General features: G+C 41.6%; 3 protein-coding genes across 13 annotated transcripts; 1 reads left to right on the top strand and 2 right to left on the bottom strand.

Moving 5' to 3' along the window:
• Nucleotides 1–71,702: 71,702 nt before the first annotated feature.
• C2H7orf25 (chromosome 2 C7orf25 homolog) lies at nucleotides 71,703–107,072 on the bottom strand. Of its 11 annotated transcripts, XR_012157437.1 has the most exons (5): nucleotides 105,960–107,072; nucleotides 87,984–88,113; nucleotides 83,893–83,929; nucleotides 76,445–80,600; nucleotides 71,703–76,326 (listed from the first exon to the last, which is right to left on the bottom strand). XR_012157437.1 is itself a non-coding variant. In XM_073332831.1 (3 exons), exon 3 carries the CDS (start codon nucleotides 101,350–101,352, stop codon nucleotides 100,084–100,086), a length of 1,269 nt encoding a protein of 422 aa, XP_073188932.1. In that variant the 5' UTR covers nucleotides 101,353–101,368; nucleotides 102,126–102,175; nucleotides 105,960–107,042; the 3' UTR covers nucleotides 93,957–100,083. The 11 variants fall into 11 exon arrangements, 7 of the variants coding, with proteins under 7 accessions (XP_073188932.1, XP_073188929.1, XP_073188933.1 ...); XR_012157438.1 differs by lacking the exon at nucleotides 87,984–88,113; XR_012157440.1 differs by lacking the exon at nucleotides 87,984–88,113 and having other exon boundaries at nucleotides 76,445–76,584; nucleotides 83,852–83,929; nucleotides 105,960–107,070.
• Nucleotides 107,073–112,694: 5,622 nt separating this feature from the next.
• PSMA2 (proteasome 20S subunit alpha 2) lies at nucleotides 112,695–123,189 on the bottom strand. The gene is made up of 8 exons (XM_073332826.1): nucleotides 123,066–123,189; nucleotides 119,551–119,627; nucleotides 118,741–118,873; nucleotides 118,087–118,209; nucleotides 117,489–117,570; nucleotides 116,025–116,098; nucleotides 114,787–114,844; nucleotides 112,695–114,705 (listed from the first exon to the last, which is right to left on the bottom strand). Exons 1-8 carry the CDS (start codon nucleotides 123,107–123,109, stop codon nucleotides 114,589–114,591), a joined length of 708 nt encoding a protein of 235 aa, XP_073188927.1. The 5' UTR covers nucleotides 123,110–123,189; the 3' UTR covers nucleotides 112,695–114,588.
• A 201-nt stretch (nucleotides 123,190–123,390) lies between these two features.
• On the top strand, nucleotides 123,391–129,078 carry MRPL32 (mitochondrial ribosomal protein L32). Its single transcript, XM_073332825.1, has 3 exons — nucleotides 123,391–123,541; nucleotides 127,295–127,479; nucleotides 128,428–129,078. Exons 1-3 carry the CDS (start codon nucleotides 123,436–123,438, stop codon nucleotides 128,680–128,682), a joined length of 546 nt encoding a protein of 181 aa, XP_073188926.1. The 5' UTR covers nucleotides 123,391–123,435; the 3' UTR covers nucleotides 128,683–129,078.
• The last annotated feature ends 15,101 nt before the right edge of the window (nucleotides 129,079–144,179 follow it).

The raw sequence follows: 144,179 nt of genomic DNA, 5'->3' as shown, positions 1-144,179 counted from the left end.
AGTCTGTTGGTCCACGACCTATGAGAGCATGGAGGAAATGACATAAAATAAGCCATCCATGGTGGAGGACCCCCACGCTAAAGGTTCTCCATAAGGGACCCAGTGCTGATTCTCAGGTCTGGTATCCAAAGACCTGTACTGGATAAAAGATTTGGGTAGAGAAACAGGTTCCTCACTTCAGACTCTGAAGAAATGACCTGTCCTCAGAATAGAGAGGAGCAGTTCCCGTTGGGGTTGTGGGTGGTTGGGGGTAGTTGAAAAGTTGACAAAGCCAAGGACAGTGGTAGAGGAGTGTCAGATGGTGCCAAACAAGTCATTGGCACAAGCATCAAGGGTGTGAGGCATGCTGATGGTGCGGGCATCTGAGAGCACATTAGTAGTGAGGTATGCGTCGGCAGTGCTGTGTGTATCGGTGGTGTCATAAGTATCAATGGAGCTAATGGTGCCAGCGTGGTCACTGACGATGTTGATGACACCAGTGATGCTGATGTCATTGAAGGAGGCAGAAAAGGAGTCTATTGTATCAAGGGAAAGTCAAGTAATAAAAAACAAAAGATCTCCCATTAATAAGAAAGCCTGTGGATGAAGGGCACCTCTGGCATACAGATCAGTGCTAACATGCTGATGCAAGCTGAATCAGCTGCGAAGAGGTAGTATTCTGTGCTGGTGAAGACACTGGTCTTGATGGACCCCAGGGAACCAAAGTGGATGATGCTGTCTCAGACAGAACCAGTGACCATTTAGATTTGTGAGGCTTTGAAGCAGTATCAGAAGACTTCGTTAACAATTTTCTCAAAAGAGAACAAGTCCTTGAATCCCTGCCAGAGTCAGGGAGCTTAGGACACTTTGAATCTGAGTGAAGAGGCAAGATATGACATTTTTCACTCAAACTTGTGCTTCAAGTGAAAAGCAGCTGGAGGGGCACTCTGAGCTGAAGCCAAGTCCCCTGTATCTTGGTCGGGACCTGGCTCAGAAGCAGGTTGCATCACCTCCTTCATGAGGTGAATCTTGAGACGACAGTCCCTCTATTTCTGAGTTCTGATGGGGAAGGAGGTACAAACAGAACATACGTCCCTCATCTAGACAAATTAAACTAGCATGCTAATCCGTGATAGAGATGACAGCCCTGCATGAGGCACATTGTTTAAAACCTGGGAATTTCTTCATAATGAATCCTCCACATACTAAACACAACTATCACCAAGAATACTATATACTAACTATACCATACTAAATGCTGACTTACTAAACTAGACTATAAGTTAACTACTTACAAAAACAGTTGTTTGCAACATTAGCTAGCCAAAGCTAAAGCTATGGGAAACTCCATCTCTCACCATAGGCAGTAAGAAAGACCTGAAGGGGAGGTGGCAGACATGACTCTTTTACGCCCTTGTCTGAGAACATAAGGAGAGCAAAGGCGCATTGGCCACCTAGTAGCATTGCTGGCAAAAGTGTTGAACTCGAGTGCACTGGGCGCACATACACCTACAGTGGAATGTATATGTGGACAATCACTCAAAGGAAAAATGTTTTTCTTAGGTCTTGGAACTGGTTGTACAACAGCTGAAAAGCAACATGCTGTGGGAGGGAGATTTTATGGGCTTCAGTGAATAAAGGAGTTTGGCCAATACTAAGGGCTTTTGAAAATCCCACCATTTCACTGCAATACTGGTGTTCAAGGCCTCAGTGAACAATGAAAGAAACATGCCTGTCTGTTATGTTCTTTAATTCAGTTCAGTACAACATACATTAGATGTAGTGTGAGAAGTGTAACATCTATTGTGGGATATAATAGAAAACATGAGACAGTCAATAGGGATTCTTATTGCCATTATTTTGTTTATATTGTTTGGTCTTTGCACTGTTCTTTAAATAGCACTAGATCCATCATCCCTTACCAACAAAGTTGCGTTGCAGCCAGTAGCAAGTGCTGTTCAGTGTCTGCCTTATGAATGCTATCAGCAAATCAGAGCACCTTTTAGCGAGTGAGGGCTGAAGATGTAGTGCTTCTTGACCTCTTTTCTCCATTTCACTGAGACATTAATGGGTACAGATTCCTCATTGTCTGCCTGGTAGTGCTCCCAGAATCCAGGTTTCCTTTGATGCCAGAAGTATGCAGGAACACTAGCAGGAAACTCAGCCTTTCACATAAACTAAAATCCTTTTTAGTTGTACATTTGTATATAAACCCCCAGCAAAAGCTGTAAATCATTAATCTTACTCTGGGCCACTTATTTAGTAACTGGGAAAGTTGCTTCTTAAAAAGAATATTCTGGCAAAACAATATACAGGGCATTTCCTGGGGATTTGCTGATAATCTGGGAAATAATGTCCAAACAAGCAGCTAATGGTCATTAAACATTAGGATCTGCATAGACTCAAGATCAACAACTTTATAAATATACTTCTAAATTTCAATGACCACTACATTCCTGGAGAGTTTTCTAGCAATTGTGTGCACTTGAATGAGAAATGCCTTTCTAGATCTGAAGTTTAGGTAGAAACCAATACAGGATAAAAAAAAATTTTAAAAATGTTTTAGAAGGGATTTGACCCCCATGCTTCAAAGGCATAAAACCATTGCTAACTGATAGGGGTTAGAAAGATATTATTTGTCCACTATAGAGTTTCTTGCACCATTCCCTGAGGCATCAGATGCTAGCCATGGTCAGAGATGGGACACTGGACTAGATGAACCACTGGCTTGACCCAATATGGTAATTATAAACCAACCAAGGAAAATTGATTTATAATATGTCTTTATAAAATACCCCAAATTTACCATTTGTGCAGTGTTTTTATTTAAAACCAAAACACCTCCTAAGATAGAAAATGCAAAAAACTCTGGCCTGATTTTCAATAGTGCAGAGAACCCAGCAGCTTCCATTATAGCCAAAGGGATCTATTGGCACCTTTGAATATCAGGCCACTTAGAATATACCTACACTGCAAAAAATAAAATAATAAATAAAAATAGCAGGGTAGACTTCCCCCTTGGGCTGGAATCCAGGCTCTGAGGCCCTCCCCTTCTCCAGGTTTCATAGTCTGGGCTACTGCCCAGGCCTGAACATTTACGCTATTTTTAGCCCTGTAGCGTGAGTCCCATGAGCCCAAGTCAATTGACCTGGGCTCCGAAACTCACTACCACAGGACTTTTTTGTTTGTTTGTTTTTCCCCCCCCGTGTAGATGTACCCTTAATTAGGTCCTGAACATGGATCTGAGCCTAACTTTAGGCACCTGGTTTGAAAATGTTGGCCCTCAGTGAATGCATAGTTAAAATTTACACACAATATCACAAGAAGTCAGGAAATGAAAACATTTCAGTTCCTACTGCAATGTTAACTTTGCCACAATGCACAGATCTTGTGCCGGCTCTCTGCACAGAGATGAATTTCCTGTTTTTCCTAATTAAACGTAGATACATACTCTGTATGTTTTTCAGTGTTTTCCATAACACAGGAAGTGCAATGTGGATGAGTTAAGTAAATTGCTGAAGAGATTACAGCACGGAAATTATGTGTGGTGAATGATGTATTCAACTAATTTAACTCCTTTTTCTGTTCATGAACTATTAATGAACAGAATTCCATTTTTACAAGTTTGTTCGTTATTCAAAAGTACTCAGTAAATGGTTTATATTAACATATTCACTATGGAAAGGGAACATGTTCACAAACTATTCATTACTATAGCTTCATGTAGTCACTATTCATAATTCACTATCCACACTCAGAGAAATTCACCCTGTGTAGAAGTCCAGAACAAGGCCTATGCACCACTTAAGTGTTCAAAATGAGACTTAGACTTAGGAGAGTAGGGCAAAAAATATTCAGTGAACAGTACATTTACCAAAACAAAATGCATTTTTCAGATTTGCAAATTTGGGTCAGATTGGCGAATAGTTTTGGCTGAAAAAAAATGAAAAAAAATTTTTTTGGAAATGTCAAATCATTTCATTTCAAAATGTTGTTTTGAATTGACATTTGAAACATGTCATTTGAACCGAACATAATTTTTTCAGTTCTTTTTGATGAGAAAAAAACCCTTTCAGTTCAAAACCAAATGATTGGGTTTTTTCCCCCCCACTTTATTTTTCAGTTTAGCCACCTGTGGTGGGGCGGCTGCCGCACACAGGGAGAAGAAGAGGTTAAAAGTAGCACCAGGGAGGCTGCGCAGAACCCACTAAGCAGGAAAGGGCTTATTAAACCCACCAATAGGGGGAAGGCTTTCTGGAGCAGCCAATCAGGGCCGGCGAGGGCCATATGTAAAGGACTGCTCAGCAGAGCAGAGGGGAGTCTCTCCCTGGAAAGCAAGGGAGGAGGACTGGCTGCCTGGAGAATAGAGCAGTTCTGGGCAGGGGAAGCAGAGTGCAAGGGTGAGTTGCTGGCTGACCACTGCCAGGCTGAGGCCTTGCTACATGGGCTGAGAGGGTGCTAGGGCTATGGGGGAAAGTGGCTCAGGGAAATTAGGCAGCAGGTTGGAGGAGGACAGTAAGTGGCTGCTGGCTATCGGGTCCCTGGGTCAGGACCGAGAGTGGTCCCCTCCCACCTTGATCCCCACATGCCAATGAGGAGAGTGGCTGGTATCCAGACTGCAGTTTGCCCCTGAGGCAAGGGACTGGACCTTGGACTGCCATTGGATGCTGAGGCAAGGGGTGGGACTAAGGACTGCCGGTCCCCCGGAAAGGGGATGATTCTGGAGTGGGGGCACAGCTGGAGGTCTGTGCCCAGAAGAGGATGCTGTGGTCTGGGGAGTGATGCAGGTCCAAAGAGTGGAGACAGCAGTGATGGCAAGCGTGACACCACTAGCTGAAGGTGGACTGGAAGGGTTGAGAGCTAATTCTAAGGATGGCCAGCAGGAAGCACCACAGTGGTGAGTCCCACTTTGTCACACCACCAAATCAAAATCCTCAATTATTTGCTCAGCTCTACTTAAATGCCTATGGGTGAATTTCACCCACTGTATGGCTAACATCAATAATTCACAAATTATCTCTGCTCCTTGGCTGAATTATTCCTAAACCCACTGGCCAGATCGGAGATGAGTATGTAGGTGACTATATAGTCACATGTACTCACAGCTCTTTCCCAAAACTTTCTTGCAAACAAAATTCAGTCACACAATTGGTCACAGAAAACTAATTCACAGTTGCTTGTAAACTAACAAATTCAGTTATTCATATAATGTTTGCAATTTCCCCCCAGCAATATTTACCCAGTTCTAGTAAGGACCTTCTTTTTGTGTTTACTGATTTTTAGTTATTTGTGAAATTTTAACACTGTGTTAAGCACAGCTGTTTACATTTCAGAGAGTTAATTAATTGTCTCACATAACACCCTTTTAAAATTTGGTAGCTATATATAACCATTTTGCTGAAAGGTAAACTGAGGTACAGAGTGATCACATGATGTAAGTAACCAGAGCTGGTGTGGGAATAATATAAAATCTCTAGAAACAGTTTATTTAGTAAAAAATAATTAGCACCATCAATGAGCAATAAACTTGGGCAAAAGCTGGTCTATGGGAGACATGTTAAAAAAAATACTCCAGAAGAGCACGTCCTGCTAATGGGAATATCTGCAGTAATTAACAGGAAAACCTAGTTTGCCAGAATGTGCAAAGCAAATGGTGTGTTTGTAGTCAAAGAAATGAATGATGCAAGCCCCATACTATATGAACTGTTTATTGGAACTCTGTCCCATGTCAATACCAAGGAAAATAAAAGAATGGGAAGTAACTCTGGAATTGAATAAAGGCCCTGTCACAGTTAAACTTGATACTTGACATCCAAACCTGTATATGGCCAGAAAAAGAATAAATCCAAGATGGAAAAAGAAAAGTACAATTAGCAACAGAGTGGAAAAAAATAATTGGGTTACTGGGATATCAACATTTGATTATATATAGAAAGGCACTGTGAAGTCAATTGCTTTTATGACTGAGAGTCTGGCAGCACAGGCTGTATTAGGGCTGAACATTTATGAAGAATTACGACAGATCGGACACACAATGGTAGTTGTGTGTGAGATCTAAATGAACCAGAAGAATTTGATTTTTGATACAACAGGCTGCATTGAAGAGAAATATCACGTGGTTAAATTCTGAGATAACCCATAGACTGTTCTCCACCCAAGAAAATTCTACTTGGGCTCTGCAGGAATTAGCATGCATAGTGAATTTAAAAGTTATAAAAGTCTGGGTGCTTCTGATGGTGGTAGTTTAAAAAAAGCCAACAAATCACAGAGAATATTGCTGTGAAGTGTCTCCCAATCTCTCCCCAATAATTTGTTACACTCACTGGCTGTTCCGTGTCTGGCATTCTTTAGACCTCGGTGCACGTCTCTGTGCTAGACACTGTACAACACATCAATGAGGCCCTGACCAGGACTGGGGGAAGTGGGGGTCTTGTTTCCTCAAACCAAAAGGGGAGAAAATGTCCATCTATTTTTTTTGTTGTCTGAAGCCCCAATCTCACAAGGCACGAGTGTAACATTAAGCATGTGTGTAGTCTTAATTAAAATCAATGGGACTACTTGTGTGCTTGACGTTATGCACATAGTTAATTCTTTTGCTGAATCAGGGTCTCAATTGGTCTGTATTTTTAATATATGCCAAAGATGCCTAGACACCTTAGGCCCTTTTTGTTTTGCTGAAATCCAAGTAAATAAATAATACCAAACTGTTAGATAGCACTTTTCAGTGGATCTCAAAACACTCTACAAAAGAGCCGTATCATTATCCCCATTTTACAGACAGGAAAACTGAAGGACAGAGGTGTGATGTGGCTTGCCCAGGGTCACCCAGCAGGCCAGCGGCAGAGCCAGGAATGGAACCCTGGTCTCCTGAGTCCCAACCCTGTGCTCTATCCACTAAGTAATACAACTTGCTATTCTATTGAGGAAAGTGATGATTCTGTAAACTCCATATGAGTTTAAGTGCAAAGTTTTGTAATCATTATTATTTATTATTATTATTAGGGAACCAGACAGAACTGTTCATTTTTCTATCCATTTATTCATGTAATTTCAATTAAGCTCAGTACAATTAATTTCTGACTCTTAGTAAAATAGTTTACTTTTCAAACTTTCTTCTGAACTTTAATAATATTTAGCACTTCTACAGCATCTTCCACAGGAGGATCTCAGAGCACTTTTGCAAGCATTAAGGGCCTGATCCAAAGCGTAATGACATTATCTGAGTCTTTCCATTAATGACAAGAGGGTCTGGCTCAGACCCTGACTGTTTAAGCCTCACGTGTTAAGTAAATATCTTCTTTTATGGATTGTGAAACTGAGGCACAGAGAGATGACGTGGCTTGCCCAAAGTCACACAGCAAATCAGCATCAGCCCAGCTTTAAGGTCAGGGTGAAATCTTGAATTAAAGTCCTCCCCAGACTCCAAGTCCTATGCTGTAATAACTAGACAATTTTGCTTCTCTGAATATAGTAATAATTAGCATTGAATATTTAGAAAGAAAAATATCAAAGGAAACATGGTATTTATTTTTGAGGTCTCAGTTTTGACCATTCAAATTCCTGTCACTTATATTAGATGGGAAATCTCAAATTGTGATGTAGATTTCTGTGCTGAATCATGACACTGAGAACAAGAAAACCACACAGAAGCCAGGAAAACAATGCTCAGAGAAGTGACCTGCCTTCCTTACTATTTGATTTGCGGTTGGCCTACAGAAGGTCTATACATTCATTAGCTTTTGGCAGCTGAATTACCTAATTCAAGAAGAAATTAGGTCTTCTAGAGCACAAAGATTGCTCCACAAATACAAAATACAAAGCCTCTTTGGTATTTAATTTAATTCTAGCACTTTTGGTACAAGATAGGACTTGGATGATGGGCAGGAAGTCAAATGCTGAAATGTTTTTAAAAAAGGCATCCCTTTTTGCATTGGCTCAGAACAATGCAGCTATTATGATGATTTAACAGCCAGGGCCTGTTAACATCACTTTGGAATTATTTAAAAAAGAGAGAGAAGGCTAAATGTCCTTGTTTTAGTGATTTTATTACATTCAAATTTTAATTTTACAAGGTTGCATATACCCATGTTTTGTTTTTTATGAGTAGAAAAGATAAACCGCTCAAACTCCAAAAAGAATCCAAATTTCAGTTCTAGTCCCCTGAGACTCAGCTCAGAAGCTTAAAAATGATGATTTAAGAAATTGTTTGCAGCCTTGTTGTGATTGTGTCACTATTCATTTAATGGCATTTTGACTCATGACATAGGGATCCACTGTCAGGATGATCCAGTGACTACATAGCCATAAATCACCATTTAAAAAAAAATTTAGGAGTGAAGCATGAATGTGGCAGTGGTAGCAGCAAAATATTTGCTATTCTCTGCTCTTCTTTTCCTTATTCCCAAATGATATTTACTACATCCCTTGAAAGTCTTGTATGGTTTGCTTTGAATCACACTTTTGATACTTTTGGAGCAGTTTAAAGTGAAGGAGCCTGACTTACACTATTGTAGCTCAAGAGTGCACAATCAACATAAACAGAGAAATACTTGACATAAAAGAAGCAAGAGAAGACTCTGGTTTAAGGGCTCTATCACAGAGATATAGTAAATTTGCACAAAACATTAACACTTTGGAGCTAATACACAAATTACCTATGCACGTATACACACTATATACATTGTGGCAAAGCTCTGTCCTTGCCTCCGTGGGTCCCAAGTTTCCTGGCGGATTTCACTAGCCTCAGAGGCTCACTGTGACCCTCCACATAACCCTCCTTTCTCTAGAGACAAGGGTCACAGTCTACTGAGCCATTTTCATCATAAGCCAGCAAGGGAGGTGAGGAGAAGTTATCTTCCTTGCAGTCTCTGTTGTCTCCCTGTCTCAGTGATTAATCAGGGGGGCAAAGGTGGGGGGCAGGGGAGAGCCTCTACTCCAGGCTCCAGCCCAGGGACCCTAATAGTATCAGCTATAGTAGCTGACCTTTTAGAAACATGACATGTACAATCCCCTGGGCTACTTCCCCCCACAGCAGCCCTCACTTCCTCAAGCTCCACTTCACCCTTACCTCAGGGCCTCCTTCCTTGTGCCTGAAATGGTGTGTACTACTCAGCCTCTCCAACAGTACAACTTCCTTCCACACCTCCTGACCTGCACACCCACCTGACTAACTGGGAGGCTTTTAACTAGTTTCAGCCAGCCCCTGATTGACTTCAGGTGTCCCAATCAACCTAGCATTCTCCCTACCTTCTGGAAAGTTCTTAATTGGCCCCAGGTGTCTTAATTGACCTGGAGCAGCTTCCATTTCACTTAACCTGGTACCAGGGATTTGTTTAGCGTGGAGCTAATATATCTATCTCCCACTACTTTTCTATAGCCATCTGGCCTTGCCCCGTCACAACATGTAAATATTTGTGTGTATTATCATTGCATATGTATTTATGTATATAAGTAAAGCCAAATCCTGAATTCTTTATGCTGTCTCTCCTCCACCTACAAATCAGACAAAACTCAGGACAGATTTTTTTCTTGAAAAATCGGATTCATATGGTAGTGGCAATGTATAATTAAACAATATTTCCGTACCATTTCAGAAAATAAAAATAAATATAACCACTACATTGGAAGGGGTGATCATTTTTTAGCTTCCTTAATTGCCTGGAGCAAATATTGTTTGGCAGGAGTCACGAGGTGGCGCAATTACACATAATTTTATGAGTTCTTAGCAGGTTCAGTCTTTGAAGAAATGCTGCATTGTTAATTTTGTGCAACAGTTCCTTTTACAGAGAGCTTTGCAAGCAGCACAAGAGTTTGCTCTCTGCCTTAATCTTTCTAATAACATTCAATTCTTATGGCAGAGTTGCTCCCTGAGAACTGGGCATGAGTGGTTTGGCTGTGATTCCTGAAAAAGAAGGGGATTGCCAGTGTGCTGTTCAAGGAGTGCAGTGTGTGTAAATAAAACAAGTTATACCAAGAAACTTCTCAGACATCCTGTCACTAAATTCTCCTCTTATAGGAAACAGACCTGCAGGACCTCAACGGCTGCTCTCACTTGGCAGAGGGGGATCACTATTTATGTCTAAAGTGTCAGTTAGAGCTAGGGACTGGGAGTCAGGACTCCTGGGTCCTGTCCCCTGACTGCCACTCATTTGTATTGTGGGATAATCTCAGTCCTTCTATGCTTTTATCTATCAGTTTTTGAAATGTGGATTACACCACACACGCCTTTTAGGAAGGTGAGGCTTAGTTAATGGTTGGAAGGTTTTTTAGATTCTTAAAGGGAAGTTGCCATAGAAGCACAAACGATCATTATATTACGATAAGGCAAGGCAGCTCTTTGCCAGCCTTTTTCACTTTTCTTCAAGTAGTGCTGGTGACTGTCAGGAATGGGGAGCTTTGATTTTGAAAAGGGCACCAGCAGGACAGCCACAGATGGTACAATAATACAAAGGGTGGTAACTGGGACCTGGTTGGTGGTCATGTTTTCTTTGATTCAGGGAGATTTTATCTGTTGCCATATCAGACAGCCTCCCACAAAGACAAAGGCTTTGCATCATTTGAACATTGGTCCCTCAAGGATGGACACAAAAGGGACAGCGTGGAACTCTGGCTATATCTGCCCTTTTCAAAAATGTGCAATATATAAATTTGGTGCATACAAAAGACGCTAAATGGGTGGCAAAGCTCCTTGAGCGACTACATAGCTACGCTGCTGCTAGCTGGTTTGAGTTTAGCATTCCTCCTCCACTGACACTCAGCAGGCACTGGTAGCTAGTGCAGCTGCAGGGCAGGACCTTTGATATGGGCTCCCCCATCCCAGCCCTCCCCTTTTTTGCAGTTTTAGAGTTAGGATAGTCAGGGGAACTCAGATCAAAGCTAAGTGCTACGATCTTTACCTACAAGCCTGAGGTATGGGCTGCTGGAATCTTCCCTCTTCCACAAGGTTTGGAGGCAATGAAGATCCCAGTTTGCCCCAGCTCAATCCTTGCTTTGTGAGCGGAAGAGTGAGGAAGCAAGCAACTCCCTTCCCCAACAGGGGGAAAGATCTCAGTGCCCCCTTCCAGAGGCCAAGGGCCTTCTAGCATCCAGGAGAGCAACAAGAACAGAGACCACATCAGCAGCAGGTCCCATTAAAGAGCTGTGAAGGACAGCAGTAATTGATTCTGAAGTGTGGAAGGAGGCCAAGGTAGGCAGCAGCAAGCACCACTCATGTGGAACTCCTGTCAGCCTTTGTTTCCAGGATTGGGTGGTTTATTACTATGCGGTTCAATGGACTTTGGGGACCCAATTTACTTTTCACAACAAAATTTTGAGGTGAAATGACAACATCCATCTTGCAAAGTACAAGGGCAGGGTTTGTAGCTAAGATACAAGTAAATTTTTTGAGGTGCTGTCTCCCCTTCCCTACACACACACACACCAATAACAATACTAATATCAGGAGGAGGGTGGGGCATAGGTGCTAAGAAAACAGTCCCTTATTTTTTTAAATACAATGTTGGCAACCCTAGCTTTTTCCCAGTCACCCAGACCTATTCAAACTCTCTAAGTGCTGACTTTTTTCTCTACTCTGAGAAATCTTGTGCTCTGAAGAGAGGCCTGGGAATTCCTCATTTCTAGTACTGAGATCCAACACTAAACATTTTTGTGACCTCATGCAACTCATTCCAAGCACTCTGCCTCATTTTCTTCATCTGTAAAATGGGGTAATCGTATTCTCCTACCTAGCCCACAGGTGAACAAAGAAGGATTTTTTTTTTAAATTGGGGTTGTGCCTTTTTTCTAGTTTTGCTACAGGATTTGTTAGAGATATCAGAAGATGTTTATTGTGAGCTACTGACATCTAACGGAAGAGGTGGAAATACTGAATCTTCAACAAAGGCTTATTTTCTCCAAAAGGTTAATCAGTCATCAAAGGGAAATAGGTGTCAGCAAAAAACACAAGCCTTTTAAAAAGCCTAACTAAATAACCCATTCTCCTCTCAGCTGCTGGACTTTCACTCTTCATTCTTCTGGATTTCACTGCTTCTCCTGTCTAGACCAGATTTTTCAATGTGAAGAACAAACAACCCAGAAGGCCCATACACCCCTGCCTATAAAAAAAAAAGTTTCAAGCTTTCTCTACACCTCAAAGAAGCACAAAAGGGTGCAGGAAACCTTTTCTCACCCTATTTCCAGGTCACCTTTTAATATTTGGGTATTATCCACAGTCTTACAGTTCATCTCCCAATACACTAGAAAGAAAATGTTCAGATGTTGTTGTTAATTTACACTGATAATATATATCCACTAAATAAGCAGCCTGACCTTTCAGCTTTTCATCAACTATGTTCCAAGTCCCTCAGGTATGCCTATACTGCACAGTTAGCCCAGGTGATTGGCAAAGCCCTACCCATACTACTGTCACCACAGTTTCTGCACTTGCTCATGAGTGTCTGCCATGGTTCTGTGTGCCAAGGTGCTCTAATCTAGGATTCTTTCCTAGTCAGTTGCAGGAGAACTTGTCGTCGGGAGGGAATTGTGGGAAGGGCATTGGAGGACTACCAGCATTTGAGTGATTTTTTTGCCTTTATCCTCACTGCAAATGGTCAGGCTGCACCCTGAGTTAAACTGTAGCCCAGATTCTAACCCACATCCCCAGCTTGGAAAGCTAGCCAGGCCTTAAAGCACCTCCAAACCCAGGTCAGAGGGTTTTCTGTGTGGAAGGGAAGTGGGCAGGCAGTGACTAAGGGCTTGAGCTAAATGCCACGCTGACTATGCAGTGAAGACATACACTCACAGTGTGGTCAGCCAATGCTAGTTATCTGGTTTCCCCATGATACCACTTTAGGTTCCTTAGAACTGCTGGAAACTTCTCTCCATGGAATCAGTTCTTGGGTGAGATCCAAACCTCTGCATCATGCACTTCTGTTTTTAATCTTCGTTAAGGACACTTTTCCTAGTATTTCAGAAATACCCTACAGCATCTCTCAGATCTGTGTGTATAGGCTCACAATACTGGCCCTCAGTCACTAGTACTTTTAGGACTAACTTTTCAAAATTGGCCTTCAGTACTGCAGATACATTTGAACTGATTTAGCAAACTACCTGACTGCAGCTGCAAATTGAGTCTTTAGACATCTAAATGAGTACAGTTACAGACACAAGTAATTGTACCTACAAAATTGAAGTCCAGTTTTAGACCTGTTTAAACATTAGACTAGAGCTAGTCAGCAAGTTTCCACTGAAGTGTTTTTTTCAATAGAAAATTTTAGTGTGGAAAATTTCAACCTGGCCAAAAAAATTAATTTGTTTCCATTGGGAAAAATCTAAATGAGATTTAGCTTCATGTTCGTGCAACCCAAAGAAAAACATCTCGGTTTGCCAAACCAAATCAAAACATATCATTTCAGGTCTGTTCATCATTAATCTGTGTTCATCTCAGCTCCTGGGAATTGTAGATAAAGTGCATCATGACCCCATTCTTTTTTATGGGATGGGCTTTCTGGTCGCACTACATCACCCAGGAGGCACTGCAGTGTCTCCCCTCCTGTTGACTGGTTGTGGCATATCATGAGAGTCACAAGACCAAAGTACATCATGGGATGTGTAGTCTGGATGGAAGAGCTCAGACCATAAAGGAGAATAAGGCACTCAAACTACAACTTCCATGAGGCCCTCCAGCAGCACAATATTTAGGCGTTTCTAAATCAAAATTTTCCATTTCAATTTTTTAAAAATATTCTGACTTTTTGTCCTGATTGAAGATGAAAACAAATTTTGAAATACTGGCATTTCCTGCAGGATGGAGATTCAGCCAAGGAGCTGGATACTTCAGCTTGTGTCTCCTAGGTTTCCTGATGTTCCCATTTGCTAGCCTGACTGAATCAGCCCAGTCATAAAATTGCTGCTCTGTTTGCTATATCATATACTGGCAGAGTTGCATCTGGAAATGGGGTTTTGCTTTTTGTAAATTCTGGGAAGGAAACCTCCTAAATACTCTGACTAAATCAACAAAAGCCTTAAATCTACCAGCCCCACCAGGGCTGGTGACTGGTGCAGAATGCACACCGTTCACTGCACCCTTCCATAGATACCAATTGTCTGATGTTGAGAAGGGCTGAATTTCTGATGCCTCTCAAAACCAGGCTTATATCTGGCTTTTGGAGGAATATGATCAGAAGTAGGCTCATGTCTTGCTATTATGCACAGGATTGTTCTTGCAAGAAGACTCTGACATTTCCCATATATGCAGAATGTGTGTCTTCCATTTTATCATTTTTTGTCAAGAATGTTTTTCAGTTAAGATGAGAATGTTAACTGTGAGACGATTATAATGCATTTCATTTGATAGCTGCTTGTTGCATCTGAATATCCATCTTACTGAACTATCAAACTGTTCTGCTCTGTGATTAGCTCTTATGGACTCAGAACAAGTGTTTCTTGCTGAAAAGCTTTGAACGCTGATTGGTCTCTCTTTCTTTGATCTCCATTATTTCTCTGGCTCTATTATCTTTTTCCTCCTCATTCCTTCACTTAGATTTTTTGTTTACTTACTGTTAAGAGAACTGCTTCACACTTAGGGCTTAATTATTCAGTGTCATGCATGGCTTACAAGCGGCAAAAAAAATTATGCCAACACCAGGCCCAGCACATTGCTCAGGAAAAGGATGCAATTCACATGAAAACTAGAGAGCTGCCCATATGCGCAGTCCCAGGTCACAGTTGTTCAAATTTCACAGCTAAGTAACAAAAAGGGGGTGTGGCCTTCCATAAAGAGGGAACAGCCAGAAGGAAACAAGGCTCCACCACACTCAGGAAAATATGAAAGGAAAAGGCAGTAGGAGAGTGTAAGTTAAAGATACTTCTGCCCCTGACAAATATATACTGTTGTTTTTCTTTTTTGAAAATGTGTTCATTGTTTTCATAGCAGTAAAATGCCCTTTTTGGTGAAATATATATCTCACTAATGGCCTTATCATAATTCTTCTTCTCTTCTTTACTTTCCTTACAATGCATTTCTTTTGCTGGCTTTTTATTCCTTTCATAGAATCACAGAATATCAGGGTTGGAAGGGACCTCAGGAGGTCATCTACTACAACCCCCTGCTCAAAGCAGGACCAATCCCCAATTTTTGCCCCAGATCCCTAAATGGCCCCCTCAAGGATAGAGCTCACAATCCTGGGTTTAGCAGGCTAATGCTCAAACCACTGAGCTATCCCTCCCCCTGGGCTATCCCTATGGAAAAGCTGTGCCTTTCCCAATGGAAAGCTATCCCTTTCCATTGCATTAATTTCATCTACATCATTCAAATAAACAATTTCCCCAACTTTCAGAGGTATTTGGATACAGAAAACGTAGCTCAACCAAGTGTAGAGGTATGGGCCAGCTCAACAGTTCAGAGACATCTGGATCCAAATTGTTGGAGGATCATCCTTATTAGCACAATATTTTATGAAAAATTGATTGTTATTCATTTCACTATGCATCCATTAACAAAATGGCCAGATCCAAGGCCCACACAAGTCCATAGAAGTCCTTTTCTTGACTTTAATGGTCTTTGGATCAGGTCTGAATATCAGCAACCCTAATCAGACAGTTTTAAAACTCCATTGTCTGTCTGAAAATTATTTATTTATCCTAACTACTATTTATTTATTCCTCCTATTATAAGTACATATGAACAATGAATACATTCACAAAAATTGGATTGGTTCATAATTCACAGGGGGTCAGTTCAGAAGGAATATTAGTCTATTTACATAGACTATCTTCTAAATTTCTAAAAGAATTTATTAATTTATAATCTATTTGTGTATGTGCACGTGCACATGCACATGCACACACACTCACTAACTTCATCATCCAAATCTTTAAATTTTACTGTTCACAAACATGGTGCTTCTTTATTCTTAGAAGGAAAATTTCTTTCTTTTTTTTTTTTCTTTTTTTGCATGCTGTAGGGAGGCTCTCATTTTAGCAGGGCAATATGTCATGGATTTCATTGCACTTGGGAACCAAGGAATTTGACCCTTGAACAACATATCAGAAAGTAAAAAATGTGTTCAGATCACAGTTACATGGAGCTAACAATACAGGTGGCTAGGGAATACTTTGAACACTGGCCATATGACCCTACTCCAATTTCACAATGATCAATGTTTTTCCTTCTTTCTGAAAAATACACCAATATTTTGGATTGTAGAAAAAATTGGAGGAGAAAATAGTAGTAGTTAACAGTATTGCCAACCTCAAGCATTTAAAAATCCTGAATCAGGACCAAAGATCATGATAAGGATTAAAAATATATATATAATCAATAAATAAATTTGGGATTCTTTCTGGTTTTTGAGCCTTTATATTGCCTTCGGGTCACATTGTGAATAAATTCTTGAAAATCAGGAAGGCTAGAAACTTACTTTTATAAAAATGAAAATAGATTTTCACCTAATTAAATGTCTCCAGGAGCAACAGTTTTGAGAAATACCATCAAATATCCCAAGACCTATGATAAAATCCCAAGAGTTGACAACACAGAAATTATATGAGCTGGAAAGTGATAACACTTGTGCTAGTTGAATAAAAACAGTGGCACAAAAACCCTTATTCACAAATATTTTGTCAATAGGAGTGCCAACTTCCAAATGATTATCAATTACAGTATCCAGTATCTGAGAATATTCAGATAGCAACACCAGGTATTTGTAGAAATCCTGAGAATACTGAATTTTCTACAGATGACTGGATAGTTAATTTGTACTGAAAGTTCATTATTTGCCAGTTATTATCCTGTTTAAAATGTGAGAGTCACTCAATCAGCAGCCAGAAACTGTACCATGTGTCTTAGATACCCAGTCACACAATAACAAATATTTGGAAGAAACAGTTCACAAACAACCCACAGGCTGAAATCTATGTATCAAAACTATACAGCAAAGATTTAGGAACAATTATTGCATTCTCAAGTCAGGATTGCTTTGCAAATGATTTGTGAGCCTAAAAATGGGATTAAACTCACAATGAATATAGTCAGTTCCAGTTTGTCTATTTGTTCCAACTTCATTGAGACAACCTGGAATAAAACAGAGATTCTCTTCTAGCCAGCAAGTCCTGCTGATGTTGCGGTCATAAAAAGATGCTTAGCTTATATTATAGATTTAAGATAGTCAATTCCGCTCTGCTGTCAGAATTGGAATATAAAGACATAATTCTTAGTTGACCCGCTTCAGTTTGTCTGAACAAACTTCACAGAAGACAGAACACTTAGATTTGTACTTGGGTGTAAATCCAATGTACACAGCATGCTGTATGATTTATATACTGGCCATCGTTGAGCCAGAGTCTGTCATTTCATTGATATGCCTATTATTTAGATGTATTCAGAGTGGATATGGGATTTTCCCCTGCAGTGACTGTGTTTTTGAAGAGATGCAAAAGCCAGATAGTTTATATTCCCCAAGGTTAAAGCAAAAAGTGAGATGTCCTTTGCTTTTCCAACTCCTTACTCATATAGAATAATTCATCTGCTGATATTCATAAGGTGACTTCTACCAGCAAATGCACTGGTGTCCAAAGGAGAATTTTTAAGCACGTAGATAATTGTTTATGGATTTGTATCTGCTTTTATTTAGCTTGCTTAGTAGTACTCTTTCTGCTGCAAGTCTTTAAGAATGCTTTTTGAGACAGGAGCCTGCTCTTTAGGGAACTATACTTTATGTATTTGTACTCCTTGCAAGTCCTGCTATAACAGAATCAATGTATCAAATCAATGAAGTGACAATGCCAAGTAGCCTAACAGTAAAAGTTAGGAGAAGGAGAAGTTTTTCTAACTGAAACTTTAGCAACAAGGAATTAAATATGTATTTACTCATTTGTGTATGCTTCCCCCGCTCCCTTTTATAAATAGTATGGGAGAAGCTGGGCGTCTTTTATGTTTTTTCTCCCCTTGTTTTATTTAAAAATTTCAACAAGAAAACTCTTATAAGAGTTTGAGGCCACATTTCTGAAGAAATTTAGCAGTAAATTATTTAAAGCACACTGGTTACGACTCTAAATTCCCCTCTTCTTTGCTTGTCCAGTGATTGACCTGAGTATTAACAATACAGGGTGTCCCCCTCCATTCTACTCTCCTCTCTTATTGCCTTACACCAGTAATTTTCAAACTTTTTAGGCAGCATACCCCTTTCCAAATAATGTATTCTACTGCATTCTACTGTATTCTCCCATCTGAGATAGGATCATAATACATCTATGATTAGATTGCAAAGTCTTGCTAAACAAAATGTGCTGTCCGCCATTTTAGGACTTTTTTCACATACCCACCCTCCCCCCAAAACCCCCGATGAGAGCTTGTACCCCAGTTTGAAAACCACTGCATTTGACTGTTACATTGAGGACTGTACCCCGAAAGGACTGAACGCACTTTGTAGATTGGACAGGGTCTGACAGTTTTACAGAGTCCAATTGCCCCTCTTTGAGAGGGAGTTGCACAGTATTTCCTGCTGCAACCACCGACCGAAGAGTCCCTCGCACATATTTGCTATTGGCCTCTATCTGCCTCAGAAAATCCTGGTCCCCTCCCAGGCACACCACCCTCACCCTGCTGACCCACACAAGGATCTCTACACATAGGAACATAGAGTGGGATTTGATGAACCCTCTCTCAGTCTAAGAATGGAGGCATGAAGTTGACAAGCAATCTGAAAGCAATGTTGCCTATTCAATTTAAGGATGTTTTGGGGAACGATACAGGGTAAAGATCTGAAACGAACGATAAAGTCAATTCTCGGTCCTAGAACTTTGGCAGTGTAGAGAAAATCTCTTTACATTATGCTGTTAGCACCCTCTAGGGGTCAAAACACATCGCAGCACTCTTACAGGCAAGGTTGCCAGATTCAAGCAGAAATGAAAAAGTAGTAAGCTTCCAAAAGGGCTGCAGTTCTAATGTGACTCAACATTCATGCCTCTCAAGTTAGAAAAGCCACAGTGTACCTAGGAAGGGGGTAATGGAGTAGAAGTTCAGTTCTAACTGCAAATCACAGATTGATTTTTTTTTTTTACAGAAAATCAACCTTGAGTGTAAAAGAGTAATTTGCATGCCTAGTACAGCTGTGCAACTGTCACAAACCTGTCTCTTTAAGTTATGACTCATAATTTTCATAAAATGTTCTCACAGTTCGTGACCCAGTAGATCCCAAACATATGATTTAATCAGGCATTAGTCAAAGTCGAAGTTTTCCTTTCCCAATGTTAGTTCTGATCTATACCACATTGTCAGCTTCTCTGTTCAGTGCTAGGCAGGCACAGCGCACTTGGATGCAGGGTGGGGGTAGAGATACAGGAAAACATGCAGCTGCCAAACTGGTGGATGTGGCCTTTAACGATTCCATATGCATATTCTCAGCCTACAACTTCATATTAGCCTTTTGCAGGCCTCTGACTCTTTTTCATTCATTCAGGGTAACAAAACATTCACAGACGCATGCTAAATAGATATCATTGAAATTGTTCTAGCCCTTCTAACTGCCTTCATTCAGCCTTTGCGACAAGTGAAGAAGCTACTACCATACGTGCACACATTGACACATAGGTCTAATTGTATTTCATCTGCTTGTGACTGCAGCTGAACCAAAACGTCTGTTCTTATCTGCAGTGGTCTCCAGTGAAAAACTCACTTTACATGCTCCTCCCTCCCATATTTAACTTGGAGTGATCCCACAAGTAGGGCTACTTGACTCCACAAAAACGTGGGTCAGATTGCTGCCTTATTGAAGTCAATGGAAGTTTCACCATCACCTTCAATGGAGCCAGGATGACATTCAGTATTTACAGATATTTGTACACATTCACAATGGCTATTCATTTCCACCATGTTCCTGGCCCTTTTCGTTTGAACAAATGGCTGGATTATTGCTCCTCCTTCACATACAAACAAGGGTATTCCCTCACAAACAGAAGTATAAATTCAGTATTCTCCATTTGAGATTCATCATTTTCCTCTTTAAAAAAATTCTAGTCATCCAGTTAGGCAGCAGAAGCAAAACTATGGGCCAAATCTTCGGCTGGAGCAAACCAGAGTAGCTCCAATGACTTCCATCATCTATACTAATTTACCCAGCGGAGTCTCAGACTTCATGTGATATAGGTGACAAATCACTTACCACAACTGCCAACAACTAACAAATGAAGTTGATAGCGTGCAAGTAACTCATAGGCTGAAAATGGTTCATCCAAACCATTTGACAGAAAACAGACATATCTGCAGAAATCAGGATCAGTTTCTGAATGACTTGCAAACAGAAACTAGGGCTGAGTTAGGCAACACTAACTGCAAAAAATATTTGGCCAGCTCTACATACAGCCGCACATTAAATTGCTTCCCCCACACTCCCACTTGTTTTCCACAAAGTTGGAAGATTCTGATTTCAGCTTTGCGGAAAGGTCAGGCAGAAGGAGACACTCTAAAGGCAAACATTTGTCTTCTCACACTCACACGGCAGGAAAATGAATGGGTAAAAATTTTTAACAGCATCTCCCATAATTCTGATGTATATGGGTTATTCCCTCCTATTTGTAGTTTCCAGGGGCAGTTCAATGGTGTAACACAGCTCTGCTGGCCATGCCCCCTTGCCACCGGACAATTCATTCCAAAGCTGTTTAAAAGCTTTTAGAATAATTTCACATGCTAACCAGTAAACTATGTATAGTAGGCTAACTGGCCCATGAACTGTAGATATAAAAGTTAAATTTTGTCTCCTGGTTAAGAAGCTATCCAGGTACCCTGTGCTTCCACTAAGGAAATCTGCAAGGCAACAACATGGTTTATTTCCTATATTCATGGTAAAATATGATATTCTGATATTAAAATTCTGATCTGATACTGCATTCAAAAGCCTTTTTTCTACTGAATCAATCAATAAGACAGTATGCACATGTCCAGTGGGGTTTTGAATTTTCAAATTGGTCAAAGGGTGATCACCAGTCATGACCATCAGGTGACAAGGATTTCTGACCGGAAGGACACTCAGTTCATTTGCTTCAGAAACTAGTGCTCAGGAGAGTTCCATGTAGTATTGGTATCTTTACTGTGCTAACAGATCGAGGGACGTGATTATTCCCCTCTGTTCAGCATTGGTGAGGCCTCATCTGGAGTACTGTGTCCAGTTTTGGGCCCCACACTACAAAGAGGATGTGGAAAAATTGGAAAGAGTCCAGCGGAGGACAACGAAAATGATTATAGAGGACTGGAGCACATGATTTATGAGGAGAGGCTGAGGGAACTGGGATTATTTAGTCTGCAGAAGAGAAGAATGAAGGGGATTTGATAGCTGCTTTCAACTACCTGAAAGGGGGTTCCAAAGAGGATGGATCTAGACTGTTCTCAGTGGTAGCAGATGACAGAACAAGGAGTAATGGTCTCAAGTTGCAGTGGGGGAGGTTTAGGTTGGATATTAGGAAAAACTTTTTCACTAGGAGGGTGGTGAAGCACTGGAATGGGTTACCTAAGGAGGTGGTGGAATCTCCTTCCTTTGAGGTTTTTAAGGTCAGGCTTGACAAAGCCCTGACGGGGATGATTTAGTTGGGGATTGGTCCTGCTCTGAGCAAGGAGTTGGACTAGATGATCTCCTGAGGTCCCTTCCAACCCTGATATTCTATGATTCTATGAATAGTGTTTAGAAAATGGAATTCTGTGGTCATTTGCCCGTTCTGAGCCTGATCTTCCTCTCATGGCAAAACTCTCATTGACTTCAACAGAAGCAGGATCAGACCCTCCATTACTTTTTTTTGATAGAAACAGATAGTGGAAAAATCTGATTCCATGATGAGGAGCCAAGAATAAAACTCTTGCTGTAGAGGCGGAAAGGTACAAGACAGCCATACAGACACACTACACTGGAGACAGAAATGTAGACTAGGACTTGACGTGCAGAAAAACCACAGTGAACACAAGATTTATTGATAACAGCTTACCATATGACAAGCCCTCAGCTAGTAGTAGTCTAATAAAGCAAATTTAATGTCCTCTGTGCAATTAGCTGTGTGGCAAATGCACAGCATAAATTTGGCATCTGGAGCAACAGTAACAAGAACAATGGCAACATCCCAACTCTGAACACTTAACTCCTAGTCTAAGACTGATTCCATCACTTAGCTAGCAAGGATGCAAATTACTTTCCTATAAATTACTTCTACTGAATAAAAAGATTATTGGTGGCATTACAACTCTTCATCTCTCTCTCCAATCCAACCAAATTCCTGTCTTTCTCTCCCACGCCAAAATCCCATCTCCATTTAAAAATCTTCAGCCTTCTAGAAGTCAGTGGCCACCACCCGTGACAAGGCAAGTGTTCTAGGCAGGACACATGTGACTCCCAACAAACATTTTACGTTCAAGACAGTCTTAATACATAGTAAACGACTGGCTATGCAGAATGGGTTTTGTACGTTCAACTGCACTCTACACCCTCCTTTTCCACTCTCCATCTTCTGATACCCAAGTGGTTCAGGTGTTAGGACCCACTTCTGTACTCTTATGCGCATTAAGTAGTACATCCCTGTGCAAATCATAGAGAGAAACAAAGGACTACTAGTCCTAGTCCTAGTAACTCAGGGCAGGTCTATACTACAGCCGGGGTTGATGCTCTGAGATCGATCCACTGGTGGTCAAAGTAAAGACCCACCAGATCGACTGCAGATCACTCTCCAGTTGACCCTGTACTCTACTCCAGATGAGAAGAGTAAGATTTTCTCCTGTCGACCCGCCTACAGTGTAGACCCCGTGGTAACTCGACCTAAGGTACATCAACTCCAGCTACATTAGTATGTATGTGGTAGTGTAGACATAGCCTCAATGTGAGCAATGGTAGTAGAACTGAGCATTTGGAGCCAGACTGTAATATCCTCAAATGCTGAGTAGTACCTTTCTTGGCAAGTTGTCCCAGTGAATCCAATTGAAATACTTGAGGAGTAGGATACTGTGACACACTGTGAGTCAGGGTATTGGAATCTATCCCTTAAATGTTTGTGGGCCAGTTTGTAGAGCCCTTACTCATACTAGTGATCAGTTATACAAGCAGTCCATTTGATTTGAGGATGCCAGATTCTGGTTCTGTTTTACTTCATATTAGTAAATGATCTAATATAGGACCTCATTTTGCAACCTTTACTCACACTGAGTAGCATTTATATCAATAGTCTGTTCTAATTAATACAAATTAGTTAAATTCTACTTTGTGGAAATGTACAGTACACATTTTCTTTTTCTAAAGTATTTCTTTGTGTCTGTTTCTGTTATAATCCCTCCAGCTAGGGGTAAAACTCAAATTAAGCAAAGCATTGGGAAATTGCTATGTACTCCTGTGACTATATGTTGCATATAAAATAATTCAAACACGCTATTAAACTGTGTAATTTAGCTCATATATAGTTAAAATGTGCAATGTTTGCCAAGTGGCTGTATCCAGCTGGAAAAATCAATTTGTATATGCCAGTTTAATAAAACCTGAAAGTCTTCCCCAATACACTAAAAATGTTATCCAAAGTTGAAAATGTACATTATAAAAAACCAAAGGTGGCTGTAAATTACAGCATAAGTGTAAAGAATGATTCCTTTGCTGCCAGAATTTACATCAATGATTGTTGATATAGGGAACACACCACAATAAAATGAAACTTTGTACAGTTAGTGCATTTGCTCTCCGGGCCATATTCTGGCATAAGAGCTGCATGTGTCTATTTACATAAAACAGACTTAGGGCCTGATTCTTCTCTCACTGGTGTGAATCCACTAAAGGCAACAAATGCACCAGTGTAAAAGTGGTAGAGAATTTGGCCTCCAATCACAGTTGACTAAATGGTTCAGGAGGCTGGTAATTCATGTTATTTTTCTGTATTACAGTACTGTCCAATGCCCCAATAAAGGCTGGAGTCCTGTTGTGCCAGGTGCTGTACACACAGCCCATGCCCTGCGAGGGGATATTCACATGCAGTTTACAAGTTGAAATCCAACCAAGCTTGATAAGAACCATAAGTAGTTGCTGTATGATGGGTGTTTGGTGGCCAGTGTGAAAACTGCCAGGTGCTCCCATGTCCAGTTTCCAATGGCCAGATGCTGACATTACAAAAACTTGCCATAATTGTTACTAACTGCCACTGTAACCCACACACCTCCTCAGTTTGGTGCTCTGTCCCCCTCTAGTGGCACTGAGATCATTTAGCGGTTAATGGGTCTGCTACAGCCATAGCTAAGAGCCAAATGGCTTTTAGCTCATGCAGTAGAGGCTCGTGCACTAAGCTCCAGACATCCCAGATTCAATCCTGCCTGCTGACTGGGGTCTGTTGCTGTTACACCATTGTTGCCACTCTTCATAGACAGGAGAAAGGACAGAGAAAATCTCATAGCAACAACTACAATCTCCCTCCTAGAAGCGATTCCTCCAGATTAGAGCTGGTGGACAGTGCAGTGGAGTTTAATGAGTGACTGTCCATACCATACCTGTTCTGTGTATAGACACAGGACTTCAGTCTCCAGGGCTGTCTGCCAACACTTTTCACCAGTACTACATCCACATGAAATGTAAAATAATGAGTTAACAAGTTCATCACACCTGGCTCATTACAGTATTCTTAAAACAGAATAGGTATATATATTTAAGGCAGGAAAAGAAACTACTCAACTACAAGACAAAACTAGGTCTAATATAGAACTACATTAACATCAAAATAATTTCTCTCTCTCTTACACTAATGTAAATCAGGAGTGAGTCAGGTCCTGTGCCATTATTCTAACTTTAGTTAGCAGCTCAGAGTCCATGTTGCTCTCAGTAACACCAATGAAATCTAGAATAACTACATCAGTGGTTCTCAACCTTTCCAGACTACTGTTCCCCTTTCTGGCATCTGATTTGTCTTGCGTACCCCCAAGTTACACCTCACTTAAAAACCTACTTGCTTACAAAAAACTACTTGCTTACAAAATCAGACATAAAAATACAAAAGTGTCACAGCACACTATTACAGATAAATTGCTTACTTTCACATTTTTACAATATAATTATAAAATAAATCAATTGGAATATAAATATTGTACTTACATTTCAGTGTATATTATATAGAGCAGTGTAAACAAGTCATTGTCTGTATGAAATTTTAGTTTGTACTGACTTTGCTAGTGCTTTTTCTGTAGCCTGTTGTAAAACTAGTCAAATATCTAGATGATGTACCCCCTGGAAGACCTCTGAGTACCATGTACCCCTGATTGAGAACCACTAGTTTAGATCAATGATTGTTACAGTAGTGTTACTGAACTCAGAGTTTGGCTCTAGTCTCTACATTTGTAATCTAAAGCATCTCCAGCTCACAGATGGAGACATTTTATATACTCTGGATGTCACAAGGATTCCTGAAGCCTTCCATCTGAATCATGTGCCTCCTAGAAAACTATTTAATTAAGGGTCCAATCCTGCAACACTTACTCATGAATACAGTCGTTACTCTTGTGAGTAGTCATGATTTTTCAGTATCTAGTATTTGCTGTCACCTTTGGTTTTACACAATATACAGTTTCAACTTTATATAAACACCAGACAACCTTGGTATCAGTGAGATTACTCACAAAAGTACAGGACTCGGGATCAGACCCTAAGTATTCAAGATTACCTTTTATGATTACTACTATCCAACATATGAGTAAGCTTTCATGCACAGAATCTGTTTCAACTTTTCAAGAGCTGCCAATACTTTTCATTCCACATTCAGTAGTTTTCATGCTAATATATATGCTTTATATCTATGACGAAAATATCCAAGCAGTAGATGGTCAATTTATTACAGCCAATCAAAAAAAAAATCTGAAAAAGGAATGGAAACAAACATACTAGAAGGTGGGGGCTAGCTTAATTAACACCTTCTTATACTGTTAGTTGCTTTTCTTCCCAAACTCCTCTCTTCTGAACAATTCAAGGCTTACATACACGTAAAGGAGTTATACCATTTTAACTTTAGCAGTATACTTAAAGCTGTACACACTGTTAAACAGGAATACAATACCATTTATTTAAATATTTTTGATGTTTTCTACATTCCCAAATATATTGATTTCAATTACAAAACACGGAATACAAAGTGTACAGTGCTTACTTTATATTTAATTTTGATTATAAATATTTGCATTGTAAAAAACAAAAGAAATAGTATTTTTCAATTCACCTAATACAAGTACTGCAATGCAATCTCTTTATCATGAAAGTTGAACTTACAAATATAGAATTATGTACAAAAACACCTGCATTCAAAAATAAAACAATGTAAACTTTTAGAGCCTACAGGTCCACTCAGTCCTACTTCTTGTTCAGCCAATCGGTCCGACAAACAAGATTGTTTACACACAGGAGATAATGCTTCCTGCTTCTTGTTTACAATGTCACCTGAAAGTGAGAACGGGCATTTTCATGGCACTGTTGTAGGCAACATCACAAGATATTTACATGCCAGATGCGCTAAAGATTCATATGTACCTTCATGCTTCAACTACTGTTCCAGGGCACATTTGTTCATGCTGATGATGGGTTCTGCTTGATAACAATCCAAAGCAGTGCAGACTGACGCATGTTCATTTTCTTCATCTGAGTTAGATACCACCAGCAGAAGGTTGATTTTCTTTTTTTGGTGGTTCGGGTGCTGTAGTTTCTGCATCCAAGTGTTGCTTTTTTAAGACTTCTGAAAGCATGCTCAATACCTCATCCCTCTAAGATTTTGGAAAGCACTTCAGATTCTTAAACTTTGGGTTGAGTGCTGTAGCTATGTTTTGAAATCTCACATCCGTACCTTCTTTGAATTTAGTCAAATCTGCAGTGAAACTGTTCTTAAAATGAACATGTGCTGGGTCATCATCCGAGACTGCTATCAGATCAAATATATGGCAGAATGCAGGTAAAACAGAACAGGGGACATACAATTCTCCCCCAAGGAGTTCAGTCACAAGTTTAATTAATGTATTATTTTTTTAATGAGCATCATCAGCATGGAAGCATGTCCTCTGGAATGGTGGCCGAAGCATGAAGGGGGCATACGAATGTTTAGCATATCTGGCACATAAAAACCTTGCGAAGCCAGCTACAAAAGCACCATGCAAATGCCTGTTCTCACTTTCTGGTGACATTGTAAATAAGAAGCGGGCAGCATTATCTCCTGTAAATGTAAACAAACGACTTTCTCTTAGCGATTGGCTGAACAAGAAGTAGGACTGAGTGGACTCGTAGCCTCTGAAGTTTAACATTGTTTTGTTTTTGAGTGAAGTTATGTAACAAAAAAAAATCTACATTTGAAGTTGCACTTTCACGACAAAGGGATTGCACTATGGTACTTGTATGAGGTGAACTGAAAAATAATATTTTATCATGTTTACTATACAAATATTTATAATAAAAATATACACTTTGATTTCACTTACAACACAGAATACAATCTATATGAAAATGTAGAAAAACATCCAAAATATTTAACAAATTTCAATTGGTATTCTATTGTTTAAACCTGTGATTAATTGTGGTTAATTTTTTTTATCGCAATTAATTTTTCTGAATTAATCACATGAGCTAACTGCAATTAATCAACAGCCCTACTTTATACTGGTATTTCTATTCCTCTATGGGAAGAGGAATAAACTGTACCAGTGCAACTGCATCCACACAACGGGATGTACTATTACTATAACTGGCAAAAAAAAATAATAATAATCACACCACTAACCTAAACAGTTATATTGGTACAAAACCTGTGTGTAGAACAGGCCAGAACCTCCATTAGATGCAGTGGACCAAATTTAGAGATGAGGAATGCATGTGGGGACGGAGGTAGCTTGGGAATGGCAGACTGCCTTTGTGACTTTCATCAGATAATCTAAATAAATTTAGACAAAGTCTAAATTAAACATAACACACATGCACTTGGGCCTGGTCTACAAGCAGTATTTGTATCAGTAGAACTATTTTGGTTCAGGACATGATTATTTCTGTTAAAAAAGTGATATTGATACAACCCCCTGGTATGAATACAGTAATACCACTATGGCTATTCTCCTTCCCATTGGGAATAGCTCTGCCAAAATAAAGCACTTTTATATTCACGTAACTGTGTTCACACTTGGGGGGGGGGCGGGTTTCCATAGTTATACAAATATAATCAAAGTCATATAACCTGTCTGTGTAAACAAGCCTTCAGATTCCCTCGAGGCATACTTAGCCGTAAATGTCAGCTATTGCTGAGTATATAGTGGCTACCACATTTGGTTTCACTAACATTGCACTACTAGTTTCTAACTTATATTAATGTGCTTTAGAACAACTTGAATCTGTGCAACCCAATGGCATCACTGGAACTGCTCAAGTTTACTTCAGGGTATAATCTGGTCCATTGTGTTGAAGCCCTGCTGTTTTTGCAAAAGGCCCTGGAATCCTTAACTTCCCTCTGGATACTTATCAAAATCAGGCAGAAGGGGCTTTGGAACATCAGCTCATCCTTTATTAAAGTTCTTTTTAATCTATTACATAATTTTTGTGCTTAAATGAATCGATTCTAAACCCATTTATTTTTTGACCTAACTTACAAGTTGCTTTTACCTTCCATTTTGAGAGTTTACATGGAAGCAGGAGGATTGAGTCCTACCATTGATAATAGCTCAGCTAAAGACTGGCTTTTAAACTAGAAAGCCATTATGATGCCAAGCCTTGAATCATGCTAGTTCTTCATATAGTACTGGTGAGCACTAAGGGCGACAGACATGAACAAGTGCCAGGACAGCAATCTAAACACAACAGGCCAAAGGAGTAGCATTCAGTGATTAAGTCTGGCCCAAGGGTTTAATCTTTAGGGTTAAAGAAAGACTTAAAATGCAATTTCCAGAGCCAGAGGGTAAAGTCCTGAGTATGTGAAATAAATATTTCAGATAAACCCACAGATTATGAAACAAAGTCTTTCTTTATTAATGATTCTCCTGTAATTTTCTTTTAAAGTAGAGGACCTAGAAATCGTTTAGTGCAGGAGCCAATCCTGATTTCCACATTCCACAAAAATCACCTAGTTCCAGAACTGATACACATGTAATCCCAGTGGCCACCTACCCGTAGGACATACATCTGAGCACTTTAATATTATCTGGAAAGTTTCAAGCTGAGTGTCATTACACATATTTTTAGACAGTAAATTTTGTGGCTCATATCTTTAGTCTGGCTGAATTGCGCTCAGTGTAGGATCCAGGAGTAAGGGGATAGGTGGATTTATTCCACTTTTACAGCTCCTTGATCCCAGAGAAAGTCCCCGAAGCTAAGAGTAACTTCAGGACTGTTTTCAACTACACCCTGGTCCCTATTACCATTACAGCAACTGGGGATCATGGTGGCACGAGCAGTGGTGAGCTGGAGCTGGTTCGCACCGGTTCACGTGAACCGATTGTTAAATTTTGAAGCAGTTTTAGAACCGGTTGTTAACCCACTTCCCTGCAGGGGCGCTGAGGCTTTGATGGGCTCTGGCCAGGAAGTGATGTAATTCCTCCTCCGGCCACCGGGGGCGCCGTGCTGTGGGAGCCATGTGGGCTGCCACCTGGCCCTGCACAGGAGCCCTGGTGCTGCTGCTGCTCCCCCGACCCCTGGCCCTGGGGCTCCCGCTGCTGCCTGGTGGGTCCCCGGCTGCTCTGCTGGGCCTGGGCTGCGTCCTGCTGCTCCGAGCCACTCTCCCCGTGAGCACCCACCACCCTGCCCGCAGCCAGCCCCTGCCTGCAGCCACCCCCACACTCCCTGCCCTGCCTCCAGCCACCCCTGTCCTCAGCCAGCCCCTGCCTCCAGCCACCCCTGCACCCCCTGCCTGCAGCCAGCGCCTGCCGCACACCCTGCCCTGCCCGCACCAGCCCATCTCCAGACACCCCTGCACCCCCTGCCCGCACCAGCCCGTCTCCAGCAACCCTTGCACCCCCTGCCTGCAGCCAGCCTCTGCCGCACACACACCCTGCCCTGCCCGCAGCCAGCCCCTGTCTCCAGCCACCCCCGCACCTCCTGCCTACAGCCATCCCCTGCCACACCCCCTGCCCTGCCCGCACCAGCCCCTGTCTCCAGCCACCCCCTCACCTCCTGCCCTGCCCGCAGCCAGCCCCGCACCCCCTGCCTCCAGCTAGCCCTGCCCATGCCCCTGTCTGCAGCTGGCCCCACATCCTCTGGTGCCCTGCAGTTCCCAGGGCAGTAACCCTGCACACCTGCTTCAATGAGGAGGCAGGGAGCAGCTGGGACTCACACATGTGCACTCCCTAGGGTGACCAGACAGCAAGTGTGAAAAATCAGGACGGGGGTGGGGGGTAATAGGAGCCTATATAAGAAAAAGACCCCAAAATCGGGACTGTCCCTATAAAATCGGGACATCTGGTCACCCTAGCATACCCCCAGGGAGTGGCGGGGATCCACACATGTGCAACGGAGCTCATGTCTAGTTCAGGCCCATCTTTTTAAAAAATAACTTTAGGCAGGGTTAACATACATCCGTATTGTCCCGGATAGGTCAGGCTTTTTGGTTCTTAAATCGCCATCCGGGAGGAATTTTTAAAATTACGGAAAATACGGACGTATTGTAACCCTGTTGGTACAAAAAATACATACTGGGGTACATCCCTTAAATCAGAACGTTTTATAGGGAACCGGTTGTTAAGATTTTGGCAGCTCATCACTGGCACGAGAATAACTTAGCCATACCAACACAGTAGGAGTTTTCCCTGCCAAGACTGAATAAGGGCTATAGGATCCAGTCCATTACTAGCAAGGTCCTACCGATCTTACTTCATATTAAAATGGGGCCATTAAAGTCCCTCCACCCACCTGCTGGAACGTAGATCAGACTGAGAGGAGCAAGAATATCCATATGTATAATTTCAATACTTGTTACTAACTTCTCATTGCTGCTGGTACTGACTGTGTGTTTAATCTAGCATTCCTTCCCATGACACAGTCTCACTGAAATAAAAGGGACTACAAAAGCAGTTCCCCATAAATGAATTCTCTTTAATGGACTATGAACTTGGCAGTGCAGTGAGGATGCTGGCATGGGCATCTAGTTCTGGATGCAGTAGCTGCCCTACAGAAAGACTGATGGCCCAGTGAAGGCCCAAATGCCAAAATTTTCAGAAGTGACTAGTGATTATGGTGCCTCAATTCTTGGGCAACCAACCTGAGACTCTGATTTTCAAAGAGTGCTGAGTGCCAACCCTGTAAAAACTAGGCCCCCTTTAAGATGTCTCAAGTTGGGCTCCCAAAATCACTACTCATTTTACAAATCTTAGCCATAATCTTTAGTGGGTTAATCTAAAAGTGTAGAAGGGAGGGGGGAAAAGAGTTAATGAAGAGGACTCTACTGGTGGATTTCTCATCAACAGTAGACAAAATAAAAATAAGAAGTACAGCTCCAAAACAATAGACTTCTAGCCCAAAAGTAGCTCACAGAAAGAAGAGGCCTGGAGCCAAAGAAAGATGTAACCACATTTTTGTGAATAGAAGTATGATCACGTCAGGTATCTGTAGCCATTGACGTTTCTGAGGAGGACTAGAATGAAGCAATTCTATCATCTCTGAATAATTTCACGTGAGCATCGGATGCTGAAAACAGAATTTTAAATCCTTTTTGCTGCCAATGTGGTTTCTAAACAAACAAATTGAAAACAAATTGGAAAAGGCAGCTGGAAAATCTGCAACAGTATAATTAGTCTGTCTATTTGGCAGAGGAGTTGAGGGGGGGAGGAATTTCTGGAGCTTACATTTACTGACTACTCTTTCTTTTTAACAAAAAGTTGAAAGAGGTTTTGGATTGTGAAGATATTGACAGTTTTGAAAGAGAGAGAGCATGTGGGTCTCTTGCCCAGGTCCACTGGTTGAGAAGCCTTGTTGGGCTGTTATAGTCAAACTTTTAAAGATTTGAAGAAAAGGAGGTAATTCTGAAAAAGGCAATACAATACTCTACAGATAAAAGCAGAAGCTAGAGAAAGGTGAGAGAGTTCGGTTACCCAAAAAGAAACACTGAGAGAAGAAACCAACTGCCGAATTTGAGTCTTGAACAGCAGGGAAAAAAACTCAATGAGATTTTTGCAATCTATCACCCCCATAATAAGTTCAGGGAGCACCACCAGGAAGCAGTGGCAGCTGACTAGTTGATCAAGTAGATTTTCTTTTCACTGCAGTTTTCATTTCTGTAGCTACTCACGGGTTCTGTACATGACTTAGCCATATTACGTGGCTTTTGTAGAAGACTTAGGCTAAAAAAAGGGGAAGAGGCAAGTAGAAAGCAGGGAGGGGATGGGATAGTCTGGGAAATATATTCTGTGGGTCTGCTTGTTTCTTTAAACACAAGATTGAATTATCTTCAGGCATTACAATTAATTTAAGGGTTTATTTGATTTAATTCATAGAGTAGTTAAGTGTTTTAATTATGTTATTTCAAATCCATCCCATGTCATCCTTGACAGGGGCAGAGCAGCTTTATTAACCAATTAGCATGTTTCTCATTTCATGGGTAAACTACGAGTGCAGGGATAGACATGGAAGGTCGGATGCTGTCCCTAGTGAGTAAAGGTACCTAGGACATCAATTTGTACACAATTTTTAAAATATACCACTTGAAAAAATATATTAATATACCAGAGATGCTGATCGTTCTCAATTGTTAGGCAGATCCAAAGGACCAAATCTTGGAGTCCTTATTGAGACAAAACTCCATTTACTTCAGTGCATCAATGGGAAGCTGAAGTCAATGGAATATTTTACTGTGTAAGGGTAGAAGTAATGAGGAATAAAAATTTAAGAATTTGGCTTTCTCTTGGTAAAGAAATTATAAAATATATTGCATATGCTGCATGTCTGTCAACTAAATCCATTCAATCTACAATACTTTATTAGATTTTATGCCGCTCCAGAGAAAATTCAAATCTCAAACTACAAAATCTCATGGTTGAAGGCTTCATCAATACTGTAGTCTCCAAACTCTGAAATATGGTCTCCAAGTTACCATTCAAATCATCATCAAATCCAAACTCCAATATTTCATCCATTTCAACCTTTGTGGAAGCAGATGAGGACTCCAGCTGCACCTGGTTTGATTTCCCTATAATAATTGATCTATATATATTAAAAGAGTAAGAATTCCCTTGAAATTTCATCTGACAGTTGCAGGAAAACAATTAAGAAAATGCAGATTTAAGATCTAATATTTATTTTTTTGTAAAAGAAAGGATCAGTGTTTCCTGGACTTGTGTAGACATGGAAAGATCAGGGAACGAATGACCACATTTTCTCTTTGAAAATGGATTTGAAAATGTTTATTTCTGAACTGAAAAAAAAATATTTGGAGAACCCTGAAAAACAAAAGATAAATATGAGATGAGATCTAAAATACCTTAAGAGTTGTCCAGACCTGAGGACCTCTATTGCTTCACCACCAGACAGCTAGCTATCCAGACCTTTCATGCACTGTCTCTCTCAATCAACTCCACAGATGGTTCTACCCACCTTTTTCTGAAAAAAGAAATGTCTTCACCAAAGAGGGGAAATTTCCATGTCTCAGTGTCACCTGCCACACTTCTTATATGTAATATGGGGAACTGCCTCCAGGCTTTTACGAAAATATAACCTTCTCAGGTTATATTGCAAAGAATTCTTAAGATTTTAATTTTTGTCTTAGAGCTGAGAAGACAAATCCTACAAGTCACAGGTTAACACTAACCACTAGGTCAGCCTTCTTCCCCAACCAATTGGACTCTAGACAAATCACCTTGCTGGTGGTCTCTGTGGAGTTATCAAGTCCCTCAATAAACATTTGCTCTGACTCAGTTTTGTTGAAAAATGAAGCTTGGTTTTGAATGTGTGTGAATGAACGCATGTACATCTGTGAGAGGAAACTATTGAGGGAAGGCTAAAGCCAAGCCTGTACCACAAAGCTTTTGCTGACATAGCTATGTTGGTCAGGAGCCTGAAAAAAAAATAAAAATAAAAATCACACCTCCTAGCCAAAATAGCTATGCCAGCAAAAGAGTGCTTCTGTTGGCATAGCTAAGGTCGTTCGTGGAGGTGGCATTACTGTGCTGACAGAAAAAAAACTCCTTTTGTCAGCATAAACTATCTCCACCACATAGGGCTCTGCTGGCATAGCTATACTAGCAAGGCATTTGCAGTGTAGACAAGGCTTAACGCTAAGAACACTTCTGCATTCAGCTCTGAAAGTGGGTAATATGATTTTTATTCCTGTGGAACATAGCTGTCATGGGAAAGTGGGGTGGCAGAAGGAGAGAGAATCTCTCAGAGCTTATCTACATGGGGACACTCAGGAGAGTTAAGACAAATTTAAAGGTGTGAAGTTAAAGCGAATTAGTTAAAGTGCATTAAACCCCTGTGTGGACGCTCTCCTTCAGAAGTAAAGTGGCCTTAGCTCACTTTAGCTGTTTAGGAAACACCTCATGAAGAATGAACTAAGCTTTCCTGAGTGTCCCCATGTAAACAAGCCCTCATGTAACTAGTGCCAGTCCCAAGAAGGGGTTTGAATATGAGAACAGGGGCCTTAAACTGGACTCTGTATTCAATGCAAAATCCATGTAAACTTTGGGGTGATGTATGCATGGCAATCTGGATTGCTAAATGGACAAGCTTCTTTGTTTTGGAACCGTTCAGGATGTGCTATTTTGTGCTGGATAAAAAAAAATTATGCAATAGTTTAAGTATTCTAGAAACACAGATCTTTTTGACTACTTAAGTCAAACGTCTGTCAATGATCTCAACTAAATAAATACTAATGGTGGATGAAACTATTTGGATAGAATCAGAACTACTCTAAACCTTCCCAAAACATATTTTGGAGATATGGAAATGTTCAATTTACGTCTCCCCACATATGCCTCTTAATTTAATGTTTCATTTTAGAGATGGGCCAAAGCCAGAATCAGTATCAATTTCAGGGATTAGGGAGAGCAAAGTCAGATTCAAATACCTGAACCCAAACCCACCCCAATGCTTTTCCTTCCTGATGGGATCTAAAACAAGAAGAGTCCTAATTGCCGGTTTAGCCCGTTCCCCAAATCCTGCAAGCACCGCTGATCTCACAAGATTTTCTGTCCTCACACCCAAGCCCTAGCCTTCATTCACCTTCTAGTGTAAACTCTAACCTATATTTAAAGTGGATTCCATCACCTCTGCCAGCCCATCAATAATTTTTCCAGGTTCCAGTCAGAACCAGAAGCAGAAATGATAATTACAAAAGCATGACATTACCGCTGAGTCTGGAGTAGCAGCTATTTTTCCAGTGGCAGCTGAGACAGTTTGGCAGCGTTCTGAATGCTTTGCTAAGTTCTGAATCAATTTTCATATTTACATCCACTAAAACAAAGCCCAGCATTGCCAGGCCTATGACAGCCATTGCCAAAACACAGTAGATCAAATGCAGCTATGCCACAAATGGGTCCAGCTCCTAATCGAAATCTCTCGCTCTCAGGCTGAAAACGGATGCCAGAGGCTAATGATCATCATTAAAAGAGTTTGTTAATAATGTCAAAGGATCATCCATACATATACTGGCCTGATATACTATTGTTACACTCCAGTTTTATGCTAGTGTAAACTCCATTGGTTTCACCTGAATTAAACGGGCATAAAAATGGATCAATGCAGTCCTGAATCAGAGCCATTGATGGCATTTTCTTATGGGTCAATTCAACTCATTTACACCACTGTAAATAAGGAGCAACGCCACTGAAATCAGTGGATTTGGATCAGTATGATAGGAGAATCGGGTTTCATTTCTGAAAGCTAGTGCTTTTCAGATGGTAGAAGCGAGTGACATGCAAACAGTATGGGTCTTAGCAGCAGCATTTGATATTGTTACTCCAATACCATAAAGTGAAACAATACAAGACTATTTCAGAGGAAGCTTTGGCTCAATGCCATGAATATTATAGTCTAATTCAACTCAGAGCAGACTGGTGTAAGTAGGTGCAAGTCCCAGGGATAAAACTGGAGTGACCTAAATGGTGTGCTAAAGCAAGCGCCCCCCACCCCACTTTAATTTATGCTTTCATTATCCCCAACATTCCTGGGACCCAATTCAGTTCTGGCCCAAGTGAGCAAAACTCCTATTAGCTTCAGTGGGAGTGACATCCGTTTATGCCAAAGCACAATTTGGTCACCCACAGACCACTGCATCAGTATTACACTCGCTTTGCACACATAGATATGTGCTAGTCACACTACATTGCCACTTCCCAACCAATGTGTAAATTATACCATCACTGAATTTGGCCCTACATCTTAAGTTGCAAAGGACTTCAATGAGTTTCACTGAAGTCATCCTGAGAGTTGAATTGAGCTCCAAGACTTTTGTCTTCTTTTACAGCCTCAGTGCACTGCCATTTTCATCCTTTCCTGAGCAACCGATTCAGAGGGTTCAGGGCAGTTGAAAGTGGGGGGGGGGAGGGCTGAAATAGTTTACAAATCTTAGGAAGTAGCATAACTGTACAACATTTGAAGAACAGGAGCAGTTATTTTATCCTGTGATTTATGCTGAATATCTCCATTTATCACATGGATTCATTACTCAATTCTCTTGAAAGAATTCCTCCTGCCTAAGCAACACTTCAGTTTGTATAAGCCTTCTGCGTTCATTTCCTCTGTGACAATATCACCAAACAGACTGGGTTCTCTGTAATGCCTGTTTCAATGGCTCTTGACTATATCACAGAGGCTGATGGTACTCTGGTGAGACATTGAAAGAATCCTATACCAGTATTCACTCTGTGGAGTGCAGCCAGAGGCATCCCTCCCCAACACCCATTTGGAAAGAACAAAGCATTAATCAAGCCCAGCTCTGTGAATTTATGCACCTCCCAATGCAGTGAAAATAGTTTCTATACATGGTAAATATAGAGGCTCAAATCAAACCCTGAATGTGAATTTCTCTACCTTTGGAAACATTCTAAATCCAAACCCAGATCAGACTTTTGAAATGATCTGTCTTTATAGTAAGTAAAATCAAATCCCTGGTTGTGAATTTCCCATGATGGAGTATTTGAAAACTGTATCCGGATCTGGATTTTGTGATTTAAACCCATTTCAAATGATAAAGGAAATTCTTCTGTTTTTAAGCACAGGGTTTTTATCTTGAAATCACCATAACTTTTCACATCTCCATTCTTCTTTGGCAACAGTCAAAATTGGCACTTCAAATAAGTTCCTTACAATCACATACCACTTGAAACTCTTATGCTCATCACCACCCATCAGGACATTTAGTTACACAGGCCTTGTGAAAAAAAAGATGTTCAAAAACATCTTTAAGACAGCATATACAGCCTTCTTCCCTACCCCTCCGGGCTACTGAAACTGTGGCATGTTTTTCCAAAAATATAGTTAAACTTATAACTGATAACTGGATATTGTGACACTAATGTCATGCCAATCTAATTTAATTCCCTGGCTGAGGTAAAAAAAATATTAACATTAACTATCATTTATGGTATGTATATCTATGAAAGCAAAGCCTTTAGTTTTCTGTGTGTGGAACCTTTACTTTTCTAAAGACCCCCACTGTGTGTGGAGTTCAGTGGCCATTTTGTTCTCAGAGCTCAGTGCAGACTGTCAGGGGAAGCACAAACACATTGTGCTCCCTCATGGAGACCTTGCATTTGCTCATTATTTTTTTTCTTAATCTAAAAGTAAGAGCATTATGATTGAAAAATTTATGGAAATAAAACCATGTGGGGAACATCTGAAGTTAGGTTGCCCAAGCTGACACTTGGCTAATATGACATCCATTGGGTGTGTATCACGCTGCCCTCATGTCATCTCTACATCACATCTCCCATCCTACTATGAAAAGGGACTTCTCCTGAAGCAGGTGTGAAGACTACCCTCCAATTACAAAATAGAATACTTCAGTTCCATAGACAGAATTAAGATCTATGGTAGAACTGGAGAAGTTATGGGTTAGTCAGCATCCTACAGGCTATGTAAAAAATGCCTTCAAAACTAACTGTTTTTTGGGGGGGTTCTTTAAGGCACATGATGGGGGCAAGCTGTAGCCTCTAAGAGAGCCAGCCATAAGTCAGTCTTGAATTATTCTCTCCCAATTACCCCCTACCTGCCTCAGTCAGGCTCACATTTCTGTCTGGTCTCTCCCACAGCCTCCTACCAAAGATCATTTACAATCTTTTCTTAAATGCCACCTTGAATAAGTCACCCCCCATTATTGAGTAGTCACACCCCTACCATATTATTTATTTGTATTACCATAGCACCTAAGAGCCCATTGTGCTAGGGGCTGTACAAACCCAGAACAAAAAAGGTGATCTCTGCTCCAAAGAGCTGACTATCTAAGTAGTCCGTACAACACACATCTTTACTATGTAATCCAGAAGGAAAACTAATTCAATTTAATAGTAATTGCCTTTTCTTTGAAGCCACCCACAATGTAAAGCCTCAGAGAGAAGTAATTAAATTTACCAGAAGTCAATATCTGACATTTGACATTTTTAGTCTACCCATATTGATTTTTCATATATTCAAGAGCCTGATTCTCCCTTACTTAATGCTAGCTTTACACTGGTACATGTGACTTTACACTGGTAAATGTAAGCTAATCAGGCCTTACACACTTTATATTTTCTATACCATGTAGGGCCAGTTTGCTTGTATGCTCTGGTTGATACAAAGCAGCTATAAACCCCACTGACCTCAGTTTTGCATTACTAGGGCAAGCTGACATGTAACCAAGCCTCACAGCCATGTTTCAATCAACATATTAGGCCAGATTCAATCAAGATATAAGGCACAAGTGCATCAAGTAGCTCCATCAATTTTGGTGGAATTACTCCAGATTTAAAGCAGAATTTGGCCTATAGTCTGTTCACAGTTCAGGATCTTAACCAGTTTTGGATTTTTGGCAAACCCTTTTTAATCTTTAAGTGTCATTATCATTTAACAGGAAACAGCCCTAACAGCAGCCTTGAAATGGGTTAGGAAGTTTCCTTTGCTAATGGGCAGTAAAGCAACATGGCACATTAGATTATTGCTCTTTGCAAACAAAGGTAAGAGACTTGTCTGCAGAAAGCAAGAACCTGCCATTCATTGTACAGGATCTTCCATTGCCAAAGGGAGCCTTTTACAATTACTCCTCACTAAACATTGCCATTTGCTTGTGTTTGGCTTTTATTTGCATTTGCCTCTTGTTGCTACTGTAGAGGAATAAGCCTGTTCAAATAGGATTTAGAAAGTAATCCTCTCAAAATGTCAAAATTAAATAAATAGTTTCTTAGACACCATTGGGAGTAGAAATCTGATAAAACGCACGCACGCACGCACACACACACACACACAAGCATGCCCCTTAAGATTTGCTTTCCAGGAAGTTTCTTTGAGGATAAAAGAATTCAGATAGCTTCCTGGATTTGTGCGTCTATCTGTCAAATGACAAATGGGAAAGTAAACAGCATCTCCTCGCCACTCCAAAGCATGATCTGAGAAGAAAGAGCTTCAGAACTGTGGGATTTGGATTGCCTCCCCCACTATTCGTGAGGTAAAAAATTATTTGATATCTAGGCCAGCAAAAGGTCCCCATTCCTTCCTCTCGAAAGACCCATCCTGCTAGCGTTAACAAAGGAGGAGATAGAAGTTGCCATGCATATTGAAAGTAATAGAGAGAGAAAAAGGAGACAGACACAGCAGGTAGGGAGTTGATGATAATGCAGACAAAAAAAGAGGAACTTCTTAAGATTCTTTCTAAGAAAAAGAATCTAGACTGTACTGGGGTCTTTTATTAGAATGTGCCTTGCACTTTTTTCTTGCTCTCTCTTCCTGACACTGTAAGTTATGCTCACGCTGACTGTGACACTTTGTCAGAGAAGACCTCATTGTTATTCTCCCAGATGGTATCGTTGTGACCTGTGTGCACAGAATAGCGCTAGAGTAACAAGTGTGACTGCAACTCTGAAGATTTTGGGGCTACCAGCTGTGCTGAGTGCTAATTATCATTAACAATGATGCTGATCTGCAACATGGTTTGGCACCAATTACCCTTTTAAAAACAAGAAGAAGGATACAAAGCTAAGCTGATTTAAAATGGTGAGGGGGAGGGAGGCAGGGAGAAATCATGCCCTTACACGAGAAAGTTATGTTTTATGCTCTGCGACAGTATATCACAGAAGGATTCAGGATTTATATGATGTGCTTGGCTCAAGTGTGCTGGAATCTAGGCATATGATTTGAGAGTTCACAGTAGCTCATGGGACTCTTAGAGAAGCTTTTTTTGATGGCACTTTTATAACAGTTACACAGACATTTTACAGATTGCTCACTAGGGCCCATATTATTACTATTGGTATGACTGTAGCACCTAGAGGCCTCAACCAAGATGAAAGCCCACAGTGATAGACGCTGTACATACACAAAGATACAGACCCTGTGCTGAAGCAATTACAGTCTAAATAGACTGGACAGAAAAAAGGTACGTAGCATTATTATCATCCCCATTTTACAGAAGGCACAGGGAGATTTTAAGTGCCTCAAGAAGTCTGCTGCAGAGTTGGGAACTGAACCTAGACCTTTTAAGACCTAGTCCGGTGCCTCATTTACAAGACTGTCTTCCCTCTCAGGGAAGTCTCCCAGTTTACGGGTGCTCTCCACAGTTATTAGCTGATGTTATCAATATTATCTGAGAATGCTTTGAAGTAAAACCTCAATTAAGATGCCATGGGATAGAACACCATGGGATAGATCAGCCAGTCTGCATATGCGTGGTTGGATTTTTGTTGGTTTTATTTAGACCGACGTGTAATTTTTCTTATGCATCCCCACCTTATTTTCACTAGCCAGTACAGTAATTAATCAAATGTGATTTACAATAAATCAGGGAGAGAGGGAAAAGATGTGGCTAAAGCACAGAATTGGCCAGGAGATCTGATGTCCCTCTACAGCTTTACCATAGGCTTCCTGGGTGACCTTAGGCAAATTGCTTAATCGCTTTGTGCCTCAGTTTTCCCATCTGTAAAACAGGCTTGACATGAGGATGTTATGCAGCTAATGTCCTGGATGTCTGCAAAGCATGTTGAGATCCCCCAATGAAAGGTGCTATCGGATTGCACAGTATTATTTACTCTTTTCTTCATGATAAAGAGAGAGAAAGGTAACCAAAATATCATCAGGATTTTCACACTTTGAAGATTGTGAATAGGACTGCCAACTGTCTTCCCCAGAATAACAGGTATAGTCCCCTGATACACCAAAGGTGGAAGAAGGCATTCCTCCCCAATGTAACAATCTGTATGTTTAGAATTAGGAATCCAGCATGAGCCCAACACTTTGCACTGCTCTGAATCTGGTCTTAGGTGGTCAAAAATGAGATGACAACAACTCATGTGATCTTTAGAAAGCTCCCTCCTTCCCACTAACATCACTTCTGTCTTTCCTGGACTGAGTCTGAGACAACTGTTCTTCAACCTTGTGGCTTCCTTCCAGTGAAGTCGGAGACAAAGTCCACCATAGTTTACATGTGGGTGGCTCCAGAGCCCATGGTGTCTCTCAGTCTCTCCAAGCAGCCTGGTATAAATATTGAAGAAGAGCCACGTACTGAGCCATTTCATATCCTATATGACCGGGAATAGCTGCCCATCAAGATCCTTGGGGCAAGGGGAAGGAACTATAACCCCAAAAACGGAGAAGAGCCAAAGACTCCATGAAGTCCCCTAGGGACTTCACTACTGATTATATTATGTGGAAGGAGCTCATATACTGCTGATGGGTGGCAGTGCAAAACCCTGAGAAAAACCAATCTGAATGGAATGAACTACAGCATGGTATGTCCCACTTACTCCTGCTAGGTCTTAGCCACATTTCATCTTCCTTGCAAGAAGAATAAACTAGTTTTAAATAATGTGCACATACACGTGTACCCACACACTTTAAACATACATTCCCAGGCAAAAAACAGAAACTACATTAAGCTGGCACTAAGGTTGAGAGTACATCACAAACTTAACAGTAAAAAAAAAGCATTACTGGGACATTGTAATTATCCCTAAAACAAACATTACAAACACAGGTAATTCAAAGTTAAGATTACACATAAACGAAAGCCAAATATGTTAAAAATCTGAGCCACCCAAATAGTAAAATTCCCAGTTAAAGCACTCAAATAACCCATAAATTTAAACTTTTCTTCTTCTTTTTTCTTTTATGCCTTTCCTCCTGTTTTTCCTGGTGAGGGTGGAGACGGCAGCATGGAGAGTAAGGAGGACCAGACCTCCCTTTCCACCACAACAGGTTCCAGCTCCTCCTGGGGGGATTCCCTAGCATTCCCAGGCCAGCTGGGAAATGTAATCCCTCCAGCATGTCCTGTGTCAGCCTCAGGTCCGCCTCCCAGTGAGATGTGTGTGGTAGAGTTCCAAGGAAGCCTCTCAGGGAGCATCCTTATCAGGTTCCTAAACCACCTCAGCTGGCTTCTCTCCATCTGGAGGAGTAGCAGCTCCACTCCAAGGCACTCCTGAATAACCAAGCCTCTCACCCAGTCTTGGAGAGTAAGCCCAGCCATACTGCAGAGAAACCTTATTTCTGCCTCTTGTACCCATGATCTCATCCCCAAGATTCATCTGGAGCTGTGGCAATCACTGGACAATGTTGGCACATTAACTTGCCTTTTCAATGTTGCATGGAAGGTGGGTGTTGTACCTCTGGACTGGCAAACTGGAGGGGTGGTCCCGATCTTTAAGAAAGGAGACGAGAGGGTGTGTTCCAACTACAGGGGGATCACACTCCTCAGCCTCCCCGGCAAAGCCTATGCCAGGGTGCTGGAGAAGAGGGTACGTTCATTAGTGGAACCTCTGATTCGGAGGTCATAGGTTTAAACTGCAATTCACAAATGAGAGAGGAAATCTTACACTAATATACTGTTGAGTAAGTCTGGAGGTCACCCCTTTGCGGAGTGCCCACGTAATACCAGCCACATTGCTGACTCCCCACCTCACAAGGGGGAGAACATCAAGCATACAGAGAGGCCTCTGCATTACTTATTTGCAGCAGCGGGCTTGCCAGTGCTGAGAGGGGTTCTGTGGCCAAACCAGTCAAAACAGCCACTGGATCTGCACTTAAGATTCATTGGCCTGAAATCCCTGAATAAAAAGGGACCAATTGTTATTCCAGTCCACAGGCTGGCCTGCACTGCAGACTGAAGCCTGTCTTCATGCTGGGGATGGATCCTTTGTGCTTTGTTCAAGGAAGGGTGAATTTCAGTCTAAGTGCACATGGTAATTAATTATTTGTGGGGGAGGGGAGGGGAGTAGATTTTTATTGGTGATGAATGACACTTGGGTCAATGGATGCTCTCTGTTTATCCACACAGCAGTCTGAGCTTGGTTAGCAGCAGTGCAAGCTTCCCAGTCAACAGACCTCAAGCCTGTTGTAGAATAACCACCCCTTGGGTCTGAGAAAATAGAATAAAGTCTCCAAGGCTTGTTCAAGCCTTGGCCTCATTGAAGAAATGGTTAACAAGGATGCCAAACATGGTAGTAGGACACTTGTCTGCGATGAACTTAACTAAAGTCACTGACTCAGCACATTGAAATAAATCAGGCCCAATTCTCAGTGGGTGTAAACCAGAGTAGCTACATTGATTTACAGATCCAGCCTCTCATTTTTGGAATTATTCATCTGGTTAGGTGAAGGTATAGGCAGCATCACACTGCAGCCCAGCTCAAAACGGTTCTTCAACTCAGTCAGAACATCGTCAATATGTTGACGTTGCCTAGAACTCTCTCTCATGCCATCTGTACCTATTGGTCCTTTCTAAGCCTTGAGGCGCAGTCAAGTCTGTATCTATTTCATATCAACATGAAACCTTACCTCAGCCATGAGGTTTAGCTTGCATTCATATCCATTAACAACAACTGGAAAGCCTTAAGAAAGCCATAAGGCATTTTCTACTGGAAGGACGCCACAGGATAAATCTTTAAGCAAAAGTGACTTTTTGATAGAGTTTAAGTCCCTTGGCTTAATGTGGCAGGATTTGAACTGATGTAGTGGCTTTGTAAACCTACTAAAGTGATTTTCAGAAACTCTTTATCCATTCACATTTTTTTAAAATCAGGAAATTCATCATGTTGTGCATAATTTCTCTACTTTTCTGAAGACTATGTCAAGACAAATCTTAAAAGGAAATTAAGGAAGGATGTTATTAGTACTTGTTTCCTAACCAGTGGTTTCTGTATTCTGATGGCATCAGAAATTGAAGGTAAAAGGTTTATGTGCAGATGTTGTGCTGCATTGAGATCATCTATAAAACAGCCATGCCTCAGAAGGCAATTTTGGAAGCAGGAAAAATAAAACTACTGTAGCATGAGAAGATTTTACCCTAAAAAATCTTCAATCCTAGCCCCTAAAAATGGACAGGGCAGAGCTGTTTGAAATATTTACAACAAAACACACAACTACTCAGAATTCATTTTTAATAGAAACATTTGCTAAGCTATGTCAATTTTTGGAGCAACAAGTAGGCTCCATTTTCCTGTGAAACAGAAGCTAATTTTTTGAGTATAAGAGTGTGTCTGAGGGAAAAAAGGACCTATTTTTTGAGCAAAGAAGCTTTTTACATTAACAGAAGTGAGTTTATGTTTCTGCATTTTCTCAATGCAAAAATAGTCATTTTCATGGTAAATGTGAATAAAGCATGGTAACTTTGAATAAAGCAGAGTGCAGGGGATGCAAAAATCAAACAAAATGAAAAGGTGACCAATTTTGACTGGAATTCAATGAAAGAAAAATTGTGAATCTTGCAGAGTGTTAGTTAGAAGCCAGCTTGTATAACTGGCTGGTAGTAGTGAGTAAATTAAGACAACAGCCTTTCTTCCTCTGCATCTACCTTGCAGTCCTTGTAGTATTTCAATTATGAATGAAACAAGTTTGAGTTTTAAGATTAAATTTTGTCAGTTAATAACGGGAAATATCTTATAAAGTAAACACAGTACCTCTGTTGCTGTAATCTAACCTGGATGTATTTTCTCTCTTAGTTTTTGCAACTGGTTCCTGTCTATGTGTGAGAATCAGAAAGTCAGAAGGAAATTTGCCATTGCAAGATGTCCTGTGGGATGTGTGTCAACTTTACGTTTCCTGCTGAAATTTAATTAATAGCACATTCTTTACTCGGGCATCATTCCCATTGATATCTATGGGATTTCTGACTGAGTAAGTACTGCAGGATTTAGACCATAAAAGGTAGGGTGCTTCTCCCTTTCTTGTGCATATTAATCAATGTCTTTCATCCTAGTGTACTATGCAATTATCCAGTAAAAACTAAGTTCGCATAACATTGTGGGAAAGGCAAGAGCTAAAAGTATGGGAGGGTTTTAATTTGGTTATAACATGATTTAGGGTACGTGTACACTACAATAAAAAACCCATAGCACCGAGTCTCAGAGCACAGGTCAGTTGACTTGGGTTTGCAGGGCTAAAAATTGCAGTGTAGGCATTCAGGCTCAGACTGGAGCCCAGGCCCTGACTCCCAGTGAGGAGGGAAGATCTCAGACGCCAGCCTCCAGCTTGAGCCTGAACATCTACACTGCAATTTTTAACCCCTCAGCCTGAGCCCCACAAGTCTGAGTCAGCTGACACTGCCCAGCTGCAGCTGTGCCATGGGTCTTTTACTGCATACTAATACCATCTGTCTAGGAAGGGACAAGCTGTGTTATAGCAAGGTTGATCCCTTTGTTGTGTTTAATTGTTCAACAACACAGGGACAAATCTAGCCCACCCAGCCCTTGCTGTGAGCCTGGAGGGCCTTGAGAAACAGCAACACTGGTTTGATCCCATAAAGCACATGGCTGGGGCACAATTTGAGAAGCCTGTACAGGGAAACTTCAGCTTCATTCCCTGGATGCTGCAGAGAACAGTTCTATAAGGACTCCCCAGTTTAGATCCACAACATTCATTCCTACCAGAGCAGGGATGTAGTGGCCGTGGAAAGGCTACAGCGGGCAGCGGTGCAAATGTAAACAAACGGTCTGGCGGCCCACCAGTGGATTACCCTGATGGGCCGCATGCAGGCCGCAGGTTGCCCACCACTTATCTGGTTGCTAACAGCGCATTCAAGGAAGACAAGGCCATTGCAGAGAAGCTAAATCAATTCTTTGCATTGGTCTTTGCTGTAGAGGATGTGAGGGAGATTCCCATATCCGAGCCATTCTTTCTAGGTGACAAGTCTGAGGAACTGTCCCAGACAGAGGTGTCACTAGAGGTTTTGAAACACATTGATAAATTAAACAGTACTAAGTCACCAGGACCAGATGGTATTCACCCAAGAGTTCTGAAGGAACTCAAATTTGAAACTGAAGAACTACTAACTCTGGTATGTTTCAGAGTAGCAGCCATGTTAGTCTGTATCCGCAAAAAGCAAAGGAGGACTTGTGGCACCTTAGAGACTAAATAATTTATTTGCGCTACAGCTCACTTCATCGGATGCATTCAGTGGAAAATACAGTGGGGAGATTTATATACACAGAGAACATGACACAATGGGTGTTACCATACACACTGTAAGGAGAGTGATCAGGTAAGGTGAGCTATTACCAGCCGGAGAGTGGGGGCGGAGGGAAACTTTTGTAGTGATAATCAAGGTGGGCCATTTCCAGCAGTTGACAAGAACATCTGAGGAACAGCGGGGTGGGGTGGGGGGGGAATAAACATGGGGAAATAGTTTTACTTTGTGTAATGACCCATCCACTCTCAGTCTTTATTCAAGGCTAAATTAATTGTATCCAGTTACCCCTGCCCCCAGCTCTCCTGCTGGTAATAGCTCACCGTACCTGATCACTCTCCTTACAGTGTGTATGGTAACACCCACTGTTTCATGTGCTCTGTGTATTTAAATCTCCCCACTGTATTTTCCACTGAATGCATCCGATGAAGTGAGCTGTAGCTCACGAAAGCTTATGCTCAAATAAATTTGTTAGTCTCTAAGGTGCCACAAGTCCGCTTTTTCTTTTAACTCTGGTATGTAACCTATCACTTAAGTCAACCTCTGTACCAGATGACTAGTGGGTAGCTAACGTGAAATTGATTCTTTTTAAAGGTTCCAGAGGCAATCCTGACAATTACAGGCCGGTAAGCCTAACTGCAGTACCAAGCAAATCAGTTTTATTAGAATGGGAAAGATTCAGAGAAGGGCAACAAACGTGATTAGGGGTAGGAGAGATTAAAAAGGCTAGGATCATTCATCTTCGAAAAAAGAGTCAACTGAGGGAGGATATGATAGATGTCTACAAAATCATGACTGGTGGGGAGAAAGTGAATAAGGAAGTGTTATTTACCCCTTCATATAACACAGGCACCAGGGGTCACCCAATGAAATTAATAGGCAGCTGGTTTAAAAGAAACATAAGGAAGTACTTCTTTACATGGCACAATCAATTATTATTATTATTATTATAATTATTATTATTGTGGAATTATTACCAGAGGATGTTGTGAAGGCCAAAACTATAATAGTTCAAAAAAGAACCATACAAGTTCATGGAGGATAGGTCCATCAATGGCTATTAGCCAAGATGGTCAGGGATGCAACCCCATGCTCTGGATGTCCCTATACATTCGACTGCTAGCCAGAACTGGATGACATGGTTCGATCACTCAATAAATTGCCCTGTTCTGTTCTCTCCCTCTGAAGCATCTGGCTCCAGTCACTGTCAGAAAACAGGATCTTGGGCTAGATGGACCTTTCGTCTGACCCGGTAAGGCCGTTTTATGTTCTTACCCCCTGCTTCCAGTTGGGCCAGAAATAAAAAGATGAACCGCTTTCACTGTACTTCGGCAATTTTGATCCCAGTCTCATGACGATGGTTGTAGAGGTACTAAAAATGTAAGGGAGTAGGGGAGAACATTAGCCAGACATTTCAGAACCTTCCAAAAGGTCTAGCTCTTGATAAGGCTAGAGGTTTGGAGGGGGTCTTATGTTTTTCAAATCAGTGCTCCCATCTCTAATACATACAGGGTACGGTAATACATTTCATCCCAGAAGGAATTTTCTCTGGCAAGTTAAATGGAAATAAAGGGTTTTAAAGAAAAGGCTGACAGAGCCAAAACTCACAAATGTAAGGCTGTAATGTCTATACACTCTTCTCCCTTATGTCCCCACCTTAAAGGACATTAAAGGGATTTTCCCCCCACTTTGACTAGTTTGGAAGCTGAGCTGAGCAGTACTGTGTTGGCTGTTCATGCTTTTTGAAGAACAGAAAGGGAGGGAAATGAAAACAGCCTCTTTAAATGAAATATGCCCTTGTCAAAACCATTTAATAAATGAAAATGGCATACCTGTGATGCTAGTTTTCCAGAAGTTCATCAACCTTGCTGTTAAAAGTTAGTGTGGAAGAAAAATTACACTCTGTTTATTCTCCACAGTGTGCTTTTTGAGATCAAAGCACCGTGAGTAGGATGGTGTTTTGCATTCAAGAAACACTTTTTTGCTGCATACTTTTTATATTATCTTTTGTTGTTTTTGTTTCTTTATAAGCCTTTGGAGAAAGACAATCAACCCTCCCAGTACTCTGGTACTCAATGAAATACCAAACAACCTACTTTAAGAACATATGGGATTCAGAGACTCTTATTACTGCATTTCAGTTAAGTTCTTCTTAGTTAGGCCCCATGATTGAAAGTAACTTAAAAGCTGTCTTCTATCCCTATTCTTCTTTCACTTGCAATGCTGTTATCCTGGTGTAAAACCAGTCAAGTCAACAGTGGTACTCCTGTAAGGGCTGGTCTACATGAGGGAACTAGGTGGGCATAATTATCTTGCCCAGGAATGTGAAAAATCCATACTCCTGGGGGACACAATTACACTGACCTAATGCTCAGTATAGACAGCGCTAGGCTGATGGGAGAATCCTCCTGGCAAGCTAGCTACTGCCTCTTGGGTAAATGGATTACCTACACCAACAGGAGAAGCCCTCCCATTGGTGTAGGTAGTGTCTTCACTGCGCTGCTCTAGCGTTTTAAGTATAGTCAAGTCCTAAACAAAAGAATCAGGCTCTAAATTACTTACTCAAGCTGTTTGTTTGAGAATAATTTATTAACCTATCAGGCATAATAGATCTTACACAAAACACAGCCTGTTTTGAAAGTTGAAATTTTGATCTGTTTGTAGTTGTGGTCTTTCCTAGTAGCGGGTGACACCCAAGATACTGATATCTTGTCCAGATTAGGAAAAAAAGGTACTTTTTTTCAACCATATTAGCTTAATCAACATAATGGAAAACCCTGCTCAACACCAATATAGACATTGTTTAACACCTTTAGCAAGTCGGCATTGAAATTGAGATGACTAGCACAACTGAGCTAATGTGACTTAAGCATCTCTGTCCAACCCCAAGTCTAGACAAAGCCCGAGAGCTTTAGTTCAGATATGTCCCCAAAATTTCATATGATTACTCAAGTCTCATTAAATGCATTTGAAATTTTTCAAAATGAAGTTTTTAGTTTAAAAAAAAAAAGCAGGGCTTTTTCACTGAAGAAAGATTTTGTTAAAAACTTGACTAAGTTTTTTGTTTCTTTGATTTCTCCAAAATTTTCCATTCTATTTATTGAAAAACTTTTCATTTATTAACATCTGATTTTCTGGAAACAAAAAACCAACATTATGGTAAAAATAATGGGTCTGTTTTGAACCCTGTGAAATGTAAATTACTTTAATATTAATTTTTTTAAAAAAATTTAAAAGACTATTTATAAATACACACACAATTAAGTATTCTGAGTAGCACGTATGATGGGGTGCCTTTCAAATGAAAAGAAAGCCAAATTTCTGCTCTAAAGTGCTCACAATCTAAAAACAGACAGGTAAACTGAAAATGAGAGACTGGTGCAAAATATACAATTAATATATGGCATGTAAGTTGTACTGAAATTATTCCTTAAGCTCAATATTGACAATCAATGAGTTTCTCATAGGCATCATTAGAGGTGGATCTTCACAAAAGACTTGCATGTAGCAAGGGGAGGAGCCTTCTCATGTGTAAAAGGAGGCAGAGTAGAAGGAGCATGGACAATTTTGTGTGAGAAGCTGACACTTTAGTAGATGAGGTTGACATTCTTGATGGAGCAGAAGGGGCTGAGGAAAACACACACGGATGGATAGATAGGAAAGTGTAGAGTTTGGCAGGGCTGTGAAGATGATAAGAGTTTGAATTGGATAATGTTGAAAGAAGAGATTAAACTAGCTAGAAACATAAAGGGTAGCAAGAAAACATTCTACAAATATGTTAGAAGCATGAGGAAGACCATGGACAGGGTAGGCCCATTACTTTCCCCCCATTAATGAGGGGGGAAAGATAATAAGAGAAAATGTGGAAATGGTGGAAGTGCTAAATGCCTTTTTTATTTTAGTTTTTACCAAAAAGGTTAGTAGCAATTGAATGCCAGTGAAAATGAGGTAGGATCTCAGGCAAAAATAGGGAAAGAACAAATTAAAATTTACTTAGATAAGTTAGAGGTCTTCAAATCGGCCAGGCCTGATGAAATACATTCTAAAATACCCAAGGAGATGATTGAGGAGATATCTGAGCCATTAGCAATTATCTTTGAAACTCACAGAAGATGAGAGAGATTCCACGGGACTGGAAGAGGGCAAATATAGTACCAATTTATGAAAAAGGGAAATAAGAACCCCACAGGGAATTATAGACCAGTCATCTTAACTTTAGTATCTGGAAAGATAATGGAGGAAATAATCAAGCAATCAATTTGCAAACAGCTAGAAGATAATAAAGTGATAAGTAACGTCAGCATGGATTTGTCAAGACAAATCATGTCAAACCAACATAATAGCTTTCTTTGATAGGGTAACAAGCCTTGCAGATAGGGGGGAAGATGTGATATATTTTGACTTTAGTAAGACTTTTGATACTGTCTTGCATGACCTTCTCATAAACAAACTAGGGAAATATAGCCTAGGTGGAACTACTATAAGCTGGGTGCATAAACACTCTGGGTATGGTTTTCCAACCGTTATCAGTGGTTCACAGTCAAGCTGCAAGGGTATATCGAGTGGGGTCCCACAGGAATCGGTCCTGGGTCTGGTTCTGTTCAATATCTTCATAAATCATTTGGATAATGACATAGAGAGCACACTTGTAAAGTTTGCGTACGATACAATGCTTGGAGGTGTTACAAGTGCTTTGGAAGATAGGATTAAAATTCAAAATGATCTGGAAAAACTGGAGAAATGGTCTGCAGTAAACTATGAAATTCCATAAGGACAAATGGAAAATACTCCATTTAGGAAGGAATAATCAATCAATTGCACACATACAAAATGGGAAATGACTGCCTAGGAAGGAGTACTGTGGAAAGGGATCTGGGCTCACAAGCCAAATATGAGTCAACAGTGTAACATTGTTGCAAAAAAAAAGAAAAATTAAAAAAAAAATCCCAGAATGATATTTGCATTAGCAGGATTGTCATAGGAAGACACAAGAAGTAATTCTTCCATACTACTCCTCACTGATAAGGCCTCAGCTGGAGTAGTGCGTCTAATTCTGTTGTGCCACATTTCAGGAAAGATGTGGACAAATTGGAGAAAGTCCAGAGGAGAGCAATAAAAATTATTAAAGATCTAGAAAATATGACCTATGAGGAAAGATTGAAAAAACTGGGTTTATTTAGTCTGGAGAAGAGAAGAATGAGCAGGGACATGATAACAGTTTTCAACATAAAAGGTTGTTACAAGGAGGAGGATGAAAAATTGTTCTCCTGAAGCTCTGAGGATAGGACAAGAAGCAAAGTCGCACTTTCATGGTGCTCAATATAGAGCCCTGTCGACCTGCCACCCCCTCAGTTCCTTCTTACCACCAGTGATGGCTAGCTGGAACTTCCCTGTGCGCTTGTCTCGACAAGCACATTTAGCAGTTTCTTACATTGTTCTCCATTAGTTTTCCATTGTTCGTTAATAGTTAGTAGCTCATTAGTGTTAGATAAGTTTCCTTTGGGGGGGAATCCCCTCCTACGCTCTCCTGATGCCGGGACATGCTGGAGTCTCCAGGCTTCAAAGCCTGCAAAGCCTATGTCAAGTGTATGCCCAGAAGCAATCCTCATACTTCATGTCTTAAGTGTTTAGGAGAGGACCATCAGAAGGATCGTTGTGCCATTTGTAAGACCTTTTGGCTCAGGACTTTAAAAGATAGAGAGCAGTGCCTGAAGGGCCTGTTGATGGAGGCCACACTCTGCCTTCAGTCCAACCCTGGGTCGACAGATCCTGCGCTGAGTACCTCCTCCTAGTGGCACTGTCAGCATCTCCAGCACCAATGGTGATTCCAGTGCCAATGGCGATTCCAACATCAAGGATAACATCAGCACCAATGGCACTTTTGGCACCGGCAGTGCCTGCGTCGGTGTATGCAGCTCCTACACTGAGAGACGTGACACCATCCGGGTCGGCACTGGCCCACGAAACCCAGGTGCTGCGGGACCCCTTGGGTGCAGAAGGAAGGGAGCAGTCACCCCGCATGGGGGCCTCTTCCTCGTCCTCACCAGATGAGGCATTGGCAGGAACAGCAACAGTCCCAGCCTTGGAGGACAACACGGTTCTGCAGCAGTTGTTGTGGAGGGTTGCCCAAGGCCTGGGCATTCAGGCAGAGGAGGTAGTGGAGGATGCAGATCCAATGGTGAACATCCTCCCCCCATCCGGACCTGCATATATTGCCCTGCCCCTCATAAAGACCATCTCTGACACCACAAAAACTCTGTGGCAGACCCCAGCCTTGTTGCCCCCTATGGCTAAGCACACGGAAAGGTGCTACTTTGTGCCATCCAAGGATTATGAGCTTTTGTACACACATCCCACACCTGACTCATGGTCATCATGGTCGATGCTGCCAACCAATGCAAGCGTCAGGGCTTCCAGGGACCCACCCCAAAGAATCAGGAGGTGAAAAGGCTTGACCTTTATGAGAGAAAGGTCTACTCCACTGAAGGCTTACAGGTCCGCATATCCAACCAGTAGCCCATCGTCAGCACGTACTCCTACAACATCTGCTCGGCGATGGCTAAATTCACAGAATTGCTCCTGTCGGACTCCCATGCCAAGTTTTCGGCATTGGTTGAAGAAGGGAGACTGATCTCAAGGGCGTCCTTTCCGGCGGCACTTAATGGAGCAGATGCAGCCACCAGGGTTATGGCCACAGGAGTGGCAATGAGAAGGGGATCATGACTCCAGGTTTCTGGCCTCCCCTACAAGGTACAGCAAACCATTCAGGACCTGCCCTTTGAGGGTGAGACTCTCTTCTCAGAGAAAACTGACAAAAAGCTAAACAGTCTTAAAGACTCCAGAGCCACTTTCAGGTCCCTGGGCCTCTATATGCCTTCAATGCAGCAGAAACACTTCAGTCCACAGCCTCCTCAATGGTTCAGTCATCAGAACTGCCAAGGTGGCTCCAGAAGGAGAAATCGGAACGGCAGGAGAAAGCTACTTCAACCCTCTGGCCAGGGCTTGGGACAATCCAAGTCACCTTCAGGGGCCAAACCAGCCTTCTGAAGGTGCAGTTGAGGATGGCACACCAGAGCAAGATCTGAATCCACCCCACCTTACCTTTTTGTCCCGACTATTCCTTTTCTACCGTGCAGGATCCCGTATTACTTCGGACCGCTGGGTGCTCCACACAGTAGAGAGGGGATACTCCATCCAATTCTGTGCCCTCCCGCCCTTCCACCTCCCTTCCCCATCCCTCTTCAGGGACCCCCTCTCATGAGCAACTCCTTATACAGGAGGTGCACTCGCTCCTATCGCTAGTGCAATGGAAGAGGTTCCTCAGGAGCCTAAGGGCAAGGGCTTCTATTCCCAGTATTTCCTAATATTGAAAGCCAAAGGCGGCCTCAGACCCATCTTGGACCTGCAAGAACTCAACAAGTTCATGAAGAAACTCAAGTTCTGCATGGTCTCTTTGGCCTCCATTATCGTCTCACTGGACCAGCAGACAGGTATGCCACTCTCGACTTGAAGGACACATATTTTCATATTGCAATCACTCAGCCCCACAGAAAGTACCTCAGGTTTGTGGTGAACAATATCTACCTCCAATTCACAGTCCCTCAGTTCGGCTTGTCAGCAGCACCTCAAGTCTTCCCAAGTGCATGGCAGTCCATCAAGAGAACAAAGCCGTTCAGAAAATCAGCCCAGTTTTTCGTGGCAGTGGCGGACAGAATGAAAGGTCTGTCGGTATCGTCACAACGCATCTAGTTATGGATAGTGTCCTGTATTCGTGAGTGCTACAACCTGGCAGGGGTTCCCACACTTCTAATCACTGTGCACGCCAGCAGGGTGCAGGCTTCATCAACAATGTTCCTGGCTCAGGTTTCCACTCAGGAAATCTGCAGATCGGCGACGTGGTCCTCCATCCATACTTTCGCCATGCATTATGTGATTACCCAGCAGGCCAAAGACGATTTGGCCTTTGGATGAGCAGTGCTCCAATCAATGGAAGACTCCAACCACACAGCCTAAACTTGTGCTTGTGAGTCACCTGATTGGAATCGACATGAACAAGCACTCGAAGAAGAAACAATGGTTACTCACCTTCTCGTAACTGTTGTTCTTCGAGATGTGTTGTTCATGTCCATTCCAATACCCATCCTCCTACCCCTCTGTTGGAGTAGCCAGCAAGAAGGAACTGAGGGGGTGGCGGGTTGACAGGACTCTATTGAGTGCCATGAAGGCGTGACTCCAGGGGGTGCACAGGCCGACCCGATGGATGCTGCTAAGGAAAAATCTTCCAGCCACCATGCACATAGGCACACATGCACCTGACTGGAATGAACATGAACAACACATCTCGAAGCACAACAGTTATGAGAAGGTGCATAACCATTTATTATTACTTAGTCCTGCCTTGAGTGCAGGGGACTGGATTAAATGATTTATTGAGGTCCCTTCCAGTCCTACACTTCTATGATTCTATGAGGAGCTAAAAGGGAGTGATCAAGGAAGATGATCTCTATTGTGGAAATTTGTATGGTCTAAAGTGGGGTGGAGTGGAAGCAACATGGTGTCAAGTAGTTACAAGAGATGATGAAGGTTGGACAAGAGCTTTCACTATAGGGACAGAGAGAAATGGATAGGAATTAGAGACATCCAGGAGGAAGAATAGCAAGACTTGGATTTGTGAATGGCAAAAAACCTTTTGACCCTGGAAATGTCACATGAAGAGACTCTCATAAGATTCCCAGAACAATTTCTAAAGCAAGCAATGTGTGTGTGTGTGTGAGAGAGAGAGAGAGAGGGAGAGAGAGAGAATTCCTCCCCACCCCCATCTTCTTCTGTTACAACAGGGGAAATACCTCATGTAGCAAACATTGTTCTGAACATCCTACAAACTGTAACCTCTGTGTAGAAAATGTATTACAGCATGATGACTCAGTATGCTGTAACTGAGGTTAAATATAATTGATTTGTGGTGACTAAGTATGCTTTCAGCTGACCTAACAATAAGCTTCAACGCACTAAACAGTTTCTTCAATGAATTCCTTTAAAAAAATCCCCCAAACTGTGTTAGGATTTTAAAACTACTCTCTAGGGTCCTGATCCTCCTAATGGATCCATGTGAGGGCAAACATCTGCCCATAAGGATCTAACTGGCGAACTGGGACCTCCACGTGGTCAGAGTAGCAATCCTTCAAGACGTTATTTTTGTTTAGGCAAAGCATAATCTTCTTCAGTCAAAGAGATGCTAGTAACAGGATCAGAGACTCGGGGGGAGAAACCCAACACCGTTGTTTCCCCATTTCCTTTTGGATGTTGCAAGGCTTATCTCATTATTCATTATTAATTGTTTTGTGCTCCACCCCATGAATGATAGGAGTTACAAGATTCAGATAAAAAATAACCATAATCTTACCTCTGTTATTAAACTCTACAAATGATCACATTTCAAAATCTTTGTTTTAAATCCCCAATAGAAGTGTATGTATATAGATACATAAATACACAGAGATATGTACATAGATATATACTTATGTATTTTCTTATTGCATATTTCATTTTTTGTACATTAAAGTATTCCACAAAATATAAGAAGTTTAGAATACACAAATGTAAATGCATTGATATGTACACATATATCTATGCATCTAAATACATACACACTTATTTTTAGGAGACGTGGAAATTTATTCCAAATATTAACTAAATAGCTCTCTTATTAATTGTTTAGAAAGAAACAGAGGCTTTGTTCATACTTCATACGTTAGTGTGTTCTTTGTATAATCTTCTGAATAAGTGATGAGATACTAAAAGGCTGAGTGAGAGCATTCATATTGCACAACTCCCCAAGGTGTTAAGAATGGCAGATTCAGGAAGTGAGATAACAATAAGCCTATTGTCGCATTTAAACACGGCAACATCCCCTCAAAAAACTAAAAGGAAAAATAACTGATGACCTAAGAAACTATTTATTTACAAAAGTAGAACTATATGAACAATGTGTAAGAACTTGAAATGTATCTTTAAATGGCTGTTGAATGAAAATTTGTTTTCAGAGTATTGACCCAAATAAATTGAGCAAAATAGGAAGATTTCGATTGACTTCAGCAGAGCCAGGATTTCACCCAGAATATGTAATCGTAGCATTACAGATGAAATTCTCATTTCATAGAGATCCACATTGTTTGCAGATTTCTGCTCATGGGGAGGCCGGTATATGTTACTTGAAATCCTCGTCTATCTACCTTTTGAATGTGGATGTTACAGATCTCATTCTGATAGTGCTTGAAATCCCTTTCACTTGATCAGTGTTCTTACCAATAGTGAACTCTAGACCTATGATGCACTTAAACGCAGGGAGTCATGATACGCTGCCCTGGCTGAGTAACCATGAATCAGACTCTTTTGCCTCTTTATATCCAAGTGTAGAAAGACCATCATCACTAGAACCTCTTTCTTGCTCTGCAACTACCAAAAAAACTAACTCCCTCCACCCTTCAGCTCCCCCCCTCCCCATGTCTCAAATACAGTATCACAATATAACAAAGCCAATTCTGTTCCCTTCATACTCCTGCCCAAGTCCAGGACAACTTCAAACAATTCTAACAACCAGCACGAAGGCCACTGATCTGATAGTCCAAGATAAGGGTTGCCAAGAGACAGTCCAGCTGATTGTTCCCCAGTGATACCTAGTATGAAAACTTTAACTAATGCATCACAAGTCCTCACTTTTTCATGTTGTTTTATGTACCCTATGGGGCAATTCTCTTATCAAATTACATTCTACATCACCAAGATTGGAGGACCAAAACCAAAGATAAGAGAACGACTCAGACAGAACAGAAGAGAATTCCCTCTGACACTAGCAACAACAAAAAAAAAAAGGCATGGAGACATGTACAAAAGGGAGATTCATAAAAAAGGCCAAACCACCAACTAGGGTCAAAATGTAGGAATCACTGGCAATGATATAACATCATGCTTACAGTATGGTATTTTTGAAGTATCTGCTTCTTTCTTGGCTCTCTTCACTGTCCTGTAAACCTTCAACTATCCTTGTTTAACCAATGGAAAAAGAGAAATGGAAGTTGTAAAAATAAAAAATATATTACTATATGTTGAATGCCCATTAAAACCAGGTTATTCTATAGATTTTTAAGTCCAGAAATCACCATTATGCTCACCTGGTCTGCACTATATGTAGAGGTTAGACTAGAGAATTTCACTCAGTGATTTCTGAAAATCCCTACAGTTTAGAAGATCTGAATAACATAAAACAGACAAAGCCATTAGCTTTCCCTAATTGCTATTATAACAGTGCTAGAAAATTTGTATCTGCAAACAACCATTTGAAAAAACCCTGAAGCTAATGATCTGAATCCCGTTCACTGTCAAATGACTGGCAGTTTCATTCAGAAGTTGAAGACTGATAAATAGTCTCAAGCTACAAATTTCAGATCTTTTGGTGAATATAGACTTTATCTCCCCTCCTCCCCACCCTCTTTGCCTTTTCATGAATCCTTATTCAAAAGCGAAACATTTGTTCAGTTCAGGGTGATTCTTCTCTTTGGAGGGGGGAATAATTTTATCAGTAAGACTCCCTGGTGATCATGTAGACTTGGAACTGTTGTTAATCAGCCTTTTTGACATGGTAGCTTGAATAGCACTTCCCATGATGCTTTGTGCGCCTACCTTAATTCTTTCCTTTTGAACACACCATGACTTGTAAGTGTCTTTTTTCCCTTTGTGTGTCTGAAGTTATTCCTCTCTTAAGTTTAATTGGAAAGGTACCTTTTGTTCCCCCAGAGTAGTCGTACACTAACCACTGAACTCCCTAGGCTTAAATTTCTGGGGCAGCAAGAGTTCAGTTTTCTGATAACTCAACAAAAAAAAATGTCCTAGTGATAGATGTGATCACTTTATTATTGCTAATAAAATGAGTGAATGTTTATCCTGAAGGGATATTGTGGCATCAATTTGTGTCAGCAAATAGACACTTTTGTACTGTAAGTTACAATGAGTTCAAAGGAAAAAAATTAAAGACAGATACACACAAAACACCATGGAACAATGAGCTTTTTGCCATCTACAGAAATTGTTTGCTACCAAATGTGCAAATCATTTGCAACATAGTAATTAACTCTTATGCTGGAAGGTATACCGTTAAAAATAAATGACAGCAATCATTTAAATATAATAGTTATTTTCGGAATCACTCGGAGGGGGGGATTACTTCCATATTTGGAAGGATTTCCTCATGCCTATTTTAGAGTCTGCTTGTAGTCATCAAAACTAAATATTAGAGATGACCCCAAGCTGCAGAGTTCAAATCAGAATCCAGTTTTGAACTTTCCCATAGGCTGAGGGTGCTCAGACCACTACTAAAATATATAGCAACAGAACCCAGAAAATACCGCATTGCCTGAATTTTGTGCAACTATAATGTCTTAGCCAAGGAAAGACTTTGATGTTTTTCTAATTCTCTTGTTATCTACTTTCAGGCAGAATATTGACTAAGGGGTGGCATATGTACTACTATCTGAATTCATTTCTGGTGGTAGGTTTCCAGTTTTACATAATTATAGGAGATTCACAGATCTACTGCTTAAATTTTGCATTGTCTCTGTTTGATGGCCTATTTAGATTTTGTGGATTGTCTCCTCCCTCCTTCCGTATACATACTTGAAGAGAAATATTGAAGAAGTGTGTAAATTCTTTCACTGGTCCATCATTATTAAGAGGAGAGTATGGAGTCCCAGTGTAGGTAAGATATGTAAAGACCATCAGTAACAACAGAAACAGCATTCTTGAATTGAGTAGAATGATGTGGGAGAGGGTACAGGCATGTATGAAAGCGAGAGAGAGAAAGAAATATATAGCTGGGTCTGGCAGGATGAAATAAAAATAAGATAAGAATTAAGTTTGGCCAGAGAGCAATATGGATTGAAGGAAAGAAAATGTAATTACTTGGGGGCGGGGGAGAAAGGGCCCTGCAGGAGTGGTTATCCTCCAGAAACACAATTAGAAAAAAGTAGGAACAAGAAAATTTATTATCATCCATACCAAAAGAGATTGTCTAAACTAATGAGGATTGTTTTGTGATGGCCAATATTAGTCCCAGAAGAGTGTGGAAACATATAAGGTTGTAAGACCATCAGTAGGAACAGAAGACTTAGAAAAATGCGGAGAAGAGAGAAGAAGGACCAAAAGTTAGAGTTTTTGTCATCAGGGATCTTACCAGGGATGTATGCGGGATGAAGGTGTAATCTACTGGTAGGTAATCATAAGGGTAGATGGGATTCCATTAGCATTCCATTCTTCTCTTATGACTGATCTGTTTTTTTTTTTAAAAAGTGTTTCCTAATTCTTAATACAGAAAAAAGTCTTTTTAGGGTAGCTTAAATTTGGGTACTTTTAAATGAGAGAGTTTAGACTGTTTCTTCTTGTTCTCACACTTGTTTTACACTTGTGCAACTTCACTAATTTAATGGAATTACTGCTGGTTTACATCACCATGACTAAGAAGAGAACCAGATTCATTCTGTTCAATATAAGATCTCTTCATATTCTTTATAAACAACAGAGGCAGGATTAGTGTGCACTGTACATGCTGCCCTCTCAGAGTTGGAATGGGGAACTATGTAGACACTTCATCCCATTCCCCAAGCATTTACTAGTTCAGGCTCAATCAGACATGAATTAGGCTCCACACTCATCACTGTAGTGCAGACCAGTTTATTGTGTGACTATTCATCACACACTGGGACGATATCAACACAGCGTTATGATCCAAGCATGTTTCTCCCCCCTTCTCTTTTTTCCCCTGCCTGACCATGGGACTTTAACAGCCTGAGACGCAGGTAAAACCTGCCTTCTGGGTAACATTCCATTCCACTAAGGGCCCCACAAAAGACAGGAGTCTTACATTCTCAGCAATACTCTTCAGAGGCAACATTTTTTTCCCTATATATTCCCAGCCCTGCCTTCTAGATTGTTCACCTAGTACTTCAAATGGTCTGAAACAGTACATAAAACCAAACATGCTTCAGTTTTCTGCCTCATTGTTTCCTATTGGTGATGCATTATGACACATCATGGTTTTGCACCATTTTGTGAAGTATTAAGCAAAACAAAAGAAAACACTCCCAAATGTAAGCGTGCGATGAGGTTTGGGAAAGGAAGGAAATCTCATCCCTCTCAGCTTGTTGTAGCTCATTCAGGAAGTTTGCAGCGATGTGTTTGCGTTTGTTTTTTTTCAGAGCCTGCAAACAGAATGATGTAGGGTCTTCCCTTACGCAAAGCGCACAGTTTGCATGTGTCTGAGATGTGCAATTTGACCTATGCATACAGTCACTGAGACACACAACACTGAATATTTTCTGACATCAGTGGTAACCTGACCCAATGATACATTTGACAAAGGACATGTTTACTGGACCTCTTGCACACATAGTATCATTTACATGTTTGCAGAGAAAAGCAACATGGAAGGGAAAGCATTCTGCTTTAAGTGAACTGGCACTCATGAAAAGGAGTCACATCTAGTGACCTAGAGACCACAGTCTGCCATTTGTTCACAAAAGCTATGTCAACACTACAGCTTATGTCAGCATAAATTATGTCTAGGGCCTTACCAAATTCACCGCCATGAAAAACATGTCACGAACCATGGAATCTGGTCTTTTGTATGCTTTTACCCTGTACTATACAGATTTCACAGGGGAGACCAGTGTTTCTCAAATTAGGAGTTGCAGGGGGGATCACAAGGTTATTTTAAGGTGTTGTGGTATTGCCACCCTTAATTCGGCGCTGCCTTCAGAGCTAGGTGGCCGGGGAGTAGCGACTGTTAGCTGGGCATCCAGCTCTGAAGGCAGCGACCCGCCAGCAGCAGCACAAAAGTAAGGGTGGCAATACCATACCACGCCACCCTTACTTCTGTGCTGCTGCCTGCAGAGCTGGGTCCTCAGTCAGCAGCCGCTACTTTCCGGCCAGCCAGCTCTGAAGGCAGCAGCGCAGAAGTAAGGGTAGCAGTACTGCAACTCCCCCTACAATAATCTTGCGATTCCCCCCCCCCATATCTCCTTTATGGGACAGGACCCCTAAAATTACCACCTGAAATTTCAGATTTAAATAGCTGAAATCATGAAATTTACCATTTTTTTAGTCCTACAACCATGAAATTGACCAAAATGGACTGTGAACTTGGTAGGGCCCTAATTATGTCACTCATGGCGGGGTGAATAAATGCTATGTTGGCGGGAGAGCTCAGGGGGGCTGGAGTAGTTAAACAGCTGCGCCGCTGTAAACTCTCTAGTGTAGGCATGCCCAAAGGTACAGAAGGGGGATCAGCAATGCGAGTTTTCCCATGAGGCCCTGCCAAAGCACCACACTCCTGACTTCCAGGAGGTGAGATGAGCTCGTTTTCCATTTTCTAGAATCTCAGGGCCTGTTAACAAAAGGACTAATTAGGGTTGCCTACTGTAATGTTCTAAGTATTTTTTATGCTTGTCACCTGGTGGCCAATGGGAGAATAAGTATTTACTGTTAGAAGCCCTAATGTTGTGCTTAGCATGCTCCAGGCCCAGGGGGTTGTGAGGAAGTTTTCAAATGGCAGCTGCTTAGTTGTCTATGTGGACCTGTACCAGAATAAAAGGTTTTTTTCAGTTCTCAGTTTTAGGGTTCCGTATACTATACCTACAGGTTTTGTCAACAGAGTTAAAGCTGTAGCATGGACACCATCAATAAAGTACCAGTATAAAGATGTTTGTTTCAGCGGTGATTTGGATGAGAGAGACACATTCACTAGTATGATAGTTTTTTACATTTTATTATGTCATTGAAAAATTTAGTTCAAACAAAGAAACATGGCAGCAGAATTTTTCTAGATAAACTTGGCATTTTTGATGGGTTACAGCCAATAAAACCTATGAGCCATTCATACTCATAAGAATAGTAGGGCTTATATCATCTGTAGACAGGAGCCACCAGAAGTCAACATGATCAGTCTCTCTTTCTCACTCACCGCACGCGCGCACACACACACACACATATACTTACTTTGGGGCATCAGTATTGTGCCATGTGTAGTAGCAGTATTTAACTACTGCAGGAAGATATGATCTCACAATCACAATCAGGCTAGACATTCCACCTGTTAGAGACAATGGTGCACAGGCATTGTAAGGACAGATAGACTGACAAATACAGGATGAAAGGATTTCCATTCTTGATTCAGTTTCTGGAAGTATCAGGAAGATATTCTGTTTTGCAGAAATGAAAGCAGCACACAGTAGTAAAGAGACAGATATATATTTCTTATCAATGCAAGTTTTCCTCCCTCCTGACCTGAGCAGGCATCTGATCACAAACAGAACCCTCCTTGTCATGTATGAAACAAATAGTTTTCTTAGCATACTTTGACTTCATCTCCCAAGTACATACACAGGCTGTAAGCAATTCATTTGTAAAGTTCCAATTCATTTGTAAAGTTCATTTGTAAGAGTATGGGAAGACAGCCATGCAAGTGACTCAGAGTTGCAGACTGGGGTAGTGTGTGGTAAAATTTAGTAAGTGACACTGCAAGAAATTAGATTATCCAAGGCCGGATTACACCAGCTACAACCGAGTCTGGAATGCTAACTGTCACAGGTGTTGAAAACAGTCTGGCTCCATCCACATTAATTACCAGATCACAGAATTTATGTGCTGCAAACAGACAATTATTTTATAAATCACATACACGGGAAGCCAGGACTAGAATTCTTATTTTTAAACTCCAAAAGCACAGGCTCCTTCCTTAGTTGAGACTAGTAGCAGCTCCCATATTCTCTCTGTGGGCTCCCAGAGGGCAACGTCACTCAGAGAGGGAAATATGGTAGAAATCCATTGTCAAGCACAGGTCAAGACAGGACCTGAGCCATGCACTGCTTCTATGAAAGTCATTAGTGGCCCACTAAACTCCTATGGCTAGATCCTGAGCTGGTGTAAATCAGCTCTGTCAAATTACACCAATTGATACCAGCTGGGGGGCCTGTCCCCCTTTCTGTAAGGTTTTCTACTGCTTGCTCCCCAAGCACTGAGATGCAATGCCAGCTCAGTTAAAAAAACTGAACAATTATCATATATGTGTATGAAGAATAGAAATCTTAGGGATATTCTAAAATGTTCAGCATGCTTAATATATGTTCAAACTGCCCTTTTCAAAACAGTTTGATGGCTGATTCTAGGACTCTTTCTTATACTATACCCCCAACACATGACCTCTCACTCTCATCTTCACTTCATTCTGAAGTTAAGAAATGATTTTCATACCTGAATATGTTTATCAGTTGGAGTCTGAGCCAGTTATCGATACAGGTTTACTCTAGGGAGCCTATAACCATTAGATTATTATCACATCTTATGAAAAATCGTACCTACTCTTGTAGCTGTATATTATAAGGGAAACATATGGCGAGACTGCTTCTCCTTAGATTACTATCTGTGAATTGACGCTGTGTGAGCTCCAACTGCTTAAAAGGTTATAACTGATGTAATTTTTGCCATTACAGGTAATTTATGGCTCCTCTGTGTCTGACTTGTCAAATCTTCTTAGAGAGATCAAACGGGGGCTGCTTGTCATATGCATTTATCTAACACTTCTTCCTCCACAAGCTCCAAAATGTAGTCAGTTATTCTTTTCTTAGGTGTCAATTTTCTCCTGCCAGTCTTCTCTCTTGGTCCTCCTTCTAATCCAACCCCCAGAGGCACCTCAGCAGCTAATATGAGCAATTTCTACCATTCTATTGTCATTTTTTTTAAAAAGTAATATTTCTCTTCAGCATGGGTTTTAGTCATCTAAAGTGGTCTGATTGGAATGGAGGTTATGCAAACAAATATGTTTTGAAGGTTTCATTTGTGCATCTAGCTTTGTTGATGTCTGCCTACTTTCCACTCAGCCTTGCATAGCTCTGAATTGTTCTCCGATACTGGGAAAGCAGTCTAGGAACAGTTATTTAAGCAAACAGCCACTTTCAAAATATGAGCGTGTGAATTTTTGCATGAAAGACGATGAGTTCCATAACCCCTCCCCAACCCTTCTGCACCCCCAAGCCATGTGATCTAGTAGATTAAGCACATGTTCAATAGCCAGCAGGTCTTGAGTTCTATTCCTCCCTCTCATACTGGCTGACATGAGGGACTCGGGAGACCTGAGTTCTGTTTCCAGCTCCGCTACTGGCCTCTGGGGTGATCCTGGGCAAGTCACTTCCCCCTCCTGCATCTCAGTTTCCCCATCTGTAAAATGGGGATAACAAGGATGACCTTTTTGTAAAGGGCTTTTGAGATCTACTGATGAAAAGCTCCATATAGAAACTAGGTATGATAATTATTTATATAGCACTTCACAAACTCTTCACAAAGCACTTCACCATTTACATGTGAAAAATGTGGGAGCCCCCTGTTCCCACACATGGGGACTCCACACTGACCTGAGCATACTTGCAGATGGGCAAGCTGATGCAGACGGGCTCAGTGGACAAACTCCATAGGGCTACCGAACACACAGCTCTCCAGCTGGCCCTGTGTGGATCCTGCTTGTCTGTCTCCTGCAAAAACTCGATGAAGGCTACTACAGCCCCAAGGCTGATGCCCGCCTGTAGAGCTGCTATACAAGAGAGGAAAGGGTATCAGGGATGGAGGAAAAATGTTATCCCGCTGTGCATGTTCTGAGGGAGATGGGACGTTTCTGGTGGCTGTGCTGCCCTCAAGTGCATGGTGCATTGGAAATTTCAGGCCCTTACAAGCCTATCCTCCTCAGCTCTATTGTGGCAATGTCAGTGGCTCTGCCATTCCTGTAGAAGACTCATCTCAGTCCATTTCCCCATCTGTCACTCATTCAGAGAGCTCCCACCCACATGCTAGGACAATAGGAAAGGTACCATTTTGCCCAACATCAGTGCCCAGCACTCCGGCTGCCGTGTTTGGCAGCATGTGGACAGATGATGGGTCCATTGCTGGGGAAGGGAGTATAGTGCTTGGATAGCACCACAGGGTTTTCTCTTCACCTCCATAGCCTCACAACCGAGCCAAGCTGAAATGTCCTCTCAGCTCCATACTAGGATGAGGGGCTAGGTCAGGATTTGACCCCTTAATTACGATTCCATATGCCCAATATCACTGGAAACTGAGGCTCATAAAAGTGAAATGACAGGCCTATGACTGACACTGTGGTCTAATGGATTAAGCATAGGAGTTGGAGTCAGGAAACATAGACCTTAGACACACCACATGGATCCATGGGATGTTGGCTGTAGGCAAAGGATGGCCAAGTCTTCGCACGTCTTCCCTTGTGTGCAGCCCAGTAGACACACTGTGGGCTGGGGACCGGGTTTGCTCCACTATGTGCATTCATGTTTGTGTGCAATACAACATGTGTTAAACCTGTAAAAGTTCAGACAACCAGCACCATTCGGACAGGCTCACATTTATGGACATTCTGCTGTCAAAAACCTGCAGGTCTGAGAGTCTCTGCAGTGTGATAACATGTCTGGAAGCACATACTGCACACCTCCAAAGGTCAGAACTTTACAGAACGGTCTTACTATCAGTTTTTACATTAGATTTTTACCTTTCATTTGATGCAAAATAGCGTTCAACAGAGCATATGATACAAACCCTTATGATGAAAGATATGACTAAGGTGAAATTCACCTAATTGAAATCAAAACCACACAAGTAAGTTGAGTGGGCCAAGTAACTCTGCTGATACATCATTATTTTTAAGGCTGCGGGAGGAGGGAATCATACTGCTGTTGCAACAAATAGGTAATACTCTCTGAATAGGTACAAATGATTGATGGTCCAAGCCACAATAGTTCAGAAATGAATCCTGATTTTAAAACACTCCAAAGTTCCAAGTTTTTATGATTCAGTGTTTTGATCTGGCCAAATATGACGGGGGATGTATGCAAAATTTAGATCTTAGATAAAGAACCATCTAGTTTGGGGTGTTTTTGGTTTGGCAATTTTGATGCAGGCCTATCTCTAGGAATGGTTTTAATGCGAGGCACAAGTAGAAGTCAAATAGACGCAGCAATAAACGATAACCCATGTGTATAATATACCTATGATCAGTAACTGCAGCAAGGTGTTAGTAGAACAAAAAAACCCACTAGCAACAGTTTGTCAGCCTCATAATTAGACACACTGGAACCCTATAGGAGAGCTTTCCAAATTTTGTGGACTTTTTTTTTTGCCTCTATATTTTCCAGAAGTTTCTAGATGAACTGAAGGATTATTTTTTACAAAGCAAATTCAGTCAAAACACATGAAAACGATAAGAAGTGGCATAGTAACTTGTTTCTTCACAGTTTTAAATAATTATCACTGTGGTGAAAAAAATAAGTAAGTCTTCCCCTGCCTTCCTGAGATTATTCATCCTCCCTCAAGATCTTCTAGAAAAACTGGATTTTGTCTGACCTTTTTCGCTCAGTCCTATGCAGAGGCTGTATCTATAAATAGGTATATTGATAGAATAGTCTATTATTTGCATCTTTAAATCTTGAAACCTATTTCAGGGGATGTAATTTCAATCATGCTGAATCGCACACATTATCCGGATACTCCTATTACAATGAACCAAAATAATTAACAATGTTTACTTTAATTGGTTTAGACTTTAGAGCCAACATCCCATGGAGATCAATGGGTCAGTTTACACTTGAAATCTAGTAAACAGCAGAGCATGGGTTCACATTCAGAAGGATACCACAGCCAGAAGGTCTAAAGCTAAAAGCTTCAGCTCTGTAGAAGACACTGGAAATTCAAACAAAACAACACACACACACATAGAGAGAGAGAGACCCTGAGTATAGCATGATATTTGTATGACATACATTCCCAATGGTTTTAGCCTCACACAGAGAATATGTTTATTAGGCATTGCTTATCATCACTACCTTATTATTTGTATAGCACTAGTATGTTAAATAGGCTCTTTATAGATAGATATGAAGACAAGGCCTCTGCCCAGAAAAAAATCTTACAAATCTACTTTCTCCAATTCTGTTTTGGTAATTCTCTGGCACAGTAGAGTCATCATAGCACACTGTGAAGCAGCGTGCCACTTTAGCCAACAGGTTTACAGGAATTGCAGCCCGCCCTTAATCAGAACTGAGGGCTGTTGCTCATTTTCTAGAAAGACATATTGACAATTAAATTCTCGGTGGCGGGGGGGTGGGGGTGGTTGACAATCTTCTATAAAATGATTTTGTTTCTAAAACTTCAGTGAATTCGGGTACTCTGTGAGGGATTGAGACCTTACTCTGAATATTCATTTGCTTATACTGCTGATGTAGTAGGTTAGTATAATCAGTAAATCTGTGAGATATCTGTGTCCAGCTCTTAAGCAGACTTTGTTGGTAGAACAAAGCAGACTTCCTAGAGACTGTAAACACATCTCAGACCTGCAGTCTTACAGAGTTCCTAATATTAACTCGTTAGCCAGGGAAGGGTTTAGTATCAGATAATGAGGTTGTAATGGTCATGGAATACAAATAGAAAGGTTAGATAAAAATACTCTCTCTGGAAGGTTGCAGTGTAACATTAATTTATTTCTTACAATCTAGACCCTTAACCTAGAACCCTAGCACACAAGAACCAAAAAGAGAGAGAAAAAACAGACTGCTCCCTAAGGCAGAGCAGAAGAACTCACCCCACCTTGATCTAGGCTGGCTTTTCACAGGCTGATTGATGAAAGACCCAGATTACATGCTTCCCCCAGATCCCCTTAGTCTGCAAGCAGGACCAGGAAAATTCTTGTGAATTTAAAGCGATAGCATATATTTTTAACACAGTTTTCGATATACCACAAGAGTGAGAAAAATTACAGAGAAAGCCAGCACTGGGGAGGACAAGTCAATCATCACAGAGGAAGCAGAAATGGAAAATTAATGAGAGGGTTTGACATGAACTGGCCATGAGGAAGAAAGGGAGAGGCAGCAGTCAGTATCTTGGGGAAGTAGAAGCACTTCTTCGTAACCTCTCCTGATTCTCCCACAACCTGTGCTGAGCTATCATCAGAACTGTCCATGAGGAAGACAGTAAGAGCAGCAGTAGCGGTGGCCACACCACAGATACTGCAAAGAGAAAGGGCCAACACGTCTTCTTTTCTTCTCAATTCTGTTCATTTTGATATCTCACAGTGGGGAAGGACAGGAGTCTGTTTGTTATGTCCTTTTGTCATATCCTGTCTATCACAGCAACTGTACTGTGAGCCCTCAAGGGTAGGTACTGTTTTCTTTGTTCTGTGACTATACAGTACCTAGCACAATGGGACTGTAATCCTTGACTGGGCGTCCTAGATGCTACCATAATACAGATTGGGGGTCTTAGCTGCTACCATATTACAGACAATAAATCAATAACAACTTCCTAATTAGTAAGCTTCTAACAAATATTTCAAAGTGACTTGCCCAAAGTTTAACCAAATAACTATTTGAAGTTTTGACACAGTCCTAGATCACCTTCCCAAGAAATCTTGCAACTCTCATGGGGTTTGCCCATTAAGAAGAGATAAAAAACATCCCCTCAAAATCTTAACAGTCTGCATGTCTTCTGACATCATGGGCCAAATTCTGCTCCCAGATACGCACATGCAACTCACCATGACTATCTGAATGACTATCTGAAGGTAGAATGAAGGTTCAGCATGACTATCTGAAGGTAGAATTTAAACCCATACTATTCACATATCTTTCAGAAACAGGTGTCCCTCATTTTGAGGAATAATCACTCATTTTAGTCTCAAAGTTATATATTACCTCACAAAATTGTCATCCCCTCACATTTATTATTGGACATTCTTTATATCAGAAATAAAAAATTGTGAAACTATGGCTAAAGGAAACATTGTTTACACAGATGAATACCACAGCATTTTAAGTTTCCTGCATATACAATTTGTGTATCCCTCCATTTTGGGTATTTTAACTTTGTCACATCTTGCACCCACATTTGGGCTTTGGCAAGTTTAGAACTAGGACTGTTTACAAGCTAGGAGTGACATTCTTCTGGAGCAATCCACCAGTGAGAAAAAGAAGGCATGTGAGGCAGAGTGATTAGAGTTAACCTAGAAATAAACCTAAATTACATCAAACCTTTTCCTAAAACCTAACAAGGAGTTCAAGTGAGAAACAGGAGGAACCCACTGCAGAGTACATACTACAAAGGTAGGCCCCCTCATTCCTATTTCTACCACACTAGAGAAACATTCCTACCTTAAGGGAATGTTTCTTTGGAGTTCTGGGGTTTCTTTGAAGACCAGTAGCCCAAAAAACCCAGCAATGGTTACTTCACCATTAAGGAACCATATAATTAAGCCTGGGAGTACAGCTGATTTATCGTCACACGCAGCACCACACATTGGTAGAAATGTATTATTGCAGTCTCCTGGTGAGATTAAACTGCAAATACCAGTTTAAGATTGTTTATTTTGTTGTTATTCCTATCTCTTCTCTTCTTGTTTTCTCTCTCCATAGGTGGGTTGGTGACCCTTGCATGCTCCTAGCCAAACAGGTGCAAAGGTTGTAATGGTCATGGCTGTTTTAATGTTTATTTTTTTAAATGTAAACACACACACACGATTTATAAAAACATAAAAAGCTGATAGGCTGAAGCCAAAAGTGATGTGGAGACCCAGGTCCATAAAAGTAACCTAAGGGAGTCAATTCAGATCAGGAATTGATATGGGGTTTCCTCAATCTTGCTTGTTTGTGCATGTATATAGCACCCTATCAAAACCTAATCCAAAAGCTAGTGAAGTCAAGGATAAGAATTCCCATGACTTCAATGTACATTGGCTCAAGTCCTAGTGTGCTGTTTTGAGTGTGTGATAATGATGTTGCCCTATAATGGCTGACCTACGCAAAGAATAAGGGACCTGCTGCAACTAGCAGTTAAGGAGTTCTCTGTTAGCTCCAGTAGCAAAAGCCTATGTTGGTGGAACTGAAGAACAAGGTCCATCTGAAGTGCCCAATGCACTCCACAAATATTAAGTGATTTAGATTAGCAACATCTGTGTGAGATAGGCACGTGCTGTTATCCAAATTTTATATATGAAGGAACTGGAGCACAGAAAGGGTATGGATGACAGGTTGGACCTCCCTTTCAGGGTAGCACCAGATGTGCTGGGGTCCCACTGAGCCCAGCGGTCCGACCAGCCTGGGTTTCCCTTGCATTGGGTTGCTGTGCCAGGCTCTCAAGCCCCTTTCTAGCACACACCCAGGCAAGGCCACACCAAGCTGCAGACACAGACTGAAATCAGTTCTGTGTAGGAGGATTCAACTAGGGGAATGGTCAGCACTTCAGTGCATACACCATCTGGAGTGTAAACCCCAAAACAATATTGTCTTGTGCTGTATAGAGAGATCTGTAAAATGCAAGTTCTATTGTCCTTATTAAGTGGCTCATTCAGGCTGATTGAATGATCACTACTGTCTGGTGGGCATTCCCCCAAGTAAATACACAGTTGTAATTGTTATGTAGTCAATATTCCTAACTTCAGACACAGAAATGATACATACATACAAATTGGATAAACACATTTAGTAGGTCATAACCTTTTCAATGATACCGCACATGACCCATCTTGCATAAAACATATCTTAGTTATGCCATATTCATATCATAATATTTCTATGAAGAATATGGGGTGTAAATAAAAGTATGATTTGGCTCCTTCACTGAAGAAAAATTCCTGTTACCTTCCATGGTGCAGGGTTGGTCCTAAGAGACTTTCCCAGGGTCATGTAGCAAAGTCTGTGGGAAAGCCAAGTATGGAATCCAAGTCTCCTGACTCTCAATCTTGTTTTACAAGATCAAAACAAAACCATTCCCCAGAAGTAATTAAATTAGGCCTTGAAGACCTCCAGCTGCTTACCTAGATTATTTAGGCCATGTATGTATTACTTCTCACCTACTTCATTTTCCCCCTTCCATAGGATCTGATTTAACTTTTCTTAAGTAATAGATAAATTACTGGTGTCTGTATTATCAACATCTTATTAAGAGCAAGAATCCAGCTTGCTGCCATTGGAATGTTGTAACATTAATCTCTAATCAGTGATCAGAATGAGATCCAGAGAATGAAATTTATCAAATTCCATTATACAGTGTATCTGGAAGGATGATAAACATGATTAAAATTCATTTCAACAATAGAGTTGCTCATATGTATTTGATGATCTTTTTCCTTAGAATGGTTAGACAAATTGTATAGCTCCCCACAATGAAATTCAGTCGTGGACAGTATACAATTTGCCCTTATAATAAAAAGCAATATTTACACAGAATGCATTTTGCGTGGAGATTAAATATAATGTGTAATGAAATATACTTAAGTACTTTATAATTTATTCTGAAAGCAAAATGCATTTGACCAAATGTCATACATCATTCCACAGAAGACTAAATGGCAAATACAATCTATATTCCTAAACAAACAAACAAACAAACAAAGCACCACCACCTGCATTAAGGGAAGCACAGTTAAATACTCAAAAGTCAGAAAATGCTCAAGTTACGTTTGGGTGTCAAAATATAACTGCACCCCTTTATGCATATGCATTATGGTGTAGACTTTAATTGCATGATCACATACTATTTCTCAAATGCAATATTTAGTTTACCCATTGACTTAATTTTATATTTTTTATACCACCCTAGACACACATGTAATATCTTCTGCTACTGTGTAGTAGTCTGCAAATCCAAAGAGAAACCAGTAAACTCATTTATATACACAGTAAACAAGGGAAGGGTTTTTGCAGACCTACTTTAATCATCATACACCTTGCAATATCCATAGTGAATGAGGCAGGGCTCCTACAGAATTTCCAATGGGATTTTAAAGAAAATCTGTAACTATTTGACTGTAGGCACCAGTAGGATGGCCTGTCCCATGCAAAGTGCACATTCAGGGATCGTTCACACTGAAGTCACTGACCAAACTCCCATGGGCTTCAGTGGTGCAAAATCAAGCCCTGAATGAGGCAAATTAACGTGTCTCTGTCCTACTACCATAGACCTCAAGGTGGGATCCATGATGGGACTAAGGTATTGCAACTTTTAAGTTTGATTCAAGAACCAGGGGAAGACAGGCATTTGACCACCTAAGTCATGTACGGGGCCTGATCCAGCGGATGTGCTCAGAGGCTGCCTACTGAATCAGGTCCCATTCAAAATCACAGAGTAGGAGGAGCCCAAGTTGTAACTTTTAGCCCAGTTTTTGGACCACTTTCTTGAGCGATGAGAGCCCCCCTGTTCAAATGCCTTCTCCCCCTCTAGCAGAGAGTGGAATTGAACCTGGGTTTCCCACATCTCTGTGATTTCAAATGGGACCCAATCCAGTAGGCAACGTCTGAGCTCACCTACTGGAAAGAGCCCCCGCACATGACATAGGCTTTTGAATGCCTGTCTTCCCCTAGTTTTTAATAGCTCTGGGGCTTAGGCAGGAGATAGGTGTCTGGACACCTAGAATGAGGCAGCAGTACACATGCTCAGAGGCAAAAATATAGGTGCTGAGGGAATGGTTACCCTGAAAACTTAAACACCAAGTGAGCCTAGGTGCCTACAGGGTTCAGTGGGAGTTTTTGTGGATCACAGTGGAGTCAAAATCAGAATTTAGGTGTGTAAGTATGGGGTTTAGGTGCCTAAGTGTGGGTTTGTGGATCCGGGCCTCAGCTACTCAAGTGAGAGCATAACATGAAAGCTTGCATAGATAGATAGACATCCAAGAGAGTTTAGTCATTGAGTTAAATAGGAGCTGGATAGAATGGGGCCCAATTAGGGTGTTCATAAGACAGGGTTCTTAGTGAGTGAAGCCCATATTTGGCCCATTAAGGCTTGTCACACATAATAACATATCTAATTGCTGTTCCAATTGTTGCACTCTCTTGGCTACAGCAGCCTGGCTTGAATCCTTGCCAAGGAGTTATTATCTTATTTCCATCCAGAAAAGAATTCCTAAAGGCCTAAGGCCCCAATCCTACTGCTGTTAATCATGGAATAGTTCCACTTAGGTCAGTGTTACTGCTTACATAAGTAAGGGTAGCTGAAGCAGGGCCTAGAGGTGTAATATAAAGAAACTAAGCTCTCTTATTAATAAAACATTAAAACTGTTCTCCAATTTGCAAGCAATCACTGAAAAGCAGAATCCTACACCAGACATAAGCTAAGTGTATGTTCATAGAAGGATAATATATATATTTATATTCACAGAGCAACCAGTTGCAGTTTGTGGGCAAAATTCAGCCCTGTTGTAAGCAGAAGCAATTCCTATTGATGGCAATAGGATCATTTACACCAGGGCTGCTTTTGGCTCCATGTCTATTTAGTACAAGAATGCACAATAGTACCAGATGGGGCATTGATTTAGTACAAGTTGAAAGCTTTTGCACGTGAATATTTAAAAAGACTGTTTCTACAATAGCAACTATTTTGGGCTGGAGAACAACATGTGCCAATCTGAGTTGCATCATGCTTTGCGTATCTCAGGGTTCTTTACTTTGAATAGTTCCATACAGAACAGTTTCTTAATCTCTCCCATACAGTTACTGTATGTATAAATCCTCTAACTAACACAAGGATGCAGCATGTTTCTAAAAAGATGCGCCCTGTATTCACTCGTGAAAGTACAAGCCCGCCAGTGGGAGTGATTGAGGCAGATCTTAGTTTAAAGAGCCCAGGGGCTCATACTATTTTAGTACAAGGGATTGGCGCACACGCACACACACACCCCTCACATTTTTTGCACATTTGGTTTTCATTTGTTTGAAATGGTTTTGTAGCCTAATAAAAGACCTACAGCTTTATATAAGGAAGTTAACTGGTTGTCTTTGGGCAGTAGGAGGCTTTTTCATTTATTACTGGGTTATTTTAAGGGCATTATACAGTGATCCCATGAGCTCTGTTATAGCATTGATTTGATTTATATCTTTTTTTTTAAAAAAAAATTAGGCTGTATTTTATTAAAATACCAAATGTCAGTGTGAAAACAGAGTGTGTTGCCTTTTTTATGAAGTTTCTTCAGCTTGGAATGGAAAGCATAGTTTGTAAACCATTAGATCATCCATTATTTTCCCCTTGCGCCTAGTTTAAGCATAAGCAATGTAAACAAAAGGTGCATTGCTTTGGGGTCCTATTCAAGCCCTTATTCTAGAAGTGCAAAGCTATCTAATTTACCAATCCACTCACACCTTCCAGCAAGGGTTAATTTGCTAGGGTGATCTCACCCTTCAAGGCTTGGACCTGAGGAAGAGAATTTGCCTGCCTAATCTCACATTCTGGCAGTCGGACAAGATGGGAGGTTCCACCAGTTCCTTCCCTTTCATAGCTCAATTTGGAAGGCCAGCCTTTATTGATCCAATTAGCAACAACTTCTGCATCCTTCCAAGTATACTATTAGGGGTTTTTTCCTCAGTAAAATGCTTATCGGACATAGCACAGCAATCAGAAACACACATATTTAAAAGCACAATGAAATCTTCATATATACAATACTGTAGATATGTTTATTTTAGTGGCTCCTCTCATTCTCTTTGCTACATGTATAAGCACTTACTATATAAGGTTAGAATATTGGAAACTAGTATTAACCACTTTACAGCAGAGTAAAGTACAGGATACTGAATAAGTTGATGGAAAGTATATTGCAAACTTAACTTGCTAGGGTCCAATTTAAAACTTTTTGACTCATTCCTTCTTTTGTATTTAGATTTTTCCATATAATATGTACCGTATCAATAAATTTCCCTTGTAAAGTCGTGCCTACAGTGCTTATTCAATGTGGATCTGCATTAATTCAAATAGACATCAAGGGACAAATCATAGTCTCAGGACACAGCCCTGGTAAGTGTGCTGAGTGGTATGAACTGCGGGGTGGAGGAGAAGGAGGGGCATATGGGGAATGGAAACCTCCCACCACAAGCTAAAGAACAGTAGCAGAGTTGACCCAGGGACATTAATTCCAGCAGTCGGGGGCTTGGCAAGTGGATCTGCATAGTCCTGGATCCACTAGCCATTCCTTTGCCCCTGCCCAGCTCTATGGCAGTACAAAATCCCTATTCTTGGGTGCTGAGATTTTGCCCTCTAGAGCAGTGTAAGTGTCCTGTTTCTGCTGCACTTAGTGCTCCGGTCAGCACAGAGGCTTTGTGTTCATGCAAAAATACTGTGCATGTTTACCTCAGGGTAACTAACACAAACGAGCTATCCTGAGGTAAAAACACAATGAAGACCAGGCATTTCAGTTTTATTGTGAGGTAAACTCGCTAAGGTCATCCCCTGGAGGGGGTGCAGGTTGTTTATCCTGAGGTAAAAAAAATGACAATTTTTAGCAGTGAAGACAAGCCCAGAGAGGCAGGCAAGATGGATTTACCTCAGGGGCAAAATCATGCCTTTAAGTGGCTGATTCTGGGAAGCTTATACTCCCTTGTGAATCCTGGAGCGGCCTTCATTTCGAACTAGATGTTTATAAAAGAAGCCTGAATGCACACTTAATTTGTGCCAGGACTGAGCCCCAGCACCACTCGGCTTGGCAGTTCAGAGCTCCGGTATCTCTGGGCTTGCCGCATCAGTTACGAAAGCACCTAATTGCTTGAGCCCCAGCATCTCTTTCATTACAAATTAAGCACTGCCTGAAAGGGATATCTTCCAGCCTGTTGTATGGTTGTTAGATTTGTTTTGCATTAGAAATTCAGGTCTTGTTTACCCTGTTTTTGGTTTGTCTATTTTTTTTTACTTGAAGACTTTACGGACTACAGAGAAAAATGGTAGGATTAAGGGCAAAGGAAGCTGAAAATCCACATCTGAGACGTCCATTGAGTTTTCCTGCAAAACAAGAGAAGACCACGCTTGACTTGACATTCCTGCTATTTATTAGTTTAAAAAAATAAATAAACGAAATAAATAACTGGTATAAAGAAGAAAAACAACCACACAAACCTACTTTTTTCCTGCTGAACATCATCTTTAAAGTAAACTCGAGTCATGCAAATGGATTCCAACTGAAATCCAGATAGAGAGTAAATCAGTGCAGCTTCATTCAGACAGTAGGGTCCTCAGGATGAATGTATGGGAGTGGTGGTACTGAAATGGTTAAACAGAGAGTGCAGTACACATAAAAAATAACACCCCACATACCTGCAGCAAAATAACCTTTTCATTCTGATACAAATTGTGGGAGCTGAAACACTTTAAGTGGGTGTAAGGAGATTCCTGCATAAACATCATCTGTTATAACAAAGGGCCTGTTTCTTCTCCTACTGAAAACAATGGCAACGTTCCACTGACTTCAATGGGAGCAGGATTGGGCCCAAGGTTTCCATGCTGCTTTCGGAATGGAATGGAATGGAAACCTCCTCCCTAACTAATCTGAATACAGGTCACACAACTGTTTCGCTTTTGGGGATAACGGAAACAACTTCTTTTATGTGGACCAGGTTCCACATCTGATATGCCCAGCCACAGATAAAAATCACAAGCATGCTTCTCAGATATTGAATAATATTGTTTAAAGATAGAAATTGTGAGCTGCTAGTCTTTTAAGTATAGTCAGACAAGCTAAATAATCCAGAGGGGTTTACAAGTGGGTGGAAAAGAAAGTGGAAACTTCTGTGAATTTTGGTAATAATTCAGTTTAGTATCTTATTTTGATAGAGGGCTCCCTCTTCTGGATTTTGATTTAACTGTATTTCCTGGAATCAAAGCTTGGCTGAATAGCCCTGCTATACATTTCAAACATAATTATTACTAGACTTAGGGTGACATTTTCAAACACCTAAACATGTCTTAGAAGCTCAAGTCCTATTGACCGTAGTCACTTAGGATCTTTTGAAAAACCTAGCCTTCGTGTTTAAGCATCAGGTGCTGTGAAATCTGGCCTGTGAAATTTTAAATGTATTTCTTTAACAAGGCCACTACGTTCTTGTATTTTATATTTCAAATTCACATATAACAGACACAGAAGCGTTTCTAGTTCTTCTCAGGTAGAACTGCTTGAATAGTAAAAATATGTATAAGAGGAGCCAGTCTATATAAAAAAAATACAAAAATAAGTGTTAGCTGCAGGACAATAGAAACTCAGCATTCACAAACAAAAATGACTCCTTAGCCACACTTTTAAGTAAAGATTTAATAGTACAGCAATGATATTTAATACTGATGCAGAGAGGTCTCATATTATTGTATGAGTGTAGCAAAATATAGGCTCAATCTTACTACCCTTTGAATTTAATAGCAAATCTCCTATTGTCTTCAGCTGGAGATGGAGCAGGCCTGTACTACAAAACATTTATCATTTATGAACTATTATCATACTTGATTTCAATGGGTGTCAGACTGAGTCTTTACTTACTAAGCTGCAAAAATTCAGTGATGCACAATGAATCTTCTGGTCATCAGAGTGAATCAGTGAGATCTTACTGTACCTTGTGGTTACTTTTCTTCTTACTTCACTTCACAAATCCCCTAACTGATAGGAAATATTTCCAAGGAGCACAACCTGTGGATGATTATGCCTTTCAGATCAGCAGTCCTAGGAGGGAAGTGTCAATAGAGTGGGAAGCTCCCCAAAACCAAAACTATTGTTCTTTAGCGTTGATACAAATCAAAATAGTTTCATACAGATACAGTCCTAAAATCCTGCCTTACCCTACAAGAAATTTCCTGCCTTGTGGGGTGAATAGCATTGAATTCCTGCAAAAGACAGACACTCCCTGAAAAATAGGCAAAATTGTCAGGCCTGGGACTGTATATTACAAAAATCAACATTTATTTAGGAGAATAATTTTTTCAAGCTGGAAGAAAGATATTTTTAACATGGACAGGGCTATAATACCCCAATGCAAACATTGCTATGAGGCTGTGGCTATTGATTAGGTTCCTGGCCAAGTGGAAATTCATTATTCTAGGAAAAGACGGGAATGGCAAGAAATCTCTGGATTTAACTGAAATTAAAATAACAGTACTTCACATTAAACTTCACGGTGAAGTGAGTTGCCAGATGTCATCCAACAGGTCAGAGGGAGATCAAGGGATAGAATCCAGGTCTCCTGTGTCCAAGTCTAGTGGCCACACCCTGGACAACACTTTTTAAAACTGTGGCTACACTCTCAAAAGTGACAAAGTAAAAATGGCATCAAAGGGTTGCATATTTCGATCATTTCTATAGGAAATTTGCAGTTTACAGGTGAATACAATTTTTTTCCCAACTGCTGGGCCAGACTAGGAGGTTGGCATGGAACTTCCAACTGCCCCACGTGGAGACTTTGGCATTAGTTGAAGTCCCCATATTTCATGGGACAGGGTACACAAATCCTGGCCTCCATACACCCTACAGCACCCAGGAGATGTAGTGGTCTCTGGACATCTAGAGAAGTTGCGCTTTACACACCATCCACCAGTCCTGGCATCCACACACCATGTGGCGCCTGGGAGATGTAATTGTCTACATCCGCCTGTAGACCGTTTCCTTTTTCTCCCTTTGTGATCCACTTGGCCAGACTAAGCCAGGGGACCAGGAGGCCAGCATGGACTTCAAATTGCCCTCCTTGTCACTTTTAAACTTTTCATGCCCAGTCCCCTGTGAACTCAGACAGTGTAGGGGTATGGAATGGCTTCCATATGAGAAGAGATTCATAAGACTGGGACTTTTCAGCTTGGAAAAGAGACAGCTAAAGGGAGATATGATTGAAGTCTATAAAATCATGACTGGTGTAGACAAAGTAGATAAGGAAGTGTTGTTTACTACTTCTCATAACATAAGAACTAGGGGTCACAAAATGAAATTAATAGGCAGCAGGTTTAAAACAAGTAAAAGGAAGTATTTTGTCACACAACGCACAGTCAACCTGTGGAACTCCTTGCCAGAGGATGTTGTGAAGGTCAAGACCATAAGAGGGTTCAAAAAAAGAACTAGATAAATTCATGGAGGATAGGTCCATCAATGGCTATTAGCCAGGATGGGCAGGAATGGTGTCCCTAGCCTCTGTTTGCCAAAAGCTGGGAATGAGTGACAGGGGATGGATCACTTGATGATTACCTGTTCTGTTCATTCCTGCTGGGGCATCTGGCACTGGCCAGTCAGACGACAGGATACTGGGCTAGATGGACCTTTGGTCTGACCCAGTAGGGCTGTTCTTATGTAGTACCCACTCAGGAATTTACCATTTCCCCAACCAAAAACGCCAAAGGAAAGAGCCAGTGGTTTACTGATTGATTTGCTGGAAAACTGGAAGGTAGATGAACGACAATGTGGCAGATTATGTTAAATCTCTTGATTTTTAAAGCATTGTCAAGATTCTGGGAGGGTATCCTCAGAGGGTATTTCTAAGGTGCCTATTATCTTATATAGAGACTGAATGTGCTGAGGTAATGAAGTAGTCCTCTAACACTGCACGATCTGCTGTAATATATGCTGCTCCATGAATGATGGGGAGCCATTCCAAACTCAACCTTTCATGCCTTTCATAGATGTAAGTCAGGCTATTATAATTCTATTTGAATCTTAAAAAAAAAACCCTGAAAGGTTAGCAAGACATAATATCTGGCACCTCTAGAGGTCAGTGTAACATCAGAAGTGGAAAAAAATCCCTATCAGACTGCTTTCTGTGTGATTTGGTAGGCCTACATTTATATTGGAATGCAAATTTGTCCAACAATAAGGTTTCAAGGAAAAAGTTTATAATTTTTTGTAATATTATAAGGAGGTGGGCCCAGTGTCAACTATTTCCACTGACTGTAACTGTGAATGAGGTTTGTAAGGGCTCTGTTGGTAGTTAGACATTAGAGGTGTCTACTCTACCATGTGAGCGTAAAATGCTCATTGGTATTAAGGGGAGTTATGGGCATATATCCACCAGGGGCCAAATCCTGAAGTCCTTATTCACTCTTTACTTGGCTCTTATTCTGGCATAATTCCCACTGAAGTGTTTTCAGGAATTTTCCTTGAGCAAGTATAACATGCTGGCAAATTGTGTGCTGCATCCCCTAGTGGCTAGCCAACTAGAAGGTACCATCTCCATAGAGGCTACCTGTTAATGGATTTTTCCTTTTAGTCCTCTGCTGTGATGCTGAAGGTCCTCACTTCAAATCCTGTTGATAATCTACATGGGGATGTTAAAAAAGAACTAAGTAAAACTGAGGGTATGTCTACGCTGTGCTGGCATAGCCCTATAGTGTAGGTGCAAACTACACTAGGAGAAGGTATTTTTCCATCCAACGATGTTAGCTACGTCATCAGAAGCATTCTCCCATCAACATAGCTGCATCTACAGTGGGGAGTTTTTCAACATAGCTATGTCGGTTAGGGCTGTGGTGTTTTCATGCCCCCGACCAATGTAGCTATGCCAATATAACTGAGAAAGGGTTTCAGGTTTGGCCTAAGAAGAATAGTCCTGATTCTAAATTATAAATTCTGACCACGTATCTGCATGAGATATCTCCCAAGAGTTTAGTAAATGAACCATTTGGGAGTGAATCCTGAATCCTTGCACACTTAAAACTCCCACTGAAGTCACTAGGAGTTTTGGGCAGGCAAGCATGGTAGTTTCATTGCTCTTTTGTCAAGAATTTCAGCTGTGCAAAGCTGTCGGTGTCCTTGGTATTTGGGGTGGTGACAGCTGCCCAAAGTGGTCAGGGTTTGCAGTGCTTTAAGCAATGCTACCCTCCAGAAAAGATGGAACTTGACCCACTGTAGTGAGCATAAGCTACAGTTGACCTCTGAAAGAGCCATCAAGCTAGCTCAAGCTCCTTAACTCCTAATCAAGAGGGAACAGTGTTTTTGCGAGGGAGATAAACATTCATCACAGATGGAGAAAAAAATTCCAAATTTGAACCCAAATGTCATGGGTTGATCCACTAGTCTTTCAGTTCATCATGTTGCCTAAACTATCTCTCTTGCTGATAGCTTCAGATTGTCTTTTATGTATATTTGACGGAGTGGAACACAGCTGTAGTGTATTAAATGCACATAGCACGTCTCTCGGTTGAAGCAATCATATACCCAGATGCAAAATCTAGAACTCAGAGACCTCATGTGAATCCGAGACATGCCTAGGGGGATTTTGGTTTTGTGAGGAATAAATATAAATATTATAATCTGTGACAGATATAATCTCACTCCAGTACTTTCTACTTTATTTAAAAGGAAAGCTACCTATTTTACTCAGCCCTGCAGTCTGAAAATTCCAAAGAAAATAGGTCCTCTCAGCATGAACAAACTGTGAAATGTAGTTGAAAATAAATTCTTAATATAATTGGCATTAAAGAATTTTCAACTACATTTCACAGTCTGCTCATGCTGAGAAATGCTTTTATCTTTGGAACTTTCTGCTGCAGGGCTGAAAAAAATTTGGGACACTTTCCTCTTAACTCTTTCAGTTTCCTTGGATGACAGAATCCAGCAGAATGGAAACTGCTTATAAAATGTTGATATTCAGATCAGACAAGTATATTGTGCTACCTGAACTTGCTCCCAAGAAAGGGGGGGAAATATATGTTGTAAATCCTGTTCATGTATATGGAGCCTGCTGTTTAAACCAAAGATTATGTATTCCTTCATACAGATCACAATTGCTATACTAATAGTACATCACTATGCTATCCAAAAATCACAACTGTTATGCCAACATATAAATTACTAAGGGCCAGATTTTAATAGTCTCATTCATGTTGAATAGCACCTGGCAACATGAAGCACAAAGATAGCATTCATAAAGCACAAAGATAGCATTCAGTGACCTTTGCTTTCTCCATCCCCCAACCTGAGATCCTGTGCCAGGCACAGTTTGGCTAGACCAAAGGCTAGCGGCCATGAAGTCAGTGGGAACTGTGGGTACTCAATATCTCTGAAAATCAGGCCTAGGGTCTCCCTTGGCAACCAAAAACTGAGGCACCCTAAATTTAACTAGCATCCAATTTTGAAAGTTCTGGCTTGGAGTTCCATTCCTCACCCTATTGCTAACTGTGCAACCAAGGGCCAGTTACTAAACTTATCTAGGCCATTTATTCCATCTTCATATGATGCACAATGAGTTTGTGGAACTCATTGCCACTAGATATCACTGAGGCCAAGAGCTTAGTGGGATTCAAAAGAAGGTTGGACTTTTATATGGATAATGAGATCATACAGAGTAACAGCAGCAAAGAACGAATAAGAATAAAGATCAGAAACAAAAAACCTGATATTTCAGGGCAGAAAGCAACATCTAGCTAATGAGCATTAGGAGGAAACTTTCCCTGTGGTCAGGTTATCTCATAACTGCCACGCTGCAGGATTTCATCTGAAACATCTGGAGCTGGCCACTGTTGGAGACAGGCTACTGGATAGGATGGTTTGATCCAGTATGGCAATTGCTAGATTATACTGAGCCCATTACCAAAGTGTGCAAGTGCCTTATAAAAAAAGATTACAGCTATAATGGATCTGCAAAGCATCAGTCTACAACTCCTATCAGTTCCCTTCCCACTGCAGGTCCCTTTCCCCTGGCCAGGTAAGGGAAAAGGTGCCGAAGCAGGAAGTGGATGAGTTCTGTCAGAAGGCAGTGGCCATATGGCAAAAGAGAAGCTGCAGGGAAGCTGAGGCAGTGGCTGCATGGCAAGCAGGGAGCTGGAGAGAACCTGGAGTCAGAAATGGATGCAGAGCCCTTATGGTACAGGCTGTGACTGCCAGATATTACAGCTCTGTGTGAGAGCATTAGTGACTGGACAGGGAGCCAGTGCAGAGGAGCCCCAATGAGAGATACTAACTGAGCCTGGCTTGGAAACCTACAAGTTCCTATTTGCTTGAATAGAGACTGAACTGGAGAGGACATCCCAGGCACTGGGCCTGAAGAGCCCTGAGTTTTGATTAGACTGCCCAGAGACCCAAACATTCACTGCTATTTCTCACTTGAACTGTACCTGTTTAAGCCACTGTACTTAGGGTATTTGCAAACTTTCCATTTCCTGCTAGCCCTGGTAAAATAACCTGTCCCTTAGCCATGTGTCTGAGAGGTTACTAGGACCCAGGGCTGGTGCTTGCAAGACCCAGCTGATGAAGTACCACTAGTGATTGCATCTGAGTGGTAGTACACCTGGCATGCCACTGGCATCCTAGGGGGTTAGGGTATGGGGTAGCCCCAATAATTATACAGCCAAAACAGACCAATTCCTCCCCACTTCCCCAGAGGCATTTGGTATCTGACCCCTGCACACACATCCTACTCTGTCATGTCCTCCTCCTCCTTGTTGTGGCTCTGGAAAAGCTGAAATGAAGAAGTTAGCTTTATACTTCTCTGAGGGGGCAGTGAGATGTGGTCATTCAAACCTGTCTGTGCCTCAGTATCCTTATCTGTTAAATGTGAATAATACTTACCCGCCTTTGCAAAGTACTTTGAGATCCTTGGATGAACGTACCTGGTACTTGGCCACTGTTGGAGCCTCTGGCCTGAAACTGCACACAAAATATTATTCAAAATGGACAGTTACATATTATAACTCCCTAAATATAAACCAGCCTGCCCTTCATCCAAAACCAATTAGCTCCTACTTTTAATTTGCCTCAAATCTCCCTGAATGGACTAAACACATTATCATTTATAAACCAAGAAAGAAATGAGCAAAGCTCCTGGGAGCTTGCTTGCAACATGAAATATTAGGAACATTTACAACTATAATTGTATGTTCCTCATGGAGTTTAGATCTGGAGAAAACAAAAAACAAGTGTCCTTAAGATAGGCGGACAAAAGGTGAAGCGGTCATTTTGCTATAAAGTGCAAAGCTCTAAAGAGAATGGCATCACCTCCCTTGTCCATGGAGTCTTCTCTTTACCTCTTCTGTCCTCCCACTTCTCTAACATATACATACCATCCAAGCTAACCTTTTTGTGGAAACTAGCTGGTGCTGTTGATCTCTGAATTGCACCTCAAGGGCCAGAGTTAGGTCACAACTGGAGAATAATAGTCATGTTCTAATAATCATGGATTTTGGAATAATCTAGTGTCCTACTCCCGGAATGTTTTAAATTTTAAAGGGCCAGAAGCAGCGGGATTCATGTTACATGGAATGAACAGGGTCCTGGAACTCAGCATAAAATACACAGGTGCAAGGTGTTTAAAAATTATAAATATCCCAGGGTATTAATAGTCAAATAAAACAAATGTAATAAAGAAAAAATTAGCCACAAACCGTACACCAGAAGAACTTGTTTTCCCTAACTAAGCCCTATGTTCATTGAGTACCTTTCTCCAACAGGACTTTCACCTGAGTGAGTGCCTTCTAGTAATACTCTCTCTTATATGTTGATTAGGGCCCCATCATACCCTGCTGTTAAAGAGACACTCACACTTGACGTTCCTGTCTTAAGGATGAGTGTAAAGGGAGCAAGTTAGATAAGAAGAAAAGAAAAGGTTAACAACAAGGTCAGGAAAAATCTTCAAAGGGCTAGGACCCTACCACAGGCCAGTGGCGCATTCTGGGAGCCTGCTGTTCTACATCTGGGGAGCAGCCAAGCCATGTACCATCCAGATGACATTAGCATAGGTAATTTGAGAGTGGACCAACCAGCTACCCTGAAAGATCCTAGAGAAGAGAAAGGCATCCTAGTCATTTATAAAGGATCCAGAAAGGGCAGAGCCTTCAAGCCACCACTCTGGAAATTCAGGAGGGCTCCATGTATCCTAACTAATGGAGAACAAGAGAAGAGAAATAGCTCTACAGACTTGAGTGGAGAAAGGCATGGGAAGTTGAAGAGAGCCATCAAGTAGGGGGTGTGGAGCCAAGGCTTTGCCCATTTACTCTCTATTCCCTGCCCTTCCCCACAACTGCTCAGAGGAGGGGATAAATGGGCAAGCAGCTTAATCCTAGGCAGCTAGACCTGAAGTCTAGTGAAGAGGGTATTAAATAAAAATGTAATCTTTCTGAGATTTTTCAAAGCGACCTACAAGATCTGAATGCTCAATTCCCATTAATTTTCCCATAGGGATTTGATCACCCAAATAGTTTTAAAATGCCAACCTTCATGTCTTGTAGTGCTGTGGATCACAGTAGACAGAAGTTGGAGGGAAAAAAAGAGTTTGCCATCCCACCCCCAAATGGTAAAAATGTATCTGCTTATTGTTTTCTATCACATTGGTCTGTAACAACCTGATTTAACTGAGGCTGGATAAAAAGTAAGTTGACATTTTCTTGTGTAAGTCAGACCACGTCAAAGTGCCTAGAGGCAATTTCATGAAATACTTGTCTCATTGGTCATGTGTATATGTTATATATTATCAAACACGTCAAAAGAAATATTTTTTAAAAGGACACAAACCCTAGGGAAAATGTTAAATCTATCAAAACCAGTGAGGGCCAGATTCTGCCACCCTTGCTCACATTAAGTAGTACCTTACTCTGAAAACACTGGTGAACTTAATAGAGCTACTGTAAATATTGGATTCTTTAGATTATTAATGCCTGGTCTCTGCTGAAGGCTAAGAACTCACTGGTTGTTATGGAAAAAAAGAAAATAAAACATTTTCTTACCAGCTGTAGACACTACTCAACGTGAGTAAGGGTGGCAAAATGTCTCTCTTTCTTGGTAAAATTTGGGACTGTGAAGTATTCATTCTAATGTTTGAAATCATAGAAAAGGTTATTTTAAAAGCTGCAAGATCTTTGGAGCAGGGACTGGCTTTTCACTGTATGTGTGTACAGTTCTTAGCATGCTGGGGTCTTAATTCCTGATGGGGGCCTCTAGGTATTATTTTAATAACAATAAATTATATGGAAAACAGTTGAGAGCCATCAGAAACTAATTATGAATAAAATTAAGGGAGAAAAGGTGGCTTCAGATGTCTATATGTCAGACAGATATTAAAGGTATCTTCAAGCTCCAATGTGAACATTACTCAAACAAAGGTGCTGGGGGAGCCTACACATTCAACTTATGCAAGTATCCCCATTAAAGTCAATGAGGCTGCTTTCATGAGTAAGGACTACTTGAATGACACCAGTGGATCCAAATTCAGTTTTCTTTGGATGTAACTAGATCACCTTCCTTTGCTGTGGCTAATCTTAAGGAAAGTAAGGGTAAGAGGCCCACATTGTTCAACCTCTAATTTAAAAGGAAAGATGGTCTCATCTCCTTATTTATGGAGAAGACTGGGTTTTTTAAATACAGCACAGATCTGGCCTGTATGTCCAAAGCTGGCATTGATAACGTAAGAAAATGATCATTTTCACATTTGTGTAGCACTTTGTATTTTCTTTGGGTGCTGTACAAAAATTAACAAATCCAAAAAGGATGAAATCTGACCTTAGCTAAAGCACCTGTGAGGCAATCAACACAAACCCCTTTCACAGAGTCTTAATAGTTACCTCTGCAGTAGATGCCTGGGGCAGACAAACTATCCTCATTTCACAAGGGAGGAATGAGATCTTCTCATCCCATGTTTACCTCACCTTTCTAGAAAATCTGGTCCTTGCTGCTGCGGTGGGTGGTTTAAAGACAGGTTTGCATTCTATGTTGTGCAACCTAATGGATCTCAAATGTGAGTCTCCTGATTTACTAATTTCTCAAATGGCCTCCTAGGCAAGTTTCCAAACTAATACTGCCAGGACCAAAAGTCAGAACTGTTTCTCCTGGTCCTTAGAGAGTGGCTTGCTGTCTGCTTCAGTAAATCATTTTTTACAACTATTCCTTGATACTGCTCGACTGAACTGCAATCAGCCTGAACATGTGGTGGCCATCAGCTCATTTCACTGCTCAACAACCATTATGGGATTCTCTGTTAGATATTTTGAAGTTTTCAGGAATAAAAGGCCATTTTGATATATTAAAGGCATAATGTCAGGTTAAAAATCATGTGTCCTATTAGAAACCTGGGAAACCAGGGCATAAATCTGCTTTTCTACCTCAGCAGAACCACAAGGTGGTAGACTGTAAAGCCAGCATCCTTTTATATATAAAAAAGGTGTCACTGGCCCAAGACTGAACCTTGCCTCCTGGGCCTCAAACAGAGATAATTAGGGTTTCCTGTTTCCAAAATGAAGTATTTTAAAATTGCAATTCTGCAAACATTTTCAAGTTTTTGGCTTTTTGTCCTAATCTAAGATGGAAAATTCTCTGAAAATTCTCAAATTATCACAGAACTGAAATGTGTTTTCCTGGCCAGCTCTAAGTCTGACCTCCTATATATCACATGCCATTAAATTTCACCCAGTTACCCCTGTATGAAGCCCAATAACTTGTGTTCAACTACAGGATATCCCCCAGAGAAGCAGCCAGTCTTTAATTCATATTTGATATCAATCAATGGAGAATCTACCACATCCTTTGGTAGTTTATTCCAATGGCTATTCACTCTCACTCTTAAAAAAATTGTGCTTTATTTCTAATTTGAATTTGTCTGGATTTAACTTCCAGCCATTGGTTCTTGTTATGCCTTTCTCCTCTAAGTTAATGAACCCTTTAGAACCTGGTATCTTTTCCTCATGAAGGTACTTACACATTGTAATCAACTCACCCCTCAATCTTCTTTTTGATAAACTTCAACAGATCAAGCTCTTCAAGTCTCCCACTGTAAGGCTCCAGCTATTCATGTATTTCCAGGAAGACTGACCCAAGTCATGGTGAGAGCATTCTGGTTGACATAGCTGTTGTTGGACAATACCCAGATAAATGAAATTCTGAGGTGCACTCTATGAAGTATGAGTATGAAGGAACTCTATTCCATACTGCCACACTCACTCCTATATGCACTTACTGTAGATTATGACACTCCTAGGACATCCTAGGACAGCAGGCAAGAGAACATCTCACTAGTACTGAATGTGAGATTCTGCTCAGTGTATCCTGTGAATAATTGTCCCACATTCTGTTTCCTGAAGTGTTTCAATTAATTCCCCATACGAGAGAGAGAGACTCTACTCAGAATTGTAGAGAGACTGACCTTGGGATTCAAGAGGGAGTGGAATGACAGTGCCGGGCAAGGTGTACTAACATTTATAAGTCACTGTAGATGAATGGGTCTTTCTGTATCATATTCCATTTTAGGACTGAATACATTGTGTTCCCATCACCCCATTTTGACAGAATATACCCATGTCCTCTAGTGTAATAATCTTTGTACAAAGTGTGCCTTGTGAGCTACTATTTGAAAACTCAATTTGCTGGTCATTATTGTCCTCATAAAATATGCGTGGCCACATTGTATGTGAAGTTATCAGATGCTACTGTATGGTGGTGTTAACACATGTTCCAAACCACAGCCCTGCCCAAACAGAAGTTGGAAAACAGGTCTGTCTCAAACAAAACAATGTGTGTTCTGCTTAATTTGCATTTAAGCAATATCAGAGTCATCAAGCAGGAAAGGAGACAAAGGGCAAGCTAATGCCTCAGCCAGGTGTAAACAAGACCATTGCTTTCTAAGTGACCATTCTTTGACAGGAAAAGGGAAATGGGTAAAAAGAAGCTACATTTTAGCAAAGAAACAGCATGGCATTCCCTTCCACACAGACCACCTGTCGCCTTTACTCCCAGATGGAAATGCTTCTCAAAGGGAGGGACAAGGAGTATAAAAAGAAGGGGCAGACATCCCAAGACAGTCCTTCTCCTCTCTCTCTCTCTCGATTCACTGCACAAGAAGGGACAAAGGAAGCAGCCAGCACGCAGAGTAAGGGGTCCTGGCCTAAGAAGTTTGGCCAGTAAGAGTATTGAGAGCATGTGGTGAAAAAAACTTTACTTTGAATTTAACACAGTTTGTTAAGTTAGGCATTAGTTCTGTTTTATCTTTATTTTTCTTGTAACCATTTCTGACTTTTATGCCTCAGTACTTGTATTCACTTAAAATCTCTCTTTGTAGTTAATAAACTTGTTTTATTGTTTTACCTAATCCAGTCTGTTTAAATTGAAGAGTTTGGGAAACTCTATCTGGGGTAACAAGATGTGTACACATTATTTCCATTGATGAAACAACAGACCTATATAAATTTGTATTGTTGAGGATAGGGCTGGGTAGTATAGGACAGACATTTCTGGGGAGAAAAAATCTGAAGTATAATTCAGGCTGGTAAGAGCCTATGTGTGAATGGCAGACTGCAGTGTGTACACACACACATGGGAGTGACTTGCATGCTGGAAACTGTTTGTGAGCATCCAAGATGGAAGATACAGCAGCAAAGCATTGTAAAGAGTAGCCCACGTTAGAAGGCAAGCAAGGGCATGCACAAAAATTTAACTGATTGTGTCTCCTTCCCCCAGCAGGAGTTTGCTCTTCCTTCCCTCCACCTCACCCCTCCTCCCCTTCTGCCCCCAGCCCAATAGGGGCTCGCTCGCTCTTCCTTCCCCCGCCCCACGGCCCCAGGGCTGGAGGAGTTCTGTGCCCCTGATTATGGGGGCGGGGGAGACATGCCCCTTTCTTTCTTGTGCATGCCCCTGCAATGGGGGAGAGGGGGGTTGTCACACAGCTACTCATTAGTCTGGATTGTAATTCTGGGTACATCACACCCATAAAGACAGTTATGCATTGTGAATACATTTCTAAGGAAAAACAACAAACAGCTAGGCTAAATTTTTTGAGGAGTCACATCCACACTAATTAGAGTCAATTATCTATTTCTGACCTGTGTGTTATACTGATATTCCATACAGCCAGAATCTTCATCAGCCAATAAAATTCCTTCACAATTTTAAAGAGAGATATTAAACATCAAGGCTTAGGTTTCTACTAGGACTGTCAAGTAATAAAAAAAATTATCACAATTAATCACATGATTAAAAAAATTAATCACAATTAACTGCACTGTAAAACAACAACAGAATATTGTAAAACAGTAACAGAATACCATTTATTTAAATATTTTTGGATGTTTTCCACATTTTCAAATATATTCATTTCAATTTCAACCCAGAAAACAAAGTGCACAGTGCTCACTTTATATTTATATTTTATTTTATAAATATTTGAACTGTAAAAATAAAATAGTATTTTTCAACTCACTTAATACAATCTCTTTATCATGAAAGTTAAACTTACAAATGTAGAATTATGCACAAAAAAACTGCATTCAAAAATAAAACAGTCAAACTTTAGAGCCTACAAGTCCACTCAGTCCTACTTCTTGTTCAGCCAACTGCTCAGACAAACAAGTTTGTTTACATGTGCAGGAGATAATGCTGCCTTCTTCTTGTTTACAATGTTACCTGAAAGAGAGAACAAACATACCCATGGCACCGTTATAGCCGGTGTTGCAAGATATTTACATGCCACATGCGCTAAAGATCCATATGCCCCTTCATGCTTCAATCACTATTCCAGAGGACATGCATCCATGCTGATGATGGGTTCTGCTCAATAACGATCCAAAACAGTGCGGACTGACTCATGTTCATTTTCATCATCTGAGTCAGATACCACCAGGCAAAGGTTGATTTTTTTTTGATTTTTTTTTGGTGCTTTGGGTTCTGTAGTTTCCGCATCAAAGTATTGCTCTTTTAAGATGTCTGAAAGCATGCTCCAAACCTCGTCCCTCTCAGATTTTGGAAGGCACTTCAGATTCTTAAACCTTGGGTTGAGTACTGTAGCTATCTTTAGAAATCTCACATTGGTACCTTCTTCGCATTTTGTCAAATCTGCTGTGAAAATGTTTTTAAAATAAACATGCTGGGTCATCATCCGAGGCTGCTATAACACGAAATATATGGCAGACTGCAGTTAAAACAGAGAGCAAGAAACATATAACTCTCCCCCAAGGAGTTCGGTCACAAATTTAATTAATGCATTATTTTTTTAAGAGTGTCATCAGCATGAAAGCATGTCTTGAGGAATGATGGCCAAAGCATGAAGGAGAATACGAATGTTCAGCATATCCGGCATGTAAATAACTTGCAATGCTGACAACAAAAGTGCTATGGGAACGTGTTCTCACTTTCAGGTGATATTGTAAATAAGGGGATAGCATTATTTCCCCTAAATATAAATAAACTTGTTTGTCTTAGCAATTGGCTGAACAAAAAAGTAGGACTGAGTGGACTTGTAGGCTCTAAAGTTTTACATTGTTTTATTTTTGAGGGCAGTTTTGTAACAAAAAAAATCTACATTTATAAATTGGACTTTCACAATTAAAAAAGAGATTGCACTATAGTACTTCTATGAGGTGAACTGCAAAATACTATTTCTTTTGTTTATCATTTTTACAGAGCAAATATTTGTAATAAAATAATATAAAGTGAGCACTGTACACTTTATATTCTGTGCTGTAATCGAAATATTTGAAAAATGTAGAAACACACCAAAAAGTATTTAATAAATTTCAATTGGTATTCTATTGTTTAACAGTGTGATTAATCGAGATACATTTTTTAATTGTAATTAATTTTTTTAGTTAATTGCATGAGTTAACTGTGATTGACAGCCCTAGTTTCTTCATGTGGGATTTTAAAAATAGGTATGTGAATTCAATCAAACTGATGCTGACACTGAACCTAGTAAAGTCAGAGAAGCCTATAGCAGTAGCTTCATAGTTGTAGATGTTAATGGACATCAGTTCTTTTTCATCTCAAGCTAAATTATATATATATATATAAAAAAAAAAAGTCTGTGTTGCACCACAGAAACCCCCGATTAGAAGAACACTGTCTAAGGCAAACCCTAGAGGTGGCAGCAACTTGAAATAAAACCAGCACAGAGAAACTAAGTTGATGCAATATTTAGGAATGGGATTCAGAAGTACAAAGATAAGAACATTCTTAAATGAAGGAGCATGATTCTGAACTGCCTTACACTGATTTTACAGATTAAGTTACCCATGATTTACACCACTGTACTGTCAGAATCAGGCCCACAGTAACATTATCTCAGAAACAGCCGACTGTATAGGACCAGATTTTATGCTATTCTAATTTACATTGGCCAAAGGGCCAATACTGAAGCTGAAGATTTGCCTCAGCACATAGGTATCTTAAACCTTTCCTCTGGTTATGTTCTCTATGCTGTAAGTAGGGATGGGAGAATGCCACAGAAGGCAAGCCAGCTCTGTGCCACCAGAGGATTCCCCTTTGCATTAGGGATGGTCCTCTGAGAGTCAGTTACACCAGCTTTATGGTCATATTCCACCAATGTGGAAGTGCAAAAGAGCAGCCTCACACCTGAGGATCTGGCTGATGTTTGTTCAAACTTTCCAAAAACATTTAGCTTTGGGCTGAGACAAAGTATGAGAAATTTCAGCCCAGAGGGATCCGTGTTTAAGTTATAAATGACTGACAAGAAGGATTTAGCATGAAATGCCCATCCCAGCCTTGACCAAAACATCACCACTCTTACACTATAATTAATTGTCTTACAATACTGAAAAAAAAAAAATGTACAACAGGTTTTAGTGACCCTTTGCGCTTTTCACCTACCCCAAAGCAGTTTCTATTTGTCAAGAGTCATACCAGGATTTTAAAATAACCTCAACAGAAACCGCTTTATTTGTCTTGGGAAACCAACAATGCCAGAAGCAAAGTTGGTGAAATCATTATTGGTTTTGCTACAGCTTGTTATGGCTTTTTCCATGACCATGCCACTCCCAACAGTCTGGAATTTTCTTCCACAGCTTGTGTTTAAGGTCATCTCTCTCCATGGCAGTGTGCGGGAACTGATTAATGAGAATGGTACAGCCCTTGACAAACCCAAATCCCAACTCTGAGCGTGCTGTCCGGACATTTTATTTTGCAATGTCCTGTTTCTGGGAAGATTCTAGAGTGGGCGGAGGCCAGGGGATTGTTTTAAATAGAACCTGAACTCCCTTTCCGCTGGCCACTGCAAACTTCCCTCTTGCTTCCTGACACTTGCACTTCACATAAGGCACCAAGTCAACCATGCTGAGAAAGATGTTGATCCTTTCAGTTCTACTGGCTGTGTTTCTAGCTGATCCGATAAAACCACAAGGTAAATCAAACCCATTATAGACTCACAGGATAGGTTCCAAGGCCTGAAGGAAAATACAGTCTCAGGATTTGTGTTATGTTAGTGGCATAGAGCCAAATTACTCTCTGGTAAAACTCCGTTAATTTCAATGCAAGGATTCAAATTCAAGGATGAATTTGGTGCATGATCTTTCCTCCTCCAACTGCCACAGTTGTCTCCTCTGGGCAAGCTTGACCTGGAGCCTCTCAGCAAAGTTTTCAAATGTGGTTGCTTATGGGTAGGCATCTAAATCTATATTAGGCACCGAGACAAGTAGCCTTATTTTCAAAGATGCTGAACACCCATGACACCCATTCATGTCAATTTTGTTTTTCCAGAGACATCAATTACCCCTGTGTCTGGGGACCCAAGCATGGAGCCGAGCATAAAGCCAAGCATGGAATCAAGCACGGAGACTACTGGAGAGCCCAAAGGGGAAGGAAGTGGAGAGCCCAGCGTGGAACCAAGCTCAGAGCCCAACAGAGAGCTAAGCACAGAGTCCACCAAAGAGCCAAGCATGGAACCAACCAAAGAACCAAGCACAAAACCAACCAGAGAGCCATGCACAGAACCTCCCAGTAAGTTAATTCTGACTTTTACTCACCCTTTATCTTCTCCTCTTCTTTTCCCCACAAAAGCCCCTCCATCTTTGCTGCACTGGTGGGACCAGATGTCCACAGGGCCTTCAGTGGGGTCAGGAGGAGAGGAGGAGTATGTTGGGAAGCCACTGCTTCCCCCTCTGTGCCGATATATTTCTGCCCGATTTTGAACCCCTCCACATGTTGGCTCAGAATATAGTGGATTTGGATTTCTCTATTCCTTTATTATTGGTCATGTTGCTCATTCTGTCTTACCCAATAAGAGCTACTGCCTTATTATTCCTACGTCCCCTTCTCTAATTCACTGACAGCTAGTCCAGTGTCTTGTCTCAGCTAGGAAAGTAGAAACCACCACTAGTACAGTTGCAATAATGGAAGCAGAGCTGGAGGCTGTAGCAGAGACAGAAGTCAGCTTTTTTGACAAGTGAGCAATCTCACCTGGCTCGGTGACATGGGAGTAAAACCACCAGAGCTAAGTTTACACTACTGCCTCCACCCTTGCTGCCACCGAGGAAGAATTATGGATCCCACATTCCCTAGTAAATACATAGTCTTGCAGGCTGAAGCACCCAAGGTGAAATACTACTGACAGCTCCCCCCCATTTGCCCTTTTGGCCTGTTGAAGTTATTATGCATGATGTAATGCAAACTGCTGTGTCCTATATCCCCTTGCTCGCTGTGTCCATGGTGAACACCTCTTCTGTCTGCTCAGGGTGAGATTTATTGACATCAGAACTCCAGCTTCCTACTAGCAGCAACAGCTCCAAGCCCCCTACCACCTGGCAGCTCTGGGTCGGTGAAAGAGAGCTGTTACCTCTTGCCCTAAAACAGGCCCCATAACACAGAGCTATAGTGAAACCACACATAGGAAGATGCTGAATCTTTCATTGGAAACGATGATTTCTCTGCTAACTACCAACTGACTTCTCTACCCCGAAAGGATGAAATACCTAGACTCACTGGACTCATAGGTTCAAACCCCAGCAAGGTCAACTCAACCCTTCATCCTGCTGAGGCAGCTAAATTGATTACCAGTCATTTTACTGAAGGAAAGATGTATTGTAGATGAGATCCTCTAAGGGCATAGGACAACCTTGTGCCTATTGAAGGCCCCATGGTACTTTTCAGAAATACACATACTTGACTTGGTCACACAACCCAAGACATTTCCCCTATCTCCTTTTCCCAGAGGTGGCTCCATTTCAGTAGTGTTGTACATACAGCACTTTGTGAAGTCCTTGGTAAAGAACAAGGATATTAATTGTGAAATAGTGACTCCTACTGGGGAGTGGCTACGGGCTTGGTCTCTATACTCCATAATTCATCAGAACTTTTTCTCATTCATACCTTTGTTTTTGCCTTTAGAATAAATTGCAAAATTAATCCTGACAGAAGACATGACCAACCCCTGCTGCCAGCTTTGGCTTCAATGAAGAAAAATTCCAGTTGATGGGATGACAAAATAAAACTTGCTATAGTTTTAGCAGGTACAATTTGTAGAAAATTAGCAACAATTGGTTGGGTTTCAAGAAACTGCCAATCTATGCCTGTTTATAATTTATTTATCTGGGACAGGTTAGAAGATCGCTGCTGACATGTACCAGTTATACTGTAGCAACTTTCCCCCTTACCTTCTGCATTACTAGTGGCAGTCTCTCTGGAGTGTGCTATCCCCTTTGCTGTAATAATCTTAACTAAATACATAGAATGGCATTACCATCATGTACAGTGTTATTGTTGCAAATGGCAGCCTGTTTTCTGCTAAAACTGCAGAAGGTGTGAGGGAGATTTTCTATCTATTATCACAATAGTATTTCGTAACACACCCCACTAACTGTTAATCTCTGCATAAACCTATGTGCAAATCTTGGGATGCAGGTAGGGTGTGAATGTGAGTGAGAGAGAAAGCCTTCATACAGGCTCCAGCAGTGACTCCGAATCCACTTTCCTGCACCACATTCTCACTCATGAAAAGTTTGGATTTTTTTTCTAATGTTGTAACTGCATTTTTAGTGCAGGAACAGTGGCTTGGAGCCTTCTGTTTATCCACAGACTGGTTACTGTACAGCTGTAGAATAAACTTCCTCACACTGCTTTACCTTTCTGACCAATACGGGCTAAAGAAGATAGTTTACTCTCCTTGTCCCTTCATTCCTTAAGCACTCTACCTGCAAGAGTGCTTGTTATTGCCAATTGTGATGGTAACGTGAAAAATTGTCTTTGGGGTTTTCATTGTTCTTGTATTGTCACACTTAAAGGTAAATAAACATCAGGAATTTTACCAGCTGATGTGCAAGTTAAGCAACAAAAACAAATAGGAATAGAGAAGGGGAAATTAGTCCTGGAAGAGATTTCAGATGTGAAGTTATAAACGGTTATTAGAAACAGGAACAGTAAATATATAATCCAAATACCCTGCTGGTGTCCCCCTTAATACTTTGGGTATATTTTGTGAGCTGGAACTGATCCCCAAATTATTACTAGTTGATTACAGACAGCAGGTTTGGTGCTGTATAGGACAAAGACACTAGCTCTCCCCTCAGGGACCTTACAGTCAAACAAAATATGCACCCATAGTGCTCCCAGAAAAAAAAGCAAGGCAGAATGGAATGTTTTAAGAATAACTAACACTTCTTAGCTGAACAGATTAGGGTTAATAGGCCTCATGAAAAATGGATTTCTGGTGAAACAAATAAGAAGTTTTCATGCTGTTTTCTAGGTTCTGTTGAGTGCTCAGAGTAGGTCAGAAAATTCAGATCTGTGGGATAGGAGGTGGGGGTCTACTCCCAGCTCTACCAACTCATTTGCTGAGTGACCTTCATTTAATGTCTCCATGCCTCCGAGACCCAGCTGTAAAATTGGAATATTATTACTTAGGTATCCCAGCCTGGATGTTGTGAGCCTTTATGCATACATGTAAATCACTTTGAGATGCTTGGATGGAAGATACAAAGGTAATACTTGGTGCTCTGTACTAATGTATTTCAGCTCCAAACACAGCTAATACAGGATTCCAGAGTCTGCCTTGGAATACCATGCTTTTCCCCCATGACAAATGCATTTTTTGTTTTACCAGCAAACCAGAAAATTGCTCACGTTGAAATGGGGTGAGTCTCAAGTCACATTTTTAAGGCACCACATCAACATGGATACATATTAAGTAATAAAAGGACTGGAAGATGCAGGTAGCTCAATGTCCTGGGGGCATTTCTAGAGCTCCTTTGGCACCTTCTTCATGTATCAGACATAGGACTGATGGAAAATTGGTTGTTGGCAGGCAATGTGCAAGTAATTCAAACAGTAACAAAATTAGAGTGTTTTTTAAAAAAAAATTGGGAAAAGTGCTTTGGTTTGAAATGGATAAAACCACCCCATGATGGTACCATACACTAAGGCCTGGAAACAGAAGATTTACACATTACACAAGGTTGGCCAGACCAGCTCTACAACAAACTGCAAAGCACAGTCCAGACTGAATGATTATCCTATTGCATGGGGTGAATGGTCCCCCAAGAGGAAGGGATTTTTGTTTTAGAGGTGACTAAATAGGTTGGGGAGAAAAAGTGGGGAAGTCCAGTTCTCAGGGCAAAAATAATGAAGGGCACAAAGTCGTGCACTCCTGTTTACCAGGTCTCACAACAAAAATCAATCGGGACAATCAATGAAACTGAAAAGCAGCAAGTTTAAAACGAATAAAGGGATCTTATTTTTAAACTCAGAATGAATAATTATGCTACACAACTCACTGACATGACATACTTGAAGCCAAGAACTTATTGAGCCTGAATGAAGAATTACAGTTATATTAATATAGAACAACCATACCCATATCAGACAGGAAATTACAAAACAGAAGAGTGATAAACCTTCATACACCTGTACAAGCTAGCTACTGTGTGACTGGGCTAAGAAAAACTTCCCATATGGACTGCTTATTTCACACACTGTTCACTGTGAGGTGTCTTGCACATTCTGGTACTGGCTGGATAAAGGATGTTATGGTCCACTGGTCTGAACTGCTATGCTTATTCCTATGTTCTACTGAAAACTCAATGGGGTTTGAGCTGCCCTTTCTATAATCGGAGGGTGAAAGAAAAATTGCTCCTGTCTTCCAGAATGGGGACACCCAACAATAGGAATGTAAAGGACCTCTCTCTAACTCCCTATTTATAGAACAGTAGCATTTCACAGAAGATATGTAAGTAGCACAAACATATGCAAATTTCACTGGCCTTGTCTATACTACAAGAATTACCTCACTGATTAGAGGGAAAAGCAACAGGTGTAGCTGAACACTGTTTAACTGCAAAGGTGCAGGACAAACTGTTGACCAGAAATCCATAGCTAGTACCTATGTGTCACATGCTTTCCCATTTTTTTCACCCTCATGTAGTCTGCATATATTTCTCTCTCTAAAGGTAAAGTGAGTGTTGCAGATTCCCTTTCCCCCCCAACAATGTATCAAGCATTGCCCTTGGACAGCCAAACATAAAGGAATGCCCTTCATTTGAACTACAAGTGGCATGGATAAAGATACCTTTTCAACAACTGTACAAAATATTCAACAGATACTTTCTAGCCATCTTGATAAAATGTATTGCTCAGTACTCCATTTTTCACTCTGGCATTCATTCATTTTCCATGATGAACAAAATACTAATCATAGACAGATAGTGCTGTGATGTGACAAACATCTAAACAATATTAACATTTGAAATGAGTTATATAAGTGTTCCCTTTTTGATATGACAGAAGAATAAATAAAATGGATTTTTTAAATTCTCCACTTTACAGTGTCTGGACAGTGACAGCATCAGCCACCACTGAAACAGCCTCTGCTGTTATGGAATGAGTAATCAGCAGCAGCTACCTACTAACCCTATTTCTCCAAATCAGCATTATTCCCCGCCCACCCGCAACAGGGGACCTAAGGGAGATTTCTACTCCCTTTGGGCTGCTGAACAACAAAAGGAAATACAGCAGGATCCAAGAATCTGGCTCTGAACCTTCAGCAATAGAGTGCTCCTTAGCACTCTGCTTGGACATTGGTTCCGGGGTGGCTCAATACAAGAGAGCTCTGTCTGCTGGAACACCAACATCACATTCTGTGGAACACTGGAAGAGATTCTGCCCCCTGCTTCAGCAGCATATAGGAAATGTAAACAGCCCACAAGGAGAAGGGGGAGAATTTCCTCAGTGCAGCTACAGTGTCAGGTTGCCAGAGGCACCCCCACGCAAGCCCTGGCACATTAATAAAAAGTGAAAATGCCAATGAAACTCCAATTTCAGTTTTTTCCCTGGAAGTTAAGCTATAGCCAAAACTCCTAAGTCAGTCTTCTGTACTAAACTCCGGACAGATATACACTTTTTAAAACCAAAAGAAGTGAAAGACTTAGACCCAGGTGCTCAAAAGGTATTTAGGCACCTAACTCCTATTGAAATCAAATACCTTTGAGGATCTGGGCATTGGCATTTGTACACGTGATCAGTTGGTATAGTACAATCATTCCTTAGTGTACTGCACATGTTTAACATGGTGCATGTTTTTCTAGTAGTTCACTTCATCCAACAAATGAAAGAAATCAAATTGCCCTTTTACTTACCCTATTTGTTTAAGTTTTGCAGAGGTGATTTAACAATCCTTTTTAAAAACTGTAGTCCCTCAAAAGGGGATGAGAACGTCACAGCGCACAGATAGAATAGAAGCACGCTTGGCTTGAGTTTCTAACGGAACTTTTTAATAAGGTAGAACACAGTTAACATTTTCCACTGAAATGCAGTTATCTCAATGAATAAATTACTGTATACCCTATTTGGTTAAGACCAAAAATTCCACATACAGAGGATTTACGTGTTTTCACCTATATTTCTTTATCCATTACATTACTATTCTGAATGATGTACAGATTTTCTTCTTTTCTTGAATTTTTCATTTGAAGGTAAGTTACCACATGTATCTGGCTCTGGCACACAAAAAGAAAAAATTTATTGTTTTGAGAGTTCTCTTTCTTGAACTGTCTCCACTGCAGCACGTTTAAACAGTTATTTTAATGACTGTAATTAATTAGATGGCTTAGTCAGAGCCCACTATCGGCTGCGCAGTTCTTTGGTAAAGGTGTGGCAACAGACTCTTTGCTTTCGGTCAGTGCCCTTGGCTGATGGATAAGCACACTAAACTTAACCCCTTGGTTAGCTGCTGCCCTAACAAAACCGCTGTTTGCGGTCATCGTGATGGCTTTTAAAGTGTCTCCTGTCCCAAAGATGGCTAGAGAGCGGCTATTGATTTTTGAACTAGCCACTAGTCTTAAGGCACGGTCAGAGGGCTGGTCTGGCACCACATTAATTCTTTTCATGAGAGAGATGGCTCGATCTTTCTCCCCAGGTCCTCCTAGAGTTTCTAAGATTGACTGAAAATCTTTGACTGCAGATTCACAAGCGAACAGCTCCTTGCCCTTCATGAAATCCTCCAACTGAGGCAGGACTCTCTCCTTCCTTTCCTGTGCTGCCTGCTCCGTTAACACTTTCTCCTTAAAGATAAAGTGGCAGCCACCATAGCTAAGGGAAGAGACATATGTAATTAAAGTAGTGATGTCCAAGTTAACCCTATTGCACACATCTACTTTGATCTCTGTAGGAAAAGCAATGCTGGCTACTAAATTCTCCCGGTCTACTCTGGTCACCTGCAGGAGCTCAGAGCTTTCTTCATCAGATTCGCTGGCACTTAGGTGTCCCTCTTCAGTCAAGTGCTCTGCCAAAGAGTTAACAGCAACTACATCTCCCCGCACGGATATGCCCATCTCTTTCAGCCTCTCTGCCATAGGACTGGACACACTATTATAAAAAGCAAAGATAATATGGGGGTTGCTGTATTGCACTGGTTGCTGACGGCTTGCTTGCAGGAAGTCCTCTGCCTGCTCAATGATGCTTTTGTCGCCATACTGGCCCCGGCCCAGCCAAATATTGTGAAGAGCTTCAGCTTTTCGACCAATTGCTTTCACCCAAGTGTGGCCACCATTTGCAACAACATCTACCACTAGCGTTTGCTTTTCTCCAAAGCAGTCTTCATAAGCAAAGACATGAAGGACACTGACGACCTCCTCCAGGTTCTCTGCTGACTCAATTATGGCTCGGAGGTGTGTGAGATTGGTACTCTGCAAATGGGACTCCTTAATAGCCACCTTCCCCGCCTCCACCCTGTGCAAGAATTTCAGCTCAGCCTTCAATTTGCTGCATAGCTTTGCTCCACCTTCTATACCTCCTTTCTGTGATCTGGAAAGGGATTCTGCTCTCTTCATTAATTCCTTAGCCACAGCGATTCTCTCACAAAGCAATGACGGCACAGACATGTTGACAACATTATTTCTATCAGATGAAAGCAAGAGAGATGATCATTACTACAAGTTCAATGACAAAGACAATATAGAAAGAAGCTTTTCCAATACCATACATCAGAGCTTTGCACTGGATTTTGTGCAATGACTACCATAGTTATGTAGCTTGGGCATTAGAAACTGTAACACCTTGGCCAAGCTCTTCAGAAAAGTGACTAATGATTTGATGGGGCCCGATTTTCTGCAGATGAGTACTTAGTGTTTTCAGAAAAATCCAGGCCTTTAAAAAGGTGTCTTCCACGATTTGGGGTTCTTCAACTGTCCAACATCCCCCACAACCACTTCTGAAAAACTGAGCCCTCACTTCTAACCTTATTCAAACAAACAGATTTATACAAGCTGCATTGTGCTCTTAAGGCTCCACCCTCTCCCTAAGTTTACACACTGTAGTTCTAATGATTATTTTTAATTGCTTATACTGCACCCTGGGAGCTCATTGTGCTTTACCATTTTTAAAGACAGACAACCTCCTATCTAGTTACGTTGTAGAACTGTTGCTAATTAAGCGAGTAAACCTAGAAGACTGTTGCCTGGCTGACCTTTAATTACAGAGAGAGTTTCAGATTACAAGAAGGTGTGTAGTACAGTGGACTGACTATAGGCCTAGGATCCAGGAACTCCTGTATGATAAATTGGCTCTATAACATATTATTTGTGTGGCATTAGGCATGTCATTCCCCACCAACCCACGCTCCCCCCATCAGTATAATGGGTATAATATTATTTACCTACTTCATCACGGTGTGGAAAGGATCAGTTACTTAATATGGGAAGACTTCTGGAAAAAAAAAAAAAACCAACCAGAGCATCATATATTATTGCAAGTAGTTTTTGTATTTACCATAGGGTTATACACATACATACCCCCTACCATTTTCAGACCAGGTTAGATGCACACTAGTTGAAGAGAATCAGGTGTTGATGACAGAGGCAGCTGGAACCAGACACAGGAACTAGGCACTCCCCTGAATATGAATCTGCTAATGCAGGTTCTGAGCCCAGATTTGTGGAATCTTTAAGCCCATATGCAGTTGAAACCTTACTTACAACTCTCTCTACCCAATATCACCAAAATCTTCCAAGCACAAAAATCCTTATTCAATCCATCATCATCGTCTTCACAAGGAATCAATTTTGAAGCACTCTGAGGAGAGGAAAGTGATCAGGAACAGTCAGCATGGATTCACCAAGGGCAAGTCATGCCTGACTAACCTAATTGCCTTCTATGATGAGATAACTGGTTCTGTGGATGAGGGGAAAGCAGTGGTTGTGTTATTCCTTGACTTTAGCAAAGCTTTTGACACGGTCTCCCACAGTATTCTTGCCAGCAAGTTAAAAGAAGTATGGGCTAGATGAATGGACTACAAGATAGATAGAAAGCTGGCTAGATCATCAGGCTCAACGTGTAGTGATCAATGGCTCCATGTCTAATTGGCAGCTGGTATCAAGTGGAGTGCCCCAAGGGTTTTGTTCAATATCTTCATTAATGGTGTGGAGGATGGTGTGGATTGCACCCTCAGCAAGTTTGTAGATGACACTAAACTGGGAGGAGAGGTAGATACGCTGGAGGGTAGGGATAGGATACAGAGGGACCTAGACAAATTAGAGGATTGGGCCAAAAGAAATCTGATGAGGTTCAACAAGGACAAGTGCAGAGTCCTGCACTTAGGACGGAAGAATCCAATGCACCGCTACAAACTAGGGACCAAATGGCTAGGCAGCAGTTCTGCAGAAAAGGACCTAGGGGTTACAGTGGATGAGAAGCTGGATAGGAGTCAACAGTGTGCCCTTGTTGCCAAGAAGGCCAATGGCATTTTGGGATGTATAAGTAGGGGCATTGCCAACAGATCGAGGGACGTGATCGTTCCCCTGTATTCGACATTGGTGAGGCCTCATCTGGAGTCCTGTGTCCAGTTTTGGGCCCCACACTACAAGAAGGATGTGGAAAAATTGGAAAGAGTCCAGTGGAGGGCAACAAAAATGATTAGGGGACTGGAACACATGAGTTATGAGGAGAGGCTGAGGAACTGGGATTGTTTAGTCTGCGGAAGAGAAGAATGAGGGGGGATTTGATAGCTGCTTTCAACTATCTGAAAGGGGGTTCCAAAGAGGATGGATCTAGACTGTTCTACATGGTAGCAGATGACAGAACGAGGAGTAATGGTCTCAAGTTGCAGTGGGGGAGGTTTAGGTTGGATATTATGAAAAACTTTTTCACTAGGAGGGTGGTGAAACACTGGAATGCGTTACCTAGGGTGGCGGTGGAATCTCCTTCCTTAGATATTTTTAAGGTCAGGCTTGACAAAGCCCTGGCTGGGATGGTTTAGTTGGGGATTGGTCCTGCTTTGAGCAGGGGGTTGGACTAGATGACCTCCTGAGGTCCCTTCCAACCCTGATATTCTAGGATTCACATGACCAACTCAATCTCTTCAGGCAGTTCATCACAAAAAATAAAGAAAATAGCAAAACAATCTCTCTCTCCCATCACTAAGACAGCATTTAGAAACTCCTGAAGTACCTTCATCGGCTCCCTATTGCCTATCAAATCAAATTTAATCTCCTCACATCACTCTCAATGTTCTCTTTTCATTTCTAAATGAGTCTTCTTTCCTGCTGCCCCTTTAGCCTGATGCTTCCTCCGGCCATATCTGAAAAAACAGTTCTTCAGTGCTGCATATCACAAAACCCAGACACTTCACAACAGCACTCCAGAGTTTACGTTAAAATAATCTGACTTTTTTATTGATTCCCAGTCTCCCAAGGCATCATTTGCACCTGTACGTAAAACTGACGCATACACTCAGTTTTGCAATAAATGTGTTGGCTATATGTTTTGATATCACCACACAATTCATAACAGGAAAAATTAAATGCACACAAATAATCACATCGTCGTCAGTGGTAAGGTTGCACCAACGTGCAACATGGCAGAAATGAAGAACAACCAGAGCCGTATACTCCTGGGGGAATTCTGCGCCACTGCGTGTGTGCAGAATTTATGTCCCGCACAGATTTCTTTGTTTCCCTGCAGAAATATGACTTTCTGACAGGGAAACTGCAAGGGCAGTCACACGCCACTCCCTAGCTGCGCAGGTACGTTTTCTCAGACATCCACAGCAGCCAGAGAGGTAAATCACTGCAGGGCTGGGGACACCTCAACCAGTGGCTCCTACCCTGAGCTGGGATCAGCTGGGCTGGAGGCTGGAACTTCCTCTTCCCCTGCAAGGAGTTGCTGGGGCTGTGGCAGACTCACCCACACAAACCTCCCCCAGCTGCAGAAAGCTCAGAATCCTGCCCTGTTTCCTGCCCTCATCGCTCCTCAGCTACAAGGGGAGGGGTCACTGTGCAGGGAGCTGCTCCCCCATTCGCCAAACCCCCGTGCATCGGACCTCCCATACCTAGATGCCCCCGCCAAGCCTCACCCCGTACACTCAGAACCCCACAACCCAAACACCACCCCATTGAACCTCAACCCCTGCATCTGGAGCCCCAGGCACAAAGACCCCCTGCCTGCAGACCCCACCACCCCTGCACCCAGACCATCCCCCACTGAGCTCCCTGCACTCAAACCCCACCCTGACGAGCCCCACCCGCTGCGCCCCCCACACCACTGACCCCCAATTAGCTGCACCCAGACCCCCACCGCACTCCCCCAGCACCCAGAACCCGCCGCTGAGCCCCCACCACCTTCCCCTGGAAGCCTCCCCTTCCCCTCCCGCCGCGGCTACTGGCCCTGCAAGAGCAGAAGCAGACATCACAGGGTTGGGGGAGGGACGTGCTCACCCCCCCCCCCCATGGCCTGACCTCCGGCTCCTGGCTGTGGGCACCGCCTGGAGAAGTCACATGGGCACTAAGGTGCCACAAGTCCTCCTTTTCTTTTTGCGAATACAGACTAACACGGCTGTTCCTCTGAAACCCATCTTAAACCAGGGCACAATGAGTCAAATACCCGGCCGCTGCTCCCGTACCAAGCAGCCGCTCCCCTTTCCCAGGGCTCGCCCCCTGCTTATCCCCCCCGCCCCGCTCCACGCCGCTCCCCAGCCCTGGGGATTGGCACCAAGCAGCGAGTCCCCCCGGGCTTCAAGTGATTCTTCCGTACAACTGGCCCCGATGCACAAAACCTCCACTGATGCAGGGGCTCTCCGTACAGGGGCATTTAAAAGTATGTCGGAGCTTAGGCAGCTCACCGAGAAAGGCCACACAGCCAAATCCACCTGTCTAAACGTGCTCTTCCGCCTGCCTTTAAGACACGAGCCCAGCCACCCCCGCCCCAGCGTGCGGTGCGTTTGGATCCCCAGCGGGTTTGGCCCGGGCTCCCGGAGTGTCTCTAGTAAGGGAGTCTTGTTTACTGGCGTGTCCCGACCCAGCTGCTACCCTCTGCCTTTCTGCCGATGGTCAGCCCCTTTACCGGGATCAGTTTACAGCCGTGGGCTAGTCTCGGAGTCCTCCCCCGCCCGGGATTTTCCTCTGAAGTCCACCACGCTCCTACAGAGCTGTCCTTCCTCAGCGTCCCCCACCGCGGCCCGAGCGCCGTGCCTCGGCCGAGCCTGGGCGATACTTACACCTGAGGGGGGGGGGGGGATCAGCCCCGCGGCACGGGCCAGGCTTCTTCCCCCGGTGCAGCAGCAGCTGCTTCCCCTAAACACAGTCATGGAAAGCCAATGGCCTGGCCCACTCCGGCCCTTCCCCTTCTGCGAGCTAAGCAAAAACCCGGCCTGGCTACGGCACGCTCCAGCTTCCCGGCCGCCTGCAGCGCCGCCCAGCGATCCAGGCCAGGGCTTTTCTCTAGAGACAACCTGAAACCTCTTCATTCTTACACTGGGCTTTTTATTTACTTGGGGGGTGTATTACAGAGAATTTATCCCGCTGCTACCATTCATACCCATATTTGTTGCATAGCTCTAAAAGCTAACCTCCCAAGAAGGGAATGGATATATTTTTTCTCCTCCTCTGGATAGTAAGAGTTGCTTTAGCATTTGCCAGAATAGGACATGGTATGTACCTCAGGCTGCAACAGATTTCAGAGTAGCAGCCGTGTTAGTCCGTATCCACAAAAAGAAAAGGAGGACTTGTGGCACCTTAGAGACTAACATTTATTTGAGCATAAGCTTTCGTGAGCTACAGCTCTCTTCATCGGATGCATTCAGTGAGACATTCCCCCTCGCTCCCCTGCTTGCCGAAGAATATCACAAATCACTGCCCCCACACATCTTGCCGACCTTTCAAGTTAGTTCAGCTCATGCTCTCTCAGCCAGCCATTCTCCCCATCTCTAAAAACAACATTCAAAAAGTAAGGGGGGAAAACAGATCAGAATAAATGGAGCTCTTAAAATAGTTTTCTTAATTCAAAACAACTTTTTTTGTTACCCTTTAAAATAAAGGGCAGTATTATTATAAAGGGCAGTATTATCTTTGGTATCTTTCCTTGTGAAATTCTTTAGAAAGAGGGAGGGAGGCTGTCTATGCTGTGCTGATACTAAACATCAGCTGTGATCCAGCTTCCAGGGGAGTTCCTGCATCTTTCAGACTGGTTTTACATCATTTTTTTCCAACTCCAAACCACTCTTAATTGACTGTCAGCATGGCCTCCAGCCTCAGTTTAAATTTGCACCACATCTAGGGTTGCCAACTTCGTAATATTTAAATACCAGACACTCCAGCAGGAGTGCTGGAACCTCCCCTGCCCCACCTCTGCCCTCCCAGCTCCCACCTCTGCCCTGCCTATTCCCCCAAAGCCCCACCTCTTCCCCCAAAGCCCCACCCCTCACCCTGACTCCCCACCCCTTTTCACTCCTCTTTCCACTCCCCCTCACCACCACCACTGCTCAGGTCTGGAGGGACTCACCTGAAGAGCCGGGGCTGGGAACTCTAGCCACCCAACAGGACGATAGGAGGCAGCCCTGGCTGATGAATAGGGGTGACGTGGGTGATGACTTGGCACCTCCGCGGCTGCATTTACTGGACTTTGGGTGTCCGGTCAGTCTATCTGACCGGACACTGTCAGGTCCCCTTTTCGACTGGACTTTCTGCTTGAAAACCAGACACCTGGCCACCCTAACCACATCAAAATCTTTCAGTCAGCATAAACAATATTGTGACACTGGCAGGCCAAATACCACCTCTTCCCCAGGCTGCAGGCATTAGCTAAGACCTGACAACCTGATGCCATCATGGCCTCCAGCCTCACTTTAAATTTGCACCACGATTAACACCTATATATTAGTTTTGTTCAAAATAGCTATTAGTCTTATAAGAATGCATAGGCGCTGACTTCCCCTCTATCCGGGGGGGAGTGTATGTGATCGACTTTCCCCCCCGCCCCAGGTCCCGTCCCCACACCACCCCTTCCCCAAGCCCCTGCCTCTTCCTGCCCCTGCTCTGCCCCCCACTCCATCCCTTCCCCAAAGCCCCAGCCTCTTCCTGCTCCTGCTCTGCCCCCACCACACATCTTCCCACCCCTGCTCCGCCCCCTCCCCTGAGTGCACCCTGTCCCCACTCCTCCCCCTCCTTCCATAAGAAATAAAACAAAACCATAAGAAAACAGCTGTTTGCGACAGGCAGGAAGTTCTGGGAGAGAGGGGGAGAAGTGATTGGTGGGGCCGCCAGCAGGGGAGAGGCACTGGGGACAGGGGGAGCTCAGCTGCCGGTGGGTTTCTAAGCACCTGCTAATTTTTTGCCCTGGAGCACCCACGGAGTCAGTGCCTATGTAAGAATATATTTCAACTCTATGAAATGCTTGTAAGTTGTTGCCATAGGCACCGACTCCATGGGTGCGCCAGGGCTGGAGCACCCACGGGGAAAAGTTAATGGGTGTTCTGCACCCACCAGCAGCCAAGCTCCCTGCCCCGCCTCACCTCCTCCTCCCAGCGCTTGCCGCCACCAAACAGCTGTAGCAAGCTCTGGGGAGCGGGGGGGGGGCAGGGCAGGGCTTTGGGGAAGGAGTTGAATAGGGGCAGGCAGGGGGTGGAGTTGGGGGAGGGACTTTGGGGAAGGGGTTGGAATGGGGGCTGGGTGGAGTCAGGGTGGGGCCGGGGTCAGAGCAGGGTTGAGCACCCACCAGCACCAGAAGAAGTCGGGGCCCATGGTTGTTGCACACATTAATCTCACTTGCAATGTTTGTATTCCATGCTATAAGAAAATACTTAAGCTTTCCTTTATAACTCTGAAAATGTTTACTCTGGGCTTGTGAACTCAGGCCTGGGTCCCTTTCCCCCACCCATCCAGAATGACTGTCAAAATAAAATGGGGCAAGGACCACTGCAATCCAAAGGATTGGTTAATGATCCCTATCACACCTAGAAAATGCTATGATCTATGAAGCTTATTCTGGGGGCGTGGAAGCTGAATGAAGGAAATAAAACAAAACCATATGAAAAATTCCCATCTTTCTGGCTGTTTGAATCCTAAAGGACCAGAGACTCTAAACTGAAGCCAGAGATCCCCAGGAGCTGCCTCCTGGACAGATTCTCAAAAACAGGGCACTTACACTCGTGAGCCACTCCAGACAACCTGATAAATATAATGGATCATATGATTAATGGACCAAATTCACTGCTACTCTGTGCCTTGCATCATCATTTACATCACTACAAATGGTCACACAAGGTGCAAGGTAATAGTAAATCAACCCCAAAGCAAGTTATGGCTCACTTACCTTCCCTGTACAGTAACTCCTCGCTTAACGTTGTAGTTATGTTCCTGAAAAATGTGACTTTAAGCAAAACAATGTTAAGCTAATCCCATTTCCCCATAAGAATTAATGTAAATGTGGGGGAGGGGGGTAGTTAGGTTCCAGGGACATTTTTTTCACCAGACAAAAGATATATATATATATATATATATATATATACACACACACACACACACAAACAATAAGTTTTAAACAAACAATTTAATACTGTACCCAGCAATGATGATTGTGAAGCTTGGTTGAGGTGGTGAAGTCAGAGCGTGGGATATTTCCCAGGGAATGCCTTCCTGCTAAATGACAAACTAGAACAGCTGAGCCCCCAAGGGTTAACACATTGTTATTAATGTAGTCTCACACTCTACAAGGCAGCACAAATGGAGGGGAGACAGCATGGCAGAGACATACACACCCTGTGTGTGTGAGAGAGAGAGCTGTGCATTGTCCCTTTAAGTACGCTGACCCCACTCTAAGTTCATTGTCTTTTTAAGTAGATCAGCAAGTTGAGACAGCAGCTGCTGCTAGCATACTCCCTCTCCTGAGCCCTGTCATGTCCTCCCTCCCTCCCCACTCTATGGAAATGGGGTAAGCAAGGGGCAGGAGCAAGGGGGAGGGGGACACCCTGACATTAGCCCCCCTCCTGCACAGCAAGCAGGAGGTTCTCAGGAGCAGCTCCTAGGCAGAGGACAGGAGAATCACAGGACAGTGGAGCAAGGGACAGCTGAACAGCTGGCAATTGATTTCCCTGTGTGGCAGCCACCCAGCAGGCTCTTAAAGGAGTGGGAAGCTGATGGGGGGCTGCTGGTCCACCTTGGTTCCAAGCCCCCACCAGCTAGCTTTACAGGGCTGCTCTTTCTGCAAGCAGTGGACAAAGCAGGTGGCTGCCAAACACCATTATAAGGGAGCATTGTGCAACTTTAAACAAGCATGTTCCCTAATTGATCAGCAACGTAACAACGTTAACCGGGATGACTAAGTGAGGAGTTACTGTATCTTCAGTCAATTTGCCACCTTCTTAAAATAACAGCCTCACACCTAGATCTGAAGAAGAGCTCTGTGTAAGCTCAAAAGCTTGTCTTTCGCCAGCAGAAGTTGGTCCAATAAAAGATATTTCCTCCCCTACCCCGACCTGCTCCCCCCCATCCTCACAAATAACCGTAATAGGACTGCAGTTGTGCTTTATTCCAAATCTACCATTTACATGAAGTCTGAGCAATTTTCTTGCTCTTAATAGTCTCTGAACTGGCATAAGAGGCTGGAGGAGCAGAGCAGCTTCCAGGATTGGAGCTTTACTGAAGAAAGATCATGTAAGTCAATGCATAGAACTGGGAGTTAGAACAGCTGTTTAACTGTTCTTTTGCTTTTTGGGGGCATTCACATTACAGCACAACTTTAGAAGTTTTACAATGCAATTCTAGGCTCTGGCACATCTGTTGATCCACACATGAAACCCTATTTGAAATTAAACTCAGAACAAGTCTTTTTCTCTCCCCTCCAATATTGTTTAGTCTCTCTGCTGCCAATATCTCACACATTAGCTACCATAAATTTCTGCTAGTGGTTTAGAGGCTGCACTTTTAGAGAATGACATAGCAGTTGTTTCCAAGATTGTTTAGGGGATTATAACCAAGGACTTTGATATTCATGAAGATACAAGACAAACTGCACCACCTGGAGGCTAGTACCACTGTATACTTTCCACAAAACGTACTTCACTCATGAAGTGCTCTTTATTTTTGCATTTGAGAACATGCTCCAAAACAAAATCATCCTCTAAAAAACATTTTAAAAAGTTAAAAATACATCTTTAAAAATTTCTAGGCGAAATGGTAAACACATTTTAAAGGCTCCATAAAGATAAGTCAATTTAAAATAATTGCCTAATTTGCAGTGCAGCTGTCTTGGTACAGTGGCATAGTTTCCACAGTAGGCATAAGCTACAGGTCAAGATGGAGGAAAAGGGGTGGTGGTACTCTACCAAACTCTGCCTCTATGAATCATTAAAATGAAATACTGTGCACAGTAGGATGTGCACATGCTCAAAATATGATTGTGCGCACTCGTCTGAGCTTCACAGGGCTTTGAGCTTAGCCTCCCATTTATATGCCCACACATGCTGCTAGGATCCTTGGACATGCCTCTTTCTTGACTGGGGGTCCGAGGGAAAAAAATAGCATCTCCCACCTGAGACATCTCACCAAATAAACGCTGCAGATTCATGATCTTCCCTCTCCTGCTTTATCTGAGGAATGGAATAGTTAACCATACTGATATTTAAATCTTCACTGGGTATTGAGTTCCTTAGAACTATTGTTCCAGTCTCATCACTGCATCAATTACACACTGCTCAGAGACTTTCATAATACAGGGTTTTGGGCCTAGTAGATGGGGAAAGCTGCAGACATATCTTGATTTTAGTGAAGTATTTGACACAGTCCCACATTACATTTTCCTAAGTAAATTACTACAAAATGTGTAGACAACTAGTTGAAAAAAAAAAACAAAAAAAACATACTCAAAGAGTAGTCATCAATGGTTTGCCATGAAACTCGGAGGACATATCTAGTGGAGTCCCTCAGTCCAGTACTAATCAATATTTTCATTGAGGACTTGGAGAATAGAGAGTATGCTTATAAAATTTGTAGATTACACCAAGATGGGAGGACAGGATTAGAATTCAAAATGACCTTGATAAATTGGCAAATTTGTTTGAAATCAACAAGATGAAATTCAATATAGACAAGTGAAAAATACTACACTTACAAAGAAAAAATAAATGCCCAAATACAAAATGGGAAATAACTGGCTCAAACAGTAATATTGCAGCAAAAGATCTCAGGATCATAGTGCATCACAAATTAAACAGTAAAATTCAGTTGTAAAAAAGGCCACTATTCTAGGGTGTATGAACAAGAATGTTGTATGTAAGCCACAGGAAGTAATTGTTCCACGCTACTATGCACTGGTGAGACCTTAGGTGAAATAATCTGATGCCCAACACTGGATATGCTTTAAGAAAGATGGAGACAAAGAGGCCAGTAAAGAGCAACAAAAATGATAACAGGTTTAGAACACCTGGCCTATGAAGAAAGGTTAAGAAACTGGGTACGTTTAGTCTTGAGAAGAACACTGAAGGGGATACCTAATCATATTCTTCAAATATATTAAGGGCTGTTATAAAGAGGACTGATCAATTGTTCTGCATATCTACTTGTCTTACCTTTACTAATTGGCTTAATCTGCAAGAAGGTTTAGGTTAGATATTAGGAAAATCCTTTTAACTATACAGATAGTTAGGTACTGGAATGGATTACCAAGGGAAGTTGTGGAGTCTCCATCACTGAAGGTTTTTAAGATCAGGTTAGGCAAACACTTGTCAGGGACCATCTAAGTATACTATGTTGCACATCAGTGGAGGGGGACAGATTAGATGACTTTTTTAGGACCTTTCTAGCCCAACATTTCTATAATTCTATAGAAAAGGTGAGATTCTAGAGAACAAGATAGCAGTGTGAGAGAGGTGCTAGTATGCTGTTCTGCAACATAGTAGATGAAGCCTTTGAATTAGCACATTATTCTCTTCCTTTCCAAGTGGTTTTTGAGGGCACTGAAAGCATGAATTTAAGAATCATAACAAACTGCAAGGCAATTCCATCACCCGATTTTGTTTTTCTCTTCAAAAGAGATTTGAGAGTGAAATTAGTGTTTGAGAGTAAAAGAGTAAGTGAACTGCATTGGGCGAAACACAGTGCAGTCTTTGGGACACAACTTTATTGCTGTAACATTTGTGTCAAGGCTACCGGCTACAAAAGATCCTACTTAAAGGACTCCTAATAATTTAAAAAGAACAGGAGTACTTGTGGCACCCTAGAGACTAACAAATTTAATAATAATTTAAAACATGGTGTTAAGAAAGACCCAAGGAAGAACGTCTGGAGCACTGCCACACGAGTTAAGTAGTTTACAAGCAAGTTTCTGCAGACGAGACCGTGTGTTCTTCACCAGGTTGTTGCTTTCACACCAGCAGCCTACCAAACTAACTATCTGTCCACTCTTTTACATGAGGAAAATGGTCCTGTGTGCCTACCGCTCTTGGTCATTTTACATTTTGATGTCACTGAGAGGTATTAGTAACTTTAGGTAATCTAACAATCCCCAAATAGCACTCACTTTGAGAATGACCATAGAACAGATTACTTTGTGTACACAAGAAACATAGAAGCAAATATATATTTTAGTAATGCAGATTTGAATTCTACATAACTTTGAAATTATAGCAGAATTTATCTAAAAATAAAACACTTAATGTGTGATGCACAATTTCCACTGTTGCTTCTAAAGAAGTTCTTGACACAAGTGTCCCCTTATTTCATGAAAGTCAGATTAACATTTCAAGGGTACTTTACATAGTTAAGCACAATTCGAGGAATAATTTAAGACATCCGTTCTCCTTTCTATCTACTGTAGAATGTTATTGATAGTACTGGAAAAATACTGTGTGCTTGATAGCTAGTAGGATCTATATTTTCCCACATCAACTCAAACAACAGTACTTCAATTCTGAAAAATGCAAGTTCTTGAGCTATGAAACACACTCCAATAACAGAACACTTGCATTAGCAGACATGCAAGTTCAGGGCTCAATCATTCTAATGTTCCAAAAGTAGAACTCTTACTGAACTATATGGAAAAAGAAAAGGAGTACTTGTGGCACCTTAGAGACTAACAAATTTGAGCATAAGCTTTTGTGAGCTACAGCTCACTTCGTCGGATGAAGCTCACGAAAGCTTATGCTCAAATAAATTGGTTAGTCTCTAAGGTGCCACAAGTACTCCTTTTCTTTTTGCGAATACAGACTAACACAGCTGCTACTCTGAAACCTGAACTATATGGGAGATCTACACCACACCCTGGAGGACTTGGCTCATTCTGCATTGTATGTAGCAGAGATTTGATAATTCCATGTTTGGACAAATTTCACTGAACCCAATTGTTTGGGCTTTTTTATACTAGACCATAAATAAAATCCTAATGTTAAGTAATATTCACATGCCCTCACACGTGTTTAAAAAAACTAAGTAATATCAATTTAGTTTGGCTGGCAGAGTACATATAGCTTCAGCCTTGGAGCTTATTACTAAAATGTATGCTTCCTTAATAAAAGAATTATACTGAAATTGAACTTTATATAGAAAATTAAAGACATTAACATTCTGCACAAAACTGTGCCATTTGTAAGTTTTATTCATTAGCTTTTATAAGCTTTCATTATAACTTTTATTTTTGTACAATTTCCTGTACAAAGATTCCATGTATCAATGGGAATAATTCTTTGTATTAAGATTCCAAGTATCAGTATTAGGACCAGAGCATTTGCACGGATAATATTTAAAATATTGGTCAGACAAACCATGTAGAAATGAGTATGCAGAAACTGCAAACAAAAACATTTAGTTAGCAAAAATTAAAAAGATCCGTGTGAATCCACACAGTCTTGCTGACTACTAGGCTATCGCAGCCAAGTAATCCTTAACCTCAGTTGGAGTCAGCCTTCTAAACCCTGCTTCATTACAGATCCCAACTTCTATGTTATCTTCTGTCATTTGCCCTTCAAAGCTTTCCTGTTGAAGAGAAAAGAGAATTTCCTTAACTATATCAATAATTTCATACAATAAAAAACCTATTTAAGGTATTTCTCTAACCTTTAGTGTTAAGATAGCTGTGTGAATGGCATCTTCAAGTTCCAAATCTTCATTGTATCTATATTAAAAAAAAAAAAAAAAAAAAAAAAAAAAAGGAGATCACAGTTCTGTATGAAGCCTAAAATATTCTCAAAGACCACTAGAATGCTCATGTATTTAGAGGTTTCAGAGTAGCAGCCGTGTTAGTCTGTATTCGCAAAAAGAAAAGGAGTACTTGTGGCACCTTAGAGACTAACCAATTTATTAGAGCATACGCTTTCGTGAGCTACAGCTCACTTCATTGGATGAAGCTCACGAAAAAACTTATGCTCTAGAAACTAAAATTTATTTGAGCATAAGTTTTCGTGAGCTTCATCCGATGAAGTGAGCTGTAGCTCACGAAAGTGTATGCTCTAATAAATTGGTTAGTCTCTAATGTGCCACAAGTACTCCTTTTCTTTTTTCATGTATTTAGTGTCTCAGAGATGAAACCTGGATTAGAATTATTCCATTAACCTGACAGTATAGAACAAAACCACTTGAAATTTATAAAAAGATGTTGAATATAACCCGTTTGTTACACTGGACCACTCCCCTCCTGCCCTCCAACAAACACCCCCTCATTCCCAGGCGGTCAAGAAATTTGTGCTAAGCAAGAAGAAACATTTTTTTCAGTTTTACTCAAACGTCTAGTATCTTCACTTGAACATTGTATTATAAATATCAGAATGTCTAAAAATACTGTAAATGATCAGAATTTCACAGCCAGATTACAATGTCTAAATTTGGCTAATACAGATGTACATGTCAATATTTTAGGACAGTGGTTCTCAACTAGTGGTACAAGTACCTGGAGATATGCAGAGGCCTTCCAGGGGGGCACATCAACTCATCTAGATATTGGCCTAGTTTTACAACAGGCTACATAAAAAGCACTAGCGAAGTCAGTACAAACTAAAATGTCAAACAGACAATAACTTGTTTATACTGTACTATCTACTATACACTGTAACCCAAGTACAATACGTTCCAATTGATTTATTTTATAATTACATGGTAAAAATGAGAAAGTAAACAATTTTTCATTAATAGTGTGCTGTGACACTTTTTTTATATCTGATTAGGTAAGCAAGTAGTTTTTACGTGAGGTGAAAGTTGTGTATACACAAGACAAATCAGACTCCTGAAACGGGTACAGTAGTCTGGAAATATTGAGAGCCACTGTTTTAGGAGTTCGATTGGTAATGCAGAAGCGTTACCTTTTTTCAAGGAAAGTTTTTCCATTCACATAATTTTTTCCCATTGCTGTTGCTTTCCATGCAAAGTAAGCCCCCTGGATAGATGAAAACACATTAAATTACATAAAAACAATTAAATCTAACACTTACTAATCACTCAGCTGATTTGTAAACTAAAATACAATAGTTTCTTATGAAAACTTTTTGGTTTGGATATTTAGGGCTCCTAATATGTATACAAGGCTCTGAAAGAAGAGGTTTTGAGGTCTGGTTATTAAATGTCTGCTGCTAAGAAAGTATCTTAAATAAAGGAATATTTCTACTATGTACTTTCAGTTGACTTTTTACCCCTTCCTTGAAAGGTTAATTTGATAAAAACAGTGATTAAAAACAATTTCAATTTGTGGTTCTTTGAACAGAGGAAGTTTTTGCACTATTGGGAAAGATGGGAGACTAACTCACCGGGAAGTGCGTGCCTCCACTTTCTATTACAGTGCGTTTTAGGTTATTTTTTAGGATAAATGACAAATTGCATAGCTGTTTTGTAATGCATTACTTAAATGATATATAATTATTGTTGCCCTTAATCTGAGCAAGGAGCTCCTTTTAATGTCAGTGGAAGTTGCATGCATAAAAACAGGATAAAATATACTCATCTCACTTTTCCAACGCAATAAAGCCTTTGGAATTTTACATTAATATGTTAGATATAGTTCAGTTTTTTAGATTTCATCAAGAATCATTACAATGACTAATATCCTTCATTAAATACTAGAGGTGCGTGAACAATATATTTCTTGGTTTTCTGCCAATTCTGAAAAGTCAAGGGGGGTGGGGGGGATCAGTTTTGTATCAAACCAGGAACAAAATTTTTGAGAATTCCAAAGTTAAAAATAAATAAATAAAAAATACACTTCAGGTCACACTAAACGTTTTTGTTCTACAAAAAATTAAATGTTTTGATTTTGAGCTTTTTTAAAAACACTTGAATTTTTAAAAATAAAATTGAAGGAAATTTGAAAATAAGTTGTTTCAAACTGAAAAAGCAAAATTTTATGTTTAAAAGTACTGAAATTAAACATTTTGACTTGGGGGGAGGGGGAGTGTCTTTTTCAAGTGAACTATTTGGCAAAATTAACAAATTCATGAACACTTCAGTGTTGTCAAGTCTGCATTTTTCACCCAAAAAAAATTGTTGAAAAATTTTCACCCAGTTCTATTAAATAGAAGTAGTATTTAAAAAAAAGCTTGGTCACAGAACAGTGGATTTGCAAAAGGAGTTTACAGTCCTGCACTGCAAGTGTAAATTAATAATTTTGATCACGTTCCACGCGAAATAGGTGGAATCTGATCACCTCTTAAGGTGATCAACTTTCTCAGTGTCCAAAGTCTCCCTGCCCTGACGGTATCTCACAAGCACACAACACTTTGAACATCGCTCTACAAGCCAAACACTCAGTTATTTTACAATTGCAAGATACTTACAGATGGATCAGACTGAAATAGATATGGTCGCCCCTCATTCCAACCACATATCAACAATGATACTCCAAAAGGACGTACACCACTACAGGGAGAGAAAGAGAAAACCCACAACCATTACTTAAATCTAAAATTATCTATTTTAAAAGTTCTTAAGACCATCCTTAAATGTATCATTTGCTTTCCCAATACTCATTTTTATAACTAAATTAGCCATTATCAAACTCTGCCTCCTCACAATCTAATCAAGATGGATTATTTACTAGGGTTATCTTGTCCATTTTAGCATTGTAATACACAAGAGAACTTCACTATGAGAGAATGAGAGAACGGGGGAAGTCCATAGTCCAGAAATGGAAAATATATGGGGATGTTTGACCTTCACACTTTCAAGACACTTAACAGTACATTCCACCCACTGCCACATGGACAGTTAGTAGTTCCCCTCTCACCCACACTACAATAACATTTCTTGACAAAATGTTTTAGACATAAAATGTTTAATTGTCAACTAACAGCAAACACTTCCACAGCATCTTTCACCTCCTCATCAGAAAAGACCTTACGAACACCATCATGAGTTAGATTAAGAACTATTTACCCAGACTGTGTGTACTCCTGCATCACAGATGCAATCCTCTGTACTAGCTGAGCTGTTGGAATGGGCTCGTGGTAGACCAAGTAATATTGCTGGGCAAGCTTCCGAGCTCTGTGCACAAGTACTCTACAAAAGAGCAAGACCAAAAATTTTAATTATAGGAAAAAGCTAAAACAACTATGACAGTTTAGCTATAAGTTCTAAAATATCAACATAGTACTAAACAATTCTGCATTTTCAGTGCCACAGTGATTTAAGGGAACGAATACATGTGTTCCACTGGGATATATTATGCCCCAACTTAGAAGTCACCCTGAGACATAAGGAAATATGAAACCGTCCTTGATTTGAAATAATTTCTATCATAAAAGTTTCATTCTCTATTTTTTATTCAATTAAGTATAAACGTTTTTATATTTATGATTCAATTGTTAAGATATTGTTTGTGTTAAGAAAACATTTATAACATTATATTACACACCACCAGCACAGTTAACCATTAAGAGACAACTGATGGCTTTAATATTCTTGGGGAAATGGATGAGAGAGAGCTGGGAGATCAGAAAGGCCTATTTGCACCAGTGCCTTCAGTTTTTGTGAATTACAAGATCTAAATGAATACAAACACCCTCTCAAACAGAAGGAATGTTCTTATACCTGTAATCCGGACCCATGCCACTATACACTAGGCCTATATGTTTAGTAATTGATTCTACTTTGTGTACACTCCTTTCATCATAGAGGATGGATTTCTGTTTCTTCTCAGTTGCCAACACCACACCATTTGCAGCTGGAAAGAAAAAGATACATTTTTATGTTTATATATTCAATATAAAAAGGTTATCAAAAACAGCTGAAGCACAATACAGTTTTGTTAGCATGTGAAAAATTTTCCCTCCTTCCCACAGCTTTAAGATTTACGTTAGCATGTTAAGCAGTCATCCTTGAGAGAAGTTACCCCACCATACATAGGTGCCGAGCATACCTCCTTTATCCCTCTTATTTTAAAATGTACATAAGGAAGTTGTAGCAATTGATACATTAGATGTAACTGTTACGTAAATTAGTTCAAAACTGGACCTACCCACCCAAGGATTAGGAATCAGAGTAAAAATGTTTATTTCTATTAAACCTCCCTCTAAAACTAGAATATTTACTCAAAATGTATGTTCTTCATAAATGTATACAGTATTTATATTCTCCTCATCCTTCCCTTTTTAAGATTGTGTCTCTAGAAATCAACGCTTGAAGATATTATGCCAACCAAAGGCAAATAATGCAACTCCATGCTATTTTATAAATCACCTTTCCCTAGATCACAGCAGAGTAACTAGGAAATATGCATTTTCAAATAGCCAAAAATCTACTGAGATTCTCCCTACAGACAATGCATCATAATAAAACCCCGAGCCTTGAATCTAGCACTGATTAGTTACATCTTAATATACCTTTGAAAATTTCTTATACCTTTAATTCCAACTGATGGGGCCCCTCCAGCGACCGCTGCCAAAGCATATTCAATCTGAACAAGTTTACCAGAAGGACTAAAAAGGAGAACACATACAATTCAGTCATAAGATACTTTATATGAAAGTAAGTCTGGAAGTCTCACTCTAGCTCAGGGGGTCATGAGGTTATTACATGGGAGGTTGTGAGCTGTCAGCCTCAACCCCAAACCTTGCTTTGCCTCCAGCATTTATAATGGCGTTAAATATATTTTTAAAAAGTGTTTTTAATTTATAAGCAGTAGTTCGCACTCAGAGGCTTGCTGTGTGAAAAGGGTCACCATACAAAAGTTTGAGAATCACTGCTCTAGCTTGTAGAGGACCTGGACTGGTCTACCATAGGTTTTGCTGTTGCAGAATTCTGTCATGAATCTTCCGTGCCACCTACTTGCACTATATCTGGTGAAAATTTTTTTCTAGAAACCAAGTAAAACGTAAGGAAGCAGGTCCCAAAAGCACAAGTTCCCTTCTTTTCAACTTTACTCTATTTTATTTTCAATTATTAAGTAGAGCCTTGCAAATACACTGGTATCTGCTTTATATCCAAGGACCATTTTTGCGGATAACAGCTTGGATGCAGATAAAAATTTTGTATTTGCACAGGGCTCTGGAACAGATGGAGGAATGGAGGCTTCCCACAGCTGCCAATGTGGCTCTCCCCAACATGCAGGGGGAGCTCTTGGAGCCCCAGTCCAGCCACGGTAAGAGCCGAGTGGTCAGCTGGGGCAGAATCGTGGACCCTCCACCCGCCCTCAGCCGGGCGGGGACACGGCCACTGGCTGTTCTCAGCCCTCCTCCCTTCCTGCGGCAGCCCGCTGGCCTGGCCAGGGGAAAGGAGAGTGGGGAAGAAGAGGGGGAGGGATCCACCAATGTGAAAAGTGGACTGGCAACTCCCCCCCCCCCCCCCGGTCACTGCTGCATGGTGACCTGTGGAGCTGTTTAGAGCCCTGCATATCTGTGGATATCAAAGGATATTTACATCCAATGTGCGATCCATATAAAAATGTGTATCCACAGCCATTTTTTATATGTGCAGGACTATTAATAAGGTATTTGCACTTAATTTAATAGTCTCACTTAGAAACAGGGCATGGGTTCTTGGCAAACAGGAAGCAGAAGATGCAAGAAAGAGACTGTCAAATCTTTTTTTTATTATTATTTTCATAGTCTGCTTTTACCATACAGATTTTTGAAGGAAGGTGTGGGCACCACAACATTACAAACAACTGAAAAATACTTCTTCATCCTCAGTCATAAACTAGGGAATTGCTTCGTGTGGGTTTACAAAACTGGCAGTTCAACACCAACCCTTACTGAATGGTGATGAAAAAAATTCTACAGAAGGGTGAATAAAACAAATCACTTGTTTCAGGCTTAAAGTGAATGTGTTTATACAGGCTCAACTTAGTGCTTACCCATTAGGCTTAAAATAACTAGACTTTTTGGAACAATAACAGGTAGACCTTTATCTAACCAAGTGATTACGTAAACTGAGTGGCCACCCAATGTACTGTTCATCTGATCTTTTGAATTAGACTTTAAAGCTGGTGGTCTTGTCCTCTCTGTTTGTAGTCAAAGAGAGCACTGTACTTTTTGTAGGAATAGAAGTCAGCCCTATGTACTTGGCCAAGTCTTCCCTTCACCCAACCACCCTTTTACAGTGTGAGGACTTCCAGCCCCGAAGTAGCTGCATTTAAATGGTGCTAAATGTATGTAGTTTGTGCAACTTTTTAGGGGACAATTATATAGATAAAATATTGATATGAGGTTTGTGATCCTGCACCTATGGATTTTAGAAAAGTAACCCAGAGAACAAGAATCTACTCCTATGCTTTTGCCTATGAATTATAAGAGAAGTAAATACCACAATATGCATTTTGAGTTCTCTACACCTTGTCCTTAACACAACACACAAAAGGGCTATGACCACTGGCAAGCAGATCTGTACGTATAATACTGCACAATGCACAAGAACAGATCTGTTTTTGGACTGTGATAAATGACAAAGAACAGTCAATGTGATGTAAAGGACAGTGACTTGTAGTATTAGTTTTAGTGTGTGTGTCTCTGTGTATGTGTGTTTTAGAGAAACAAAAGCCAAGTAGATTTGAAGTAAGTTTCAGGAAATACAGTAGCTGTTGTGAGTTAAAAGTTTGTAATTCCATTAGGAAATATGATATCCAAACTATGGTGAAATATTCAGTACATTAAGCTACAGATCTTAATGTGTCTAATGTGCACATCTAAAAAAGCTCCCGTAAAACAATGAACGGGAAATTCTATATTTAATACAGAAATGCTTCATCTGCTGAATTTCAATAAAGTTTAGGTCAACACTGTGCAACTCTAGGGTGCCTCCCTCCCATAAGGCACTTTATATCGCAGCAGATTCCTGCTTTCGGTTTCTGTTTTTGGTGGAGTGTTTCTGGTTACTTTAAAGCAGCTTTCAGTGAGGTGGGAGGAGGTATTTTTTCATATTCTCTGTGTATAAATAAAGCCTGCTGCAGTTTCCACGGTATGCATCCGATGAAGTGAGCTGTAGCTCACGAAAGCTCATGCTCAAATAAATTGGTTAGTCTCTAAGGTGCCACAAGTCCTCCTTTTCTTTTCTTAAAAGCAAAAGCCTCCTTCCTGTGTTGGCGTATGTAAAGTGGGTATACTTGAGCAGAAATCAAGTTTTACAAGACACAAAGCGAGACAGGGAGGCAGCCCAGCGAGGCGGGGGTTTGGAGTTTCCTTAAGCTTGTGTTTAAGGTGTCCGCCTTCCCTTCCCACTTCATAGGAGTCCACGCCCACGGGGCAAGCTCCCCGCCGCGCGCGGCAGCCAGACATGCCCGGGAACCCCACCGCGGAGGGGGCAGGCAGGGCGGCGCCTGCCAGTCGCAGAGGGCAGGAGACCTGAGCTGCGCTCCAACCCCCTGCGAAGGGCTCGCGTCCCTGTCCACCCCAGCGCCGCTTTCTCAACCGGTCCGCGGGAAAGCAGGGCCCGGCTTCCCCAGCTGCTGCCCGGCCAGAGAAGCCCCGCGCTGACTCGCGGCCGCACCGCCGAACCCGTCCCCCAGGGGCGGGGAGCGAGGCCCCGGCAGGCTGGGGTGCTGCCTGGTTACAACGGCGCTGAACTCCGCTCACTGCAGTGGCAGCGCCGGGGCAGGATCGGGACCCCGCGCCCGGGGAAGGGGGGGGCGGGGAAGAGGTCAGCGGCTGAGGCGGAACCCAGGCGCCCGGCTCCTGCTTCCCGGTCAGACAGGGCGGCCCGGCTGACAAGTAAAAACCGCCTCGCCCGCCGGCCCCATCTACCTCCCGCGGCCAGGCACCCACCGGAGGAGAGGCCCGGACCCGGGGTGGAGATGGGGGAGGGGCGATGACTTTGCAAATCCCCCCCTCCCCACGCTGCCGCCCGGGCCGGGCCAAGCCAGGCCCCGAGCCCCCCCGGCAGCAGCGCGGAGACCGGTGCCGCTGCCACCTCCCCGCCGCTACCTGAACGTGGTGAGGGAGAAGCTGTAGCCGCGTTCCGCCGCCATCTTGGTCCGAGCGCTGCCGGCCTGAGTCACCTCCCCGCGTACGCCGATTCCGGCCCCTAATTGGCGGAGACTGGGAGACTGCGCAGGAATGCCTCTTTTTCACGCGATAAATAGCTTCCCGGGGGGGGGGCGATAGCGAGGCATGCTGGGGCTTGTAGTCCGACGGCGGTGGGGAGGGGTGCGCAGGGAACGCTGGGAAGGGTAGTCCTACGCCCTGGAGCCTGGCGAGCGGGGGAGGGGGAGGAGTTGGGGACTTACTTTCCCAGGCTGCTCCGCGGCCTCGCCCAAGACCAGGCGGCCTCTCTGTCTGCGCCGCGAAGGGGAAGATGGCGGCGCTCGTGGTTTTCTGGTCTCCGGCTCGCCGGCTTATGCGGCGCTGCTGGGGGCAGCTGGAGCGGAGCCTCCTGCGGGGGCTGCCCAGCCCCCCCTGGGGTAGGTAAAGCCCGGGCGGTGTTTCAGCCCGTTGCGTCGGCTCCCCCGCGCCAGGCTCCCGGTATCGGCGGGGAGAGAACTGGGCACTGCCCCCTTCAGAGGTGCAGGCTCCTGAAGCTGCCCTGCCTGGGCTGGGCGCCTCCCGCCCGCAGTCCCGAGCTCCCCGTTTGCAGGCGCTGACCGATCCCACCCCCCACCCCCCCCCGACCGGGCATTATCGTCCCTGCCTCACCGATGGGGAGCTGAGGCACCGCCAGAGCAAGTGGCTTCCCTCGGGAAGCCTGTGGTAGAGCCAGAACGGACCCATTTCCTCTGAGCCTCGGTCCAGTAGCTTAGTAAGACCATTTCCCAGTCCCTGTTCCCTCGCAGTGCGGGCTGGATGCCTGTCTGATCAGAAAGATGGGATTTCTAACCAGCAGCGGGGGGCAGTTCTGGAACAGCCTTCCAAGGGGAGCAGTGAGGACAAAATAACATAGTGGGATTCAGTGCTGAGCTTGATAAGTTCATGGAGGGGATGGTGTGAGGAATCATAGAATCATAGAATATCAGGGTTGGAAGGGACCCCAGAAGGTCATCTAGTCCAACCCCCTGCTTGAAGCAGGACCAATTCCCAGTTAAATCATCCCAGCCAGGGCTTTGTCAAGCCTGACCTTAAAAACCTCTAAGGAAGGAGATTCTACCACCTCCCTAGGTAACGCATTCCAGTGTTTCACCACCCTCCTAGTGAAAAAGTTTTTCCTAATATCCAATCTAAACCTCCCCCACTGCAACTTGAGACCATTACTCCTCGTTCTGTCATCTGCTACCATTGAGAACAGTCTAGAGCCATCCTCTTTGGAACCCCCTTTCAGGTAGTTGAAAGCAGCTATCAAATCCCCCCTCATTCTTCTCTTCTGCAGGCTAAACAATCCCAGCTCCCTCAGCCTCTCCTCATAACTCATGTGTTCCAGACCCCTAATCATTTTTGTTGCCCTTCGCTGGACTCTCTCCAATTTTTCCACATCCTTCTTGTAGTGTGGGGCCCAAAACTGGACACAGTACTCCAGATGAGGCCTCACCAGTGTCGAATAGAGGGGAACGATCACGTCCCTCGATCTGCTCGCTATGCCCCTACTTATACATCCCAAAATGCCATTGGCCTTCTTGGCAACAAGGGCACACTGCTGACTCATATCCAGCTTCTCGTCCACTGTCACCCCTAGGTCCTTTTCCGCAGAACTGCTGCCTAGCCGTTCGGTCCCTAGTCTGTAGCGGTGCATTGGATTCTTCCATCCTAAGGGCAGGACCCTGCACTTATCCTTATTGAACCTCATCAGATTTCTTTTGGCCCAATCCTCCAATTTGTCTAGGTCCCTCTGTATCCTATCCCTCCCCTCCAGTGTATCTACCACTCCTCCCAGTTTAGTATCATCTGCAAATTTGCTGAGAGTGCAATCCACACCATCCTCCAGATCATTTATGAAGATATTGAACAAAACCGGCCCCAGGACCGACCCTTGGGGCACTCCACTTGATACCGGCTGCCAACTAGACATGGAGCCATTGATCACTACCCGTTGAGCCCGACAATTTAGCCAGCTTTCTACCCACCTTATAGTGCATTCATCCAGCCCATACTTCCTTAACTTGCTGACAAGAATACTGTGGGAGACCGTGTCAAAAGCTTTGCTAAAGACAAGAAACAATACATCCACTGCTTTCCCTTCATCCACAGAACCAGTAATCTCGTCATAAAAGGCGATTAGATTAGTCAGGCATGACCTTTCCTTGGTGAATCCATGCTGACTGTTCCTGATCACTTTCCTCTCATGCAAGTGCTTCAGGATTGATTCTTTGAGGACCTGCTCCATGATTTTTCCATGGACTGAGGTGAGGCTGACTGGCCTGTAGTTCCCAGGATCCTCCTTCTTCCCTTTTTTAAAGATTGGCACTACATTAGCCTTTTTCCAGTCATCCGGGACTTCCCCGGTTCGCCACGAGTTTTCAAAGATAATGGCCAATGGCTCTGCAATCACAGCCACCAATTCCTTTAGCACTCTCGGATGCAACTTGTCCGGCCCCATGGACTTGTGCACGTCCAGCTTTTCTAAATAGTCCCTAACTACCTCTATCTCCACAGAGGGCTGGCCATCTCTTCCCCATTTTGTGATGCCCAGCGCAGCAGTCTGGGAGCTGACCTTGTTAGTGAAAACAGAGGCAAAAAAAGCATTGAGTACATTAGCTTTTTCCACATCCTCTGTCACTAGGTTGCCTCCCTCATTCAGTAAGGGGTCCACACTTTCCTTGGCTTTCTTCTTGTTGCCAACATACCTGAAGAAACCCTTCTTGTTACTCTTGACATCTCTGGCTAGCAGCAGCTCCAGGTGCGATTTGGCCCTCCTGATATCATTCCTACATGCCCGAGCAATATTTTTATACTCTTCCCTGGTCATATGTCCAACCTTCCACTTCTTGTAAGCTTCTTTTTTATGTTTAAGATCCGCTAGGATTTCACCATTAAGCCAAGCTGGTCGCCTGCCATATTTACTATTCTTTTGACTCATCGGGATGGTTTGTCCCTGTAACCTCAACAGGGATTCCTTGAAATACAGCCAGCTCTCCTGGACTCCTTTCCCCTTCAAGTTAGTCCCCCAGAGGATCCTGGCCATCCGTTCCCTGAGGGAGTCGAAGTCTGCTTTTCTGAAGTCCAGGGTCCGTATCCTGCTGCTTACCTTTCTTCCCTGCGTCAGGAGGGAGACTGCCTACAAGGGCAGGTAGCTGATCTGTGACTGCTAGCAGCAGCTGTGATGAGACACTAGATGGGCATGGTTCTGAATTACAACAGAGAAGTCTTAAGTGTCTGGCTGGTGGGTCTTGTCCACATGCTCGGTCTAACTCATCACCATATTTGGGGTCAGGTAGGAATTTCCCCCGGGGTCAGATTGCAGACACCTGCGGGTGGGTGAGTGTTGCCTTCCTCTGCAGTATGGGGCACAGGTCACTTGCAGGTTTCATGGTGGATTCTCTGTAATTTGGAGTCTTCAAATCATGATTTGAGGCGTTCAGTAACTCAGCCAGAGGTTATGGGTCTATTACAGGAGTGACTGGGTGAGGTTCTGTGGCCTGCAATGTGCAGGAGGTCAGACTAGATGATCACAGTGTTCCCTTCTGACCTTGAAGTCTATGAGTCTATAAATCCAACCATGGAGACTATTGACATCTGAAAGACTGGATGAGGTCAGTTTACAAGCATGTGTAACCACCCCCATTTTCCTCAACAGAATTGAACCTAGGGAAGAACTAGGCTGTATGGTGGTAGTTGTGTGTGAATAGGAATCTTAACTGTACTTTTTGTGAATTTTGTAGGTTTGTGGCTTGTATTTTCTTGCGGTGCTACAGTTTTTTTCAGAGATAAATAGGGAGACTTAAAGTTAATGTTTCCTGGTTTTCTAATGTTAGAGTTTAGAAGTCCAATTTTCCAGAAGGATATGGGAAAAGAAGGGTATTGTTGCATAGCAGAAACCTGAACTGTATGTTAATGAAGTTTTTTGTAATTTAATTCAATTTTTGTATAGTCCCTGGCTATTCTACCTCTTTTTATAACCTTACAAGTTTAACGTTTATTAAGTTGAGGTCAGCAGAGCCATGCTTATGTCAATTGCACTATTTTAGTTCGATGAACCATTTAACATATTTTTAAAGCATTGGGTTCGATGAACTGAACTCAGTAGGTGTAGGCTATTTCTGATGCATTTTTTTTCTTGTTTTCTGAAGCACCAGCATTGGCTGTTCAGGCTCCAGCCACTCTTCCTGATCCACTGGAAGATATAAGGGAAGAAAGTAACAAGGCTCCAAACTTTTTAGATAGCATCTTTTGGATGGCAGCTCCCAAGAAGAGACGTACTATTGAGGTGAACCGCTGCAGACGAAGAAACCCTAGTAAACTTATAAAACTCAAGGTAATCTGTCAGATTTCTATTGGCTTTCCCATCTCATTCATTGCAAATAACTGTTTTTAAATAATGCACAACATGTTTATAAAACATTTACTTTGTGCTCATCATTTTCTAAAGCTCAAAAAAGATAATATTCCTTGATGGTGAGAACACCTTGAAAAACCTCTGTGGAAATTCTCTATAAATATATTTAAAATATTTATGCCACTGAAAGTACATTCTAAATGATACAGTCAAAATATGCAACCTTAAACTACATTTTAAAATAAGAGTACAGTTGAGATCCAATATATGAAATCTACCTCTCAGTTTGAGTGAAATGCCTAAATATCCTGCACATCAAGATGAGCTTGTGTGTTTTGGAGCCCTGGAAACATTACCAGGCATAATACTTTAGCCACTGACTTCAAAAGTACTTCTTGTGTTAGTAAACATTTGTCCCAGTGGTCATTTTGTAGTATCAAGTCCTTAACTTTTGGCATGAGTATCTAGAAATTTTGCAAATTAGTAAGAGAACAAAACCCCAAAACACAAAGTTGATTCACTTAGTTTGGTACGTGGTTAGTTCTTAATTTTATATTTGATGCTATACAAATAAATGCAACCATGATACATTTTAAAGCCTTTGTAATATGAAATTGCACTATAGTTCTCTACCACTAAATCTTTTGCTTTTAAGTTTTTTTTAAGTGGGGAGAGATGCCAGGTTCTTTTTTTATTGTGATGACTAGTAGGCTTGTATATCTGTAACATTTGAATTTGCATGGAAGTATTACATGTGGTTGCTTGTAGGAAAATCATATATCTCACAAAAATTGAAAAGCGATTTAATGGAACAAATAGCTATTGCTCATTACCTTCACCCCAGCATCTCTTAGCTTTTTATGAAGTTCTTCCCTGTTTGTCCCAACTTCTTCACTTCTAAACTTTCCTTGTTTTGTTATCTTTTAGACAAATATAGATGTTTGTCCTAAATGTGGCAATCTGAAACAGAAGCATGTCCTTTGTGGCTATTGTTACAAAAAAGTTAAAATGGAAACTGGTCTCATAAGGATCCAAATAAAGGAAAAGGAAGCAGGGCCACTTAATGCTCCCGCTGTAGAGACTGTAGTCTTATATGAGGGAGAGAAGCCCACAGAACGAGATGAAGGCAAGCGGATCATTGAAAGAAACAGAAAACGTCCAAGCTGGTTCACACAGAATTGATTCCACGGAACTATAGAACTCCATGTTGTCAAAAACAGTTGATACTGCAGGAAAGAAGAAAATGTTTATCAAGAACATTCAGTTTTTTAGTTCATTTAATGCTAAGATGGGAAGCTGTCACCTTTTGGAAAACCTATTTCAAAAGCATTTCCTTTATGTGGGATTGAATGTCATTGCCATGTGTGGCAGTGGGAAACATCTGAATGTAATAGCATCGTAGTTGTAAAAAGAGAGAGAAAATCAGGAACAATTTTATGCCGAGGTATACGCTTATTGCACATTAAGTGCAACATTGCTTTAATGCTATACTACTGTAAATTTAATGATTTTTATGTAATGAAATAACGTAAAGTACATTCACAGCTGTAAAATAAAGTATATTAAGTTCTGTAGGGAGAGCTATTTCTTTCTTTTTTTTTCTTATTTATTTATGTATTTATTTAACTGCTACTCTGAAAAAGTTGTCTGGCTTTTCAAAATTCTTTTGATTAGATGCCAAGAATATTAACGGAGAAAAATCAACTTTAACAATGTATGGGGAGCAGGGGTGATTTTCAAGTTGGGTCTCTATGAAATGGAATTGTTTGAGCTGGGAATTTCATTGAGTGTTTAGAGCAAGTCATCTAACATCTCTGTTTCACAAGATGTGAATCAGAAACTTATCTTGGAGGAATATTATGTGGCTGTTAGTCATTGTAAAGTACTTTAGAATCCTTGGATGAAAGCACAAACATTAATATTAAGTATACTCACTGGAAACATATTTTGTAAGGACATTAGCAAATGGTAGGCCACAGCCATAAGAATTGATCAGGAAAGCCACAGCTGATTGATCTATAGTTGTCCCAGTTAACCAGGTTCCAACTGTTTTGAGGGCCAATCTGCATTCTCCATGCTGAACTTTTTTGGGGTGGGAGAAGAGAGTACTTTGCAGTGCATATGATGCATGTCTCAGGCTGTTACTCTCTGCAAGGAGAATGCGTTAACTTTATGTTAACTTATGTTTTTTGGGCCATGAATGGGCTTCTACCCTAGCTGATGACCTCTAAACCCAATGGACTGGGATGAGGACAGGTGTAAGGATGGGATATCCTCAAGTCAGATCATCCAGACTGACTTGCAACCCTCAGGCCAGAGAAGGAATGAGTAATGATGGAGGTGAGCCAGCAGTCACTTAGCATGGCCCTATTCAGGCCAGAAATTACTTGAATCCTTTCTTTTGTGTCCAGCCTAAAACCACTCCAAATCCCACCAGATCTTTGACTCTCTAGCCACAGATGAAGCCAAAGAACTGTGGAATTACGAGAGTGCAACACAGAATGGAAGATTTTTTTTTTTCGTGCCAAAGATGGAAGGGACGATAACATGGAAATGGGGGGGGGGGGGGGGAGAGGAAGGGGATAGGGTGGAGAAAGTGATTAAATCTTTTTTTTCCCCCCTTTGAGGGGAGGTACAGATTAATTTGGGGGAGGGATCAGAAGAGTGAGTTTGTTTTGCCTGTCAGTAGGATTTTTAGGCCACTCATGTACAGAGCCTAGAGTTACACCTTGCTATATTTTTGAGTGATGCAATGTAATGGACAGAGAGGTGTTGCAATAACCTTCTGAACAGAAATGGGAGCTGTGACAAAGTTCGAAAATCTCATATAGATAATACATCACTATCTAGAAGTTGTATTTGTGCAAAGTTCTGTAGTGGTTTGGAAGTATTTTATTGTGGGGGGGGGGGATCTAAAATGCTTGTCGTTTGGTGCTTCTAATAATTCAGGTGTATTTTTGAGTCACCGCAGTAGCTCATGTTTGGCAGAGGTGAATTACAATATGCAGAGAGGGCTCCTGCAAGATCCTTATGTATATTGTATGGCAAGAGCTGATGGTAATTGAAACAAAATGCACTTATTTAAAGCACTAGGTGGCAGAGGAGCTCTAGATTTATGGCGCATGATAAATAGTAGCTGAAGATACTTCTGACTGATACAGACCTGGAAAAAGAGCTCTGTGTAAACTCGAAAGTTTGTCTCTCTCACCAACAGAAGTTGGTCCAATAAAAGATATTATCTCTCCCACCTTGTCTCTAATACCCTGGGATCACAACAACTCTACATAATACAGTCAAAGGCAGCTTTAAAAAATACATATCTGTAGAAGTGATAGATGTGTAGATAGACAATTTGATAACTACAAAAGAAAAATACAATAGTTGTCATTGAACACAAGCTTATCTACAGTAGTTCACTGTTTTGTGTCAACTCAATTAGGCCTATGCCAAGAAACTTTAATGCCTGGGCCTCTGCATTTGTATATACTTCTGCTTACTACTGGATGGATTATGAAAACTGATCTTGTATTTCAGTTTCCCCTACTACTTTTTTTTAAATCTAAAATATAGATGCCTGAAAAAACTCTGCTGCCTGTATGCTGCACATGCTTGTCATTGTACTTACACAGCCAAAGAGATACATAAGTAACAGGTCACTACATGATAGCATTATTGCAAGGAATTTCCTTAGACAAATACAGGTTTAATGATCAAGGTCCAAGCAGCCATCAAGAAGTGGAGGGAATGGTGAAACAGCATGGAGTTCAGAAGGATTGTTCCTCAGAAATGAATTCAGCAAGAGCAGCACTTCCTTATAGCCCCCCTTACCTCTAACCTATACTGAGTCACTGTCAGAATATGCCATCCTGCAGGCCCAAGAGGAAGTGAAATCTCGGAAAGTGAAATCTCAGGCAGTGGGAGGGGCCAGAAGCAGAGTAGAGACAGGGTCAAGTTTTGCAATTGAAATTGGGGGTTGCAACTTGCCTGGGTATTACTGAGACAGATTTTAATCCACTGTGTTATCTTATTTAAAGGACAAATGCTGAAGGGTTGACACCTTGACTTCTCTTGGACTTCAAAGCTGTGTTCTGATTTTCAGTACAAATCAGATAGACATGTACTTGTGATAATGCTTTGGAAGCTAATGGTGAATCAACAGACAGAGCTGGAAACTGATTCAAGGTGCATGCAATGAATATTTTAAGTTTCAGTCTGTGCTTAAGCTGACTAGGGTTTGGAACAGGAACAGCATTAGTATTTTGGGGGGGAATGGATTTAAGCACTCCATGAGATGTGAAAACAGTGACCACCCATCCTACAGCTCTGGTGTGTATCATACTTCATGCTCCTCTGAAGTTTGGTACTTGTGAGGGACATTGCAATAAATCTTGTGGCTCCCGCATTCAGTGCGACATTCAAAGGGTAAATCAAGCTTCTGTATGAATAGAGATAATGGGCAGAACATCATTACAAATCTTGTATAGTATACAAAACACTGAAAAGTGCAATGATATGATGTTTTATGATATTTTAAAAAATTATTTCTCAATGACCAGAAACATTATTGTGAAGGGCTTATTTGGCGATGTGGCTTACAACTATTTTCTATTATGACATAGTTCTAGACCATGATATTACATGAACTATTTCCACCACAGCTCATGATTTTGAGCATACTGTTAGAAAGATGGATTTTGTCATTCTATAATCTGGGATTAATATTAAATGCAAAGAATAATGATTTTAAAGAGGCTCTAGCAAGTAGTTTAAGCCCCAAAGCTGACCTGTTCATTTCTTGTAGGAAATGTATAAATATTAATTCTAAATGGATCTAATCATGAAGCCCTTACTCCATCTTCACTTATTCTCAATTGAGGCAAAACTTCTGGGTTTGGTCCAATTATTTGTTTATGTATTTATATATATATAATTAATATATTTCAGAGTCCATAAGCCTGGCCCAACGTTTTGCAAAGCTGCTTGAATGACCTTTCTTATGCATGGTGAAAGTGAGCTATTTCTAGGAGTGGGACAGAAGTTTAAGACATCACCCACCCCTGAAATATTTTGGTGGTTCTGGCCCTATGATGCTTTAGGAGTTCACTGAGGCCATTGAGGGGTTGTGTCCCACCTGCCTTGTAACCCTGGGTGTTTCTGCGCTGTGCAGTTTTGTCTCAGAGCCCTGACAGCAGCAGCCTGCCTATAGCATAGTGACCTCCCCTGGCTTCCAACCTGGTTACTCCAGGCAGGGTGACACCAACAGCCCTCCAGTCCTGAGTCTACCATAAACCATCTCTGCTGCAGTGCTTTATTTATTTTATAATTATATGGTAAACATGAGAAAGTAAGCAATTGTTCAGTAATAGTGTGCTGTGACGCTTTTGTATTTTTGTCTGATTTTGTAAACAAGTAGTTTTTAAGTGAAACTTGAGGGTATGCAAGATAAATCAGACTCCTGAGAGGGGTACAGCAACAACCTAGAGCCTTTTGTTCAAAATAGACGCCTCACCACTTCACGTGAAGCAGAGCTTTATGTGGCTTGAAAGCTTGACTCTCTAACCAACAGAAGTTGGTCCAATAAAAGATGTTTACCTCATCTACCTTGTCTCTCTAATATCCTGGCACTGACATAGCTACACCAACACTGCATATTTTTCACCACAGTCACTCTTCCAGCTTGGTTGGCCAGGCCATAGCCAGGATCCAATACAGAGCTTAAAGTACTTGGTTTCTTTGTCTCCTCAGGTGAAGGATCACTGAAATGTCTCTGTGCTCCCCTTATATTAGCCCTAGTCCATTGCCGCAAGAGTCAGGATGAAGCCTGGCTGTTCAGACTCTTCCTGTTCTTCCCTTCTCCCGGTCAACTCTTATGTAAATGGAGCTTCCATTGTTTAGATTCCATCATGCTTAATTTATGTTGGAGACAGATAGATAGCTGTCCATCATGTCTGGGAGAAAACCTATTTCTCCCTTTGTTTGGTCACAGACTTTAAAGCATACTATCAGTAAGTACCCATAACTCCTCATATAGTCTTAATACATACATTTCACAATGATATTAATTACCAGTGTGTCATTGGCTTTCATAAAAGGCCTTACTTGATACTTTTATAATACAGTAATAGTGTATATAATTTGATTCAATTGCCTATTCGTTGGGGTTCAGACCCTCTATTCTCCCCCTGGGGTGCTTGGACCCTGATTGTCACAGGCCGCAAATTCCTCCTGCCTGTTTTTTTGGCCTGCACAAATGAGAATGGCAGAAGGGAAGGCACCAGTGCTTGGGAGTGGAGAAGGGAAGGTGGAGATAGAGAAGGTGCAGTGGGTGAAAGGAAACCTCATGGGTGGGGTGTAGAGATTAAAATCATAAGGCCATCTTGAATTCTAAAGGACAACTAGGCATCCATCTTGTAAGCCCTTCTTGTCGCCTCCTAGTTGTGGTTTGGTGCCATTTTTGTTTTGGTGGGAAATGACAGTAGCTGTCAGTCACCTAATCTGCCTAGTGACCAAAGGTCTATATAAGGCAGTGTTCAGATCAGGTTGGGGCTGTCCATCTGAGTAACAGAGTCTGGTGAAGACAAACTCGGTAATTCAGGGTAAGCCATTCACCCCATAAGGGTTACTTGAAATAGGGAATACACGTACTCATATGCATCCGATCCATCTTTTAGAGGATCCGCTTACTACACGCACGATGACGCAAAATAGAGAATGGGAGGGATTTAATTTAACAATTTACCTGAAGAAGCGCTCATCTGATTCTGTTCCGGAATTCCTGCTTCCACCTAAGGGATCCAGCAGTCCTGGTGTGTGGTGTCAACCTAAGAAGGGAAAGACATCAATAAATCAAGCTGCTAGAAATGGTATTGTAGTCATCATCTGTTTGTATTCATAGCCCCTTGTTTGTTACAGCCTGCCTTGTTTTGTTATATGCCTAATTGTTATACTTCTAAATTTTGGGAGTCCTTGCAATAAATCCAGTTGTGCCTTTATCTTGTTCATGTTTATGTGGGAAATATATAAGCCCTCAGTGATAGATACGGGTAGGAGACGAATCAGAGACCGAGATCTGGGCGTCCTTTTCATTTTAGCTCCTGTTTCGGTCAACAGGGGACGGGGGGTGGAAGCACCTACAGACTGGAGATGAAGGAGGAAGATATGGCTGCTCAAAATGGAGTGCCAGGGCGGGAATACACCCATCAACAAGAAGGAGGGAGGTCACTGAAGGAGTAACATCTGCATGGGCCAGTAAAGGAGATCTGGGGAGCTACCACACAGATGGCAAGGGAGGAAGAAGAGGCTGCAGTAGAGAGTAAAGTAAATGGAGCATAGGTGCCCGTTCCCATGTGAGTTTTCTTATACGGTGTCTAGGATGCCCCTTTCCCTTAGGCCGTGCTGCTCACCAGACACCAGCAGCCACAGCACACATTTCCCTCAGTATTATGGTTTTGTATTAGATTTTAATGTATGGGAGTGTCAAGGTTCCTCCCCCACTCTGAACTCTAGGGTACAGATGTGGGGACCTGCATGAAAAACCTCCTAAGCTTATCTTTACCAGCTTAGGTCAAAACTTCCCCAAGGTACAAAATATTACACCCGTTGTCCTTGGACTGGCCGCTACCACCACCAAACTAATACTGGTTACTGGGGAAGAGCTGTTTGGACACGTCCTTCCCCCGAAAATACTTCCCAAAACCTTGCACCCCACTTCCTGGACAAGGTTTGGTAAAAAGCCTCACCAATTTGCCTAGGTGACTACAGACCCAGACCCTTGGATCTTAAGAACAATGAACAATCCTCCCAACGCTTGCACCCCCCCTTTCCTGGGAAATGTTGGATAAAAAGCCTCACCAATTTGCATAGGTGACCACAGACCCAAACCCTTGGATCTGAGAACAATGAAAAAGCATTCAGTTTTTTACAAGAAGACTTTTAATAAAAAATAGAAGTAAATAGAAATAAAGAAATCCCCCCTGTAAAATCAGGATGGTAGATATCTTACAGGGTAATTAGATTCAAAAACATAGAGAACCCCTCTAGGCAAAACCTTAAGTTACAAAAAAGATACACAGACAGAAATAGTTATTCTATTCAGCACAATTCTTTTCTCAGCCATTTAAAGAAATCATAATCTAACACATACCTAGCTAGATTACTTACTAAAAGTTCTAAGACTCCATTCCTGTTCTGTCCCTGGCAAGAGCAGCATATAGACAGACACAGACCCTTTGTTTCTCTCCCTCCTCCCAGCTTTTGAAAGTATCTTGTCTCCTCATTGGTCATTTTAGTCAGGTGCCAGCGAGGTTACCTTTAGCTTCTTAACCCTTTACAGGTGAGAGGAGCTTTCCCCTGGCCAGGAGGGATTTCAAAGGGGTTTACCCTTCCCTTTATATTTATGACAGGGAGGATGGAGGTACTGAGGGAAATTGCAGCTCCTTGGCACTTAGCGGGTCTGTCCTCCTTCATCAGTGCCAAAGACTACATGGAAAAAAGAGAAATTATTATATGGCCAGATGAACCGGCCGAGACAGGAAAGATTTAAAATGAGCTCTGAAAAGAGCCGCAAACAGACTCTGGCAGATGTACTCATGAAGGGAGTTCCATAGACTGGGCCCTTCCACTGGCCTGATTCAAAATAAACAAGAGCATACTTAGCACTAATCATCTGTAGATTTCAACAATTTACAAAGGCAGGTAAGTAGCATTATCCCCATTCTACAAACAGGCAAACTGAGGCACAATGAGGTTATGTGATTGACCAAGGCTACACATGGAGTCAGTGGCTGAATCAGGGATAGAACCCTAATTTCCAGCAGGCCAGTCTGCTACTCTGTGCACTGTGTCTTAAGATGATATCCTGTGCCTCAGGATAGCAAAAAAAAATTACATCACCATAGCTAAACAGCAGAGTAAAAGAGGTGGTGGAAGACAGAAACCTCCTTTAAAAATTGGAAGTCAAATCCTACTGAGGAAAACAGAAAGGAGCATAAACTCTGGCAAGTCAAGTGTAAAAGTATAATTAGGCAAGCCAAAAAAAGATTTTGATGAGCAACTAGCAAAACACATAAAAACTAACAGCAATTTTTTAAAAATACATCAGAAGTAGGAAGCCTGCCAAACAATCCATAGGGCCACTGGATGATTGAGATGCTAAAGGAAGACAAGGCCATCGAGGAGAAGCTAAATTAATTACTTGCATGGGTCTTCGCTGCAGAGGATGTGAGGGAATTTCTCATGAAAAGCCATTCTTTTTGGGTGACAAATCTGAGAAACTGTCTCAGATTGAGGTGTCATTAGGGGAGGTTTTGGAACAAATTTATAAATTAAACAATAATAAGTCACCAGGACCAGATGGAATTCACCCAAGAGTTCTGAAGAAACTCAAACACGAACCTGCAGAACTAGTAACTGGTATGTAACCTATCACTTAAATCAGCCTCTCTGCAAAATGACTGCAGGACAGCTAACGTAATGCTGATTTTTTTAAAAAAAGCTAAAGGGTGACGCAGTTGATAATGTGTACTCGACTTTCAGAAAACCTTTGACAAGGTCCCTCAACAAAGACTATTGAGCAGCCATGGGATAAGAGGTAAGGTCATCCCCTGGATCAGTAACTGATTAGAAGACAGAAAACAAAGGGTAGGACTAAATGGTCAGTTTTCAGACTGGAGAGAGGTAAATAGTGGTGTCCCCAGAGGTTTATACTTGGCCCAGTACTGTTCAACATATTCATCAATGATCTGGAAAAAGGGGTAAACAGTGATATTGCAAAGTTTGCAGATTATGCAAAATTACTCCATTTAAATCCAATGCTGGCTGCAAAGAGTTGCAAAGGAATGTCACAAAACTGGGTGGCTGGACAACAGCGTGGTTGGTGAAATACAATGTTGATAAGGCCAAAGTAATGTCCATTAGAAAAACATAATCCCAACAATACATATAAAGCAATAGGGTCTAAACTAGCTGTTACCACTCAAGAAAAATTGTGGAGTCATAGTTCTCTGAAAACATCTGCTCAGTGTGCAGTGACAGTCAAACAGGGTACTGAAATGTTAGGAACTATAGGAAAGTTATAGATTATAAGACAGAAAATATCATAATGCCACTATATAAAGCCATGGTTCACTCACACCTTGAATACTGTGTGTAGTTCTGATTACCCTATCTCAAAAAAGCTATATTAGAATTAGAAAAGGTTGAGAATGGCAACAAAAATGATTAAGGGTATGGAACAGCTTTCATACAAGGAGAGATTAAAAAGACAGGGACTGCTCAGTTTAGAAAAGAGACAACTAAGAGGGGGTTATGATAGAGGTCTGTAAAGTCATGAATGGGATGGAGAAAGTGAATAGGGAAGTGTTATTTACCCCTTTACATAATACAAGGTCACTCAATGAAATTAATAGGCAGCAGGTTTAAAATAAACATAAGAAAATATTTCTTCAGACAATGCACAGTCAGCCTATGGAACTTATTTCCAGGACATATTGTGAAGGTGAAAAGTATAACTGGGTTCAAAAAAGAATTAGATAAGTTCATGGAGGACAGGTCCATCAATAGCTACTAGCCAAGATGGTCAGGGATGCAACCCCATGCTCTTTGTGTCCCTAAACCTCTGACTGCCAGAAGCTGGGAATGGATGACAGGGGATGGGTCTCTTGAAATTGCCCTATTCTGTTCATTCCCTCTGAAGCATCTGACATTGGCCGCTGTCTGACAACAGCATACTGTGTAGATGGACCATTGCTCTGACCCAGCATAGCCATTCTTATGTTCTTAATTACAACCCACCTTGGATATTTTTTAAAAAAATCATATTTTGCCACTGAAGCATTTTTCAAAAACCACAGTAGACATTCCTTTATATAGGTATGATTTGGGATTTGCTGCTCTAGATGAAGCATAAGTCAATTAACAAATCCTAGTCCTGGAGCTATGTTGACGTCAATTGTGGTGCTGGCAAGCAAAGGAGGAAATAAATAAAAGGGTATCATGTTGATCAGTGCTCCTTAAGAAATACAGGGAGAAGGAGGAGAGAGAGAGAGAAATTTGTTGTCAATCAAATGAAAGAGGGACAAAATTATCATTGCAGGGACAAGCATGAGAATTTAAGTGTGTGCAATTGGAAGTGAGAAAGATGATAAATAGACTCTGTCCTGGGAATAGTGCTGAGTCACGCTGCACTTCTGGCTCTGACAATTTCCAGATTTAGCTGACTAGATCAGCCATTAATCTATCCTGGTTATTCTCCCTGGGTTTAATTAAGCAAGACAGTGCAGAGCTATTATAGGAGAATATCTGAGTCCCCTGAAGGATTTGTGGCCTGGGTTCTCCAGACTATGTAATGCCCTAGTTTGTTGTTACTGAGTGATACCTCCTTTTCTTGAGCAAAGGAGATGTGCCAGACAGATTTTGAGGGAAATCTCTCTAAGGGCTGGAGTGCCACCTATGTTCATACTGAGTAGCACCTTACTTTGTGAGAAGTCCCATTTTCCTGAGTGGGATGATTCACAGAGTAAGGCACTTCTCAACATGAGTAGGGATGGATTCTGCCACCCCAAATTTTTCTTAAATAAGCAAATCCAAAAATAAATGGCATTCTAGAAAAAGAAGATTTTTCCCTCCAGCTCTTTAGATTCCATTACCAGGGAATAATGTGCCTTAATTTCCTGATGAATAAAAGGCATGATATCCAAGAGAAAATTAAATATATAAGTAGTTAAACTATTTGAAAAAATTACTTTAAAAAGCACATATCATTTTCCTCTAAAATATCAGTTATGGACATGCAAAGACTCCATTCATATCACTTTTCAAGGGTGGCTTAGACCCCTCACTATCAGACTTTCCTCTAAAATAGCCCTTGAAAGCTGGAAGAAAATAAAAAAACTCTGGGAAGGGAACTCTCTATAGCTCATTTTCAGCCTTTCTGATCAAAGGGATGTATTTTGCTTTCAAGCCAACAGAGTGTATCTTCCTCCTTTTGCTGATTTGACAGATGCTGGGATCCCTGAATCTGTCAGACATGCTTTAGGACTGTTTATCAGTTTCATCTGATGACTGATTTAGATAGGGTAATCTTTACTCCAAATAATTTAATTCAGCCCAGTTTCCTGATGATTTAATTATAATGATGATATTTTCCCGAGAGCATAGTAGTCAGCTTTTCTAATATCCTTTTCCAGAACAGTCTCTATTAGAAGCACAGATGAATTAAGTAAAAAAAAAAAAATATTGCTCTCCTCCTCCAGAACTGCCTTCAACTGGATTCTGAACCTTGCAGCTACATACTTCTTTTATATTGGGATCTGGAAATGTAAAGGAGAATCACAACTTCATTTGAAAAAAAGAAGCTTTTAGCCCTCTTCTTTCCAAATGTAAATGTGGCTTAAAATGTAATGTGATTGCCAGTGTTGAAAGTTTGTCCCTGAGTATTCCTAAAGATCACACATTCAGCTGTGGGACTGTCTCTTTGGAGTTCAGAAAAAACACAAGAACATAAGAATGGCGCTACTGGGTCAGACCAAAGGTTCATCTAGCCCAGTATCCTGTCTACTGACAGTGACCAGTGCCAGGTGCCCCAGAGGGAATGAACAGAACGGGTAATCATAAAGTGATCCATCCCCTGTCGCTCATTCTCAGCTTCTGGCAAAAAGAGAGTAGTGACACCATTTCTACCCCCCCGGCTAATAGCCATTGATGGACCTATCCTCCATTAATTTATCTAGTTCTTTTTTGAACCCTGTTATGGTCTCGGCCTTCACAACATCCTCTGGCAAGGAGTTCTACAGGTTGACTGTGTGTTGTGTGAAGAAATACTTCCTTTTATTTGTTTTAAACCTGCTGCCTATTAATTTCATTTTGTGACCCCTAGTTCTTGTGTTATGTGAAGTAGTAAACAACACTTCCTTATCTACTTTCTCTACACCACTCATGATTTTAGAGACCTCAATCATATCTCCCCTTAGCCGTTTCTTTTCCAAGCTAAAAAATCCCAGTCTTATTAATCTCTCTTCATACTGAAACCATTCCATACCCCTAATAATCTTTGTTGCCCTTTTCTGAACCTTTTCCAATTCCAATATATCTTTTTTGAGATGGGGTGACCACATCTGCACACAGTATTCAAGATGTGGGCGTATCATGGATTTATACAGTGGCAACATGATATTTTCTGTCCTATTTCTATCCTTTTCTTAATTATTCCCAGCATTCTTTTTGCTTTTTTGACTGCCGCAGCACATTGAGTGGATGTTTTCAGAGAACTATCCACAATGACTCCAAGATCTCTTTCTTGAGTGGTAACAGCTAATTTAGACCCCATCATTTTATATGTATAGTTGGGATGATGCTTTCCAATGTGAATTACTTTGCATTTATCAACATTAAATTTCATCTGCCATTTTGTTGCCCAGTCACCCAGTTTTGAGAGATCCTTTTGTAGCTCTTTGCAGTCTACCTGGGTCTTAACTATCTTTAGTAATTTTGTATCATCTGCAAATTTTGCCACCTCTCTATTTACCCCATTTTCCTGATCATTTATGAATGTGTTGAATAGGACTGGTCCCAGAATAGACTCCTGGGGGACACCACTCTTTACCTCTCTCCATTCTGAAAACTGACCATTTATACCTACCTTTTGTTTCCTATCTTTTAACCAGTTACCAACCGATGAGAGCACTGTCCCTCTTATCCTGTGGCAGCTTACTTTGCATAAGAGCCTTTGGTGAGGGACCTTGTCAAAGGCTTTCTGAAAATCTAAGTACCCTATATCCAGTGGATCCCCTTGGTCCACATGCTTGTTGACCCCCTTAAAGAATTCTAGTAGATTTGTAAGGCATTATTTCCCTTTACTAAAACCATGTTGACTCTTCCTCAACAAATTATGTTCCTCTATACATCTGACAATATTGTTCTTTATTATAGTTTCAACCAGTTTGCCTGGTACTGAAGTCAGGCTTACAGGCTTGTAGTTGCCGGGATCACCTCTGGAGCCCTTTTTAATTACTGACGTCACATTAGCTATCCTCCAGTCATCTGGTACAGAAGCTGATTTAAATGATAGGTTACAGACTACAGTTAGTAGTTCTGCAATTTCACATTTGAGTTCCTTTAGAACTCTTGGGTGATACCATCTGGTCCTGGTGACTTATTGCTGTTTAATTTATCAATTTTTCCAAAACCTCCTGTTATGATACCTCAATCTGGGACAGTTCCTCAGATCTGTCACTTAAAAAGAATGGCTCAGGATTGGGAATCTCCCTCACATCCTCAGCTGTGAAGACCGATGCAAAGAATTCATGTAGTTTCTCTGCAATGGCCTTACTGTCCTTCAGTGCTCCTTTAGCACCTCGATTGTCTAGTGGTCCCACTGGTTGTTTAACAGGCTTCCTGCTTCTGATGTACTTAAAAAAAAATTGCTATTACTTTTTGAGTCTTCTGCTAACTGTTCCTCAAATTCTTTTTTGGCCTTCCTGATAGTATTTTTACACTTCATTTGCTAGTGTTTATGCTCCTTTCTATTTTCCTAACTAGAATTTAACTTCCACTTTTTAAAGGATGCCTTTTTGCCTCTCACTGCTTCTTTTACTTCATTGTTTAGCCACAGTGGCTCTTTTTTTGTTCTCTTGGAGTATACATTTAAGTTGAGCCTCTATTATGGTGTCTTCAAAAAGTTTCCACGCAGCTTGCAGAGATTTCACTTTTGGCTCTGTACCCTTTAATTTCTATTTTACTAACCTCCTCATTTTTGTGTACTTCCCCTTTCTGAAATTAAATGCTAGTGTTGGGCCACTGTGGTGTCTTTCCTGCCACAGGGATATTAAATTTAATTATATTATGGTCACTATTACCAAGCGGGCCAGCTATAGGTTCTTTGATGGGTTCACAGCGGTAGGTAGTAGTGCTACTCAAGCTACTATGGATAGCTCTAAGGTCCCCACAAGTCTTCCCCTGCAGGACACAGGTGCCAACTCCGTGGGTGATCTGGGGCTGGAGCACCCACCAAAAAAAAAATAGTGGGTGCTCAGCACCCACCAGCCACAGCTGTTCTGCACCACTGCCAAACAGCTGATCGGAGAGGGGCTTGGAGGAGGGCAGAGAGCAGTGAGCAGCAGATGGGAGCAGACCTTGGGGAGGGGGTGGAGCGAGGGCAGGGCTTTGGGGGAGGAGGGCAGAGAGAGGCCGGGGCCTTGGGGAAGGTAGCAGAGTGGGGACAGGAAGAGGAAGCGAGAGGGAGGGGTCTTGGGGGAAGGGGTAGGGCCTCAGGGAGGAGTAGGGAGGAATACCCCCAGGGAAAACTAAAAGTCGGCACCTATGCCGCAGGCAGCTGGCTAAGGCTCAGCAGCTCCTTTGTGTGTGACTTGTGGCCACAAACAGGAGCAGCTCAGTAGTGTAGAAACAGCTTGGTTTAGTGGACTAAGAAAGGGACTGAGAGCAAGTAACTTGATGGTGACACCCTCAGCGGCCTTGGTCAAGACACTGAAGCTAACGTTTTCAAACTTGGATGTGTAACTTTAGGAAGTTAATTCAGGCCACATTATTTAGGTGGTGTAATATGGTTTTTAGATGCCTAGATGTATAGTCACAAGTTTGAAAATATTGGTCTTACTGCTCTGTGCCTCAGTTTCCACATCTGTAAAATGGGAATCATAATTACATAACTCACTATGGGGTGGTGATAATTATTTTCATGTTCTACATTCATCCTTAAACTAACCAGAAGGCACACAAAACCCTCAATGGCTGAGAGATGGTGGCACCTAGAAAGCCGGGACTACTGTTTCTTGCAAAACTTATTTTAAAATGTTGGCAACAGTGCACAGACTCCAAGTAGCTGGTCTCCACTTCTCCTGTGGGGGACTGGCAGGATGGAAACAAATTATTCTCCTAGACTCTCCATTTATACAGAATTAGTCAAGTTTTGGATGCATGCCAAAAAATCATCATGCTACCCTTGTTCAGAATCCTCAGGCCGCCATTTGCATAGTGATGGGATCATGGCGGATAGGAATACTTTACAGTTGGGCAGGGTGCAAACATTGTTTCACAGGCCTACCCAGAAGTGCTAAAAGTGGTTCTGGGTTGAAATGCTCAGAGAAATATTAATGGACAAAGCAAATAATCATTCTGACTGATTATTAGGAAATTACAAACATGGTAGAAAGTGGATAAATTTGGCTCCACGTTTCCAGCTGATTCACGGCTGCACTCAGCTCCCAAGGACTCTGCCTTAATCCACGCCTGGTGAGAAATAAAAGACTCAGATAGAGCAAAGGATGATGAAGCTAATCCACATTCTCTCAGTCCCCCTAAATATTAGGAATGAAATCCTGACGCTTTGGCAAAATTCCCATTGACTTCCAGGGAGCCAGCATTTCACCTAAGTCTTCTTCCCGTGAATTAATATACTAATTAAGAGCTCAGCTCTGTGAATTGCTGAACACTGGCTGCAAAGTACTTTGTGTTTTTAGTTCCCATCAAAATCACCTGGAGTTAAAGGCGCTTAGTACCTGGTGGTTCAGTCCCTTACACTGTAGTCATGTATAATTTTTTTTCTATTTGCAATTACTTATGGACTATTTTATCTCCCACCCTCTCAGCCAGCTCCCTGAATACTATTAGTAGAACTCTCCTAAAGCCAATACAGCTTGCTCATTCCAGGATCCCAATATTGTGGA

The sequence above is a fragment of the Lepidochelys kempii genome, chromosome 2, assembly GCF_965140265.1.
Source record: "Lepidochelys kempii isolate rLepKem1 chromosome 2, rLepKem1.hap2, whole genome shotgun sequence".
NCBI lineage: Eukaryota > Metazoa > Chordata > Testudines > Cheloniidae > Lepidochelys > Lepidochelys kempii.
The sequence above is the reverse complement of the archived record's forward strand: the minus strand, read 5'-3'. Positions and strand labels throughout refer to the sequence as shown.

Excerpts from the sequence above, each read along its gene's own strand:
- MRPL32 (XM_073332825.1), top strand. The coding sequence starts at position 123,436 with ATGGCGGCGCTCGTGGTTTTCTGGTCTCCGGCTCGCCGGCTTATGCGG. Across the intron at positions 123,542-127,294 it reads GCTGCCCAGCCCCCCCTGGG|CACCAGCATTGGCTGTTCAG; the intron begins GTAGGTAAAGCC and ends TGTTTTCTGAAG. Across the intron at positions 127,480-128,427 it reads GTAAACTTATAAAACTCAAG|ACAAATATAGATGTTTGTCC; the intron begins GTAATCTGTCAG and ends GTTATCTTTTAG.
- PSMA2 (XM_073332826.1), bottom strand. The coding sequence starts at position 123,109 with ATGGCGGCGGAACGCGGCTACAGCTTCTCCCTCACCACGTTCAG. Across the intron at positions 114,845-116,024 it reads AAAACTTTCCTTGAAAAAAG|ATACAATGAAGATTTGGAAC; the intron begins GTAACGCTTCTG and ends TTTTTAATATAG. Across the intron at positions 114,706-114,786 it reads CAGCTATCTTAACACTAAAG|GAAAGCTTTGAAGGGCAAAT; the intron begins GTTAGAGAAATA and ends TCTCTTCAACAG.